The sequence below is a fragment of the Xyrauchen texanus genome, chromosome 19, assembly GCF_025860055.1.
Source record: "Xyrauchen texanus isolate HMW12.3.18 chromosome 19, RBS_HiC_50CHRs, whole genome shotgun sequence".
In the NCBI taxonomy this organism is placed as follows: domain Eukaryota; kingdom Metazoa; phylum Chordata; class Actinopteri; order Cypriniformes; family Catostomidae; genus Xyrauchen; species Xyrauchen texanus.
In genome coordinates, this window is record NC_068294.1 from 40480531 (window position 1) to 40598589 (window position 118059).

Below are 118059 nucleotides of genomic sequence, written 5' to 3' on the forward strand. Positions count from 1 at the left end.
AGCGGTTATCCGAGTTAATGTAGACTTTGTCAGTTCAAACCAGTCTGACCATTCTGTTGACTTGTATTTGTTGAATTGTGGTGAGAAGAATATCATAATGTCAGAATGTTATTCTAAGGTGCAGGTTGGCGCTGATTTGGCGGCACGAGGGGGACCTACACAATATTAGGCAGGTGGTTTTAATGTTGTGGCTGATGGTGTAGTAAGGGCCTTGAGAAATTTAAGTGCAACTTATTGAGTCTTGACTGTGACAATGTGCATGTAGTACACAAGTTGTATGTTTGTTATAAGACTTGTAATTATTGTAAAACCATAAACTAATGAGTTACTATAACAACCTTTGTAATGGGCTTGGAAAACAGCTTCAGGGGTCTGAACTTGGGTATAACTTGTGTTTTACAGACACAAGAATAGAACAAATACAGCCACTGAGTGGGGTAAGATGAGACAGTTTTTGCTTCTGTTTGCCATTATACATGCAGAAAATTTAGCATACACGGGAATGTTACAGGAAATCACAGAAATGTTAACAAAATGGGGGGTGATGCATCTTACCCACTCCAACTAGTATATCAGACTTTGTACAACATGTAGACAATGACTTCAGGAGGAATATTTCGGTAGCAATTTCAAACTCCTGAATTGGTTCAAAGTATGTAGAGATTGTGGTTTTGCAAATGCCAAGAGAATGACATAAAAAACAACAAGACAAGGTATACACTAAGAAAACTATTTTATTTAGAAAAAGCATACACTTTGTCGACTTTGCCAGATAAAAACTCCATTAAGTTGTTTGGAAAGTCATGAATCGTTTCATTTTTAGTCCATTTATTTATGGGAAAAATCCAGCTTGCCATTCTTTATACAAATCTTTTAAAAACGTGATTGAACACACAAAGAAAATTAGGTGTACATTTGAAATTAACGTAACGGAAAATGTCTTATTACATGGAACTATTTTATTTCTGTATACATAATATACAAATAGAAGAGCAATTGTACTGCTTCAAACACCTAGCCTAAATATCACATGTGAATTAAAAGGAAGAAAAAGAATTCAAGAAACCTAATCAAGGCAAAGATCCAGTTCTTTTTACTTAAAAAAAAAAAAAAAAAAAAAGGAATCGGAAGGTCAAAGGTCATAAAAACGCAAGCATTGAGATCAACACCAACTCAACCTGAATCGGTTTGTGAAGCAAGCAGCACATTGTGCTAAATATTTAAAGGAAACAAACTTTCAGTGAAGTACTGAAAATATCACAATAAAAATGGCAGATTAAAATACGAGCTACAATGTTTCTAGGCAAAACAACAGAAGTTTGGATGCAGGCAAAATTCCTTAAGTGTGCGAAAGAATCCTCTTTCCAGACGGTGACGGGAGAAAGGAATTAAGACGCTGACATTTGAGAAATTTGGGGAGGATGAATTCTGCAGCCAGCATCGCGTCACAGCAAGGAAACTGGTGAAGAGAAACAACCTTCAGTTAACGCAACTCACAAACGTGCAACTTCTGCATAATTAAATAGCTGATTGTAAATCAATTACCCTCAGTTTTAATTAATTAAATGCTCTTTTTATTATTCATTGAGCCATCTCTTAATTCTTAAATAAAAGTTTCCCCAATAGTGAAACGTATGTCATTTCCTCACCCTTATGGTGTTCTGGGTGAACTCTCCCTTTAACCCTTTAAGCTCTGAAGGTTTTTTTTTTTATATATATATTTCCTGTTTCAGTGGCATTCCCAAAATTAAAGGCTTATAACCCAACAAAATATATAAGGAGGGTCAAGTGTTTGGTATCACTGTAAAGAAAACGTTTAGAATGTTTTCATGATCTAGATTATGATACATTCTGAGACTCTCAACTTAAGAAACTGCTGGAAAAAAAAATACAAAAACTTCAGCCAAAAATGTACTTTTTTTCTTCTTCATATATTTCTGATTTGACAATGTATATCTCTTGGTGTAAATAAGGTTGCTTCATAAAACTTTGTTTTATTCCCATTCATGTCAACTACATCTGAGAAAAAAGTTTTGTTGATACGACAAAGCAATCAAAAGTTATAACATTTAAAAAAAACTAATTATCAAAGTGTCCAAAAATGTCTCCATGTGTCCAAAAACCTCTCTAAACAAATAAAACATAATAATTGTACATAAGAATTATTTACACATGCAAACACAACAATGACAATAGGTTTGCATTGCATTGAGACATGATTTTAGTTTGAGTTTCATTCTGTGCCATTTGAGTCATCATTGAGTCTGTGTCATTTACTTCATGCCATCTCCTGGTGGCCACGTGTAACATTGTGCTTCGTGTGGATTATCTAATGATCTATGCATCTGATTACCTTGTATGTGGGCTCGTTTGAAAGATAATCACCTCCTCTAAGTAATTATATGTGATATTTGATATATTGTTTATTATCGCGAAGTTACAAGTGTAAACGCGGCATATAAACAACACCAACAAAATTGTCAAATATACATATACTTCGCTATTACTCGCTATATTTTTGCCTGCGAGTAAAACTGGTTGTATTCTACTCTTTGAGAGCTTTCCAACAACATATGACACATGGCTATTTGAGGAGTCTGATGTATTACTGATTACAATATGTTCAGCGCAATTTTTAAAAAATAAATTATCAAAACAGAACACTTCTGATTTGTCTGCATATTTCAAAGCACTTGTTCAGTTTTGGTCATAATTCCTACATGCATTGTAAAGTAGTGTCTTAAGTTTTCGAATGATACCTATTTTGTGTTGGTCAAGCCTGTAGTTATTAATATTTTGACGATTTTATTTTCTTGTGGGCCCATCTGAGCTTAAAAGGTTAATAAAAAGGAATGTCTCCAAAAGGCAATATTCATAATACTTAAACCACTTTCACTGCATTAATAATAAAAGGCTTACCTTATGTGTCAGCATACATTATCTGTGCTTTTCTGATGATTTATGGGTGATGCATATTAAGGAAAAACACGCGGTATTCATTAAAAAAATCAGTGTAAACTGCTTGGTGAGTTTGGACTGATACACAGTACACAGAAAGAGTCAGTCAACGATGAACAACAAAGTTACTTGTGTACACATGGTCATGGAAGGATATTGTTTCTTGTCTTCTTTAGCACCGGTGCTATCTCTCTTCTTTTCTGATTTCTCTTTGTCATGCCTGGATTCCTGCACCACAACAAAGAGCACACAAATACAGTAAACATAAGAGCATTTCTGTCAGTTTGAAGAGAATAAAGGGAATGTTTTGTTTTATGTAAATCCAGATTACTGGTTGCCAGGTGGCTGCATAGCTGTTCTGAGAGGTTTTTAAGTGTGTTGCTATGCTAGGAGGGTGCTAGGGTCTTGTAGGTGGTTGCTAGGGCATTACTAGATGTTGTTAGGGTGTTCAGAATGTTTTAGTGCATTGCTCTATGGTCGAAAAGATGATCTAGGTGGCTGTTAGGGCATTGCGTGGTGGCTGCTAAATCAAAAGATTCCACATCCAAGTCTATATGATGACCACATTATTTTAAGTAGCATTCATGTCTGGGGCACAAATGGTGTGGAACGAGTTACACATTATAATTTTTAATTAAGGATTAGTGATTTGAATAAACCCCTAACCCTATGCATGAGCAACAGTCATAATGATTCATGCATTAGCCAACAGCTCTAATGAAAGACACATTCAGTTGTTCTGGTATAGCAGGACAGTCAGTCACAGACCTTTTTGCCTCCAGAGGTCTTCTCTGGTTTTGCCAGATCACTCTTGTCCTTGCTGGTAGACTTGGAGCGTTTGCTGTTGTCCTTGTCGTTGGATTGTGGTGATTCAGAGGGGCTGGTGCTCTTGCTGTGTTTGGAGGAGTCTGTGTAGAGAGCACAAGAGAGAGTGAGAGAGAAGCCAGATGAGGCAGATAACAACAGCCAAGACCCCACGGGGAGAGATTTCTGATTGCCTCTAACACAGAGAAAGAGAAATTTCTGGTTTACTAGCACGCCTCTTCTGCTCTCGGCAGCAGGTAAAACAAATTTAAAAGATAGGCATTATCAACTCACTCATTCCATTTTCATCTTTGCGCCGCTTGGCTTCCTGGCTCATCTCGCGTTCGCTGTTTAAGTAATCCTAGTCAAATCAAAAATCATGGTAGTCAGTTTGAGCTCCTTTTCACCAAGCTTTCAATAACTGCAGTCAAAAAAACAGTCAGTGCTGTTTGAAGCTTTTCTCAAGACACCTGAGAATTGACCCTTTTCACAGAGTTCCATGAAGGATTTCGACTTTAATTTTGCAGGGTAAATATAGCAAACCAGTCATCACTGCTGCAAGGGAGATACTACACAACCTTCTCAGAGTCGATTTAGCGATATGATTAAAGAAAACGTTTAAATTGTGTAAAAATCTTATGTTAAATCTATATTGTGATTTTATGAGGGATTTCTTTTCAATTATAAGGGTGAGGCTTTCTGCATGAATAAGGGGGCTGAAACTAGAGATCAACCAATATGGATCTTTTTTTACAACTGATACAGATTCATTTTATATAACTGATATAGGTTACAAAATAGAGCATAAAAACTAAAGATATAATAAAAAAAAAACAATATACATTGCATTCAGACCACTTCATTATTGCTTTGTCATTATGGGGTATGGTGTCTAGATTGATGTGGAAAAAATAAGAGGTCTTTTTTACAACCTACCGATTATTTTTGTTTACATGTCCGATAACCAATATGCAGAACCAATATTTAAGGTGCACAATAAGGCCTGCAACTAGAAAGACCAATATAGATCTTTTTTTTTTTTTTTACCACCGATACCAATGGTTTTTGTTTAAATGTCTGATAACCAATATTAAATCAGCACTTTATGCCTTTTTGCACAATGGTAACTCAAAATCATAAGAATACAACAATAAAAACATAATAGCATAGAAGTAACAGCATAATAGCAATGCTGTTTAAGGCATTTAAGCCATTTTCAACTAATATAAAAAACAAATGGTTCAATATTTATTAAAAAAATTAATAAAAGTGTTAAAAAAAAAAAAAAAAGGTGTGAACAGATTGGTTAAAACATCTGTAAAACCAATAATCAGTCAATCTCTACCTGAAAACTTTATTTTCCTTAATCAACAAAAGGAAATTTAAAAAAGGGGAGCTAAAAAAAATAATAATAAAAAAATGGATCATATAATTTATTTATATTTATTTTATAGGACGTGTGCAATTTTTGCAATGCTGTTTCCACACGTTTAATGCAGTTTTATTTTCTAGCAATAAATGTTAAATAAACTAAATTAAATCGGCAACAAGAAAAAAAAAATACAAAATTCAGCAATTTTACCTCTACATGCCAGCTATTTACTCGGTTTACTTTCTATAGTTTATTTTTGTATTCCAAACCTGGAAATGTGAAAAGGGCCCATAGTGATCCATAAACGGAGCACATGGAATTTCCCTGGTTCCCTCTCTATGCCCTCAACCATTCCCAAATCCTTTTGTAAACAGAACATCACAGACAGAGCAACTCACTCGTTTTCGGTCCTTCTTATCCTCCTTTTTCTCCCTCTCTTTGGAGCGGTCCCTGGATTTGTCAGAGTCTTTCTTCTCCTCGTCCTTCTCTTTGCTCTTAGACAGGGCTGTGCTGTGGTTAGGGTGGTGCTGGGGGTGGGATGGAGAGATAAAACAGGGTCAATGCTTCACAGGAGGACAGATAAAGCTCTCACAGCGGCCTGTTGTCACTTCATTAGCACGCTACATTAGTTACACTCGCCTTCCCATGAGCCATCACACCTCACAGTTCAATCAGACACACCCACAGGAAGTCCAAGTACTCCATTTAAAAATTAAATGTCCCAGTTACATGACTCACAACAGGGTGAGTAAACATGTAACATGGTAAACAAACATATCTAAAGAGTACTTTTATTTATAGCTACATGCATGATCACATCAGAAAAATATTTAATTTAGCAAGTCATGTCAAAGGGCTTAAAGGGTAACCATTCCCAAATGGACTATCAAATATTTAATCTCCTTAATCTTCAAACATGAAGCACCAAGTAATATTGTAATGAGCCATGTGAAATATCTCAAGGCTTCTAAAAAATAGAAAACTATTCAGAAACATAAAACAAAAGAAGATCTTTTGAGATAGGAAAGCATTCGTGAGGAATTAACCAACTGAATTGTTTTGCAGAGCAAATAAATGAAAGTTTATGAAAAGTGATGATTAAATAAAAAAAACACAGGAAAGCAGAATAAACGAATTGTGCTGTGGACATGTTGACATTTATTCGACCTTGACATCAATATCAAACAAAGAAATTGACAAAATTGAGTTTTTGAGGTCTGGACAAGCACATTTTCTGCCAACTAGACAAATTGGTTTGACGTGCTTCAGCACTGTACCACGACAAGACAAGCCAGCTCTCTACAAATGACATTATTCAATACTCGACTGTGCATTTCATATTGGCAGATGAAGATGAAAATATCTTGAGCAGGGTGGCCAAAATAATATAAAAATATTTACTATATAATACATTTACAGTAATCAAAATATACCTCAAGTCAGAGGAATATTCCTTGTTTAAGACAAGTTAAGCTCATTCAAGAGCATTTGTGGCATAATGTCGATTACCACAAAAAATTCACACCGAATTCCCACTTTAAATTTGCAGGTACAGTAGGCCACATTTACGCTTGTAACTTCACGATAATAATCAGAATATAAAATGTCACATAAAATTACTTAGCGGACGTGATTATCTTTCAAACGAGCCCACATACAAGGTAATTGGATGCATGGATCGTTACATATTCCACACGAAGCACAAGGTTACATATGGCCACCAGGAGATGGTGCCAAGTAAATGAAACGGACTCAACGATGACTCAAATGGCACAGAATGAAACTCATTCTGTGAAATCTCATAACTAAAATCATGTCTCCAAGTAAAAGGGGCCAGTCCATAAACAGTCAAATACAATATTATTTCACAAGTATAGCCAAAAGACACACATTATACATGTTAACATGATTTTGTGACAAAAATCGCATACTAACCTTTTCTGTGTTAAGTTATATCCAATATCACAATGTCATTGACACAGTTACACATCACACTAAACATTTTTAACATGTATAACATCTTTTGGATATACTTTTGAAACAGTGTATGTTTTAACATTTATGGACTGACACCATGCACTTGCATTGAAAGTGCTGGACAACATACCCCCGATTTTAGCTTTTTAACAAATAAACAAGGGACTAGCCTGACTTTTTTTGTTGTTGTAATCAACAATCATTATGCCACAATTGCTGTTAATTGAGCTTAACATGTTTTGAACCTGGAGTATTCCTTTAATGATGGCAAAAGATATGTAAACAAAATTGTTGAAACTGAATTACCATTTTTCGTCATATTTAATACATTTATTTATTTGTTTAATTCAGTATATTCAAGCTAAAACATGATTCTGAAAGATTACGAAGAATTTATTTGGAATAAGACCAGGAAAACATAAACCAGGTTTATTTTGATTTCCTGTATCAAATATCTGAAAATAAAATAACGTGCATTATCCATTGCCAAACTGAAACTGGCCAATACAATAATCTTAAACCAGGCAAATATTGGCAGATTAACTGGCCTACCTAATTTATTGGTCTACCAACATTCAATATTATGTACTTTATTATGTGTCAAGCTCTTAGCGTGTGTACACTAAGCCCTGAAATGCATAAAGTATCAGAACACAGAAGTTGCTAATTCAAAGCATGCATTCAAGAGCTACACTCATCAGTTGTGGACTGACTGCAGTGTAATTCTCAGCAATTGACAGGCGAAGCCTAAAAATAAACCTGCTGCAAAGATCATAAACGTCCATTAATGAAGACTGTTCATGAATATGTAGGTGGCACAAGGTATATAAGTCTAATTTTACACTTAAGTCCACACAGGCTGACAAATGCATGAGACATAGTAATTAAACTGCCCACATCATCGTGTCCAGCTTCGCTTAGTTCTTCACAAAAGGGACTTTTAAAAAAAAAATAGGTGCAACACACTGTCGATGCCGTTTGTTCATAACAAGCATTAAAAAGTTCCAGATGGAACTGATCCAGACAATATAACTAAACCACTTATACGGATGCTCTGAGCAGAAACTTAAAAGGTGAAGGTTTAAAAAGATGTAATTAGCACAAATCTTTGAGAAAACTGTTGTAACGGAATGTAAAAAATAAAGGAGTATAGAATAAATATGATTCTTGAACTGGCACGTAAAATACTATGTAGCAAGCGGCTGGTATTGCTTGGAAAATTGCCATTGCAGACTCTCCTACAAATATAAAGACGCTCTGCTTATAAATGTGGGAGAAAAGCCAAACGAGACGGATATGAAAGCCAACAGAGCAAGAGATGGACTGCTTGTTACTGCTGCAGAAAGAACGAGTCTTTGTCCTGAAGGCGGTGAAGCAAAATGGAACAGTTAACGACTGTTCTTCAAATGGCCCGAGCATTGGCTTTAAATCTGGTCAGTGGGTCTTTACAAAAGTAAAAATTTTCACATGACTTCATACTTTTGTCCTCCTTGTATGTACAAATGACACTGAACATAATTGTATTTTTTCCCCAATTTCTCTTTAGTTACCTAATGATGAGTAATTATTAAATGTAAAGAATAAAATGGACAGTTCAGGATTGAAAATCTGATTGATACAATGTACAATAGTCAATATACACACCAGTTGAATTCAATATTAATACGGCAACTGTAAACAGTATACTGTAAGACTAATAAACTTCAGAAGGTTTTTTTTATAGTGATTGTTATCATAAATGTATTTATTGAGGTGTCTTTCTGCAGTATAGTTAAAGCACTGTATACTTAACATTTTTGCTCTATTGTTTATATTTTATTTTCTGTTGCTAGTAATTTATTTATTCTTTATTACTGACTTAATTGTCTTAATTGAAAATTCAAGCAATATATATATTAAAATGTAAATTATTAAATTAAGCAATTGTCTATTGTTTATATTTGCTCTCTGTTGATTGTTAATTCTTTATTAAAGCATAAGTATGTAACTTTTTCTGGTAAAATACTCTATGCCAGATTATATGATGAGAACTATTAGTAAGCCATTCATGTGTTTGTTATGCTATGAAAATTGCACTTTATTTTGAGCGACCCGCTTAAACCCGCCTCAACGTTAAGCAACCAATGGCATGAGTGTGGAGTGGCACCATCTCTTTAATTGATCAATGACAGATGGTGGCTGAAAAAATTAAAACATATTTTTGCAATTTCGTTTGGTGGCGCAAGTGGTGCAGAAATTACATACTTCAGCTTTAAATGACCAACTTGTATAGAATAATTAAAATGGTAAATGGTCTGCACTTATATTGCACGTTTTATATCGCAACTTGGGGTTCAGTGTCTTGCCCAAGGAGTCGTGTGGGCCGGGAATCGAACCGCCAACCCTGCGATTGACAGCCGACCCGCTCTACGACCTGAGCCACAGCCGCCCCTTGAACATCATGAAGCGATGTTAACTAAATGGTAAACCATTGTTTTAATTCTTTAAAATGTGTTAATATTTACACTAACATTTAACATTTATAATAAATGGGATAAATCTGTTGCTTTCATTTGATTGCCATTTATTTATAACAGACAATTTATTTCTGTTGAAAAATTACTTGGACTGAACAACGTTTTCTTAATATTTTTGCTCTGTTTTGTATTTGCTTTGTTTCGTGAAATAATTTTTCTCTTTATTACTGCTTTGAAAATGTAAGCAATGTTTTTTCTAGGTGAAAAACTTGCATCAACATGCATTGTTTAATTTAGAAATCCTATAATATTTATACTAACGTTTAATTTAAAGGGTTTGTGTTCAATAGCATATTCGTTTTTACTTTGGTATCAAACATGGTTTGTTCAATTGTACGGGTATTTGTTTTGACTAATGAAATTTTGGGATGATGAAAAAGCCACATGGTCCTGTCATGTAATTTAAAAGATACCCAAAGACACCTGCTCTTCCAACATCCCATTATAACTAAGTTACATCTGCACGTAGATAAAAGGGCACACCACAGAATCTGACAGCATGTGTGATGAACCAGATCTTCATTGCACAAACTCCCAGAGACTGAATGACAGCTGAATTAATCACATGTATAAAACTACTTCACCTACAGAATATGAACTGACAACTAAATTACAAGAACATACACATCTGTCTCAATATCCTACGGAAAACAACTGACTCTTGCCAGATAAACACTGCCGTTTCAGTACGGCAAAAGATTTTGCAATCATAAGGGGTTAAAAATCAGTGACTAATGCTATATATATCCATGCGGAGACCATTAAACTGTAAGGCATCTTATTCTCCATAATATCTAGATGACACCGCAAGTTAATGTAGGGGAATACTTTGAGGACAGGCCTTCAGAGGGAGAAAGGATCAAATAAAATAACAGGCTGCTCAAAATTCAGCTGGATTGCTTTTTCAGGTGGCGCCATCAGCATATTTTCAAACATCCTTCAGTGACCAAACTGCAAAACACTTATCTCCCCTGCAGTTGACAGGAGCTGTTCAAAAGAGACTTGAGCAGCGGAATATAAGACCAGAGTCCAATCAGACACTAAAGACTGTAAGAGATGTCCAGAAGAGCGTAGCCACAGGAAAAATGGAGGATATTGTTGGGCTGAAATTGCATTAGCAGAATATAAAACACCCTGGCAGAGGTGTGAAGGGAGGTGCGAGCAGAAGAGAGCTATGCTGCATGTCTCAGGGATATTTGGCTGTCTTTTAAAAGAAAAAAGTGACTTCTTAAAGACCAAGTTCACATTTTGGGACCATACCAATAAAAATAATAAAAAAAAAATCCATTACCTGGCATTTAGTATAAAGGAAAAAAGTGCAGTAATCAATAGATGCAATCATTCATGCCATACACGGTGAAGACATTTTCTGGTCGACGATGTGATAACAGATTGGCTGCGTCTCAAAACAAAGTGAGTAGCCTACATAAACAATTTTTGGGCATCAAAGGCACATATGGAACACTCTTATGAATGAATGCAACCTACCTAGATGCAATTATTACGCATGGTTTGGGACGTCTGACTGCATGCTAACTAGATACCATTTTTAGATTTCAGGAGGCATTCAAACAAATCCTGCCATCTTAAACCGCATTTTGGCCATTATGTGGAATGTCTGAATGGATTTTACATACCTAGATAGCATTTTTAGGCATCATAGGTATTTTTGGGTTGCTTGAATGAATGCTACCTACCTAGACACCATGTTTGGTCATCATTTGGGACATTCAAACAAGCGTTCTCAAACTAGATGGCATTTTTGGCCATCATTTGTGATATATGAATGAATTTTTCTACCTAGCCCTTAAACAGGCAAAAGTGGAAAATGATTCGCAAAAAATCATTTCATGTCACTTTTTATATCATTTGGAGTAAAACAAATACAATTTTTGAAATATTTGGGATTTTATGAGTTGAATCTCCCAGGATACGTTGCCCTATTAAGGTATAAAAAGTAATCAATATTTCTGTGTTTTATTTGATGCAAAAAAAAAATTACTTATTTTAAAACATATATATGTGTGTGTGTGAGAGAGAGAGAGTGAGTGTAAGAGGGAGTGTCTTGCGATGTGGAAGACTCACACACACAATGTTCACAATTAATATTAGCAGCTTTGTTTTTTACGAAAGAAAAGGTTCATATTTTATTAATTATCAAAAAGTCAGCATGTCCTGCACTATGGGCGGGCGGCCATGTTGATTTAGGTCAGGCTGAATTAATGATCACAGAACATTTTAACCAAGTCATGTGACTTACATGCGCAAATGGAAATATATAACTAATATATATATATATATATATAATTATAACAAGATTGGGTGAAAAACTCTTTCATACCCCCCTATAAGAAACTAAAGAGTACATATCTTGTGGTGCATGGTGCCTGTTTTAGGGCTAGACACATTTTTGGGCAACAAACTAACGGTATCAAACAAGTCACCATATTATCTAACTAGATGCCATTTTTGGACGTTAAGGACATTCAAAAAAAATGTATCTACCTAGACATCATTTTTGGGCATCATTTGCGATATTTGAATGATTATTTTCTACCTAGATACCATTTTTGGGCTTCATACGTGTATTTCAGACATACAAACAAACATTTTCTGCCTAGACTTTTTGGCCATAATTTAGGACATTTAAATGAATGTTATCTACCTAGATGCAATTTTTGGGTATCATAGGCATGTTTCAGACATGCAAACATACTACACACCATGTTATCTAACAACACTATTTTTGGGCATCATAAGCTAATTTTTAATAAGTGCTTTAATGCTGCAGTTCTGCTGAATGTTCATTTGAATGTTTCAAACATACCTATGGTGCCCACGGTGTCTTAATATGTAGCTCACTAAGTTTGGAGACACAGCCTTGTATGGACAGTTTATAGTTGAAAAAGGTTCAAACCTTTGAGGCAGAGTCCTTGAAGTCGTTAAGATTGTCCTGTAGGAATGAATGGAGATGACACATGAGCTGGAGAGGATGGCACACAGCAGGAGAAAGGGTGGGGGGAGGCTGGCCGTCACTCAACACATCCCCCTATAGACCTTCAAAGACTAGAACTTTCACATGGTTAGAGATGAAGAGACTATTGGAGCCTAACGTTAGTCTGAACTGGACTATCTTGACCTACATGTGCTTGGAGAACGTCACTGCTACTCTGCATTAAATGTAAACGTCTTAACGTCTATCTTTGGTCTAAAATAGACCATACATTCTGTAAATTAACTAAGGGGGGTTATAAAGAGGAATAAACAATCTAATCTCAGCTAAGATTCATAAATAAAGGGCATTGGAATATAAGGATCTCATGTACACTTTGGTATGAGGTCTCGCTCAGACAATTGCAACAAGATTCCTGGTCACGGATAGGCAGATCCCTCTAGGAAGGCTTTGCCCACACTTATCCTGGATGCCCTTCTCTGTATGAAGTAGTTGCTGGTGAAACATCACGGGTTTCTCTGGATGCTGAAGGGGTTGTCTGCTGGTCGTACGGACGTCTGAGGAACTCTCGCTGATACCCCTTCCACAGCAGGAAACCGACAAACACCCAAACACGAGAGCAAATGGGGCACACAAAAAAATCAGGTTGGACCAAAAAGCAAGCAGTGGTGGTGAAGAGCAGCACATTCTTGTCAGGGGATCCCAGATCGGTGACAGCGCAAGACATGCAAAACATTCCATCTCTTCTTTCAGGAGTGGCAGATGTCAAAAAAAGTGACTTGATTTCTTCTGGCTAAATCATTCTGTCGTCTCGGTGTTTAGTTAAAAATATATATTTTTTAATGATTTTTTTTTTACTTTCTGCTTTATTCAGCAAGTAATATGCTATGACTCCAAACTTTCAAAAATGGGAGGACGATTTACAAAAATAAATATATTTACAATCTTACAAAAAAAAGGAACAAAACTTGAGGCACTTTGGTAGATCCTGTTAGCATGTAAAAAAAAAAAAAAAAAAAAAGTGAGCAAAAATGACACGTGCTAAAATGTAAGATATTGGCAAGTCCTTGGAATTTTATCATAAAAATCTGACATCTATTGAAAAATACGTTTCAAAAAAATTGTCCATAAGATGCAATATTCCCCCCATTGCTCTCCTACAATGGCTGGACTCCAGAAGCATTCACTCAAACTCTTCTGGGCTGACGCGGTGTGACGAGGAAGGTTTGGAAAAACACGTGATCTCCGACAGGTAGGGACAAGAGGAAAGAAGTGCACAGCCCTCCTCAGGCCATACTAACCTTAACTGCAGAGGAGTGCGATGGTGACGAGTGAGTGTCAAGTTTTCGCCTTTTTTGCTCTGGGGGAGGGAGGCAAATGAAAAAAAGAAAAACATGTTTTAGTTTTAAGACAATGCTTTTCACACTTAAAACGTTTAAAGGGATAGTACAATAGTTCAACCAAAAAGGAAACTGACATTGACTCGTGTCGTTACAATGCCATATGACTAAAAAAATTAAAATAAATGAATAAAATCAGAGTTAAAAAGGGATAGTTCATCATTTACTCACCCTCATGCCATCCCAGATGTATACGACTTACTTTCTTCTGCTGAACACAGAGTTTTAGAAGAATATTTCAGCTCTGTAGGTCCATACAATGCAAGTGAATGGTGACCAGACATTTCAAAGCTCCAAAAATCACATAAAGGCAGCATAAAAGTAATCCATACAATTCCAGAGGTTAAAGACCAATATTTCAGTCCTTTTTACAATAAATCTCCACTTGCAAAAATCTACAACTTTTTGGCACTTCTTATTCTATGTGCATATTGCCATACTGGGCAGGGAGGAGACTTTATAGTAAAAAGGACTAAAATATTTATATTTCTTATCCACACCTATCATATAATTTCTGAAGATATGGATTTAACCCCTGGAGTCTTATGGATTACTTTTATGCTGCCTTTGTGCTTTTGGAGCTTAAAAGTTTTGGTACCCATTCACTTGCATTGTTTGAACCTACAGAGCTGAAATATTCTTCTAAAAATCTTAGTTTTTGTTCACCAGAAGAAATTTATAAACATCTGGGACACATCACAAAAGGAATATTTATTAGAGAATAGCTTAATTTGGGTCTGTTCCTCACACAAAGCTATCGTTTGACTTAAGACTTGGAAATTAGCACATTTGGATGACTATAATGGTGCTTTTATCTTGCCCTGTCATTTTTTTTAAGCTTGACAGCATAAATCACTATTCACTTTACAAGAAGGTAAAGAGCCGCTCGGACATTCAGCCTAACTTTTGTGTTTTACAAATGAAAGAATATAATATGTAATGACATTGGGGTGAGTAAAAAAAAAAAAAACACACTTTTTTGTGAACTATTCCTGTACCATTTAATTGAAATAGTCAATCTGGTTTGTTTGCTCCGACCTTTAGTTTTAAATGTAGGCACTCTTGCTTATGGCGAGTTCTTTGGAAAAATAAATCAATGAAGTCAGGTTTTTTTTTTTCAAACAACACTGTCCCAGAAGTCTAATGAACCAGAGAATCGAACCCAGTCAATTTGTTTTGAGGTTGTTATAGCAAACAAGGTTAGAGTGGTCTTACCCCGTTCTGACTCAACTCCTTCAGGTCTTGGCACAATGGACTTCAGGATCCCGGCCCCAGCGTTCTTCTCCACCTTACTGCTTTCCTTGATCTTGCTGTCGTTAGACACGTCACGTTCCTTAGACCACTCTTTTTCGGCAGACTTCCCATCGTTTTTGGTCTTTTCCTCCTTCTTATCTTCCTTCCTCTTGTCCTTGTCAGCTTTGGGCACCTTCTCCTTGACATCGACGGGCTTATCCTCCTTGCTGGATCTTTCCTCTTTCTGCTTCTCCTTTCCTCCTGCCTTGGCCTCTGGAGTGCTCCCCGGGTTCTTCTCTTTCTTCTCCTTTTTCTCCTTTATGGTCTTCTCCTTCTCGTCCTTCTCTTTGCTTCCTTTAGTGCTGTGGAGAGACCACGGAAGAATTGAAGTGTACTCAATTTTGCCATTTTCTTTCTTAGGTTTGAAACCATTACAAAGAGACCAAAATATATTTTCCTGGCTTTCATTCAGCACTGGCAAAGAATCTTTTATAGTGCAAGTAATGAATCCCTTGGAAAACACTGTCAGACAGCCTTGAAACAACAAAAGGCCATATTTACTTTGATATGTTTTTTTGATTTACCTCAGTCACAACGAATTGGAGCTGCTTGTAAAATGTTACAGAAGTCCCTTTTTTTCATGAATATGGTTCAAATCTGAGTCCAATTACTTTTTAAAGAAACAAAAAGCAAGAAATCATGTGTGTTTTTGGAGTGAGAACTAATGTATATGTTAGATAAACTCTTATCCAACACAAAATAAACGGCATGAAAAGTAGCCAACACAAACATGAGTATTCTCTTCCTTTAAATGGGATTTTGGCCACATTATTTGTTGATCATCTGTTGAATTGATATTAAATAAAAATGTATTACTAAATAAGAAACATTTCTACTTCATACATTTTTTTTATTAAAATAAATAAATATATATACATACACACACATACATATACATACACACACACATACACACAAATGTTATAAAATAAATCTCATTCAATTCTTTTTATTTTTACACAAAGTTATGTTGCCAGCATTCATCAAACGTAACCATTCAACCACATGACCAAAGTTATTGTAATAAAAGACCAATTAAAAATGTATTTAATTAATGGAAAATATAAAAGAACATTTATCAATAACTATAAACCAACATTATGTCTCAAACTAGCAAGACGATACGGAGTTATAAACTTAATTTAGGCTAAATCTGCAACAGTGTTACTAGCAACCCTAATGCCCATTCCACTGTACGTTTTAATTATTATTTGTTCATTTGATCAATTTATTTATACATGTTTTAATACATTTAATTGCATTATAAAATACAGAAATCAAAGGACTACTTTAATATTACATTAAGCTAGATTATGACCATTTCAATAAAAATGCTGATATTAAACCACGGGTTTCCCCATGATTTACAGGAGTGAATGTGATAACATTAACAGTTTCCTTCATTATTCAAGCAGAGCACATCGTGACCTCCCCGCCCTCTCATCTCAGGTGAATTACAAATTCCTGACTATGCCACTTTCCCTGACCACACCAAGCAAAGTTACAACACTGAGAAATCCATTACAAACTCACCCCATTCACACTATGCATGTAATGATTCACACATTTCAATATGCGATGAGATACGGAGCAGAGCTTCTCTATACGTTACGGTTTAAAAACAAACAGCGCAAATCCTGCAAATCCACTTTCACTCAAACTTATTCAAGGACGCGACGTAAATGTTTTTTAAATCATAAATGACACAGTGTCTGATATTGGCAACAAAAAGTAAAACTCTATAATAAATTAACTTAAAACAACAGCACTGCATTTATTTTGATTGATTATAAAGAGAAAAACTCGTGAACTCACAAATATCATGTTTGTCTACACTCGTCATTTTATATGTGTATAGCACTTTTCACAATACACATCGTTCCAAATCAGCTTTATAGAAAATCATGTCTTGTTGTCTGAAAGCCCCCAGAGTGACTGTAGCAAGGAAAAAAAACGTTCAGTTATTTAGTGGTGAAAACAAAACTCGAGAGAAACCTGACCTCTGGTTTTGCAATTTATGTATATAATCCAATATTATTTAGCGGCTTAAGCAAAAACCAATCAGCGCACATACGTTTTTAACCTCTTCTGCCAGTTTCACTTTGCATGTAAACTTTACTGCCGTTATTACTGGCTTATAACATGCGTAAGTGTTGTATTCATACCAGTTTACATTTTAATGTCAAAACCAGTGAATAATAAGTCTCATGTAATCGCAGGATTCTTACGATGACAGATTTTTGAATAAGCTTGTTTTTGTTACTTATGAGCATCTTGCTGCGTGTCATGATCCATATCAGCTTGGAAAGGCGGCTGTTAAACTTGCTGCTGCTGTTTCTGCATAGCAAATTCACCGACTTGCAAGGTGATGTCGGCATAAATGTTTGATGTACTGTAGCGCCGGGACATGACACCGTTATTTGGCGAATTCGACAAGCTGTAACGCTACAATCTACTTTGCGTTTGCCATCGATCTTCTCGCCTCTGAACTGTAGATATGTTGCTCTGTTTTCCTGTGAGCGCTCAAGGAGAAGACCGTTTCACAGCTCGCAATGTTGCTCTGCTTAGTTTTAATTACACTATAGCTGTTTGTTATGGTACTGTATAGTGAGCGTCGTATCATACGATGTTTTTTACACCCCTAATTCACAAACTTCCTGAATGGAAATTAACAGGAACTTTTTACCTCTGGCCTCCACAAGACTCCATTGAAATATTTCTTTCAAAATGATGTTTTACACAGCCAATTTGGTGGGCCATCGTGCAATTTTGTGTCATAACAGCCATGCCTTTTAGGGGATAGCTCTTTTCAAGGCATTTCTCACCACAATTGCTCAATTTAATAGAATTGTAACAGGATTTTTGCCTGGAACACTGTTCAATTTGATTACACAGTTCATAAAGAAGGTAGACTTTGATAAAGGACTGATTTATTTGGTGAGTAGTTTGAAATAATAAGCCCCTGATAAACTTTCGCACCCCAGGGCTTCAACTTTTAATAACGTTATATAAGAGATGAGAGCAGTACATCATTTTCTGCTACAGCTGCACACTAGCGTTAGGGAGCTTGAGCGGTGTGCAGAGATGGGTCTTGGGTGAAGTACCTGTTAGGAGTGCTGTTTCCATTGCTGCTGCTCACTTTATTTGCTGCCGTGCTGTTTTTGCTGGTAGTTTTCTGAGCCGCCTGAGATTTGTCCTTGGATTTATCTGTAAATACAATACGGACATCACAAAAAGGATAGACAAAGAGTGATGGCAATTTATTGCATTTACTGTATCATCATTTAAAGGAATTATTCACCCAAATATGGACATTTTGTTATTTTCACAACTTCATGTTGTTCCATACCCACATGACTTTCTTCCGTGGAACACAAATGGAGATATTAGGCAAAGTGGTCAATCTCAGTTACTATTCACTTTCATTATATGGAAAAAAAAGTTGGAATAAAAGTAGAAATATGAGACAAACATTCTGCATAACATCTTTTTTGTTCCACGGAAAATGTCATATGGATTTAAAACTATGAGGGTGCGTTAATGTTGACACAATTTTAATTTAAGGGTGAACTAGGCCTTAAAAGGCACTGCAAAAATGTAATTGTTATGGAAATATAGCATATAACGGGGTTTAAGCAGCACAGGAACTTTGAGTGCATGTGTTACAAGATATAAACCATTATTCAGCCAGCCAATAAGCACCTCAAATGTAGTGAAAGGAATGAAATATTCATCAACATCAGGAAAATTTATCATAGAGATATAGTGCTTTTCAGGGGCGGACTAGGACTAAAACGTGGCCCTGGACTTTCTGGCCCAGTGTAGCCCACCAAACCCGGCAAGCAACACACCACACCGGCTCGTTGATTTCATTTTCAGGCTCAATTTCACATTTTGTGTTGAAAGAAAACATTTACATTTACATTTACATTTATGCATTTGGCAGACGCTTTTATCCAAAGCGACTTACAGTGTGCACTTATTACAGGGACAATCCCCCTGGGGCCACATATAAATTATAGAACATTATATTTTTTTTTATTAATTTTACCTGTAATTTTAGTATAATTGGATTGTCAACCTTTGAAATACGATGTACACAAATTTGAAATATTAATACATTTAATCAATTATACACAGCACACTAAGCTGCAACATTACCAAACAAAGACATCCGTTGATATACTGTAGTGTACAGTACTGTTAGTCTTAGGCTTTATCAGCGTATGGCTATTTCAAATGGATACGTTTTTAGATAGATGTAGTCTCTTAACAGAGAAAGTTAATACTGAAGAGTCTAGCATGAAAAAAATTTAATTGCGAAACTTTGACAACTCGTACATGGAATATAGTGACGGCAAACCACAGTGCACGTTGTGCTTTAAGATTGTGCTTGAAGTACTGAAACCATATAAACTCAACCGACATCTCGCAACAATTTATCCGGAGCATGCAAATAAAAGTGAGGATTTTTTCCAGAGAAAGAATGAATAATATGTAAAGCAAAAGGTACTACTAACATCACGACAATTCCCAAGAAAGCGCACCAAGCATCTTATCTTGCATCCCAGCGAAAAGCCAAATGTATAAAAAGACTCACACGATTGGGGAGGAATTAATACTTCCAGCAGCAGTGGATATGTGCAGAGTGAGGCCGGCCAACAAGATTAAATCCATACCACTATCCAACAATACAGTAGGCAGACGGATCAAGGACCTCTCTTTTGATGTGAAATCTCAACTGACTGAAAAATTGCGATCGCGTGAGCAGTTCACACTTCAGCTTGATGAATGCACTGACGTTAGCAGAGTATTGTTACTGTACGTTCAATATTCATGTGATGGTAAAGTTTTGGAAGATATTTTATTTTCCAAAGAACTCAAAGGGAGAGCTATGGGTGAGAAACTTTTCAAAATGTTGGAGGCTTTCATGGTAGAAGAACATCTGAGCTGGGTAAAGAGTGTGTCTCTCTGCACTGATGGAGCGGCAGCAATGACTGGGCAAAAGAGTGAAGCTGTCACCCGAACTCAAGCCATAAATCCAAAGATCGTAGCCACTCACTGTATGCTACATTGTCTAGCACATGCATAACAATTTGGCACCTGACCTGCACAATGTTTTGGAAGCAGTAGTAGCAGCAGCGGCTGTGAACTTCATTAAGACCACTGAAGTCATGTCTCTTCGAAAAACTATGCATGGAGATGGGGGCAGCTCACGATCGGCTACTGTTCTATTCGGAGGTGCAATGGCTCTAACGCACGACAGTTTGAACGAGTGTTAAAATTGCGGTATTAGCACCATGACTTTTTAAAAGCACATAAACCTGACCTGGCATTGTTCTTTTCCGACCCAACAGTGGATGGCAAAACTGGCCTAACCTGAAGAACTTTAGTAGTCTCAACCAAGGGCATAAATTTGGATTGAACATTGGTTTGGAATCTTCGTCCTTGGTCTCAACGGACTTCATCTATTCAAGGGTCTTATTCCACAATATTGGAGGCAAGTGACAAAAGTGCATTCAGGAGAAAAACCTGATCTGTGGATACGTAAACTACAAACAGGCATCACTGACATGTTTCCAAATCTATCTGAATTTTTGGACACAAACATTATGGAAGTGGACTTCATGCTTGACACAGTTACCACTCATCTCTCCTCAATTAACATTTCATTCACTATTTCATAGACATTGACATGGAAAAATATGACTGGGTTCGAGATTACTTTTCTTGTGATGTGATGGCCAGTGGCCTCAGCGGAAAGGCTGAGGATTAACGTTTTGAATTGTCCAGTGATCACACTCTCAGGATGAGATTTAATCAGCAGACCCCAGCAGAAATTTGGCCCACGGTTGAAAAGGAGTACAGGGAGGTTGCTCTTCAGGCCATGAGAATATTGTTGCCTTTCCAAACCACATATCTTTGTGAGACATCTTTCTCAGCCATGATGGCAATAAAGACAAAATATAGGGCATGGCTTAAATTATATTTTAAAGCCATTTATTTTGAGTAGAAATGTTTTGTTTCATGGCCAAAAAAAAAAAAAAAAGATAGGCAATTAAGTTGCAAACAAATCCACTGAGCCACTAACATTGGTAACACTTTATTTTGATGGTCCCAAGTAGATATTTAACTGACTATAAGGACTCATCAACTGGCTTGCTATAGCTAGTAAACAGTGTTTCAACAAACATTCAGTAGACTATCAATAGCCTGTATAACAGCACCAAAATAACAGCTTATCGACTGACTTGCTATATATGGAGTGGTGGTGGTGTAGTGGTCTACGCACATAACTGGTAATCTGGTAATCAGTATGATGCTGGTTCAAGCCCCACAGCTTAATGTGGTCCACGCGAGGTACAGCGTTAAAGCGTTCATTTGGATATGAATATATATGAGATGTCCAAGTAATTTCAAAATAAAATCCATAAAAATGTTTCAAAATAAAAGCCATTGTATTGGCTTACCTTGCAAAGTTTATTTAATTTTCATTTTGTTAAGGGGTCTGTGCAGGCATGTTGGGGCCCAGGGCAGCTGCCTACATTGCCTGTAGGACGGGCTGGTACTTGTGCAGCAAAGGAAAATGCCCGATGCTCCCGTTTGACAGTCTGCCCCTGGTACTTTTAATATTTTTGACTGTTATAGCATCACCTATTGCCTGATGTTCAAGAAACGTTCAAGCATATTCCGCATATGAATATTTAATGAGTAATTAAAATGGGTTTCTTTGAGGATGCCACACCCATTTGTTTAAATAATGTGAAATATGTAACAAATAATTTTTTTGACATCAATAATTCTTGAGGGTAAGTTGTTTGAAATGAAGAGGTCTGGCATATGATATGTAAAAGCTTGTGAAACACTATAGAATATACAACCATTCATGTGACATGTGATAGCATCTTCTGGTGGACAATTTTGTATTTATGTATTTATTTTTTAATACAGAGAATTAGTTGACTATCCTGCATTTTCAAATAAAGAGATTGTCAGCACACAATTGGTTGGTGCTGTTCTTTGTAAAATGTAATGTCATTACTTTCAATGTTGTGTGGAGGAACGCACATGTTCAAAACACAGTGTTTCCCAACCGAAGTATGCCTACAGGCAGTCCCCAGGGGGTATGTGGGAAGATTTAGCAAAATAAATACAAATAAAAAAATATTGGGGAAAATATTTCCAAACAATATATATGTTCAAGTTATATCTCAATAGAAAGGAAAACATTTACCGAGATCACTGGTGTGAAATCTCCAGTCCATTTTGAATTTATAGGACAATTATTTACTTTAATTTTGGTGTGTATTTTTTTATTCACCCTGGCCACTTCCCACCAGTTGACCATCGCTCGCTCCTCCGCGGCTGAGTGCCAGAGTCACTCACGATTTCAGGTAACAGGCAGCTAGCTTTGAGTAGAAGACAATAGCTATGGATCAATGGCTGAAAACGTGCACTGTTTCAAGAAACAGCAATGCTAGCGGCAGGTCAAGTGAACACATGGAGAAAATAAAGAAAGTTGACAAGTCAAAGTATCGTCAATTTCATGAACAGTATGTACTCTTTGGTTTCAAATCCACACCTACGGAGCCACCTCAGCCACTGTTTCCTCTGCGGCAATGTGCTCTCAAATAATAGCATGAAACCAGCCCATTTACAACAGCACCTCACTACCAAGCATTTTTCCTGTGTGGGTAAGACCATAGAAAGCTGTCGGAATTTAAGGGAAGTCAAGAGAAATTAAAGAAAGCAACTGCAGTATCAACCAAACATTGGAAGCCTCATATGCTGTGTCGGTATTTGTGGCCAAGATCGAAAAGCTGTATACTATAGCTTTAGGAGCTAATTTTTCCTGCTGCTGTTTTTCCTTGCAGAAACAATGATTGATAAGAAAGCATTTGATGCTCTGAAGACTGTACCATTGTCATGTAACACTGTGCACCGCAGGATCGATGACATGGCCGTTGATATTGTTGATCAAGTGGTGGAAAAGTTGAAACATTCTGGTTCATTTGCTCTGCAGTTGGATGAATCGGCCGATGTCAGCGGGGAAGCCCAGTTGATTGCGTTTGTGCAATACAGAGACATTTCAGAATTTAATGAGCACATTCTGTTCTGCAATAAGCTAACGGGGAGCACGTTTCACGTTATTGACAGCTTTCTCTCACAGCACAATCTGTATTGGAAATCTTGTACTAGTCTAGTAGTCTGATGGTGCGGCATCAATGACTTGAGAAGGTGAAAGGATTACTTGCCCAAATAAAGGAGGTCAACCCCAACGATGAGTGGAATCACTTTCACTTTCATCATTCACAGGGATGCACTGGCCAGCAAGAGAATGAGTCCTGATTTACATGATGTTTTGAATGATGAAGTGAAAGTGATTAACTTTATCTAGTCCAGGCCTCTGAATCACAGACTGTTTGACAGGCTCCGTCATGACAGTGAGACTGAGCACCAGCAGCTACTGCTTCTCACTGATGTACATTGGCTATCGAGGGGGGAAAACTACATGGGCTTTTTGAGATGAGCGACGAAGTGAGTGCTTTTCTATCAGAGCACTCACACCCCCTTGTGGCTGTGTTTGAGGACACCGATTGGGTAGGCCATCATGTCTATCTTGCTGATGGGTTCAACAAACTGAACAACCTGAATCTAACTCTGCAAGGTAAATACACACACATTCTAAACATTTATGACAAAGTGTGTGGATTCATGAAGATCAAACTCTGGAAGATGAAATGTGAAGATAGGGACTTAAGTTGTTTCCAGCAGCTTGACACCTACCTTTCTACAGGTGATGTTGACAGAGCTCCTATGGTGCAACTAGAAACCACACATTTATCCAAACTCAACAGTGCGTTCAACTCCTACTTCCCTGACATTGAAAACAAGTCTGCCAAACTTGACTGGGTGTGTAATCCTTTCATGACTCAAGGTACAAACAACAACATTCCTACCAGACTGCAGGAAAATCTGCTGGATGTGTCCTCAGACTACAACTTGAAGATGAGTTACACAAAGACAACACTGTCACATTTCTGGTGTGATGTGGACAAGGAATATCCTTATTTGGGTAAACATGCACTGAATGAACTGCTGCCATTTGATCTACATATTTATGTGAAGTGACATTTTCATCTATGACGATAATCAAGACTAAGCACAGGAACAGACTCAACTATAGTTTCAAAGTTCCAGTTTCAAGCCTCTAGGCCTTACGGCTTGGTCTCCATGGTCAGTTTTAGCGGAGAAAATAATAATAAATATAACTGCAAGCAGCGGTTTAAGCCTTTAAGGTCCTTTAGGTACACATGTAATAGATAAAGTATTAATTAGACAGTGTGTAAGCACCTAAAACAATGATAAAGTGCCTTCATTTTCTGAAACATAAGGTTAATAAGGTGATCTCATACCGTTCAAGAGTTTTGACCTTATAAAATAAAAAGGACACGCCCACTCATTACATTTTGGCGTATTGTTGCAACGGTGCATGGAAAATGTTTTGATAATTACTGATGTTGGGACACCAGAGGATCTTTCTGAACTGGTTTGGTACCGATAGGATGAACAACATAGGACTACTTTGAAAAAAGTATTTTAATAATCTCAAATAACGAACAATGTTTTCACACTAATGGTTCTTGAGGCAAAGTTGTTCAGAATAAGGAGATCTATAATATGGTATAAATAACATGTTTCTGTGTGAAACACAGCGGTATATACAATGATTTACATGTAAAACAAGATAGTGCCTCCTGATGGCCAATTTTGTATAGACCTCTTGGGCCAAGAGACAAATAGGCCTACCAGGTTTAGTTCCGATAGGCCTCGTTTAACCCTAAATAACAGCTGCTGAAAACTGATTGGTCGATGGCGGCCATGTTTTTCAAGATACGTGACTGTCCTCATACACCTTGGACAAAGACACCGCAAGCAAAATTTCAAGTTGATTGAACCAACGAAAATAGTTAAAGGCATTTTTATATTTTTGATTATTATAGCGCCACCAAGAAGCAGAGGTGTGCAAATGACCCCGTACATAAGACTTCTATATTTGGAGGCAATATCTCATTCCGTTCAGAAGTATTAACCATTTAAGTAAAAGAGGCCATGCCCACTTAGTACGTTTTAGTGTATGTTTTCATGTTCCGTTGCAACAATAATTCACAAGCTCAAACCGTTTTTGATAATTAGGATTATGATATTGACCAAAGAATCTCTCTAAACTGGTTTGGTTCTTGACATTATTCTAAAAATATTTGAATCAATACAGATAAATATAAGAGGGATACACTTCCATCAATGCAATCAGGGTACGCAAGGCCAAATAATTGGCTCAATTTTGATGTAAATCGCACGATCCACGAAGATGATATGAGACACTACCTTTTCCCATTTCTTTACGTTAATTTATCAAGTCACCATGGCAACAATGTTCGATAAATAAAGAATCCATTTGCAATTTAGCATCATCAATGTCTTGGCATGTTGCTGCCCACATTTGGTATCTACAACATGAAATTCCTTGGAGGAGTATTTCAAATTCCAGAAAATGAATTTTTCAAACAATCCAAAATGGCCAACTTCCTGTTGGGTGGATCTTAAGACTATCAGAATGAAAGTTATCCGGCTTGATGAGATCTACACGTGTACAAAGGTTGGTGAAGGTAGCTCAAAAAGGGATGCACTACTGAGACCCTCGAACATGCCCATCTTCTAGGTGGTGCTACAGATATTTCAGTACAGAACTTTCAGTGCTTGGGCCCTAATGATAATCCATAGAAGAATAGGGAATCACACTTTCAGTGCTAAGGCCCTTATAATAATTATTCTTAGAAGAATAATAGGGCCTCTGCCCATTTACTGCTTGGCCCCAATAATCCTTAGAACAATAGGGGCTCTGCACATTCAGTGCTTGGGCATAATAATAATCCTTAGAAAAACAAAAGGGCCTCTGCACTTTGAACACCTAATAACAATGAGACTAAAAAATTTTAAGTAAAATAAAGGTAAAATGCATTTTTTGTAAACAAGTGTGAGTTATTGAATTTGCTCTTGATTTAAATACATGCTCCATAACGCTAGCCACTGATGTGGGCATTAAGCATGCTGGGAAATTGCATGCATCCTTCATAAGCCATTGAAAGCTCATTAAAAGTGCATGAAACAGAGATTGTGCTTCATATAAATTTAATTATTTATCCACCCAACATGTCCTTTGAGATTTATGTAAAAGGGCAAAAAATAAATAAATGGGGGAAGCACAACGCGCATTTTATAACAGTAAATAGTCAAAGGTAATGCACTCTAATATAGTTTATCATAACCTTAAAGGAATAGTTTATGCAAAAATAAAAATTCTCTCATCAATTATTTGCCCTTAAACCATCTCAAATTAATACATGTTTATTTTCTCAGTGGAACACAATGATTTTTTGAAGAATATTTTACGTATTTTTGTCCATTTAAATGTAAGTCAATGGGGTCCAAAACTTTCAAGCTCCAAAAAGGACAAACTCGAGTGGGTGCATGACTTCTGAGGCGATAAAATCGCTTTGGGTGATAAAGCAAAAATTGAGTACTTATTTACAAAAAAGATTTACTTAAACCCAGCTCTCCTATGCACGTTCATGAGAGAAGCTTGAGCTTGAAAGAGTTGGACCCCATTGACTTACATTGTGTGAACTACAACACCATATTCATCCTTCAAAATAACTAAGTCAGCAGAGTAATTTTCAATAGTTTATTTTTGGGTGACCTATTCATTTAAAACTGGAAAGTTACTTCTGCCTTGGGATGGATCGAATAGGTTTTTGAAGACTATATAACAGTATAATCTTTAAGTCTTTATGGTTTACTAGTGCCTGTGTTAAGGTATGCGTGTTAGGGCTGTCAATTGAGCAGAGAAACTCAATTTGAATTTTTACATTAAATATAAAAAAATATTCTAATTTTAGCTGATTCTTAAACTGACATTGTTTACTTAGTCCACAAGAGGGTGCAATAAATACATAAACCATACTTATTGCAAAGAACATTCATGGCTGTTAAAAAAAGATAATTATATTTGAACTATTGTGCATATAATAAACAAAAAGTTTTAGTTGGTCCATATCCTCAAATGTTAAGTCAAAAGTAAAACATACAACATTGTTTTTTATTCATTACAGCCATATGTACGGTAGCAATATTCCCAGAGAGCAGTGGTATTTGGATAAACTTAGTGGTGAACAGCTCATACTATGAACCCAGGCCAGGGGCTGTTCAAACAGATGGAAACAACTGAATGGAACTGAACGCAAGGATCTCAAGACACACACATTTCCAGGTTGAACTCCTTTCCTGACAAAGCAAAACTCATCGCTTAATCTGAGAAACTCTTATAATAGAGCAAGATGCAACGGCCAAGTACCTCCACCTACAGTAACGGCTGTTCAAACCGAACATGTCCTTTTGCAACCATCCATTTGTTTTTCTATGAAAACGTGTGCTAGACAAATATTTTTGTTTCGCTTTGTTTTTGTTTTATTGAGCGTCTCGTGCATGAGCGCCATTTTAGATGGTATGTCTCATTAAAAATAACTTAAGCAGAAGAAAGCGATCAATCTTGGCACACATCCAAAAATCAAATGCACAGTTTTAGCATTCGAATGTGCTTTTTTTATTTTGTTCTTATTCGACGAATATTCAAATTATGAATTTTTATTTGACAGCCCTAATGTGTGTGTATGTGTGTGTGTGTGTGTGTGTGAGGCTAGGCCAGTATCTTCAAGCAGTTTTACCCCAATACACAGTAATTGTAATTAACTGCCACAGGGAGGCAATTCCCACAGCGAGTGTGATATGCCATGGCAACGTTCTTGTAGATGTTAAATGAGCATTAAGTCATCCTTAATAAATGGATAAATGAGTCCAGATGCTCCCGAATCAATTCTAAATGCTTCATAGCAATAATTAGTTTCTTGTACATTCAAATGATTCAAATAAACTCACCCGAATCCTCGATGGCTCCCTCCTCACCTTTGCCAGCAATGGCAGAGGCGGTGGCGGCCGGCTTCCCCACGTTGCCAGGTCCGTTTTGCAGCGTGCCAGGCGTGGCACTGCGCACTGGCAACTCCTTATGGTGGAACTCATTTTCAGGCACCATGTGCACTTTCCTGCCTTTCAATTGGCCAGAGTAGCTGCAAGTCACATACAAGGTTAAAATCATGGCAGACAGTAATAAAAAGTCTAATGCTTCAACACAAGCACTCAAGAATGGATGGATTCAAAAAGAAATACTCAAGAGGGTCAGTGTTTGCTGAGGCCAGGTGTATGACAATTATTGTTTAGTTTTATCAATAACTGAAACACAAATTAAACAAAACACAATTGCTAACTAAAATTAAAACTATCAGGTGACAAAAATAAAAAACATAATAGGAAATATTGAAACTAAACTAAAATAAATTTCTATATTTCCAAAACTAGCTAAAATAAACACATAAATGTTAGCTTTGATAAACAGTATAGTATAAAACGTTAAACCTTTACAACATTCCTTAAACACAAAAATTCAACTAGACAGTGACAACATTAGACAGCCTTGATAATTTAATTAAATCTTAATATAAATATTTAAAAATGTAAAAAAAATTAATAAATACAAAATAAATTAAAAAAACATAACGCTGTTTTCCACCGAAAATGGAGCATTTCAAAAACACTCTCCATTACCGCATACTTTAAAAGCATGGTTATGTTTTTGTTTTTAAACTTTAGTTTAATTAGTTGGATTAGTGTGAATGTGGCCTAAAACTAACAGAGTAAATAACTGAACTAAATCAAATAAATTCTATTAAAACTGAAGTGTCATTTTTGCCACACAATTGCCAACGGGAGGAATTGCAAAAATAGACAATGTTTTCAAAATAACTTTCTGAATACAGATTGGCTTAACACAAGGTCCGATTCCCTCTTTCGTTTCTTGTTGATTCCATGTTTTTACAAAGAAAAGGTCCAAAATCTGCCCAACAAGACTAGGTGTACTGAGAAATCCCACTGGTGGCATAAACACACAACAAAGTACAAGTACATGTCAACACTTATTACGAATTCTGCACTGAAGGATAGGACAATAAAAAATAAAAATAAAATAAAGATCACTTGGGTAAACCTGCTCGAATAACATGCTATTCAATGATGACACCAAAACCTCTGTATGCCTCTAAAAAAAGATGTAAGCAGCTCAGACTAAACAGCTATGTTCCAAAATATATAGAGCTGTCTAGCAAGACAGCATAACAAATGTATAAAAATACTGATGAAAAATGTGCATATTTTTATGTGCATTCTATGTGTTTTTAGTGACATTTAATCAAGTGATTAGCTTAGCAATATGCTAAAATCAAATTCTACTGGAATCAGTTGGGTCAAGTCTCATGTACATTTCATACAAGAGAGCTTCTGTGTCATTCAGGAGAACAGTTCAGTCAGTTGCCCTCTGGAAGCATTTGGATATACGCGAGTCCTCGTCACTTATTCAAGCTCCATTGAAGCACAACGGCTCATTAAATTTGATTACCAATAAGATCTCCTTAAGTCAGGACAAAGGCCTTCCGGTTTGCAGAGTGCAATAGCTGAATGAACTGTGTTCATCAAGAACCAATGAAGAGGCTCTTCTAGTGCCATTCTGCCTTGACAGACCATGTTGAATTATGAGCTTTCAAGTCTCCTCCGCAACCAGCCTTGTTCCCTTTGATGTGCCTGAGATTACCAGACACTCTGGGCTGTCTTCACCAGCCTGACAGATTTAATCAATCGCACTGCAGAGCACAGGCTAAAGGCAGCAAAAAAAAAGAAGCTTAATATGGCTGACCCCTGCCAAGAGACACCTTGCAAATCCCTGTAGATCATTAAACGGAAAAGAAAATTGTCGTCTTTTAGGTCCCATCGTATCAATCCAAATTTCTTCTCTTCACTTTCATTGTATGTGAAAGCATGCAATAAATGTGGATAGTGATCGAGACTAACACACTGCCTATCATGTTTTGTGTTCCACGGAAGAAAAAAAGTCAGGTTTGGAACAACGTGTGTGTAGATGACAGAATTTTCATTTTTGAGTGAACCTTCTATTGGGTGAATAGATTTGTTTCATAGCTTCTTATTAAACAATTCTAGGGGGCTGCCATAGACCTACCAGCCTAAAACTTCATAATAATGAGATCACCAACAGATACAATAGGAGCCTAGTGAACACCTACAATAGAACCTGTTTCCACCTGGTATTAAGATGTGCTTCGGGAGATCAGATCACATGTGTTCAGCCCTAAAAACAGGTCTAAATGGGGTCTGAAAGATTCTGTGATCGGATCACAAAAAAACACACAGAAATGCATGTGGCCACATCACATTTGAGGTGTAAACGCTAATCCATCCTCTATACATCCTGGCAGCAGCGAAGCACCGCCCCTCACCTTTCAATTAACCGCTGCACTAACACAAGCGTTTAAACTTTGCCGTTAACGAGCGGATTTTAAAAGGAAATAACCATCCGATTGGAAAATGGTAAAAGTGGATGCATACACAATTACGAGAGATTGAAGGATCTTCTTTAGTGTGTCTGATATCAAAATGAGATAAGCAGCATGAACACCTAAAGCTCCTTTAATACAGGTAAAACGTGAATATAATGGATAATTCTGCCTAACATGTTGCGTTTGTGCTTAGATAAAATTTCAACCGCATCTGGGAGAAACCTTTCTTTGTCTTTTCTGACATTGTTGCGCTTTAATATCATGCATTAACACACTGGCATAGAGATTAATGTATGCGGTCATGAGACCCTCCTCTTTGAATTCGAGCAAAAGCGATCACAGGAGAGGCATTTAAACGACCAGGTGTAAACAGCGATGTGTCTCACCTGACCACATGTGATCGGATCACCCAAAACACATTGTAATACCAGGTGGATACAGGGTAATAGGTTCAGTCAGCCAAGGAACATTTTCAAGAACTTAAAACAAAAGCAGATATCCCTTCAAACACAGAAAACTCTTAAGATTTCCCAGAACCACCAGCTAGACTCCTTAAAGTGATAGATGGCACTGCACCCCCTAAACCAGTGTGGTGAAAGCCATTCAGAATACTGAGGCAGGCCAGCTCTCGGTTCAGTTACCCCATGGCTAACGCATAGAGATCAGGCCTCTTCTCCTTCTCTTCCTGGCAGATCTTGTGGACACGGCACTCCAGAGCCTGACCCAGGTTCAGCACCTTGGGGTACCAGGGCAGGATCTTGGTGAGCAAGATCAGGATGTTGCGGATGTGGGTGTACTCGCCCGTCTCTAGACAGTGAACTGATGCCTGAGGAAAGAAGTCACATTTAGAGAAAAATACAATAAATATTAAATGATAATTGATTATGGGGACTTAGAGGGAGAAATGTCTGAAGAACTTGTGACACCCACATGATCACATCAGCTCAATGCGTTGAAGCACAATGCAATATATAGACATATTTGCAATTATTTTGTTGGCGATATGAAAATGCAATTTTTATTTGGCTAGACAAATTTGTATAGCAAGTATGATAATTCTTCTAACGTCTCTAGTATAAACTCCCACTTTCAATTAAACTGGTGTTTCAAATAAACCCTTCAAAATGGTTTGTTTGCATCACAATAAACATTGCTGTTTTTACTATGAATTAAAAATGTTAAAATAAACATTGAGAAATATATTGAATATAGTCCTAAAGAAGGCCTAAAGATTAATTTCAAGATTTTACTTTTTGACTTCATTGCCCAGCACTAATATGTCATATGATTAACTGTCATGGTTTGTGTGTGAGACGAGTAAATCACTAACTTTAGTCAATTTATAATGCCATTTGTGGACAACATGCCGGAAGTTCTCATAGTCAAGCTGGTCCGCTTTGTTCCCTCCATCAAAACCACTGGCTCGGAAAATAGTCAGGAACCCTGGATAATTGCCACACTCCTAGAGAAGGAAACAGAACAACACAAGCCAATCCAACAAATAATAATCTAAAGTTTGTAAAAGGCAGATTTAGAAAAAAAACTATTGGTCATTCGGTAAAAAACAAAATGGCTTAAACAATTTGTAAAATCAGAAGATAATTGAAAGATCCATTTCTTCGTAATGAACGTTTAAAGTCTCTGATCTGTCAGGAAAGAGGATGTGCTCTGGATTATGTCAGCTTGTTTTCACAGATACCAATTTAGTCATGACTATGATGCACTGGAGACACAGTACTGACAGAATAATTTACCAGGAGACTAAACTGACAGTCTGCTTTGAAAGCTCATGGTACCTTTTCATAGATGGCTCTGTCACTGTGCCATCGAGTGACAGTCTCCAGCATGCAGCACAGGAAACGGCCATAACGACGGGACTCATTCTCAGTACAGCTCGCGACGGTGTAGATGATGTCAGAGAACACCTGGGTGTGGAATGAGAGAGTGATTGAGTAGGCTTTGAAAGAACTGCTGCTGTTATTAAACAGACCCATGACTCTCTGATGAACAAATACTTCAAACATTCGGATAAGAGGGCAAGCGAGCAGCCCATTAACAGACTGAATCCTAAAAGCTTACAAGTCGAACTCTTTAACAGTAGCCAATGACATTCTTAGCAAACAGGTCAGCAGTGGCACTTTATATGAATTGGGTATATATATATATATATATATATAAAAAGGTTGGCAACTCTTTAAAAACAAAGTAGAAACTGTTCTTGTGTCTTTTTCCCCCATTTTATTTGAGGTTTGAAATTTTTATAATCCCGTTACCAAAATTTGAGACGTTTTAGCAATACATATAAAATAATTGTACAAATTAACCACACAATCATGCAAGTCTAAATTAAATGGTCATCAGGGTTGCATTTAAATTTTGTTTAAATTAAGCTAGCTATTTTGGGAACAAATGCTGATTAACTTAAGATAGTGAATGTTTATTTTCAAAACATTTAAGGAATAAAACTTGAATTATGATTTCACACACAATTATTTCATTAACAGGTTGAGCTTTACAAATGCTGTCCACACTAAAATTTGTGGACAATTTAAGAAAAAGGAAGATTTACTTGTTTTGCCAGCATGCTTAAGAAATTGTCCAATTCCTGGGTGTCACAATTTTAAGGAATGGGAAAATCATGCGCACAAAATCAATTAAATATTACATTTTTGGCGATTAAAATTAAAAATATTTTACAATTAATTTAATATGAATTAAACAGACTTTCAAATATATGACTGCTATATGGTTTAAAACTTGCAACTGGCCATGTTAAGGTTAGAGAATATTTGTAACATTTCTTTAGTGATATCTAATAGTGAGAACTATTATATTTGACACACACAAAAAAAAAAAAAACACCAGATTCTTTCCTTTTTTGCTTAAAAAATAAAATAAAAAATAGGACACGAATTTGTACCCTATTGGTGTAAAGTGCCTGTAATGGTTGTTCTACTCCAGTGAACTCACTCTGTCGTAGCACAGAAGGGTGCAGAAGTTGGGCGTCTTCTGCTGGTGCACCAGCTCAACAAAGCGAGCACAGTAAACGGCGTCAATGGCCGAGAAGACGCAGCGGGGGAAGATGCAGAGTTGCAGGAACTTGGTGATGGTTTCATTCTTAGTGGATTCTGAGAAGGGAACACAGTGGAATCAGGAGTAAGTGGTGACAGAAAGTGCCTTTGAGTACTGCTGTGATTGTTAGAATTATCGGTGGACTCACTGGCCAGTAACCAGTTGTCTTTCTCCAGTTTGAGGCGTTGAAGCACTCTCTGCACATGCTCCAGCTGCTTCTTCTCCTCCTCCTGCAGTTTGTCCTGAAGTGCAGTACAGCGCTCCTTCTCTTTCTTTTTCTTGTTCATGGGCTGCAAAAGAAAAGAGCTCCTCATGAACAACAGAAGAGTCTGGGCTTTCCTTGTCAAGCGGCAAAACAATTGTATATTTTAGCATAGCCGTGAGAGCCACAGAGGGCTGTGTGGCGTGAAATATTCAATATAAACTACATTTTGCATTTTCTGAAGTGGTGGATGCCCATGGAAAAATTCACTTTGATAGCGTGTTGTTGGTTCTTTTAAAATATAGTAATCTTAATCTCAAAATTAAGCAGGTCTTTAGTTAGTATTGTGGGTAAAAAAAAATTTGTTTTTTTGCAAATTTGTTTTTTTGCAATGCACAGTTAGTATTGCATAGAAAGCCCAGATAACCTTCTACATTTGGCAAAATGTGCTAAGTAAAGGGCAGAGCACACTGTGTTTGAGACTCCCACAATGCAATCCACAAAGACTGCCAAGAGTTAATTGAATTTTGTAAAAAAAAGTAAAGGCAGAATCTGTAATTTTTTGATAATCCAGTGAATTAAATGCTTTATAAATGAAAACTACTTCCTCTTATATAATTTTCTCTTTATTTGGAACTTGACAAAGTCAAAGATTAAGACAAAGACACACACTCAATATGTTTCAATCAACCTTAAATTTCACATTATACCACATTTCAATCTGATATGAAGTTGACCGATTTTATTAATATTATTATTATTATTATTATTATTATTATAAACCTTCCTCAAACTCATGTTCTATGCTGCATTGCTATAAAAAGATGGTAATACAGAAGTAAAAACATTAAAATAAACACTTTGTTAGGCTCTTCATGGTTTAAGTAGTCTCTATAGAGACTATGTGAATATCTGAAGGCAAACATGTCCCGTTTGTTTTTTAATATCGAATATAATTCAAACAGAATTTTACAAGGATGATGATGTTTATTTTAAAACCCATTTATTTTTGTACATATCAGTGTTATACCCATTTTCCTCATCAGTGGTGGTTAGATTGTTGGGATATATAGCTCTTTGAATTCATTTATAGTGCTTTAAAGGTAAAAAAAAAAAAAAAAATTATAGTATAATTCAACTGGATCACGCAAGTTTTGTGGTCTGCAACGCGTAATCGAGAGAAGCCAGATTGAATAGCGAAAGTGATATCGCTCTGTGCTCACCTGTCTCTAGAGCACAAATATTGGGAAGTTTGCTGAACTCAAGTGAAACACAGATGTGCGTGAGAAGCACATTTAATGCTTATGAAGCACCGAAAGAAAGAAGAATGCTGAATTTGCCAAAATTTGCAATGAAGGGAAAACCCTGTCCATGTTTCTTCAATTCTCTCAGTCTCACGTGAAGTCCTGCCCACTGATAATTATACACATGCGAATAATTATGATTTGCGATACACACCAAATAGTAAAATCTCTATCGATTGACACTTTATATCGTTGCCACTATATATTGTCATATCGTTCAGCCCTACCTATCTGTCAAACTCTGTCAGAGCTTTATCTAGCAATTAGACGCGTCAAGCAGTACGGTAGTATTCCATTACAAACCAAACCAAGTGTTTCTTACCATCTCTGTGTTTTCATCAATGGCCTTGATCTGCATCTTGAGCTTGTTGGCTTCGCGTTCGTAGGCGTTGTGAGGGACAGCTAGGTCATACATGGTGAGGGACCAGAAGGTGGCGTAGAACTGGGGTCGAAGGTCATCCCACACTTTGGGCAAGTGAAGGGAGACGACAGCCTCGTGTACAGGGGCCATAACCTGCTCGCAGGCCGCAATGTACTTATGCACCTTCTGTTGTTGCCTGTTGCCCTTCTCTGCCTTTTTCAATTCGTCATACTTGGACTGAGGGAGAACAAAGACAGCAGGCTAGCATTATAATTCACTCAAGCACAACAAAGCAGCCAGAAGATGGCTAGAAAGTGGAATTAGGGGGCGGTAAATCTTGTTAGATGTGAAGAGAGATGGGTGCCCATTAAGCTTCCCAGGAGAGCTGTAGCTGGATTCGGAGGTGTGAGAACACACCAAATGAGCTCCGTATGAATATTCATTATGTAGGCGGTGTCATGCACAAGTCTTTATGCGACAATATACATAAACATTTTTTAAAAAAAATTGCGTTATTGCATTCTATTGCAATTCAACCCAATTACAACACACAACGTTTATTATTGTCTTCGTGTCTACACCGATCAGCCACAACTTTAAAACCACCTGCATAATATTGTGTAGGTCCCCCTACTGCCACCAAAACAGTGCCAACCTGCATCTCAGAATAACATTCTGACATGATGATATTCTTCTCACCACAATTGTAGAGAACGGTTATCTGAGTTACTTGTAGACTTTGTCAGTTCAAACCAGTCTGGCCATTCTCTTTTGACCACTCCCATCAACATGGCATTTCCATCCATAGAACTGCCCCTCACTGGATGTTTTTTGTTTTTGGCACCATTCGGAGTAAATTCTAGTGATTGTTTTGTGTGAAAATCCCAGGAGATAAGCAGTTACAGAAATACTCAAACCAGCCTGTCTGGCACAAACAATCATCCATGCGATTATCTAGTCAGCCAATCATGTGGCAGCAGTGCTTTTCATAAAATCATGCAGATACGGGTCAGGATCTTCAGTTAAGGTTCACATAAACCATCAGAATGGGGGAAAAATGTTATCTCAGTGATTTGGAGCATGGCATGATTGTTGGTGCCAGAGGAGCCGATTTGAGTATTTCTATAACTGCTGGGATTTTCACACAAAACAATCTCTAGAATTTACTCCGAATGGTGCCAAAAACAAAAAACATCCATTGTGGGGAAGTTCTGTTGACAGAAAAGCCTTGTTGATGAGAGAGGTCAATAGAGAACATCAGTTCAAACCAACTGATGGCCAAGTCTACAGTAACTCAGATAACCACTCTGTACAATTGTGGTGAGAAGAATATCATCATATCAGAATGCTATTCTGAGATGCAGGTTGGCGCTGTTTTGGCGGCATGAGAGGGACCTACACAATATTAGGCAGGTAGTTTTAAAGTTGTGGCTGATCGGTGTAAATACAGTCACACGCTTCAGTTGATAAAGAAATGCCAAACAATTAGAGATAAATGGTTAGCCTAAGTGATCGGACCAATTCATTGAACAATACAAAGCCAATGTGTTGAAGTAATAATATTACTATTATACAATAGTAATTATTACTAGTGCATTATAATATAATACATACTATAACATTCTGATTGGAAAGGTCCAAAGAAAGAAAGCAACTGTGTAAAAGTAAAATCAACAAAGTCTAAAGATGGCCAAAAAGAGGAATATTTTTAGTATTTGGATATATTTTAAAATGTAAATTAAGTAATTCTAAGTATTTTCTCTGGTTTGGAAAAAAAGGCATCTGCTTAATGAATAAATGTAAATTTAAATGTAGATCATTTCAAATTAAGACACTTGTCTTGGATCCATTTAGGTCTGGAAGCTGCCTTAGAAGGTTGCTGTTTATGTAGGCAGTAAGGCAGCTCACAAGAGTTTGGAACACCACTATACTGTTAAGACTGATCACTCACCAAAATCTGATGTGCGTACATGGGGCGAGATAGGAAGAAGGCGGCGTCGTGTGGCGTGTGCAACTGGTTGCAGAGGACATCGACTGACGGTACCCTCTTGATGTAGTCTTCTGTGCTGAGGTTAGATGCCAAGAAGCCACCAAACTGCACCAGGGTGTCGTGACACTTTGGGGAGGAAGCAGAAAGAGAAGCATTCATCATTAAACGTGCCTCTCCCTCTGGTCCGTGTTCATTTCCCAGCCAAATACAGATGCGCTTAATAAATCCTCAGGTCCCTCATTTATTTGGGGAACTGCACCTCGCTTTATTAAAGCCATTCATCATGGCCTCTCCATTGAAATCGATGGGATGCACAGTAAAGCAATTTAGCTGGAGCGAGACACTGGGGAGAGATTTGAGAGTAGGGTGGTGGAGGAGAGGGAGATATGGCTGGACCACTGGGTCAACCGTCAAAATGTTCCCTTACAGCTGTTCTACTGTGGGACAAAGTTAAAGAGAACTAAAAGGAAGAAAATGGTTGCCTTTGTTTTAGATAAAAGAATGCATCATATATCATTGTCTTCAAACAGTTTAGGGCAGATGAAAGCAAAAGGAGCTTTAACAATCAAGTATAACTCAACATTAGCCTTTAGAAAGCTGCGCCTACATCAGACATGGGCATTTTACGGCCCGCGGGCCACATCCGGCCCGTTGGCTGTCCCTGTCTGGCCCGCGTGAGGTCAAGTAAATTAAAACATAAATCAAAAAATAGGTCTATTTATGCTGTGCATGAAATACGGCAGTGTTGCTTATATTTTGAAAAGACTGCCATTGTTTTTTATATATATATATATATTTTATATATATTATCTATTTTATATATTTACGTAGTGGCGCACATGCGTAGGCGCAGGTACATGTGATGCTGGTAAGCTAGCCCTCAACATGTCAGTCCACGGCAAAAAGAGAAAAATCGATACAGAATGTCACGTTTTCAACAAGACATGGACTGCTAAATATTTATTTACAGAAGCCAAAGGTAAAGCCGTGTGCTTAGTTTGTGGTGTACAGGTCGCTGTGTTCAAGGATTACAATTTGAATCGCCACTACGTGACCAAACATGAGGAGAAATACAAGAACTTGTCTGATCAAGAGTGTGCAAGGGAGTCGGATGCTTTGCTAGCTAAGCTGCAAAACCAACAAGGACTTTTTACTAAACTTTGCACATCCAGAGATGCAGCTGTCAAGACAAGTTATGTCATATCCCACAAAATAGCAAGAAAAAGCAAACCGTTTTCTGACGGGGAGTTTATTAAGGAGTGTTTGTTGGACTCTGCTGCCCTAATATGCCCGGAGAAAAAGGGAGCTTTTGAGAACGTGCCTCTCTCACGATGGACTGTAACGAGGAGGGTTGAGGACATCGCGGGGAATCTGCAACTTCAGCTTAAGAACAGAGCAGTCAGCTTCGACTATTTTTCCCTTGCTTTGGATGAGAGCTGCGATGTAAGTGACACTGCCCAGCTACTCATTTTCAAGTATTTATTGCTTTTTGCATGAAGTTGACAGTTGCTTATCTTTAACATACTGTAAAACACCTTTTCAGTATTTGGGAAGATTAACATGTTAATAATAAAATGAAACACTGATGCAATTATTGTTTTTACTGTTTATTACTTCTATAGGAGTATTTTTCTACACCACAATTTCATATATTTTTACAAATATTTACAGAATATTCTTATTCTTATGAATACCATTAGTAACTAATCAAAAATATATTATTCAATGCTTTTTACAATGGGGAAAATTAACTTCAAGTTATTGTTGGTTCGGCCCTCCAACATAAGTCAGTTTTCTTATGTGGCCCCTTTTAAAAATTAATTGCCCACCCCTGGCCTACATAATCAAATGAAATACAATGAAAAAATAAGTTGTTGATTGCAAGTATAAAAGCAATGTATTTTACGTTGATTGAATACAAGTTCAAAAGTAGTTTAATACTGTAGGGAGACGGACTCCTTTATGTCATTTAAAGTGCGTGATGTAAAGTGAGTTGAAATAACATGGACTGATTGCGTCTACAGAGGCATTCATTAACAACGTCGAGTTCACAGCAGGCCCTTTAAGGTTCATAAGTTATCGTTAATCAGAAGCGTCATGCCCATATAGACTGAGGCACATGTGCCCCCTTAGATTTTGAGCCAAGAGGATTTTGAACGGATTATCTGAACTTCCAAAAAACATATTTGTACCTTGGATAATAAAATGTAATGATTATGGCATGAAAAAAGAATGTCTACGCATTGGCTGACACCGGTTCCTCTCACATACAAAAAAAAAAAAAAAAAAAGTTCATGACGGCCCAGTCGTTAATTATCAATTCCCCTATGGAGAAAATTAACAGAATTTTGACTTCCGGAACAGACTGTTGAGCTCTAGCCAGAGACAGATGTAAAAGGCTGCCCAAGTGACATCTCTCTAAAGCTGTGCTCAGAATACCTTCCACCCAGAGTGCGCTAACAACAAAATGGACATCGAAAGAAAAAGAGATTGACTTTTTTCAACGCTCTAATTAGTTTAGAGTGATACAAATCCCCTGAGAAACTGCCACGATTCACCATAAAAAATATGGTCTCTTTGTAGGAGAAAGGGAGAAAGAGAAAGGGGAGGAAAAAGAGAGGCAGAGAATATAATGAAATGCATCAGTTGCTTTCAGTTGTACAGAGTAGAAAGGCAAATTAGTTTCCCCAGGACTTAGAGGTTTTTACCATGGGATGGAAATTGTAACAACTCAATTACATTTATACATCAGAAAGAAACTAACCAAAATAACAGAGTGGTGCAATAATATTAGCATTCTCTGAATACAGAACAGACTACAAGAAACACATTATCTACGGTTTATATCAGGATCAACTCGAATGGGGAACAGATCAGTGTTGAAGCTCCAATTTATCTGGGTTGTGGTGAAATAAGATAGTTTGAGCTGACTCAAGAGTATATATATATATATATATATATATATATATATATATATATATATATATATATATATATTATTTGATTTATGTGACTAGGGCAGAAATGATTAGTCAACGTTATCGACAATATCAAAAATTTAAAAAATCGTCAACAAAAATGTTCATTGTCGAATAGTAGTTTGATCTCATTTAATGTAACACGGGATCATATGAAACTAATGATGACACGCTAGAGGAGCACTGCAGCTCGCGCCTGACTGAGGAAAGGAAGAAAAAAACAGTTCAAGTCATTTTAAATAAAATAAATAAATAAAAATTAAACTGTAATATCAATAAAGTCTTACATTGATCATTGTAGTTTGATTAAATATGACTGTAAAATGTGTATTGAAAACAAATAATTAAATAATAATCGTATTTAGACCCCTAGTGAGCAAGCTGAAGGCAACTGTGTCGAGGAACACAAAAAATAAGATGTTGGTTAATAGATAAAAATAACCTTGGGAGAAACCACTCACTGTGGGGGCCCGTTCCCCTCTGGCTAAATAACATGAATATAATGCCAATGTTAGTTATTTGTGTGCAGTGCAAGTCATAGTTTAAAATCTGTAAATTAAGCATTAAGGTCCAATGTTAAAAAAATAAACTCTTAATTTACACAGTTCAGACTCACTCCAAACAGCTTCAGGTGATGTACTGTAGGCCGCAAAGTATGCGAGAATTATACAAGTTACAAATTATGTAAATACAGAAGCACTCTTGTTGTGAAATAAAGCAGAGCAGAGCTGCCACTCCACTTAAAAGACGCAAGCATGCAAGTGTTGCTTAAGGAAATACTCCACTGTTATATCTTTAAACCATCCTTTATTAAAGTTCAAATAATAAGAAAGCAGGTCATGTAAATATGTACATGCTCTGAAACTGGCATTTCTGTGTGCTTTCAGCGCCGCTTCTGAGTCGCGAGAAGTGACCCGATCTACGGGGGAGAGGTTGAAACTTGCTGCAGCTAGATTATAACATGATGGCTGACGTAATGAATCATAAAGCATGTTTGTTGCAGTGTGTATGCGATGAAGTTTCATACTTGGAGTTGGAGGTTTGTTCAAATCCTTGATCTCAAGGATGGGCAATAATAGCAGTGATGCTTGACTTAGTAAATGCCAAAAAAAAAAAAAAAAAAAAGAAATTAACAAGTTCAGTTAAGTGTCAACTTTTAACAAGCACAATTTGTCATTTTGCATGTTTAAAACATCTATTAAGGCAAATTTATACAACTTATTAGGTTTTAATATTTTTCAGGGTGCTTATGCATAAATCATGTAATCACGCTGAAAGCATATTTAGTTTGAGAGAGGAGTCAATCAATCTCAGTGGTGATAGCCGGGCACAGGAGCCCCACATATTTCAGCTGATTGTAATTAGCACTGTGGAACTTCTTGCAAAGTGTGTAAAAAAAATAAAAACAAAAATCAAGCTAAAATTTATAATTAAAAGTTTCCCCACTGATGTCAGAAAAAAAACATGTTCCTCATTTACACCATGAGCAATTGTTTAGTCAATTTGGCATTCCGAGAAGGAATTATTTGCTAAAGGCTCTAATTTGAGACATTGAGGGAAAAGAAAGGATCGACCGACAGCATCATTTCGTAGTCCCACACAGAATGAAGCTGATGATGTTAGTTTTTAGCACCATCTGCTGTGAATTGTGACATGTCTAGAGAACACAGGGGGAGAGGAAACAGTCAATTGGATTACCCAGTGAGTAATTGAGCTATGCAGCTGCAGAACATGAAAAGCAAACTGCAAGAGTGTGGGTGGATGAAAATCACAGAAGTTTTGTACAACTCCCAACGAGAGTCTTTCCTACGGCTGATGCAGGGTACTTCCACTTCAAAACAGCTACGCTGACAATCAGAAAAAGTTTTAATGACAAAAGTTTTGTTTTATTTGGAAGACTGTTTTTTAAAGATTTCCTGTTTCAGTGGCGTACCCAAAATTTTATAACTCGACAAAAATAAAAATAAAAAAAAAACAAGGGTCAACTTTACAGTTGGTATCACTGTAAAGGAAACTGTTCAGATTTTGTAATGAAATGGATTATGAAAAAAAAAAAAGCCACAAATTTACATCTTATATGACATTAGATATCTCTGGGTGTAAATAAGGTGCCTCTGAAAAAAAGGCATTTGTTTTGTAACATTAATATAATATAACATTAAAAAATAATTTATTATAATGTCAAAATGTCTCTCAAACAAATAAAACATAATTGTAAATAAGAACTAATTACACATTCAAACACAACAATGACTAAAGATTTGCATAGCATGCAGGCATGATTTTAGTATATAGAAATGATTTTAGAAATGAGACCGCATTGTGTCTGTCGTGTACTTGGCGCCATCTCCTGGTGGTCATATGTAACATTGTGCTTCGTGTGGATTATCTAATGATCAGTGCATCCGATTTCCTGGTGTGTGGGCTTGTTTGAAAGATTATCAAAGTTATAACCAAAAACGAAGCATATAAGCAACACCAACATAACTGTCAAATACATATACTTAGCAATTACACGCTATATAATAGGCTGGATGTATTCTACTCTTTGAGAGCTTTCCAACAACATATAGCACATGGCTATTTGATAAGCTTGATGTTTTTAATGATTGCAATAATATGTACGGTGCAATTTTTTTATTTTCATAAATTATCAAAACAGACCATTTCTGATTTTTCTGTCAATTTCAAAGCGCTTGTTCAAGTTTGGTCAAAATGACTACATCCATTGTAATGTATAGCGATCAGAGCTTAAAGGGTTAAAAGATAAATTATTGAATGACCAATGGATTTGAACAGAAAGGTTATGCGTGGATCTCGCCTTTTGGCTTTTTGAAAGCTTTGTCATGACTAAAAAAAAAGTCGGGGCTAGGGCTGGGACAACGCGTCGCCGTCATCGACGCAAAAAATACGTTGACGCAAAACATGCGCGTCGATTCGTCAGACCCAAAACAAAGATGGCGGCGCCGAGCGTAGTAGCAACACGAGTGGCTCCTCAGACTATCAGAAGTGCAAGGCGGCACGCACTCGTTGCTCTAAAATATGGGAATTCTTTAATTTAATAGGAAACAATTCCGTAATATGTCGTCTTTGCAAAATGGAGATGGCCTTCCATTCTAGCACCACGGCACTGCACTGTATTTTGTCTTGAATGACACCCACAATATTCTTAAGGTGAAAGGAAAGTGTCAGAGTGTAAGTTGTTATTTGCATGTGAATGAAGATGCTTTTTTTCAGTATGTTCAACATAAATGTTGAATTCTGAATGTTTATTTTCATTATTTTTTGCTGAAAAAGCACTTTCTGTATTAGCTTAAAGCCCCCAAGTTTACAATAGTTACTGTATTCTTTCAATAGCTCTAAGAAAGGGTGGCTGGGTGACCTTTTTATTGAATGCTAGACATCAGAATGCATTATTTTGCTCTTGTACACTTTTACTTGAATTTTATTTTTTAATTTTGAGTTTAAGAAAAAGGTGAGTGGCAGAGTGTATTACTATATGTTGTTGTTATTTTTATGTGAATGAAGAATTAAAAGATGCACTTTTTTCAGTAAGCTAGGACTATGTGTTTTCAACATAAATGTTCAATTCTGTTGGTTCAGGAAGGATGCCATGACAGGCTGCTGGCTCCCACTGTCGCTGTTAATTTTTATTTATTTTTTGTTGGAAAAGCACTTCTGTATTAGCTTAAAGCCCTCAAGTTTACATTGGTTACTGTATTCTTTCAATTGCTCTAAACAAGTATTTTGGGTGACCTTTATTTTTTTTATTGAATGCTAGACATCAAGTTGTTATTTTTTGAATCTGAAAGAAGAATTACAGGAAGAAGATAATAGATTGTAAATGGCCCATTCTGTACAGCGCTGCTAAAAGTAACAGGTGCCACATGACAGCGCAGTCTATCAATGCTTCAGCAGTGGTCTGGACCTCTGCCCATATGGTTAAAAAGACTTGAGTCATTTGCTCGTCAGTTTGACTCCACTGGTCACGTGTCTTGCTGCACATGCAAATGTATAGCCAGTCTCGAAAATCATCCGGTAATTAATTTTTTATTTTTTTTTAAGCGGTTCTGAATAAGCAGCAAATAGCACACAGAGAGGTATACAAAAAAATATTCAAAAGAAATCCTGCATTCTCCATGATTCATGACAAAAGCCATGTGTGAGAGCAAGAAGCATAAGTGGGGAATGTGCAAGCTAGTTCAATTACTTCAAGCACCTTGTACGAACCCTGCTTAGACAAAGCCATTGTATGCTTCAGAAGACTTGGAATATAGTGCACAAGTCACATGGATGACTGATATAGCACTTTCATGGTTTTATGGTCAACTGTATGCTTTTCTTGTATGGAAAAGAGCAGAACAAACATGTCGTGAAACATCTCCTTGTGTGTTCATGCAAGTAAGTCATAAGCAGTTGGAACAACTTGAGTGCATAAATGACCATTTTAATTTTTAGATGACATTCATTAATAGTTTTAACTACTAATGAGCTGGAACGTCATTAATTCTAAATATTAGCACACTTAAAACATCCATTTAAATTGATCTAATAGTGGTATACAATGTTTTACAATGTGTTCTTTACTTGCATGCATCTAAAAAGAGGACCCTATTGTCAGCCTTTACTTAATTGAAATGCTCAATTTCATAAGCTGTTTCTTCTTGAATTTTCCCTAAAGGAGCTCTAACGTCTGAATGTTTGTCTATCTATATCATGGGAGGCATTTGAACTTGTCTGAGAAGTAAACAAGCATCAAACTTTTAAATAAACATCCAAGTTTTTATGAAACCCATTATTTGAGCTTTTCTGCATGTCAGTTATACAGTTAGCAGCTAATACTCTGAGGGACATTACAGCAATATTGAGCACAAGTACTTAAAGGCAACATGAAATGACATTGATGACACACTTTCATATTTTTAAAAGAAACTGGATAATCAATGAGAAAAAAGGCACAGGTGGGGCTTGATCCACTGGCATAGTTTAGGAAAGAAGATCTCTACATAACAGGTGGTTGGAAGGGAAGGGGTTAAAAAGTAAGAGGGCTTGGTGAAATCAGCAGAAAAAGAAAGTTGCTTCAGAGGCGTTTTGATAAAAGATTTTGAAGAAAGCTTTTTTTTTGTAAAAATGTTCACAGATGAAACGTTTATAGTAAGACCAAGAATGTATTAAGTAAACTGTCAAATCTGATTCCAAGATGAACATCATGTTCGAAGACGCAAAGAGAAAATTACATAGTGATCCTACCTGATCGTAAAGCTTTCCCACGAGTTTGAGATGTTTCTCTCCACCCTCAGAGAAGACAACACCATTCCTCTGCTGGGCCATCAACAAACAGAGCGGCAGCGCTAATTCATGATCCAGAAGTGCATCCTTCAGACGCTGAGATGACTTCTTAGTGTTCCTGATCTGCCCAAAGTAGCCACCCTAGAAAAACACACATTATACACCCACTATTCAGAAGGCCCTTCAAATAGGCTCAAACATCTCAATTCAACAATGTAGCAGACACAGTCAGCATGTAATTGACTAGTTACTTTGAATGTAATTTACAAAATGTATCTGTAGGAAATACAGTAAATGTAGTAAACCGTAAAGGCAAGGGAAGACTAATTCATATTAATGAGGTTAGGTTGTGGGGATGGCTTAGGGTTGGGTTAAAGTTTCTCGTACCAATCAGGCAGTGATTTCCTGATGAATATTACATCATCCAAACTGTAACCTGCTTTACTCATGAATATACAACGATCAGCCACAACATTAAAACCACCTGCCTAATATTGTGTAGGTTCCCCTCGTGCCGCCAAAACAGAACAGTTCCAACCCGCATCTCAGAATAGCATTCTGAGATTATATTTTTCTCACCACAATTGTACAGAGTGGTTATCTGAGTTACTGTAGACTGTCAGTTTAACCGGTCTGGCCATTCTCTGTTGACCTCCCTCGTCAATAAGGCTGCTCATGCCATGCTCCAAATCACTGAGTCACATTTTTTCCCCCATTCTGATGGTTGATGTGAACATTAACTGAGGCTCCTGACCCATATCTGCGTGATTTTATGCAATGCACTGATGCCACATGGTTGGCTGATTAGATAATCGCATGGATGATTGTTGGTGCCAGATGGCCTGGTTTTGAGCATTTCTGTAACTGCTGATCTCCTGGATTTTCACACACAACAGTCTCTAGAATTTACTCCAAATGGTGCCAAAAACTAAAAATATACAGTGAGCAGCAGTACTGTGGACAGAAATGTCTTGTTGATGAGAGAGGTCAACATAGAATGGCCAGACTGTTTGAACAAAGTCTACAGTAACTCAGATATCCACTCTGTACAATTGTGGTAAGAAGAACATGTCAGAATGTTATTCTGAGATGCGGGTCGGCACAGTTCGGGCAGCACAAGGGGGACCTACACAATATTAGGCAGGTGGTTTTAATGTTGTTGCTGATCAGTGTAAATGACTTTCCCCTGTCTTATTCGACTTGACTGGTCGAATGTTCAGTATTCGTGCAAACCCTACTGGAAAAACTTTATATGATCTGAACAATTTGAAATTTTTTGAAAATTAGCATTACAGGGTGCAAAGTCAAGGACTAACGTTAAATGTATACACCTATAGGTAAATGTCCCTTGTGGTAACGCATTCATTTCCTAAGCATTTTCAAGAAGTCATTGCTAGACCTCTAACTGCAATGCAAACCAGCCTAAACTAGGTAGATCTTTGACTTACACAGCAATATTGCTTTACAGACCAATAAGGTAAAATGTAACTTTAACTGTATCTCATAGAAGGAGCTTCGTACAACTGGAGTTTTCTGCATCATAAGGAGGATAAAACATTGTTTATTTGTCATATCACTCCTAAGAAAACTGCATGGATGGCACATATTCAACATTATCTGACAAGATAAATTGGAAGTTTAAACTAAAAATCAAAAGCACCAATGATAAGCACAATGCACATTATAACTAAAAGAATTGAAATGAAAGTTAAGGAATTTACTTTAAAATAAAATAAGAGAGCACTAATTAACATGTATGTCTATACATAAATAAACATCGTCACAAATGTGTAATTTCCTTGCATGTTCAAAACCTTTATAACTTTCTACAGAAATGTTCACTTTCATTGCATTTTTTTTCCAAACAATGAAAGTGAATAGTGACCGAGGCTGAAAGTCCCTTACATCTCCTTTTGTGTTCCACAGAAGTCAGTCATACAGGTTTAGAATGACATGACGGTAGTTAAGTAACAGAATTTTCATTTTAAGTGTCCAAATACTTTTCAGGGCAACTGTAAGCAAAAACAAAATATCTTTAACATGTGTGGTGTACCTCTGCTTTGAGCTGCTCTCCACCGGTCATGGCCTCAAGCTGCTCCAACGTCATCTCATCAGTGATCTCAATGCCTGCCATCTTCTGCACCACCTCCTTCAGGATCAGCAGGTCAAAACTGACAACACAAAACACGTTTAATTGAACCAATTAATAATTTAAGCCCTTGATAAACAGGAAGCTGCTCTTCAGGAGTTTTATGTACCTAATGACCCAGGCCATTCAAGAAATTACATAATAAATTACAAATAAACTCCATTTTGTCACACTTTATTTTGCCATTTAAACAGAAACAATTGTAATCAACTTCTATTCTACTGAATAATAATACCAACATGTTCGCATATATGCAGACCTGTCCAGATCTATACATTATCCAGATAATCTCAGCATTAACAGTCAGTCAACACTCATGTGTCAAACTGTGGGCGGGTTAAAGACGTTGAGGCAATGTTGAACACAGTGCTGAGTAAGGGACAGCTTCACATAACTGCCTGCCTACACACATCTCTCAGGAGTCTTCAAGAATAACATACACATCATTAAAACATCTGTTTCTAATCATGGAGAACTGTCCACAGAACAGCTCTGCGTACAACAGAGTATAGAGAAATATGCTGTTATTTTAGCCTCGCTAAATGCTGTGAAATGAAGCTTCAGAACCCCCTAAAAGTCTCCTAAATGTATTTTTATATTAGTTTAGAAAGTGATTTGAGTAACAGCATTACAAATGTATATTTTATAGTTGCAAATACCACAATATATCCCAACCATTTATAAACTTCAGACTTTGGTTTCCTTTAAGGTTTTGGATACAACGTCACCATTAATTGGTTCTAACTATATTGTCAAGTAAGGTTGTCCGCTATAGATGCACTGATAGCAACTTCTTGGCTGATTAAATTTTTTTGTAAGTGTGACCTGCAAATACTGATTTTTGCCGATTCCGATTTTCTTTCTATGAACTATAATTGACAGCATGTACAAACAAATATCTACTTTTCTTCAATGCAAAATTTTTTTTTCATAATAAAATAAATTATTGAACATCACAATTTCCCCCAGATTGCATTAAGTTACAGGATCTTCTCACACTTAAAGTGCTCTGTGACTGGAAAGAGGTAGAATAACAATTAACTGAAAATGAGTTGCTTTATATAACAAAACAGATGTCATTTTCCACCATGTTTATAAAATGGACCCTTTTCTCTTTTTTACTTGTCTCACAAAAATCCAAAGATTACAAGCCTATGAACAAAAAAAAATAAATAATAAAGAAAGAAAAAAAAAAAAAGTGTACAATACGCTCAACATAGGCATTAAGCTTACATTAGATGTCCAAATATCAGTTGAAAAAATTATTGCTGCTTACGGATCGGCTTGTAACAGGCTGCGTGTGTGACAGGACACGAGATTAAACAACTCTAGCAACACGACGTCAGAAAAGTACCGCCTACTCGGTATTGTGGATTTTGGGCTGAGGAATTTTAGCAGATTTCTGAAGCCTCTGTCCTCAACTATGGAGAACGACTGGTCATCCAGGGCCATGAATTCCATAATTTTCCTCGTAATTGCTTTGGACTTTTCGCTGCACATACAAAGGAAATATTGGAGCGGCTGCTAAGCTCTGGCTAGCTTTAGCCGCTTTCCAATTTTTAGCTTCTTCAAACTGTGCATTTTCAGCTGGGTGATGTTGTAATTTTCGAATTAAGTTTGTTGTTCCGAACATTTTCATGGTGGTTCCTCAACGGTTTATTTTAGCCTTACAATTATTAAAAATTGCGAACTTTGTGTCTTCTTCACTCACAGTGAAGAACTTCCACGGCAACGACATGTTTACATGCGGCTGCGAGCGTGAACGTGGCTGTGACTTTATTGCCTGCACCGCTGGCAACAAAACGGAATTGCAACGACGCGAGACTGACGGCCGGTCACCGATCAGGGCAGAGCATGTGGAAAATGAGTCACAGAGCAACCACAGAGCATGTGGTTGATTGGTGCATCTCTATTGTCCAAGGTGGTAAAATTTAAATTAAAAATACAATTGTAACATCTAGATGAGCTTGCATGTATCAAATTCGCAGAAACGTGATCTTTGGGTCCATGTCGATTTCATACATATTTGAAAAATATTTATAGCATTTTCTACTGGTTTAATAACTTTGAAATGTCAAGTGGTGTAACTACCAAGTAAAATATACTAAAATACTTTTCTTGTACACGTGGCGATATAAAAGAAATGTTAAATTTTTTTTTTTAGAAAAAACAAAATACCACTATATTACTTACACCGTCAAAATTGCCCGCCATGCGCATGATATAGTCTACCCACATTTGGCAGGTGCTAATTTTATACCCTGTACTGCTATTTCATATATTTGGTGACCTTCCATTTTTTGGTAATTTCCCTATGTTGTCGATCACCTTCTGTCAATGAGTGTTGCAATCGGCATTAGGATATTTCTCAGATATTGCCGATATCCGATTACATTGTCCTATCGACCAGCCCTAGAGTAAATCATTATTTAAAAAAAAGGTTTAAGTATATTTTCAAGGTAAAAAATATTTTAACAAATATCATGAATTTTTAAGTCATGAATTTCAAGACAATTTCTTATAGTGCGTTCAGAACAATGGCGTCGAGAGTGTCAAATCGACCCAAGTTATTCATTTTCTATGGCAGCTAGCACCTCTCGACAGCGAGAAGCAGCGCATCTGTAGCAGGCGCGTCAGAGGAAAGTTCAAGTGTGGGCAACATTATGGTAATGAGCTTTGACATGGTTCGGCAGCAACCTATTGGAACATAGAAGTACTCCACTCTAGTGAAGTCGAGAAAACACAACAGTGTAAACTTTGGTTTCCACCAAACATTCGTTCCGAAGACAAAATGGAGAAACAGATTATTGCCGTGACGGGTTTTCCAGTAATATACGATCTGTCCCTGATTGCTTACAGGGATATATGTATTTTATTTTGTTTATTTTGGTAAAACAACAAACCATAATTTGAATTACTTTCTGACATCGATCGACTGCTTACTTACACATTTAAAAGATTTAATGAAGATACACGCTACCTGTGATAGGTCGGCTAAATATAGTTCCTCAAATTTTCCTCATTCAATTTAGACTGCAAGCTCACAACACAGTATATCGCTACACCTTTGTACAATTTTTTAAAAAGGAAACTTGTCAGGAATTTTTAATGGCTGGTTTGACTAAATTCAATCCGGTGTAAAATAGAGTAATGCTGAAAAAATACCTTTCTTGTCAATACTACACCTACAGTCTGTGTTACAAACTGTAACATGAAATCAACTTTAATAGTGTTGTTTAAACAAAGTTAAACACACATACCTCTTGCCTGCTTTCAGCTGGTTGGTTACATACTGTAGAAGACCAGCCAACTCAATGGGATATTTCCGGAAAACAGCTCCACAAAGACTTGCGAGACCTGAGGAAAGACGCCAAGACAAAAGCATAATATTAACATAAGCATTTGCATTAGAATCTGTAAGAGGGCAAGACAAGAATGTCATACGGCCGCATTTGTGCTTCAGATTGGTTTGTGGAAACACTCAAGCAGCAAGGCCAAGCTGTTTAAAGAAATGACATTTCACGTCCATTAAGGATGTCAGACGAAAGGATCAATTTATTCAGCATCTCGACATATCAAAGAGGCTTTTCAGAGGAAGGGAGGAAATGCGGCACTCACTCTGTAACCATGATGAAATGGTTGTGTCATCGTGTTTCATCTTCTCTTTCTCTGGGTTGGCTAAAGCTTCAATAATGCAATCTGCCCACACGGTCAAGGGTTTTAGACACACCACGGCTCGCTCTTTTCAAGATAACAAATACGCTATAAATGGCAGACACTGTTCAATCTACTAATCACATACAGTGCTAAAGTTTGAGTCCACGAGTGAAAATGCTTTAGTACAAATATTTTAATAACAACTTGTATATTACCAGCAAACCAGTTTGAGAAAAAGGTTGAAAATGTACACGATTTCCTGAATAAGTATTTGTTCTGCCATACCAAGAATTCAAAAAATGTATGTACATTTCTTAATGTTTTCTCAAACTATTATGCAGGTCATATTATTTGTATTTAAAATATTTGTATAAATATTAGAGTACAATAAAGAAGCATTTTCACTAGTGGACTATTTTTGCACCTCACTGTATTCAGTCTTTGTTTCACATTCAATAGAAAATGTAATCTATATTTCTCTGCATATATACAAAAAATGCAAAAACACCTAATTTCAAAAGACACAATGTCAATGTCAATGTTGGTAACGATGAAGTCAAGGTGAGCGATTACACACTATTTTAATTACATACAAATAACTGGAGTTTTGAAGAGATCAGCAAGTTCCTGGGAGAGTTGTAATTAGTGGAGGGGGAAGATTATTATAGAATAAGACTGTAATTATAACAAAAGGATACAGGCCAGCACATCATAGTTGAGAGACGTGAGGTATTTAAGAGAGTCCACCACAGGAGTTATGAGGTTGTCGTACCACTGGATCTGAGAGAGAATCTGAAAAGAGAGACAAAGATAACATTTCATGAGGATTTCATTTGTTTCCATTTGGTAGTAATGCACTACTCGGTTTAAACCCACTGAAATAAGTACTATTCCTTCAAAAACATATGTCATCATTTACTCATCATCGTGTTGTTCCAAACCAATATTACAAATAGGCAGCAAGTTAGGGTATAAGAACTTAAGTCACCTTTCACTTTCATTGTATGAAAAAAGCAGTAATGAAAGTGAATGATGACTGAGGTTGTCAGTCCCTAACATTCTGCATAATACGTCCTTTTATGTTCCATGGAAGAGTCATACAGGTTTGGAAAAACACTATGGGTTCCAATGCATGTTAAGTGCAATCGACAGCATGTGTAGCATAATGTTGATTATTTGATTTGCCCCTCATTTATTTAAAAGTAGCAAAAATTACAGTAATTTACAGTCTTGCAGTTACAGTAAGACACTTTCAATGGAAGTGAATGTGGCTAGTCCATAAAAGTTCAAATAAAAAAATAAAAATACACTTGTATACAAATTACACTTATATTCTCTGAAAGCAAGTTTAAATATCTTATATGATGCTTCTCAAGTAAATGTATTTTAAGGGATTTTAGAGACGTTTAAATGGAAAATAAGACAAAAACACTTCATAACAATAAAAAGATTTAAGTGATTTTTTACCGCATTAAACAATAAGTTTGACCTTCATGATCGAGCTGTTCTTGTGATCTGTTCTGTGAAGATTTGCACTATATAAAATTTGGAAGATCAGACAGACCCTTCTTATCCGAGCATGCTACACAACTCCTTGTCCAAGCTCTTGTTATATCTAGACTGGACTACTGCAATGCTCTTCTGGCAGGACTTCCGGAATGTACAGTCAGAGCTCTGCAATTGATCTAAAACGCGGAGGCACAATTGGTTGTCAACGAGCCTAAGAGAGCGCACGTCACAATTCTCTTCATCAAACTGCAATGGTTGCTTGCTACTTCAAGTTATGTGCCAACCAAAAGTTTCTGATCAGTGGGTGAGCAGCGCCTTGGGGTGCCATCTGACAAAGGCAAACAATCACTACCGCAGAAATTAACTTCAACTGTTCCTCACTGGTGGAATAATCTGCCAAACACAACCCGAGCAGCCACCTTCAAGAAACATCTAAAGTCGCATCTTTTTATTAAGAGCTAGACCCAATTCTACTAATGCAATAAATGCAGTTTCTTCTTCTTGAAAAAATTATAATAATAAAATAACAAACATTCTTTCACTACAGTCTCTTCCCTTCCACTCTACTTTTCCTTCTCAGAACAATTTAACAACATTGTATTACAGCACTTATTACTGCCACCTTAGGATGAATCATTTCTGTTGAATTCCTCATTTGTAAGTCACTTTGTATAAAAGCATCTGCTAAATTAATACATGTAAAACAGGTGATTCTTGGTGCGGTCACAGCTTAAAAGACTACTCAGACAAACTGGATGATTTATTGGCTGATGCGATAATTTAAAATACCAAACATAAGCTGATTTATTGGTCGAACCCTACATATAACAGATGACATATGAGGTTAGTATGTGATTTACATCATATGGCTGTACTTTTGAAACAAAATAAATTTGAATGCTTATGGACTGACCTGTTTCACTTCCATTGTATGTGCCCTTCTGTAACAGCGATTTTTTTTCTTTCTTATAAACGTGGGACGAGTCAATAATTTTTTTGGTAATCAAAATTATGCTACAAATGCTGTCGATTGAGCTTAACTTGTATTGAACATTTGTTCTACTGGTGGGTCCATGGGAGGAGCTATATGGTAAGCCATTTTATCACTTAAAACACTGAAGTCCCTGGACGCATAAGTTTAAAAAGCTTAGAATCTGAACCTCACACACTTTTGCATTTAGTTACATAAAATAAAGGCTACATTGCAGAAATATTAAAATGAATATAAAAGTCCTTCACATTGCACTTATATAAACAAGTCACATCAAATGGAAACTCATTCTCAGGGAGGTGACAGTTATTTTGTTGCCATAATACCACAGTTTTAATTATTTTCAAAAATATCAGCGAAATTTTATTTTGGTAAGGGTTAAAATGTAAACGTATCTTTTCTGTGCTGACCACTGATATGTCACAAATAGCCTCTAACTTGACATAAAAGCTTACCTTGGCTAGTTATCTTTAAAAATGACTTAAAGAAATTACTTGTTTGTTATCTTGCTTGAAGGAATAATCCAATTTTGTGTAAAAAAAAATTGAATTAAATATTAAGTCTGGTAGATAAAGTATGAGAAACAAATCATCAGCAAAATAGGTTTCCATCTATAGAAGATGAAATGTTACACATTATTGTAAAGCTGTGATTCTCTGCTTTCCAGTGATACATTGATGGGCTTATAGACAACTCAGAAGCCAAGATAAATAAAACATTGTGGAAGCTCTCTGCACTTAAAAAAAAGAAAAGAAAAAGACTTGGGTAACACCAATGTGAGGGCTAAAATGCATTAGAACACCACCTACATTTCAGATCAGTATAATGTGATAGAGGAAAAAATATTTTTTCTATTACTTGCTACCATCCAGTGGAATCAAATAAGATGATTTGCTTGAAAATAGAAGACACAAAACTGAAATGGCATGCTTTTACACTTAAGACAATATATACACATATATATATATATATATACACACACACACATTCATACATACATACATACACACATACAAATATATATGTTTACATTAAAACTTATTTATTATTGCAATCATTTCATAAAATACAGGGTGGTTATCTGTAAAAATGAGATTTATTTTTTATTAAAATAACATGGAGCTTTTAAATGCGAGTGTGAATCCCTGCAGAGTAAAGAGGTTAAGAAAGTAAACAGGGTTAATTCTGATTTCATGTTTAACTGTAGAAAGAGTTTGCAAATTAAGTAGCACTAAAGGTGGTAGATTAACTGAGACGGGCATGGAAAGATTCAGTCCTCTGCCAGATATGGAATAATACAGCCTTTGCCCGAGCCAATCTCACCACAGAATCAGATTTATTTATTTTTAAGAAATGCTAATCAAGTCATAGTCTTGCCAACATCAGCCACTTCCAAACCTTTTCTTATCAATACACGAGAAGAAAACTCTCAGCACTGAAGACATGCACAGCATGAACAGTGACAGCAGCATGAGTTTCTTTATAATTAACCCCACAGAAAGGAGCTTTTGAAGGAAACTCTCAGTCACACATAAAGATCTGTCAAGTGTGGTCAGAGCAACCATGAATGGAGATGCATGTAATAACCTCTAGCCTGGTGACTAATTCAGCCTAAATTGAGGCTCACGCTCATGCTTTCATTCTCATGTTGGGCATTAGGCCACATTTATGAGTTTAAATGTGTGCTTTTTAATCTCAGGAGCAATGAAAATTTATGGCACACTTTGGATTTTAAAGAAGCCTTGTAAATGCCCGGCATTAGTCGAACGGACAATTATGTCTGTCGTGAGCAATAAAATACTCACATAATCAAAGAGAATGGTGGGGTTACTGTGGCTTAACTTCCCAATCTGCCGTCCGGAGGGCTTCACATTCTCTTTAGTCAGTCGCCTGGGAAAAAAACGAGAAACAAAGGATGAAACGTTAAAATGAGTGAATCAGAAAGTGTGACACAGGTGGACAGAGTGAGCGCATAAGTGGACCATACATGCTCTCTTCTCTCGCTATCAAGAGTAGAAATGAGCAGATATAATCAACCAGATCAATTAATTGGCACATATTGGATAATTCTGATTACTACATTACCTTGGCCAATTATCCGCTATGTGTCGAAAATATAACCACATCCTTATAAACGTATAATAGACATTTCATACACACACACACACACGAGAGAGAGAGTTTTCAATACATTGTGCATTTAATTCCAACTTCTCAAATGAATTTTTACATTGACATTAAATAGTTTTTACAGCTGTCAGAATTATCACGTTAATGAATGCAATTTATTTTAAACATTTAACGCATTTATCGTTACAGCATAAACAGTGGTGTAAAGGGTGGAACCTTTGTAATGTCTCCACCTGGAGTAATTGCACTGATGCACAGCACCACAGACCTTCTACCAAGGACAGCCTACAAGCTTAGCATATGCAGCAGCCCCATAGACATTCTATGGGCGGAACAGTCTTAACATGCAAAGTTGACCATTACACGCTCTCCAATGACAGAGCTGCGGAGGTTGTGATCTCCTTAAATAAAACATCTCTGGAAGCACTTCCCTGTCAGTGATAAAAATGGAGAAAGGACCTCTTAGCACTATTTGTTGTACAAAACAGCCCAGATGGGACTTGTGACAGAAATCAAATGTTGTTCTCAGTTATGTCATACAATGGCAGTTCGTGAGACACTCATCCATACGATTACGAGTTCTGCAGATGAAAATGCCTTGTTGATGAGAGAGGTCAACAGAGAATGGTCAGACTAGTTCAAACTGACAAAGTCAGTAACTCAGATAATGGCTCTCTACAATTTTGGTGAGAAGAATATCATCTCAGAATGCTATTCTGGCATGCGGGTTGGCGCTGTATTGTGATGAATATATTTGTACAAAATATATTTTTAGCAATGCTGCAGCTCTGGATATCAAATATATAAACAAACCAATATAAAAGCATATATGCATAAATACAACTGCATTATATGTTAAAATCTATAATGTATAAATATATATTAATGTATTATTACACACATGCATATATAGGCATCAGTAGAGGTTAACATGCACATATGTATATTTGTAGAGGTTTATTATAAATGAAAAAAAAACAATTCACATGGGTTTGGAGCAACATGTGGGTGAGTAAATGACAACAGAATGTGCATTTTTGGGTGAATTATTGCTTTAGGTGTTGTGATTCTAGCATTAATTTCCATGTTAATGTTATGACAGATGACAGAAGCCCTAATGGTGAGAGTACTGAGAGAGTGGACGCATTCTCTGTTCCATCTCTCTCATGTTTTATGCGTCTTCATGCCTCAGCACCGATTTCTCATTACACATGCCAACGGGAGTGTGATGGACTGTCTCACGTGAAGTGCGCATCTCTCGGGTCGTTCTATTTTAACGCTTTTAATTGCAAGTGCATGGGGGTTGTGCTTTCTGCAGACCTGCTATGTCTGAAATGTGGCACAAAAGGGCCAATTAAAAAGTAAATTAATAAAGTAGCTGGGGGAAAAAACACTTGTGGAGGGCAAAGTGCCAATGCTGGCATTGTGGAGTTAAGCTGGTGTGTAGCGCCGACAGGGGCTGCAGACCACTCAGCCATGACGGTGTCACTGGTCTTAATAAGGGAGCCCTTGTGTGTGTGTGTGTGTGTGTGTGTGTGTGTGTGTGTGTGTGTGTGTGTGTGAGAGATCCTGTGCAGTCGCCACATCACATCAGGTGGCCTAATTGGTTTGCTTATCTTCAGGGCACAATGAAGAAGGGGGGAAAAAAAAAAAAACCTTTAGCCTTCACAAAATTAGCAAAAATCACAAACAAATTTCACTGAAAAAGTTTCTTTTTAAAATAATCACTATAACCGTGCGTTCACACCAGAGGCGGCGAGAGCATCAAATCGACCGGAAGTCGTTCATTTTCAATGACAGCCAGCGTCTCTCGGCAGCGAGAAACAGCGCAGCGAGTCTTGGGCGGCGTGGGCATCAGATGGAAGTTCAAGTGCAGTCAACATTATGGTAATGAGCTGTGACGTGGTTCGGCGGCAACCTATTGGAATATAGAAGTGCTCCGCTCTAGCGAAGTCTAGAGAACATAACTGTGTAAACTTTGGTTCCCACCAAACATTCGTTCCGAAGACAAAATGGAGGAGAAACTAATTATTGCCGTGGCGGGTTTCCCAGTAATATATTATCTGTCCCTGTTTGCTTACAGGGATATAAAACAACCAAGACCACAGTTATTATTACAAATGTATTTTATTTTGATAAACAACTATAATTTTAATTACTTTCTGCCATCGATCGATTTCTTATTTTCACATTTTAAAGAGTCCATGAGGATATACGCTACTTGTGATAGGTCGGCAAAATGTAAATGGTCGACATGTCTGGATGTTTAAATTGCGGCCCCTTTAAATATAGTTCACAAAACAAAGCATTCTGAACAAACGTTGCCACCTATTTCAACTATGTCAGAGCGTCCACGAGCGTCCTCGAGCGTTGAAGGGAGGGCAGCCCGAACGAATTTTGACGCTCTCGCCGCTTCTGGTGTGAACGCACGGTAACTAAAACCAAGAGAGCTGACCTGCTGAATTCATTGGTTTCAGCAACTTAAAAGACATGATTCTGGCCTAAGGATACAAGTGCACTGCTTGCATAAGGTGCTTTGCTGTCACATGACCTCACTACATTGCACTTTTAATTCAGTCATCCAGCATTCCGGTCAAATAAATACATTTGAATTTTTTTATTATTTTAGTGTAAAAAGATCTCACATTTTTATATATAACAAATGAGTCACGATTTTAATGAGTGGTTCGCATTTCCACTCTGGTCCACTTTGGCAGATGTGCAGTATTACAGTCATCCGGGTATTCCACGCATACCACAATTCTGCTTACTGCACACATACTGCATTATTCCAAGAACCGGTATTTCATTCTGAGCATACCGCATGCGTCTATGAATTCGGCATAAAGGAAGCAGACTGCATTGAGCTCGGAGATGAAAATCTAATAGAGATTTCTGAGGCACACTGCTGATTGAATAACAAGATGCTCTTCTTCAGTCTTTCAGCTTTAGTGCTCACAGATCCTCTGTAGCAGCACTGCAGTCAGTCTCACACAGTACATCACCTGCACCTCACTACAACTCACACACTGCACTAATGTCTGTCTGCTCATCTCACAGCACAACACAAAACTGAGTCACAATTTAGCCATAAAGAACTACTATTTAACCAAATTTGACCTAAATAAGGATTCAAGAAAAAAAAATCACTACTTCAAAATGTATGGTTTAAACGTATGTGTATATATATATATATATATGTATGTATATATATATATATATATATATATATATATATATATACACACACACACACATACACACAAATTGGTGGCCAAAAGTTTGGAATAATGTACAGATTTTGCTCTTATGGAAAGAAATTGTTACTTTTATTCACCAAAGTGGCATTCAACTGATTGCTGTGTATAATCAGGACATTACTGACGTGAAAAATTACTATTACAATCTGGAGAGAAACATTTTTTTTAGAACTTCTTAAACTACTTCAAAGAGTTCTCATCAAAAAATCCTCCACGTGCAGCAATGACAGCTTTGCTGATCCTTGCCATTCTAGCTGTCAGTTTGTCCAGATACTCAGGTGACATTTCAGCCCACACTTCCTGTAGCACTTGCCATAGATGTGTCTGTCTTGTAGGGCACTTCTCACGCACCTTACAGTCTAGCTGATCCCACAAAAGCTCAATGGGGTTAAGATCCATAACACTCTTTTCCAATTATCTGTTGTCCAATGTCTGTGTTTCTTTGCCCACTCTAAACTTTTCTTTTTCTGTTTCAAAAGTGTCTTTATCTATGCAATTATTCCTTTGTGATTCCAACATTTGGCCACTAGTGTGTGTGTGAGATATATATATATATATATATATATATATATAAAAATACATTTTACAATTACACATTTTTTTTATATCATCATGTATATCCAAACTTCATGTTAAAATGAAATATAAAATAATATAATACATCCTAAATGTAATGTTAAATAAGAAAATATTCTAAATTTAAATCTAAATGTTAACCAAATCTAAAAAGTAAAATAATTCTCAGGAACTAAAAAGGTGCACTCAGTAATTTGTTTCCTAATTTTAAAAGTTTGTCTTCTAAAACAATGAATAGTAATTTTTAAAACGTATGAAATCATGACCACTCATATGAGATGAAGAGTTCAGTCATATCAGTAACATTATAAATGCTCTATTTTTGTACATGGAGCAGGGGCATCTCATTGGGTAGCAGCCATGTTAGCATCTCATGACCAGTTGAATACTACTAACTGCTCTGTTATTGGACACTTTCATTCATGGAGTAAAATAATACTGGCTCACTGTGTGTGCATAGTGACTTTAAACAATGGCAACTGAAAACCACTTTGTTTGACTGATGCAGCATCCAGGCCACTAGGTGTCAGTGTAAGCCCATGTAAGCCACTTCAACATACTTGAAACAAATTACTGAGTGCACTTTTAAATGTTAAGAAAACAAAATCTAAATTAAAAAAATTCTAAAACTTAGAATTTATCCAAAACTTAATAAAGAGCAAATTATAAATCTTAACATAAAATATAAAAGGTTAACAAATCTAAATGTAGATTTAAAATTGTATAAAATGTGACTTTTGAAAGCTACACCGTTTAGAAAATAAAATAGTAAATGTAGCAAAATTTGAATATTGCCAATATAAAACACACACACCCTTGAAACAGACCACATGGACCCCATTAAAGAGTTTAAAATTTTCCAACTTACAAAAGGTGATAAAATCAGCAAAGTAAAATGCTGACAACAGGTGAATAAGATCAATACACCAAACTCCACATTAATGTGTGACTCCACATTAAATTAAGCGCAGTTGTCAAGGCATAACCTTTGTCTGAAGTCAGGTTTAATATGTCAATTCAACAGTTGAAAAACAAAAACTGCTTGCGCATGGTATAAATAAGCACCCAATGAGAGAGACTAAATGGTTGAGATCGGTCAGACACACAAGAACTCAACTCGGCCCGTTTGACAGGTGACCTTGAGCTTACCTCTCTTTATCCCTGAACACTTTTGACGTCTTCAACCTCAGCTCGTTCTCTGCTCGCTCCCTCTCCATCCAATTATCTTCCAAAATATCATAATTTATTCAACACTTGAAAAGGAAGTAAAGAGTCTGATGCAGCAATTCTGCAAGCACTTTCAAATAGCTCATGTATATGCACAGGGGACTGAAAACATATACACACACACATACAGGACAAAATAGGCAGGGCTCAAGGAGATTTTACCTTGAAGTCATGCTGTTCACTAGTCATGCAATGCAACAACCTAATGATACATGACTAAGCAATGGCATATTGCCTAAAGAATATGCTTGCAGTCATTAAAGTGATTAAAAGTATATAGAAGTAATCGGCATTCCAAATCACTATAGCGAAAGTCATTTTTAGCAAAAGCGTATAAACCTTTCAAAGCAGACCTACCATGGGCACCAAGGTTAAACAATATGCTTATATAGAAGCCACAAGACCATCTGATTTCAACTTTTTTTTTGTTGGTAGGTTTAATTGCAGAATTGTTCAGTGAAGTACTACCCACAATCCAGAGGCAAAATCCACCAATCAGAGAAGTGAACAGGAATTGCAGCATCTGAGGAGGCTAGCTACGTAACAAAATAACACTAGGTGCCTCAGATGCGGCAAGGTTTGATGTCAATGGCGACTGGTTATATCGTATTGACATCAAACCTGATGCAACACGTCTAAAGGCGCTGTCACAAATACCTTTGCGCTGCAAAATTCCACAGGTGAAATACAGCCATCTCAATGGGAATCTGCACGATCATGAATTTTACACGATGCCCCTCGCAAATTTTTCGTGGAGTTTAAGTTTGGTGAACTTTCCATCTTTTATCTTTTTAACTTTGAGCTTTGACCAATAGGAAGTTTCTTGGTTTGGCAGTGACCTCTGACTGGGCAGTGTTTCGTAAACAGCTACACTGAACATTCGCAATGGACAAGGAAATAATTTTAGCGTGCCAGTGGAGAGATTCTTTTCAACTTCACTCTGCCAGAGTATGAAGTGCAGCACTAAAAAGAGGTATGTGTGAACGCGCCTTAATTTCAATGAATGCCGACAGCGTAACACGATTTTCAGTGAACGCCACAGCTGCAGAGGACTTGGAAAATAGCACACGTGTGATATGGACAGATTTATGGTGCTTTTCCATTTGCATTTTGGAGCTTGATGGCTCCAGACCTAATTAAATTTCATTAAAGCGTCCCGCCCCAACTCATGCCATTGGTCGAGTCAATGTTGTTGTGTCTCATGCGATGGGTCCCTCAAAACAGAGGAATTGTCCTAGTGCACCAGAAAATTAAACTTTTGTGCTTCATAAAGGAAAAAAGTCAGATCTGAAAAAACATAATAGCGAGCAAATTACTGCATTTAATTTTTAAGTCAACCATTCCTTTAAGTAATATACTTACTTCATGATGTATTTGGCTCTATCTACTGTCTGAGCCTTGATCTTCACCAGGAGTGGATGATTGCCGTATGTCTCATTCTTCCACTGCCCATACAGCCGATACCTAATTAAACAACACAAATACATAAAATAAATTCATGAAAGTGCTCTTTAATGTGCATATGGTGGAATTAACCTCAAAGAATATAGGAACGTCATGAGGGAATAGCGATTGTAGAATGTATTACAGTAGTAAACACGGCTTCATGTTCAGCTGATATACAAGCACACACAACAATCATTTGATGCAATGGCTCCAATGATGCAACAGCTCATATTACACATCCCCTACTATGTTTAACAGCTTACTGCAGATATTGAGGGATAAAGTTGTTGTTTGGATTTCTTCAAACATAAATCTGCCCTAATGTGGAAACTGGAAGATAAATTACATTTTATATGTGTTACTATCAAGTTGAGGGTTGCAGCTCCCAACAAACCATTTGTTTTTGTTCTTGTGCATGTGTTCATATGAGTCTCTGATGAGCTGACAGTACCTGTACTGATACGGGAAGAGTTTGAAGAAGCCCCAGATCTCCTCTGACATACAGGCATTGCACTCCATGAGCGAGAGAGACGGCAACAGCACCTGATCAGCGATACTTAGAAAACAGCTCAACAGTGTGTCCTGACAAAAAGACAAACAGATATCCATGACTTCATACACTATACAATCGGCTCTTAAGACTCAAACACAGCTGCACTGCAGGAGAGATGCTTATAATCTATAATCTTCAGATTTAAGTCCTTCATTACAGCATCATTTCAATTATGAGAGCTAAAAATGTATTGGTGTGATCTCTTGCTGACAATGAGTTGTAGAACTTTAATGCGAGAGATATATATATATATATATATAAGCTAATTATCGAGATATCTATGGAATATTTATGGAACAGGCTGAAAAATATTAAGATACAATTTTTGTAGCCACATATCCCAGGCCTATTTCCAAACCACTCAAGATAGGTAAAACTTTATATTGCCAATCTGGACTTCCAAACTTTCCTTGGCTTTTCTGTGACTCACCATTTTGTCCTTTGAGTCTTGCCTGCTTTCACTTTGGTACTGTGACACAGAGAGAGAGAGAGAAGCAGAGACAATACAGGTCAACAGCCACACAATAAAGTGAGACTGCAGAGCTTACACGTTACATCAAAGACCTGAAATCAATGACCTTAAACTCTGCAATACACCATTATATTCTGTCTAATAAAATATACCAAACAAGAACAATTATCTACATAACTGATGTACAGATGACAATTAAAGGATTCATTATATTCCACAAGTGTGTGTGGCAGCACTACAAAAAAACTGGAGGAAGAACATCGATCCATCTGGCTGTCAAAACAACATTTTCTACACAGAATGTAGACATACTGAATTATTTTCACATTATTCACAGCACAGATATCCAATGGAAGTAGGGTTGTGCCGATGGACAACAAATATTGATCTTGACATTGTTAGCTTCTTGTCTTTTTTTTACATGTCTTACACTGTACATTTAGATTCAAATATTTTATGGTGTAGGCTACAAGAAAATAGCCTTTATTAATTAATTATTAGTAGTTGTAGTGTCTCAGAAAATCTTGCTCATTGTCACATAGCTCTTGTATACACTGAAGCGGCAGTTTAAGATAAACCCAGACCAGCAAACGTCAAATAACTTTTGTCTGGTTAATACTTTTAAAGAAAAATTTCCTTGGCCATAAATCCATAATGTCAAATCAAATGAAAGAAACAAGGTGAATATGAATAGCACACATTTATTAAAACATAGAAGAACAACAAATAAAACAAGAAAACGGGAACAACACTCAGACCGAAACTCGGCATTAATATTTCACTTATAATTAGCAGCGCAATTAACTTCAGCACAGGCTACAAAATAAATTATGTTATTGAAATATTGTAAAGTGGTCATATGAACTACACAAATGAACGTTTAAAAAATAATATGCAAAATCGAATAGCTCCGCAACGGATGGCGAAAAATGCGTAAAGAAGTCTAATATCTTTCACCATAGACCATGTTTAAATTTCGATGTTTCTGGCCAGAAATACCACATATTCACTTTATCTGGTTTTAATAAGCTGCGGATTGGAGTAACTACACTACCCGCTGTGCTGAAGACCCGCTCTGATGGAGTACTGGTAGCACATATGCACAGATATTTCCGTGCTAATCTTGCCATGAACGGAAACCTTTTGTCGTTCGTTTTCCACCAAGTCAGCGGGTCCTCTTCCCCATCAATGGCCATTTGCTGCAAGTACATGGTTATTTCTGCCTCGACCTTTTGCTCATCAGTGAGTAAAATAACGAAATTATAGTTTTTAAGTGGAAAATAGTATTTATGTAAAGAGATATATTAAAATAAAAAGTGCACATCTCTTCTTAAGTGAAAGCTAAAAAAAAAAATGCTTCACGTGTCGTACAACCTACTGATAAAGCGCCGACGAGTCATTAGTTGGGTTAGTAAAATAACGAAATTATAATTTTTCATATAATTTTTGAAAATTATATGAAATTCTATAACCCCCCTCCCCACCCCACCGACGATATCATCGTCCATCGCGATGTTTTACTGTCAACATCGTCAACTGCCAATTTAGGGGACATCGCCCAACCCTAAATGGAAGGGAAAAGTTATGGACATTTAGTGCCCAGTACATCGATATCTAGTTAGGTCCAGGTATATTGAATATTTACAATACACTGTTTTTGTGCTTGTGTTGCTCAAACATTCCAAATACTGTGGTGATCCTTTTTTATTATTGAGCTATTCTTTCAAAATAACAGACCCTTGTAAAATATATAAATGTATACAAGATATTAATAAATTTCTAAATCAAAATGGCATTCTTCTCTGTGCTTAATTAGTATAATGATTAAGGCATGTTTTACACTGACCTTAAACTAAATTTTTACTCCAAGAGTTCTTACATAAATGTTTACTATATTTTCTTATCTTTGATGGGATAAAAATATTGAAATTATTTTTAGTTGCATCATGCACTCCAAGTGCCAATCATTACCTCTTTCATGAAACTCTTCCCCAATCGCACAATCTTAGCAAACAAGATTGGGTCATGTGACAGGTGAGGCCCCAGGTAGCACAGCATGGTGAAGACGTCTCTGGAGAGGTCATCAAAGCGCTCTGCTGGCTGCGGTGCCTGTTTGCTCCGCAGAGGTGTCTTCAAACCACCTTTGGCACCTTTGGGAACTCCAGCCCTTTCAACACAGGAAGTTCAAAGAACTCAACACACAGCTCAGTCATACAGAACTGTTGTCTGATCTCAAGATCCTTCATTTCACATGTACACTGAACTGCATTATCAGGTTCAGAATGGATCCAGACCATGTACCTTGTGGACTCCGCTTATGGAAGCGTGTAAATGCAATGCTTGATTATCTCTACTACATCCTAAGATTAAAAACGATGGCCAAGCTACCTTGAAAAAGTAGCAATAGCTTGCTTGGAAAAGTAACAGCACACCTCATAACAAACTGCAGTATTTGAAGTATCATTCATGTCTGTAGCTCAAACGGTCCGGGACATATTATGTGCTGAAGTTTAATACTTATGCTTATTTGAGCAAACCCCTAACCATGGCCAATACCACTGAAAACTATGTTTACAGATGATGTAATTTTCTCAGTGTTAAAATACTATATCCTATTTGCCAGATTGAAGCTGAAATATGGACTTTGCGTAACACTACCAACACCTAATGGATTAACAAAAATAAACAGTTTTCAAAAAAGCTTTCCGAATACGCTTCTCGTCTGCAGTTGTTCAAATTTGAGGCCTTTATATCTTTAGGCCAAAAAAGTTCTGTGCATCCTACCAAGAGCAACGTTTTTGACTGTATGCTTTACCTGCGGTAAAGTGGCTCCACAGTGAGGTGGAGCAGTTGGCACAGTACGATTGCGATGGCCTTATGGGAGGTGGCGTAGAAAGCTGGCATCTGATCCATGATGCTCTGAGCGTGCTGCCAGTCACCGATTCTCAGCAGAGCCTCCAGCAGCCCCAGCTTCTGGTTATCAGGAGGCTGACATAAGAGGGAACACAGATTAGAGGAGTGGAGGAAACACACCTCCACATACGGCATCATTACAGGCTCTTCCGTTCATTATCTCTTCTGGCAAGGAATTACAGAGAGTGAGAGTCTGAGGGGATTCTTATCTTCACAGACAGATGACAACAAACACACTAATAAGCATATGTGTTTCTTACTTCTTACAAACAAGAGTTACACTAATTAACCACAACACTACAAACCAGCATTATATAACGGATAGTTTAGAATCTAAATTCTGATTGGATGAGCCACGTTTGATTGCGGTTATAAAATAGACTTTATAAATACCTCTATGACAACGCATCAGTTAAACTGGCCATTAAATGCACCAAATTTAAAGAGTGATCTTTGATTGTTATATTCGTTGGCAACTGTAATGGTCAGACTAAAGAATAATGATATTTAGTGGATATAAATGTAATTATTACTCATAACAAACGTTATTATTTAACAATGGCATCTTATATTGCTGTTGTCATTCTCTCAAATTTGGCTGCCGTTAATTTAAATCACCAAATCCAGTGAGGTAAAAATCCCAATCTGTTCAAACCCTGCCATACACAGACCTGAGACACAGAGACAGGGAATACACGTGGATCTGGTTCGGTTATGGGAGCAAGTCGAAATGATTTCATGGGCCATTACTGTCCCAGATACGTAATGTATTACTCATAGGCCATGCAGGGATGGGCCTCAGAGAGAGACTGTGTTTATGAGGCATTTAAAAAGCATGCTGATGTGTGATGAAGATTTGAAAAAACCTGTGAGCACACTCAAACATAAGTTCACCTCGTTAAGCATCACTTACTCAAACAACCTCATGACAGATGACAGCCAGAGAGATGAACCACAAGATATAGCAATGTTTTAGATCTTTCACTGATGGTACATATATTTAATGTCCATAGGATACCTAGTTTGAATATGGTAATTTTCCCAATTCCATTTGGTTACATTAGTGATGCGAAAATGCCACTTGTTTTTTTAAGTTGAAATTAACAGAATATTCCCTAACCTTGTGTTAGGGAATATTGAATATTGGATTTGCTATTCGCAATGCATAATTTAATTTAAACTGACTGATCTCAGCTCCTAAGAATCTGCGCAGTCATTAAAGGACTAAACTATCGATGTAGGAAATCAGATGACAAAACAACATGGTGCCCATCACAGCAGAGTTTGCCTTTGGGAGAAACGCCAACAAAAAACTACATTGGTAAGAAAGCTAATTACATTTTTACATTAAAACCTGTGAGTCAAAAGATTAGTCTCTAGTTTCATCCGACATGCTATTTTTTTTATTTGAGAGATTTATCGCAAAACACCGCACTAAACAATGCACACTAATGTATACTCCAGTGCATTTTCAGAAATCCTATATTTTCTGTGCAGGATCACTTTGAGAATCAATGAAAAATGTTGCTTTCAGAGGATTTGTATGGAGCATAAAGTGCATTTAGAAATGTTCTGAGACCAGTGCAGACAGACAGCACACTGGAGGTTAAGTCAATCAATAAATAGGACACAAAGAAGCAAGGCCACATACTACAGCTTTCTATGCAACTAAGTGCATTCACTCCTAACATAAAGTACAAATTTGAATTTCAGATTAAAATTATGAAGGAACTGCCTTAGCTTAGTTGTATGTGTGTATGTGTACATGTATTTACATACACTGGTGGCCAAATGTTCGGAATAATGTACAGATTTTGCACTTATGGAAAGAAATTGGTACTTTTATTCACCAAACTGGCATTTAACTGATCACAATGTATAGTCAGGACATTAATAATGTGATTATTAATGTATTACAATTTGAAAAGAAAGTTCAGAACTTCTTAAACTACTTCAAAGAGTTCTCATCAAAAAATCCTCCACGTGCAGCAATGACAGCTTTGCAGATCCTTGCCATTCTAGCTGTCAGTTTGTCCAGATACTCAGGTGACCTTTCACCCCACACTTCCTGTAGCACTTGCCACAGATGTGGCTGTCTTGTCGGGCAATTCTCATGCACCTTACAGTCTAGCTGATCCCACAAAAGCTCAATGGGGTTAAGATCCATAACACTCTTTTCCAATGATCTGTTGTCCAATGTCTGTGTTTCTTTGCCCACTCGAACCTTTTCTTTTTGTTTTTCTGTTTCAAAAGGGGCTTTTTCTTTGCAATTCTTCCCATAAGGCTGCACCCCTGAGTCTTCTCTTCACTTCAGTTTCTAGGGAAAGCTTTAGTTTCTTTTTTGCCATTTTTGACCTAATATTGACCTTAAGACATGCCAGTCAATTGCACACTGTGGCAACTCAAAAACAAACACAATGACAATGTTAAGCTTCATTTAATGAACCAAATATCTTTCAGCTGTGTTTGATATAATGGCAAGTGATTTTCAAGAACCAAATGATCAATTTAACATGAGTACTCAAGGATAAGGTGTTTTGATCAAAAATGACTTTTTTCATATAGCAATGGTTCTGTTTTTTACACAAGTAATGTCCTGACTATAATTTGTGATCAGCTGAATGCCACTTTAGTGAATTTAAGTACCAATTTCCTTCCAAAACAGCAAAATCTGTACATTATTCCAAACTTTTGGCCGCCAGTGCATGTACACGTGTACGAGTTTGAGTGCTGGCCATTACTTTGAATCAAAATGATATATGCTAATTCAGATGTAAATGTCATTAACGTCTCAAAAACATGAATAACGAACAGTCCTGGAAACATAATAAACAATTCATATGTGGACATCAATTTCATGGAAAACTATATGGTGTGGAATTTTTCTTTTTTACAGATTTATTAAGGGCTACTAGTTGTGGGTGACAGCAGTCACGCTCGGGTCTCAATAACAGCATAAAAAGTCAAGTCACCTTCTCGTTCTTTTCCTCTTCCTTCTCTTTCTCCTTGTCTTCTGCCTTTTCGGAGGGGACAACAACCATGGTGAGTTTTCGGGCGATCTGTTTGGCCTCCAAGATCTCTCTCTTGTTCTCTTCCACAATGTTGGAATCCAAAGGAAGAAGCTATAACACAGAGCATGAGTTAACCCATTTTGTCCATTTAATCTCCTTTCCACATCCCAAAACATGACGGCTTGAGAACAACCTTTCAAAAGGTTTTCAGTCTAATTTTGTCCAGAAATTTTTTTTAAATAAAATGAATGGGGGTTTTTACACATGCGATCTGCAGTAAGGGTTGGGGTGTAACGGAATACATGTAACAGGATTACGTATTTAAAATACAAAATATTAGTAACTAACTACAGTTATAATTTAAACCATTGGTATTTAGAATACAGTTACATTCAAAATGTATTTTGATAACTGAAGAGATTACTTTGCATTTTATTGTCATTTGTTTCATTTAATATTTAGTTCTTTCAGATGGAAAACATTAATAAATATAAATGATGTGATCCAAAGTGCATTTGAACAGTGGTGACTTTCTTATGATGCGTTACATTCATAGGAGCAGACAGAGAAGTTTGAAGCACAAGAAATAGAAATAAATCCTGTGTAAATTCTAGCCATTTTACATGCACACGTTACCAGACACGATAATATTTATTGACGAAAATTCACGTTGGATAATAATTTATTTTTTCTAGTACGACCTTGATATTAGGGCAAAAATCTTATTCTTGATGCTAATTTTTGTATTGTATTCCTGTAAAAATATCAAAAAATCCTTAAAAAAAAGATCATTTTGATTTGGTTGTTTTAGAAACAACACTGCATAAAATATTTCGGTTTTTCAGAGAATGCATTTATCATTTGTTTTACTGTAGTTTTTATAACAAAACAATTGAATAAATCTACCAGTGATGAAGTAATCCAAAGTATCCAGAATATGTTACTAACCTTGAGTAATCTAATAGAATATGTTACAAATTACATTTTACATCATGTATTCTGTAATATGTAGTGGAATACATTTACAAAAGTAACCCTCCCAACCCTGTCGGTAGTTTACTGGAGAGTTTCCTGATTATGTCACACATTTAAACCTGTTAGTCAACAATGTGCTTTCTGTGTTTTGTATATAACCGAAACCAGTTACTCTGAAACATGGAAGACATACAGTATAATATATAGAGACAAGTTATTTTAATTTCTTTCAAAGTTGTGTAATTAGAAAAGAGGTAGCATCAAACAGTACAACCAAACTATCAGTATCGTCTCAACACACATTTTGTATCATTGGATCCCTAGAAACTTTAGTCTGGTTGTCACTTTTTTGTACCATTATGCTATTAACATTAGTTTAACACTTCTCTACATTAAGATTTACATCTTGGACATGTGACCTAGTGGTTTGTACACATGCTCCAAACACATGTGGGAGAGGCAGGTTTGAATCTAGCCTGTATTGTGTACAAAACATATTTCCCCCTTTTTCTCCTCAATGTTTTGCATCATCACTTTACTTTTACTATCAAAAAGGACAAAGCCCTTTAGCAAATTTTGAACTTGCAATTCTGTTTTAATCAAGCAGGTGGTGTTATATTTGTTGCTTAAATGGTAAAAGTGCCAAAATGACCTTCGCTATTTACATTTGCACATCAGTATCCACTCCAACATAATGGAGTGCCAACATAAAAAGCACAGATACATCTTAATACCACATCTAAATGGGATCAAAGCGCATTTGCATAAATAAATGGGGATTTTCTATGGCATTCAGCAAAGCCACTTAAAGGGGCCATCAAAAGCCAACTGCTATCGTATTTTGTGATAAAAGGTCCAATCTCAATACATATAGATGCTTATCTTACATATCTTATATATTATTACATCTTCCATTTAGTTGGCACAGATGGCCTGTTCAATCTTTTAGGAGAATGAAGAATAATGTTCAGTGGCAAGGTTAAGATACTCAAGAGCATCATTAAGTGCCCTCCAAATATCAGTTCATTCCATATATGACAGTAATATACATCAGATATATCTGGTTTTAATTGGAGAAATCATCCTCACTAAGGTCCTTAGTCATGTTTGGCTCATGTTCTGCATAAGTCAATTCAAAAGATGTTCCGCTCCCTGCTGGGACATTAAATCATTCATCTTGAGCCAGTGAAGGAGGACGCTGCTATTCTACAGTGAGAAAAGGCTCATTAAAGCATGAGCATCTCCCACAAGAGCACAGATAGAGGTGTAAACATGTATACAGACCAAAAGTGTAGATTTCACTGCCTTTTATGGAAGAGTGACATTCCACTCACATGAACATAGAGGTCTTCAAGAGCTATGAGGTTGTGCTGAAGAAGAGCAGCGGCGATGTGGTACAGAGAGGATGGCGTTTCTCCATTAGGCTCCTGAAAAGAAAACCGAACATCTTTTAAATTCAACAGGAAACATCCTTCACTGTCGCTTTGCTTTCACAGCTTAACATATTTCTGAGTGAATCAGGATATGCAAGGAAAAAATTAAGCAGAGTGGGACTTGATTTTAGCCATCAGGAACTTATTTGATTGTGAAAAGTGGTCTGAATGTGAAAAGTGGTCTGAATAAAACAAATGGTTAGAAGGATTGGGGCTGACATTTTTTTTTTTTTTTTTAAATGAAAGTATTTCTGAGGCATAGCAGGTTACATACATTTTTCTCTTTAGGATATTAACACTTATGCATCATACACAACAGGAAAATAAGGTACATTTTTCATGTGCACTTCAAATCTGAACTACTGGACTAAAAGTAAAAAAACTAAAAAAAAAATATTCACCTTGTGCAAACAATTACTTGGTTAATGATTAAATGGACAGATTTCGCTGTTTTGGAAGGAAATTGGTACTTTAATTCTAATTCTTTTAAAAAAAAAAAAGTGGCATTCAGCTGATTTTATTTCTACTTCGGTTCACTCGAAAATTTTATAACAGAAATTTAAACTCGAAACTTTACTTCAATGCAAGTTTAAAAGGATTTTATCACCCATTTTGAATCTTAATGCTTAGGAAAATTAACAGCAAACATCTAAACAAGCTGCACAATTTGAGGTTTCGTTCACATCTGTAGCTAGGGCTTGACATTAAAACAAGCCCACCCGACAAATGCGGGAAGACATCGGCAGCAGCGGATAACTCCATCACCCCTACTAGACACTTTGGCGGGTGGCTGTACCCAAAGCACATTTAATTGTATTCATTTCATGTTCAGTGTCTTATCAGCACTAAATACATTATCATAACTTACACGAAAATCTGTGCGGGTGAAATAAGTGTGCTTTCGCGTGAACCACCACAGCACATATCGGTGTGATCCAGAGATAGAGCCAGAGCTCTGTGGCAACGCAGAGCAAAACTTGCACGATTCAGTCGGGCTTAACGCAATATTGGCGTGACCAGTGGAGACCACAAACTTATGTGACACATTTGAATTCTACTAAGAATCTTCTACTTTGACACGCTACACTAAGAATGTTGAACCTTTTTTTGCAACCGAGCTTTAACTTGCTTGATAATGTCTTGAGATGTTACTTCAATATATCCATATCATTTTCCTTCCTCATGATGCAATCTATTTTATGAAGTGTACCTGTTCCTCCTACAGTAAAACGTCCCCACAACATGATGCTGCCACCCCCATGCTTCACGGTTGGGATGGTGTTCTTCATCTTGCAAGCTTCACCCATTTTCCTCCAAACATAACGATGGTCATTATGGCAAAACAGTTACATTTTTGTTTCATCAGACCTGAGGACATGATCTTTGTCCCCATGTACACAAGCAAACTGTAGTTTGGCATTTATATGACCGTTTTGGAGCAGTGGCTTGTCCCTTGCTGAGCAGCCTTTCAGGTTATGTCGATATAAGGCTTGTTTTACTGTGGATATAGATACTTGTCCACCTGTTTACTCCAGCATCTTCACAAGGTCCTTTGCAATTGTTTTGGGATTGATTTGTACTTTTCGCACTATGTTCATCTCTAGGAGACAGAATGTGTCTCCTTCCTGAGTGGTATGATGGTTCCGTGGTCCCATGGTGTTTATACTTGCATACTATTATTTGTACAGTTGAACGTGGTACCTTCAGGCATTTGGAAATTGCTCCCAAGGATTAACCAGAGTTGTGGAGGTCCACGATTTTGTTTCTGAGGTGTTGGCTGATTTCTTTTGATTTTACAATTATGTCAAGCAAAGAGGCACTGAATTTGAAGGTAGGCCTTAAAATACACAGGAACATCTCCAATTGATTCCAATTAGCCCATTAGAAGCTAATTGGCTAATTGCCTAAAGGCTTGACATTTTCCAAAAAGCTTAAAGGCAGTTTCAGAGTTAACTTGGTGTATGTAAACGTCTGACCCACTGGCATTGTGATATAGTCAGTTAAAAGTGAAACAATCTGTCTGTAAACAATCGCTTGAAAAATTACTTGTGTCATGCACAAAGTAGATGTCCTAAACGACTTGCCAAAACTATGGTTTGCTAATATGAAATCTGTGGAGTGGAAAAATGTGTTTTAATGACTTCAACCTAAGTGTATGCAAGCTTCTGACAAACTGTACCTAGCATCTCGTTTTGTATTCCATGGAACTGTGAAAGTTGTATTTAAAAGTTTTCTTAACATGTTTAGGCTATTTGTTTTTAACCTAACAACAGTAATGTGGAGCTATCCATGGTCTGACCTGTGCTTATGGCCTTATTAGTACAAACTGTATATATAAAAAAAAAAAAAGGAACTATGGTAAACTTTCATATTACGCAAGTACAATTCACAATGGTTTAAGTGGTTAAAATCTGGATTTCCATGGACAAAAGCATGCGGTTAAGGTTTCCAGTTAATTTGATCACTTTTGTGGGGTGGGGGACTTTGGCAAATAAAAATGCTGAGGGGCTAGTAACTTTAGAATACCACTAACCACAGCAGCCGGTGAGCCAAAAAGTTAATGTCAAGGCCTGTCTGTAGCACAAACGTGCAGGATGAGTTATGCACCTAAGGTGTATGGGGTATGTTCAAACCACAGCAATATAATATTTATTGATAAATATTCAGACAGAACTGGTGGAATCGGGCTTGAAACAAATGCATTCTGTCACACTTGTATGTGTTTAACTAGCATGGAACAAAAACATTTGATCTGTGAGCCCTCAATGTTTGTTTAGAAGAACAAAGGGTTAGGCATCTAGAAGTCCGAAGTTGTTGTAGTGATCTCGTACCTGGTGGAACTTGAACTTGAAGCCGATCATGTGGCAGAGGGTCTGGTGCTCACACATGTAGGACTTGATGAGGGGGATGAAGAACTCATCTTGGTCAGAGCGACACTCGTACACCTCCAAGATGATGTCCAGCACACGGTTCGGGTCCAGATTGAAACATCCTGAGAACAGAAACCTGAACACTCACCTCATGATCTCAACAACACATCATAGCTCTATTATAACAAAGGGTTTGTGTTCACTCAAATGATCTAAAGACTTATGGGTCATTGTCCCAGTCATCATACTTTAGATTTAGAGTCCATGCTAGTATTAACTGAAATCAAAACATCTAACATGCTATATATTTACTTTGAACAAAACATTTCAAAAGTGCCTTATGAATCTCATTGTTCTCGTATTTATTGTGCAAAAATTATTAACATAAATTTTGTAAATAAATCGTGGCATTAATTTTTTCAGTGTTCAGTGACAGTATTCTCAGTAACTAAGACAACAGTCAAGGAAAATTACACAAATGCACACATTTTTATTGTCAACTTTTCTAATTAAGCTATTCATTTTGTGTTAAAAGATGTAAATGTGATGACACATATCAACTGTTGGACACTGCTAGTAGACAAATCAAATAAACAAGCCAGTGTGAAAGTGTGCTTTAAGGAATTTCATAAGGCCAATAGAGTACAAAGTTGAAGAAACACCCACCTATTAAAGATTTGATGTTCTCAAGGACAAGATGGCTGGTGAGATTCCCAGACAGATCCTGACCGAGCTCTGTGATCAGCTTAGCGTAACCTTCATTCTCCTCTCGCAAAAGATTGAACTTCTGCTGTTTGTAACTACAGAGAGAAAGGAAATTTACTGAATGCAGTCATCTGAAATTAATGAAGTGCATCAGAACTGAGGGTCTGGTGGTCATGGGCAGGAGTGTAGAAGCTAACATTGCCCTTAGACATCCATCAGGCATTTCGTAAGAGGACACGAAACCAATTAATTCACCCTAACATGCTTATGTTAATGACACGACTGAGAGATAGAACAGAAAGAAGTGTGGTGTGTGTACAGAGAGGGCTGCCAGGCCAGAGTGCTCTCGAATCTTGATAAAAACTCATTAAAGACCGACCCACAAAAAGGCATGAAATTAATCATCATCAGGGGAGCTCAATGCTACGCCTTCCATTTACAGCAAAATGAGGCAGAAAGCATTTAGATTTACAACAACATGCTGAATGCACATAAAGCAGTGACCTGTGCCTGAAAATTGAACAATACACTTTTACCCAGTGACCGAGTCTGAAAACTATTACTTGTACTTCTAACACAACATGTTTTCACCACGGTCAGAATTGTAAATGATAACTTGCTAAAAAGAGTTAAAATTAGCCTAATATTTTATAATACATATAACCAACCAAAAATGTTGTCTAGGTAGGCAACTCACTGGGTTTTGTGACAATGACGCCCAAAAGTGCTGTCTAGGTAGGCAGCTCACTAGACTGAGACAGTAATGCCAAAAAAAGCTGTCTAGATAAACATTACAATAGGTTTTGAGACACTGACCAAAATGCTATCTACAGTAGGTATGTAGTTCACTAGGTTTGGAGCGGTCTAGGTAGTGTTACGTCCAGAGATGTATTCTTTATGGTTGCTCAATCATAAGAACGGTTTTCTTTGTGTTTTTGTGTGCTTTTTTTTCCTGTGTTTCTTCCTCCGTTTTTCCCTTTGGCTCCTCCTACTCAATCTCTCTGTCAGGTAGCTGATTATCTTTAGCTGTGCCTGCTCACCATTAAGAGGAAGGAAAAAAGCGAGAAGAAACTGCCATAGGATGAGAAACGTTCCCACAAGTGCTTTCTTCAGAGCATTGTCTTTGTCCTGTCCAGCTTGTTGCAGCAGTTTATAATCTTGTTGTGAACATAACGGTTTAACTTTCTAATCACTGGTATTGTATCACTATCCTTATTTTGATTGTTGTGAGTATCTCTACATTTATCCTTGCAGTTTAAGTGTAGAGATTACTATCAATATATATCCTTATTAAGTTTGTCTTTCCTTTTGTTACTGCAGGTATTGTTAAAATTAAGTTTACCACCTACGTTATTGGATGTTTATTTGAAGCTGTAGGGAGGTGGGCGCCATTTTTGTTGAACTCTGTTTTCTCATGTTTTGGGGCCAGGATGAGAGCTAGGGTATAATTGTTTTATTTATTTATTTATTTATTTATTTATTTATTTATTTATTTTGGGCAGTGGTGGCTCAGCATACTCTGGGATACCCAGAGTTCAAGCCCCAGCACCGCCAAGATGCCACTGGTGGGCCCTTGACCCTATCTGCTCCAGGGGCACTGTATCATGGCTGATCCTGCACTCTGACCCCAGCTTAGCTGAGATATGTGAAAACGAATACATTTCACTGTATACATGCAAAAATGTATGAATAATGTTTGACCAAAATAAAGGCTTCTATTCCATTTCTTCAGTTAGGCTTGTTTGTTTGTAATTTTGGCCTTGCCCTCTCCTGAAGCCATTGCTTCCCTTTTATTATTTATTTAAAATAAATTATTCCATTAACTGTAAATAAAGACCTTGACCATAATTTATTTGTTTGTGGTGCTGTAGCAGGGCTCAGACTAATGCTCTTGAAACTTTATCTTTGTTGCGTTCGCTTATACCCCGAGACTCATTTTGGGACGTAACAGTAGGTAGCACACAAGATTTTTAGAGTATAAAACCCAATATACTTTCTAGATAGGTAGCTCACTAGGATGTTTTTTCCTTTTACTATAATGTCCAAAAAAATTATGCCTATTTAGGCTGGATATTTGGGCATCTTAGTCTTAAAATCTAGTGAGCTAATCTAAACAGCATTTTTGGGCAACATAACGTCTAAACCAGGGGTATCAAACTCAGGTCCTGGGGGGCCACAGTCCAGCAGAGTTTAGCTTCAACCCTAATTAAACACACCTGAAGCAGCTAATCAAGGTCTTCAGGAGTGCTTGAAGATTACAAGGAGGCATTTTGGAGCAGGGCTGCAACTAAACTCTGCAGGGCTGTGGCCCTCCAGGAACGGAGTTTGATACCCCTGGTCTAAACCTGGCAAGCCACCTACCTTTTCAGCATTTTTAGCCGTATAGTCTCAAAATCTAATGAGAAGGCTACCTAGACAGCATTGTTGGGCATCATAGCATCAAAATGTTAGTTGCCTATATAGTGAGCCAATCTATTCCAAACCTAGTATGCGGTTTACCTAGACAGCATTGATTGCCATCATCACCTCAAATCTAGTGAGATGCCTACTACCAGAAAAACTTTTTCGGGCATCACACTCTCAAAACCTAGCGTGCTACTCAAACAGGCAGCATTTTTTGGGGCATAATAGTAAAATAAACTTCCTAGTGAGTAAAGGTAGATCGATATACCAGTTTTACAGATTAATCAGTGCCGATAGTTGCTTTTTGGAACTATTGTTATTGGCAAAAATCTATGTCAATGTTTGCTGATAGTTCTTTCATAATTTCGTCATTTCAAAATAAAAGTCCCTGTTTTGGGCTTGTAGTCCCAAGCACGTTATACACCAAAGCTTAATTTTTTTCTGGATATTGGGATTTTAGTTGAACTAAAAACTGCATTTGGGATTTTATTCATTTTGGACTCTTTGTCTTTGCCCCCCATAGTAAAGAAAGAAAAATGTGTATATTTTTTATTTTATTTTATAACGATGTTAAAAACTATCCGCTGATTAATCCGTTATCAGCCTTTCCCACCATCTTAGTTATCTGTATCTACAAAATCAACTACAGGTCGATTTCATTACAGTCTCAAAACCTAGTGTGCTGCCTACATAGACAGCACTGTAGTCTTTATAGACTTAAAACCTAGAATGTAGTTCACCAAGTTTAGGTAGTCAGCACATTATGTTTTGCAACTGTAATCCCCAAAATTCTGTCTAGGTAGGTAGCACACTAAAAATTGAGACTAGGATACCAAAAAAAATAAATAAAGTGTATTCAGGTAGGCAGCTCACTAGCTTTTGAGGTGATGATAGCCACAAATGATGTCTAGGTAAATAGCACAAAAGTTTTTGAAAGTATAACGCCCATAATCTTGTCTAGGTATGTAGTTCACTAGGTTTGTAATTAATTAATTCTATCTAGGTAGGCAGCACATTAGGTTTACACTATGATGTCCAAAACTGCTGACTAAATTGGATGACTAAATGCTGACTAAATGCTCAACAATGGTTTCTAGGTAGCCTGCTCACTAGATTTTGAGATTATAATAGCTAAAAATGCTGTATATGTAGGTGGCTGGCTAGGTTTTTACATTATTTTGCCCAAAAATGCTGTCTAGGTAGGCAGCTCACTAGATTTGAAGACTGTCAATGCTGTCAAAGTAGGCAGCAAACCTACACACCTCGAGTCCCAAGGTGAGATTAATTTCACATAAAGTGACAGAACTGCTGAAATGTGACTTACAATAGTTTGGTCTTGATTTTAACAATCTTCTGGTTGAATTGTTGTGCTTGTTTAATCAAACCCAGAGACTCCAACGTTTCTGGATCCAACCTCTCCTTCAGCACACCATCAGGAACACAGAACTACAGACAAGACATAATCACTTTAATTAGACACTCTTCAGGAACACATAACGACAGCTGCGGGAGCTTTATCATGTAGATAAGATATTAAATTCAACAACATACTAGAATAAATGCCTTACTGCAGCCATCAGTACAACACTGCCCACACCGCACCCCTGCCCACACCGCAACCCAATGCCCTTTAGCTACACTTACATAAGACACTAATAACACTGCATAACAAGCCTGTATTTGCATACTAATCAGGCTTACAGTGTTTTAAATGAGAATAAGAGAGCAGACGCACTGCAGGTCTTTATGAGTCACCCTGACTGCCATTACAAATGGTTCTCTTCACAAAATCATTGTGTTCTGCCACAATGAATATGTGAAACGTGCTCTGGTTTGAGGCCGTGCACAGAAATCTCCCAGTGTTGCTGTTAAAGTGTGCAAGCCCCTCATGTAGTGCCCTCTAGTGCAGTGATGGAGGTTTATTCAGGGAGAGTGGCCCTTTGTGAATGCAGTTTAATTTTTCACCAGAGGACGGAATTTGGGTCACTCAATACTCTAATGCAGCTAATCTTCAGAGTCAGGGGATCGGGCCACCCGCTTATATATTCAAAGAAAGGCACTTCCCCAACAGCAGTGTGTGCTGTAGTGCCGGAGAGATAAGGGCTGTGTCTCACAGTGCTTTACTGCCACACAGTGGCTGTGAAGAGAAATACAAACTCAGATGGATATCGACATTTGTGAGACTTACCAAACAGGCTCCAACCAACTGGGTAAAATGATCACGCTTGTGTTTTTCCTCCAGACAACCAGTCTCAATATCTGCAAAAGCAAGAGTTATTAAGTCAATAGTTGAATGTATAACACTGAAGCACACTGATTACTGGGCACAAAAAACAGTTGAAAAAAAATAAATATTGGGCTGGAACTAATTTATGCATAATTTTATATTTTGTATAAAGCCTAAAATAAAATGGGTATCATTGGTCCTTCTAATTAATGACTACAATGGATTTACATTTTTAGAAATATTGCATGCAACAGAAGACAAATTATTCACAGTAATTAAACTGTGGAATTGGATTTGAAGCAGTAAAAATCAATATTTTAATCAATTTGTTTAACCGAGGATCTCAAATTTAGGCATAGGCAGCATATTTACAGAAAACTTTTAAAAAACACTGAATCAGTATAAATAAAAGACAATGCAAGTTTACATCATTCTCTGCTTCAATATGACATGGTCACCTTTCTGTGCTACTGACATGTAGTATATTATCTTTGAAATTTTACAATATAGATTTGTATAATTGTAGATTTAAAGAAATGTTTATACAGTGAGGGGAAAAAAGTATTTGATCCCCTGCTGATTTTGTACATTTGCCCTCTGACAAAGAAATGATCAGTCTATAATTTTAATGGTTAATTTGAACAGTGAGACAGAATAACAAAATAATCCAGAAAAATACATGTCAAAAATGTTATAAATTGAATTGTATTTTAAATGAGGGAATTAAGTATTCAACCACCTCGCAATCAGAGATTTCTGGCTCCCAGGTGTCTTTTATACAGGTAACGAGCTGAGATTAGGAGCACACTCTTAAAGGGAGTGCTCCCAATCTCAGTTTGTTACTTGTATAAAAGACACCTGTTCACAGAAGCAATCAATCAATCAGATTCCAAACTCTCCACCATGGCCAAGACCAAAAAGCTGTCCAAGGACATCAGGGACAAGATTGTAGATCAACACAAGGCTGGAAAAGGCTACAAGACCATCGCCAAGCAGCTTGGTGAGAAGGTGACAACAGTTGGTGCGATTATTCGCAAATGAAAGAACCACAAAAGAACTGTCAATCTCCCTCGGTCTGGGGCTCCATGCAAGATCTCACCACGTGGAGTTGCAATGATCATGAGAATGGTGAGGAATCAGCCCAGAACTACACGGGAGGATCTTGTCAATGATCAAGGCAGCTGGCACCATAGTCACCAAGAAAACAATTGGTAACACACTACGCCGTGAAGGACTGAAATCCTGCAGCGCCCACAAGGTCCCCCAGCTCAAGAAAGCACATGCACAGGCCCATCTGAAGTTTGCCAATGAACATCTGAATGATTCAGAGGAGAACTGGGTGAAAGTGTTGTGGTCAGCTGAGACCAAAATAGAGCTCTTTGGCATCAACTCAACTCGCCGTGTTTGGAGGAGGAGGAATGCTGCCTATGACCCAAAGAACACCATCCCCACCATCAAACATGGTGGTGGAAACATTATGCTTTGGGGGTGTTTTTCTGCTAAGAGGACAGGACAACTTCACATCAAAGGGACAATGGACAGGGCCATGTACCATCAAATCTTGGGTGAGAACCTCCTTCCCTCAGCCAGGGCATTGAAAATGGGTCTTGGATGGGTATTCCAGCATGACAATGACCCAAAACACACGGCCAAGGCAAAAAAAAGGAGTGGCTCAAGAAACACATTAAGGTCCTGCAGTGGCCTAGCCAGTCTCCAGACCTTAAACCCATAGAAAATCTGTGGAGGGAGCTGAAGGTTCGAGTTGCCAAACATCAGCCTTGAAACCTTAATGACTTGGAGAAGATCTGCAAATAGGAATGGGACAAAATCCCTCCTGAGATGTGTGCAAACCTGATGGCCAACTACAAGAAAAGTCTGACCTCTGTGATTGCCAACAATTGACCTTGATGGTTTTGCCACCAAGTACTAAATCATGTTTTGCAGAGGTGTCGAATACTTATTTCCCTCATTAAAATGCAATTAAACATTTTTGACATGTTTTTCTGGATTATTTTTTTTTTGTTATTCTGTCTCATTGTTCAAATTAACCATTAAAATTATAGACTGATCATTTGTTTGTCAGTGGGAAAACGTCCAATATCAGCAGGGGATCAAATACTTTTTTCCCTCACTGTACATGTAGCATAGACAAACATCAAAATTAACATCTAAATCCATCACAGCAGGCTTGAAAATGAGCAATTAATAAGTTCAGTAAAACTGATTTTTTTTAATTTAGCAGATCTATGCAAACATCTGTTAGAGGACCAATTTATGTGGACACATGAATGTGGTTTAATAAGCATGTTCACTCAGGCAAGTAAGAAAATTGTCTCTCAATATACAGTAAACATAGCACTCTCTTTCCTTAACCGAAACGAATAAGACACTTAAACTGCTTGAAGCATATTAGTAAAATCACATGGCAAGACTTACCTAATATACAGAAAACATCAGCTAAAATAGATGGCATGTCATCCCGCAGGTCCTGAATAAAAAACAAACAAAATCTATAAATAAAACACCAAAACATTTATTTAATAACAATAGGTTATCAATTAACCCATTGAAATCTTTTGAGAAGCCTAACAGGTTTGTCTTTAGAGTTTAAGCATTTGGTTTATCAGCACCCAATATTTCACAGCACAGATAATCCTCTGCAAAAACCATTATTCTTATTTAATACAAATTTTATATTTTTTCGATGATGCCGACCTGTCCCATATTGCATTTGCCAAATCTGGCTAGCTTCAACCAAGTGACATGAATTTGTGTCAAAATACTGTAAAATTCTTAAAGTGGTCCAAGGAGAGACAAACCACAATCCGGTAACAGGGAGTTGGTCGCCCAAGGCTCATCAATGTGCAAGGGCAATGAAGGCTATCCCATCTGGTCAGAACTGACAGAAGGTCTACTGTGGCACAAGTCACATACAATTTTAATTATGGTAACGGGAGGAATGTGTCAACACACAATGCATCGCACCCTGCTGCATATGGGGCTGCGGAGTCGCAGACCAGCAAGAGTGCCCATGATGACCCCTGTCCACCGTCGAAAGCTCTTACAATGGGCACGCGAGTGTCTGAACTGGACCTTGGAGCAGTGGGAGGTTAGCTGGTGCGATGAGTCCAGTTTTCTTTTAAATCAAGTGGACAGCCGTGTACATGTGTGCCGTTTACCTGGGGAAGCGATGGCACCAGAATGCACTGTGGGACGACATCAAGCCGGTGGAGAGAAAGTGATGCTATGGGCAATGTTCTGCTGGGAAACCCTGGGTCTGGCCATTCATGTGGACATCAATTAGACACGTGCCACCTACCTAAACATCATTGCAGACCAGGTACACCCCTTCATGGCAATGTTATTCCCTGATGACAGTGGCCTCTTTCAGCAGGATAATATGCCCTGCCACACTTCACAGATTGTTCAGGAATGGTTTAAGGAACATGTTGAAGTGTTCAAGTTGTTGCTCTGGCCTCCAAATTCCCCAGATCTCAATCCGATTAAGCATCTGTGGGATGTGCTGTACCAATGAATTCGATCCATGGCGGCTCCATCTGCACAATTTACAGGACTTAAAGGAACTGCTGTTAATGTCTTGTTGCCAGATACAACAGGACACCTTCAGGGGTCTTGTAGAGTCCATGCCTTGGCGGGCCGCCACTGTTTTGGCAGCAAATGAAGGACCAACAGAATATTAGGCAGGTGGTCAAAATGTTTTGGCTCATCAGTGAATTTCTCAGACATTTCCTGTCTTTCTGGAAAATTATTGTTAACAAAGTGCAAATTAAGTCCTTTGACCCCTCTTTTGCTACCATGAAACATGGCTAATTGAAAGTAGAATTTAGAAATGTGCACCCCTCATAAGAGGTGGATAAAATATTAAATTTGCCAAGAGGCGTTTCGGTTTAACGCAATTTATGGCTTCTTTACTGCATCTGTGCCATGTAAGGTTGGAATTAAATGTTTGTTTTTTTTCTTTTCTGACCAACAATTGACTATAAGAACAAATAGGATATTAAGAGAGAAATGAAAAACTGATTATGTGGATTTTGTGTGATTGTGTGTCGTCTTGGACGCACATTACACAAAATCAAACTTTTGCTCTTTTACTCTCAACATGCAGTGAAAGGATCTCATTGCTGAACTTTTTCTCCAATATTCTACTCAAACACTGGCAAGTGAAATCTGAAAATTTACCAGCCAGTGGCAAAATCACAGACATTGAGTCATATTGCACAAAATTTGGACGCATGTGCCAGTAATTTACTTGCATTGTAGATGGTTGTGCATGGAGTAAAATATTGATCTTGGGATTTAAGGATTGAGATTGTTCAAATGAAGACTGTGATGCATTGGGAAAATCAATATTTTTACTCAGCCCAAGTGAGCACATGGAATCAGATTCACTGTCTCTTTATTTTCTGGGTGGAAACTGCAGTATATTGGAGGGTGGTGGACAACACACTAGAGAAGCCGCTGAAGTCAGTGATCAATCACGGTTACACTTCAGCAGTGTTTAGAAGAGTAGTTTCATCATCCTATATAAGATGTCACAACAGCAGAGAGCAATCTGTGTAGTGACACTGTTTCCACCCTCCACAGATCAAACGCTTCAGCTGCGAGAGAGCAAACGTACTGGCTGATTTGAGAGTTTAAGAAAACCTCATTGAGACACTACAAGATGGCAAACTTAACATCTCACATCTTAGTAAGGCTGAGGATGATGGGATAGAATAGACCTGGCAGAATTTTACAAGGTGTATGCTCAAAGATGAAAGCTTTCATTGTATTTCATATGTTGACACACTAACATTCTGCCTCTTTTTGTATTTCTAACAAAGTTATATGGTTTTGAAACATGAGGTCAAACAAATGACAGAGTTTTCATTATCTGGGTAAACTGACTTCAAAATCATATGTGACCAGCCTTAAGACTTGTTTTTTTTAATCCCCTTTTCTCTGCATTTTGGAATGCCCAATTGCAACTACTAAATCCTTGTGGTGGCACGGTTACTCACCTCAATCCAGGTGGCTGAGGACAAGCCTCAGTTGCCTCCGCTTCTAAGACAGTCAATTTGCGCATTTTATCACATGGCTCATTGCACAAAAAAACCACAGAGACTCTCAGCATGTGGAGGCTCATGCTACTCGCCGCGATCCATGCACAATTTAACACGTGCCCCATTGAGAGCAACAACAAGGAGGTTACCCCATTTGACTCTACCCTCCCTAGCAACAGGACCAATTTGGTTGCTTAGGAGACCTGGCTGGAGTCACTCAGCACACCCTGGACTCGAACACGCAACTCCAGGGGTGGTAGTCAGCGTCAATACTCGCTGCACTACCCAGGCCCCCTGCCTTAAGACTAGTAAGCCAAGTGTTTTATATGGCAGTGAAAAAACTACTAATCAGTAAACAGTGCATTGCTTGCTTATTTTTCCTCATCATTTTCCTCAAATAATCTTTACACATTGCATTAGACACACAGTCAGCTCTACCTGTCACAGTTCAGGTGAGGTATATGGCGTTTTAATGACAGCAGGGGCTGAAAGTAATAAGACAGGAACAGCACTCACCATAACATCACCCAGCAGACTGGCAGCCACGTCCACCTTCAGATTGCCCTGGATAACATGCCAGCAGAGCTCATACAAGGCTGTCTGTAGATCTACAAGACAAAACAGTGACAGCAGGCTCAATAAAAGCTCTCGTTTCCTACTGCCATATTGATAACTCCTAAACAATACTAAGAGTTTCGCATCACAAACCTCATTACTTTCTTTATACTTCTGCCAGTGGCAATGTTTGGAATAGCATACTATCATTTTACTCTTTCTACTACTTCTGTCTTGACCATCCATTTCAAGTAAACTGGAATACCTCTGGAATTTTTAACATCAATCCGGCATAAAACATTGAGAATCTTTGAATCTGGGTATGTTTCCTACTGATTTATGACCAGGACAAAACCAAACAATTGCAATTGAATGCACCTGCCATCAAAACATTTAGTTTCAGCTTTAAAATATGCAAACATACAGGTATGTTAATGTAAATTAAGAACACTTTCTGAAGCATCTTTGACACTCATTTAAGCGATGTCGGGAATATCTGGCATTTAAAGCTCTTTACCCATCACCTCATAACACTTTCACTATGGGCACTACCTGTTACAAGCAGATGTTCCAAAAAACTGTGTTGACATGAGATTTCAAAGTGTGAACAGTCATAGCCAGAAGATCAGTGCATTTACAAATCATGCACGTCAACACAATGATTAAATGTGTTTACATGCTAAACAAGTAAAACTATGTAAACATCTCAGTGTTTGTTTTTTTTATTCATGGAAAGGTCAAACTTTTTAAGCATAACTGATAGGCACACAAAGATTTTTGCCCATTACCCTGATTTAGCTCTGCATTAGGGCTGTCATGATTATGAAATTTGACTGACGATTGTCAAACAAATAATTGCTATTATGACGATTAATTGTCTGTTTGAGGGCCATGACGATTAATTGTCTCTTTTAGGGATTTCATGATTAATTGTTATAAATGTCACATTTCTTAAGGTGCATGTGTGCTTCATAGACCTCATTTTAACATATGTAACTTCAAACATATAAGTCAAATAATAAAATAGGGATATATGATTTCCTTTTAAGGCTTGTACGAATGACATGAACAATAATATTTATATATCAAAATTATTTTGAAATACTTAAAATAAGTCTCTTTTTGGTCAACTTTAGTTTTGGCCAATTTTACATTTACCCTGTTGTTTTTGGAAAAAAATAAACATTTTATTTTAGTTGTTAAAAAATATTTACAAATATTTTTTCATTATATTTATATTACGTAATAGTAAAATATTACTGTCCTAATTTCTTCACTTTGACATTATTTTAATGCTCTTTGATTAAACCCACAAGCACTTTTATCTCATTAAGCAAAACCTTTTGAGATTTCATTTTACCACTTCACAGAAACAAAATTAGCGAGTATCTTCTCCTCTGTGTCAATGCGTTAGCCATTACACGATCGTATAAATTGAAGCCGGAGTGCTTTGCATCACTATCAAAGTTTATATATATTCGTTACTATTTTCTAGCACTTCATGCACTCTTACTGACAGGAGATCATCTGGTTGACATCCGCAGTGCGACTCAATAACGCTTGGGAGATCAACCAAATGGCACACAAAAATGCCATTGATGACAATTTATTATATATATTAGCTTAAAACTCCCTTATTTGAGCATTAAAATGTGACTGGAATTTGAAGTGGACAATAATCACGGTTATCTTTAAAAAACACACACAGTTAGAAAAAATAACCATGATCAGACGATTATTTAATAATCATTCATAATCAATAACCAAGAACTGATGACAATTAAAATTATTGGGCTAACAGATGCAGCTGTGGGTGTTTTAAGAGGAGTTTTAAAGGTTGAATTTACTTTTAAATTGACACAGTGTCTAAAAAATGCATCGTTACTGTACAAGAAGCTAAAAAAAAAACAGCGAGACAATGCAACAGTCAAAGACGTTCGTCTAAACAGGGGTCGGCAACCTATGGCGCGTGTGCCAGCATTGGCACACGGAGGGGTAATCACTGGCATATCAGCAATGGCAAGAAGGGAGTAGACCATTTTATTTATATGAAATTCCACACCTGCATTCCAATCTACATCTTGACTCAAGATCACATGTTTTCATGAGCTGAATTGGAGGCTAAACAAAAAGTTAAAATGTGAGGAGACTGCAGTATACCCAACAGACTCGTGCAGCGCGTGCCAGCCATTCGTGCATCACGAGTCAGCAGTGCTTCACTTACGGTTAATCACACGAGTAAACATGCCCGCATTGTTTCGGTCAGGCTGCGTATATGACAGTCTACATTCAGTGTTTCATTTGTTTAATTTTTGCTTCCTCTATTAATCTTTGAGATTTCCAACCCAGCATACAGGTACACCATCCTTAAACCATAGTCTCGCTGCATATGTATTAGGTACATACAGTTGAAGTCATAAATTTACACACACCTTAGCCAAATACATTTAAACTCAGTTTTCACAATTCCTGACTTTTAATCGTAGAAACAATTCCCTGTCTTAGGTCAGTTAGGATCACTACTTTAAGAATGTGAAATGTCAGAATAATAGTAGAGAGAATTATTTATTTCAGCTTTTATTTCTTTCATCACATTCTCACTGGATCAGAAGTTTACATGCACTTTGTTAGTATTTGGTAGCATTGCCTTTAAATTGTTTAACTTGGGTCAAATGTTTCAGGGAGCCTTACACAAGTTTCTCACTATAAGTTTAGGCCCATTCCTCCAGACAGAACTGATGTAACTGAGTCAGGTTTGAAGGTCTCCTTGCTTGCATACGCTTTTTCAGTTCTGCCCACAAATTCTCTAGTGGATTGAGGTCAGGGCTTTGTGATGGCCACTCAAATACCAAAAAGCCATTTTGCCACAACTTTGGAGGTATGCTTGGGGTCATTCTCCAGTTGGAAGACTAATTTGCGACCGAGCTTTAATATCCTGGCTAAAATCTTGAGATGTTGCTTCAATACATCCACATAATTTTCCTTCCTCATGATGCAACCTATTTTGTGAAGTGTACCAGTCCCTCCTGCAGCAAAGTACCCCCACAACATGATGCTGCCACCCCCATGCTTCACGGTTGGGATGTGTTCTTCAGCTTGCAAGCCTCAAACGTTTTCCTTCAAACATAACAATTGTCATCATGGTCAAACTTAAAATTTTGTTTCATCATACTGGAGGACATTTCTCCAAAAAGCAAGATCTTTGTCCCCATGTGCACTCGCAAACTGTAGTCTGTCTTTTTTAATGGTGGTTTTGGAAAAGTGGCATCTTTCTTGTTGAGCAGCCTTTCAAGTTATGACGATATAGGACTCGTTTTGTTGTGGATATAGATACTTGTCTACATGTTTCCTCCAGCATCTTCACAAGGTCCTTTGCTGTTGTTCTGGATTGATTTGCACTTTTCGCACCAAAATATTTTAATTTCTAGGAGACAGAATGTGTCACCATCCTGAGCGGTATTATAGCTGCGTGGTCCCATGGTGTTTATACTAGTGTACTATTGTTTGTACAGATTAAAGTAGTACCTTCAGCCGTTTGGAAATTGCTCCCAAGTTTAATCCAGACTTGTGGATTACTCATGTCATGCACAAATTTGATGTCCTAAACGAAACTATAGTTTGCTAATATTAAATCTGTGGAGTGGTTAAAAATGTTTAATAACTCCAGCCTAAGTGCATTTAAACTTCTGACTTCAACTGTACATACACGATACATGTACAATAGAGATTATAATATTGTATGCCTATTTTAAACAATTACATTTATTATCTCACAAATGCAAACAAAACATAATTTGAATATTGCATTGACCTCTTTGACTTCAGTTCTTGAAAGTACTTCCTGTACTTCAGTTATTGAAAAAATAATATAAAAAATAAAGTCACATACATGTGATCATATATTGTTTGATGACAGCTCATTGACTTGTGGAATTAGGTCAATGCTACAGTGACAATTTTTCATCTCTACAACAGTCAAGCAAGTCTTTAAATCCAAAACACTTACATACCCACGACTTGTTTCTGACAGTTTGTTGATGGTCTCAACAGTATCTTTTCAGGGTGGTTTCGAAAATGGTGTGTCTAATTTAACAGCTCATTATCGTCGAAGTTCAAGAATGGCTACAATTGCTTACAGTACCTTTAAGGTCATGAATAAAATGCAGTACACAATTCCTCAGAATAATGCAAAGTGAATAGGTGTGTTTTACTCACTTTTAACAAACTCATGAACACTGGGTTTCCCTGCAAGGTCCTGGCAAAACTGTAAACTATAAAGAGAAGAAAAAAAATATGAGTTTCTGAGTGTGTTTTCAATAACACATGGGCAATATTCATCAGTGTTTTCAATTAATTACCTAGACTGTGGCAGCAAGGATTCACATTTTTGTAGATGAACGAGGTCATTCGAAAACGTACAGTATTACAAATGACAATATCTTATGGTATATCTTGTTTATCCTGTGAAATGTTATACTATACTACCATCAAATGCTTGCATTCAGGCTGACAGACATGTAACCAGCAAATCAATAAGATCAGCATAACAAAAAAGCTGCATGTTTTTTTTTTTTTTTGGAAGTTAAAGGAATAATCAGGGACCAATATAAGTTAAGTTCAATTGACAGCATTTGTGGCATAATGTTGATTACCACAAAAAAAAATATTTTGACCTGTCCCTCGCTTAAAAGAAAATTTAGATTACAGTGAACGGGGCCAATTTTCAGAGGGTTTAAAAGCAAAAATTGTCAGCTTATAAAATCACACATTTATTCTTCTGTTAAAACTTGCATATTATTTGAGCTTTAAAGTTGTTTAAATCGTTATTGCGGATTTACAACATTACGTCATGGCAACTAAATTGTAAAATTGGATACAATTACGAAGAAATGGCTAGCAAGCGATTTTATCACACTGAAATCATGTTAACACGCCCCTACCTGATCACAGACTTATTTGTTTATTTTAAGAAAAGGGACCAGTCAGAATTCATTTTTGATTTAGAAATGGAGGGGCAAATCAAAATAATTTGTGGCAATAAACATAATGCCACAAATGCTGTCGATTGAGCTTTACTTGTACTTAACCTGGGATACTCCTTTAAAATTCACCTTAACAATTGCCAATTTCAAGATCTGCACATCTATATCTGTTCAAAACATCCACTTGCATGCAGATCTTCTCATAGAAGGCAAGCACACACAAGGTTTTGTGACAATGATGCCTGAAAATGCCATCTATGTAGGCAGCTCACTAGGTTTTGAGTCAAGCAACATCTGGTGAATATAACGTTTTTTATAAAAGTGACCATGAGGTACCATTTAACCATATAGCACAGTTCACACCAATGTTATACAAGCATTTAACACCAAAACACATTAATTGAATCACTGAACATGGTGTATGATCTCATGTTTACCTGTACGTAACATGATGTAACACACATCACATACTGTAACACACACTGATATGGAGCCACAAGCTAATGCTAACTATTAGCTCACTGACGTTACATTCATCAACAAAAAATCAAACGTACTTCTTTAAAACATTTATAGACACGTACTACAACACTATATGAGTTATCTTATTTGTTTGGATCTCAGTATCTACAGTCTTATTCGATATTTTAACGAACTTTCACTAAATTCGTATTTTACACGCACTAGCGGTACACATTCACAATGAAGAGAATATGATTTATTACTTCGACAATAACGCGCGTTGATATCGCACTAACGTAATGCATATCGTTTAATTTCCATCCCCGCTGTCCGTCTGGGCATTAAAACCTTACTCACAACTCATTTTTGCCGGATTTGTCCCAGTTTTTGATCCAGTCAGACGAAAGGATCAGCGCCGCCATCTTCCTCCACACACACTTGCTGCCGGATGTTTAACCAAGCGCGCGACGCAAACGCCACACGCAGACGCGCGCGTCCATGCATTTCTTTCTATTTATTATTATTTTTTAATTATTTATTATAACAAAGAAATTACTCTGTTATTTCCACCTTTTTATTTGTAACAAGCGCTCCTCTATTAAATAAAATAAATCACAAACAGGCTTTCTATGAACAGCCCCTAAATTCAAAAGCAAACAAACAAAATACAATAAAAATGTAATTCCGGGTTCACTACAGGTTACGCTTAATCGACAGCATTTGTGGCATAAATAACACAATAATGTTTTTTCTTTAAAATCGATGTTACAGTGCATCACTTACAATAGAATTGAATGGGGCCAAAATGTGGAGGTTTTAAAGTTAAAATAAAATGTGAAACTTATAATTTTATAAAAACACACATAAATTCTTTTGTTAAAACTTTGTGTATTATTTGCTCTGTGAAGTTGTTTAAATCATCGTTTTTACAGTCGTTTTATGGTATATGTGATTATGTTGCCATGGCAACCAAGATGTAAACGTGGATATAACTTTACACAAAAAAGATTAGCAAGCGATTTTATCACACTGAAATCATGTTAACATGCATATTGTTTACGTCTTGTGGACGTACTTTTGAAACAGTGATTATTTTAACGTTTACAGATTGGCCCCATTTATTCCATTGTAAGAGCCTCATTGAACAACTCTATCACAGATTTATTTATTTTAGAAAAGAAGGGAAAAGTCAGAATTCCTTTTGGTTGTAATCAACTTTATGCAGCAAATGCTGTCATTTGAGGTTAATTTGTATTTAACCGGTAATATTTATTTAAAAAATATTAGCCAAAATATTAGTATCTTGGCTGTACTGAAATGACTTTCACAGAGATAATGCAAACCCCAGGAATTTGGTTTTGAAAAAGTACCATGTATGCTCATAAATATATATATAAAAAAAAAAAAACAATATGAAAATAGGACGAATAATGATAAAATGATTCGACATAGAACATTAGAAACCATTGCTGCCCTTGGGGAGGAATTAAGGAAACAAAACTGGAGTGAGGATTATGTAAATAAAGAACCTAATAGAGCCTATGATGCTTTTTTGACCATACTAATTGAGCAATATGGAAAACATTGCTTGTCTAAGAAAGTTAAAGAAGCACAAAAATGATGATAAGCCACGGATTACTAAGGCATGTAAAAAGAAAAATGCATTATATAGGACATTTATAATAACAGAACAAAAAAAGCTGAAAACAAATATAATATATATACAAATAAATTAATAAGTATTACAAGATTTAGTAAAAAGGACTATTATCACAAACTATTGGAGAGGTATAAGAGTAATACTCAAGCAACATGGAAAGTATAACATTATAATCAAAAAGAGTACTGGAAAAGTAGACTATCCAAATCATTTCGTAAATGACGATACAAGAATTGTAAATAAAGTGAATTACATTGTCAATAAATTGAATTAGTATTTTGTAAATATTGGATATAAGTTAGCAAAAGAGATTGTGGAGCAGTGAACTGGTAATAGGGTAGATGAAGTGAATTTTCCCAGTAACATTCATTCAATATATGTTAGGGGAGCTGATGAAAAAGAAATACATGACATTGTTAAAAACTGTAAGAATAAAAATTCTACTGATTGTAATGAAATTGCCATTTACATATATCTGTAATCAGTCCTTTTGAACAGGTATATTTCCAAGTAATATAAAAACAGCAAAAGTTATTCCTATTTTTAAAACTGGAGATCAGAACTGGAACTAATGAAAGTCACTTGGGGTGTCCCGCAAGGTTCAGTGCTAGGCCCCAAATTGTTTGTACCGTATATAAATGATATTTGTAACATGTCTAAAGTATTAAATTGTCCTGTTTGCAGATGACACAAATTTATGTTGTTCGAGGAAAAATTTGGAACAGCTTCTGAATACAGTGGAAATTGAATTGATAGTCTTAAGATAGTCAAAGTGGTTTGATGATAATAGAATTTCATTGAATTTAAGTAAAACAAAGTTCATAATATAGTTCAAAGTAATCGGCAATGTATTAATAAAACTAAAATTAGGATTAAGAGTGTATGAAAATACATTTTTAGATCATAATAGATCATAAATTCTGTTGGAAACCATATATAAATAATGTAAAAACAAAAATGTCTAAATCCATTGCAATATTAAATAGAACAAAACATATTTTGAATGAAAACTCATTATATATACAGTATTGTTCGCTCATAGTTCCATTACTTACTGTGTGGAGGTATGGGGTCATACATATAAAGCCAACATAAATCCAATATATATGTTACAGAAGAGAGCAATAAGGATTGTAAAAAGGGTTGACTATTACGAACCAACAAATACGTTATTTATTGAATTACACAGTTTAAAATGTGTTGATTTAGCTTATTTTTAAACTGCACAGATAATGTATAAAGTATGTAATAATTTACTTCCAAATTGTATTCAGAGGCTGTTCGAAATAAGAGAAAGCCATATAAACTAATGGGAATGTACATGTTAATGGGGTAAACCTATGCAATAATTGTGATAAGGAATTAAAAATGTGTAGTTCACTTTATAAATTCAAGTGTGTTAGGGTGTTAAATAACTATATAACTCAATATGAATAATTTGTGTATGTAATACTTAAACTATTGTATTAATGTCTGAAATGTGTACCTTTGTAGTTATGTATGCACATTTTGGGGAATGTATTATGTAACTGTTTTGTTTATCTTGTATGAATCAAATTCACTGAGAAAGTGATGCTCATTAGATAAATATGTAAAAAGGGTCGGCACAATAAGCAAAGGCTTAAGCCTACATCTTTTTCGGTTATTATATTTATTTAATTTATTGTGAAACATTTGACTTGAGGATAGAAATACATTTTTGAAATGGAACTATTCAATTCAATTTAAAAATGTAAAGTATTTTATTATCATGATTGTGTTTGTATACAATATTGCCAAAGCATTAATACACAAAACAGATAATGACAAGACAAAAAACAAATAAAAAAAAATAAAAACATTAAAAAAAAACATTAGATATATATATATATATATATATATATATATATATATATATATATATATATATATATATATATATACGATTAAAATAAGGTAATGAATGAAATAAAATATAAATAAAAACCATAATAACAATATACACTATACAATATCAAATAAAATAAGCATTTATCAACTATAGTACTTGTACAATTTATATTCTTATTATTTGTGTTCATGCTATTTTTTTAAAGACGCTATTCTTGTTATTCTGTCTAGCTTGTTTTATTTCTGTGAGTAATGTAAGCAACTCAAAATGGCCCACAAAACACGTTCTCATTTCTGATTTTATTTTGAAATAGTCACTAAATTACCTTGAGACTTTTATTTTGAAACATTGCCCGCCGCGGCTCTGTCTTCCGCATTGTTGTGCTCCAGTTCCTGTAGGACATCCGTGGCCGCACTTGGAGCTTCAGAAATGTTGTCAAAACTTTTGATAGTCCTTTTTCTCGCTGTTATTTTACACGGCACGCCAACAGATGCACAGAAAAAGAAGGAGGTCAGTGGATTTTAATTTAGCCACTGTTACATTCCTTTACTTTTTATCCCCATTTAATGACTCAATTAAATCATTCAAATTATTTCAACCCAAACTGCTTTGCTGTGCCTCAATAGCACATAGTTTTTAATAACACAGTAGTGTTTACATTTATGGTAATGCACTTTTATCCATCAATAAATCAACTCAAATTTCAGCTCTGTATAATATAATATAATATGAACTGACACACTTGGTCCAGTATGCAAACTAAGCTTTGCTTCCTGCTTTACAGCAGACTATAGCATGATCTGACTGTTTGTGCATTTAATAGTGGCTTTATAAAACTGCAGTTATATCTGCATGTTTATTATGATCTCAGAACTAGTCTTATGCGATAAATTAATATGATTGTGTCCTTGTTTAAAAACATTAGATTGGACTTTACTGATACACAAACGTATGGGAAACACTGCTGTGTGTCACTTTGAATAAAAGCATAGCTATATGATTAATGGATTATGTATTTTCAGGCTGTGTTGTCAGAGAAGGTCACTCAGATGATGGAATGGGCCAGTAAGCGTGCAGTGATCCGGCTGAATGGAGAGAAGTTCAGGAGGCTGATCAGAGCTCCTCCACGCAACTACTCGGTCATCATCATGTTCACAGCACTACAGCCACAGAGACAGTGTGCTGTCTGCAAGTATGAGTATTCCTCAAACATAATATTTAATACCTCCTAAATTGAAGTATCAGGTTTCCAAATATTATTAGAGCTGATTATAAACCAACAGTTTATGCTTTAAATGTCCACCATTAAAGATGTTAGAGTTATAAATAATATAAAACATGAAATGCATACCAATGATTTTTACATGCCAAGATGTTTTAAATGATGTGCACACCATAGAAATATGCTTCTGACAGTTTATTAATTGTGTTCTAGCAACGATTGTTATTTGCCAAGGTCAAAATGAACCTAAACAGAAAGAACATTATCCTGGATAAGAGTAACCTTTTTGAATGCTCCATGCAAACTGAAGTAAAACAGAGGGTTAAAATGTCAGTAATATATGTTTACTGAGTTTTGATTAAGTCAGAGGAATGTAAATTACTTTATACTTAATTTGATGGGAAAATAACAGGTTAATTGCAAAATTATGTTTTAAAATTTTTAGAGGTCTACCTATAGTGGATATATCGGCCTATAGTTTTTTTTAATTTTCTTAGTCTTTCCTTACTATTACGGGCGCAGACAGAGTCTTCTACAGTCTAAAATGATTAAAATCCTAGATTCAGTATATTGAGTAAACAATATCCCAATAATAACCCCCAAAAAATTTAAGATTTGGTGCATAACACGGGACTTTTAACTAAACATGCCCAAAATTTACTGGGGACTTTTATTTTGAAATTACAGAGACATGGCTCCGTTGCAATGCCGTATTTTAAAGTATTTACTAAATTAAGATTATATAGTCTATATATTTACCAGATATAGGAGTTTGTAAATCTATTTCACCATATAAAGTTTTTATTGTTATTCAAAAATATCGGGGCAGGTTTGATTTAATCCCATTTTACTTTCCATGCCCTCAATTCAATTTAGAGCACTTGATTATCTGGAGAAAAAAAACTAAATATGCAGTGAAGTGAGGATGAAAATATGGATGAATATTGTCAATGATGAAAAATGTAGATATAGCAAATACCATGTGGTGTCAGTGATTGCTTTTATTTCACCTGTAGATGCAGGTGTTTACTGTTGAATCCTCCAGGATCTGCCAGAGAGGAACAATGAGAAATTGATTAAAATAAATCTATTGACATAGATTTTTGCAGATAGCCGATAGTTCTATAAGGCAACTATCGGCACCGATATATCGGTTTTACCGATTAATCGGTCTACCTCTTTTTTTTTTTCTTTTTTTTTTAGTGTTTGTGAAACAATAAGAACATGTAGTCATTCTCAACAGAACATTAGTGTTCAATTGCATTAAATTTAACTTTTTGTTTGTACGAAGTAATTTTATGTGTTTTGGTTTTGTTTTCAGACAGGCGGATGAGGAATACCAGATTCTTGCAAACTCTTGGCGATATTCAAGTGCATTTACTAATAGAATTTTCTTTGCGATGGTGGATTTTGATGAAGGCTCAGATGTCTTTCAGATGGTAAACATTGTGCATTTACTTTACATTTTATCTTTGTATAATCACCTTTATACATCAACACTGGTATTGCAGTGTTTTTTTAAATGAATATTTTTTCTGTAATGACCACAAAAAGAGCTCTGTTTTAAAAAGTATGCAAATTGTTTATTTAATTTTATATTTCCTAATATTAATATCTTCTCCGCAGCTCAACATGAACTCTGCTCCAACATTCATCAACTTTCCGGCCAAAGGCAAACCCAAACGAGCGGATACGTATGAGCTGCAGGTTCGAGGCTTTGCAGCTGAGCAGCTCGCTCGATGGGTGGCTGACCGAACAGATGTCCATGTAAGCCTGTTTCCATTAAATAACATTTCCAGCTTTATTCTTCAAAATATGATTGTGCATGCTATTGTGTCATCAAGATCCGGGTGATCAGACCTCCTAACTATGCTGGGCCATTGATGTTGGGTTTGCTGCTGTCAGTCATTGGTAGTCTGGCTTACCTGCGCCGCAATAACCTGGAGTTCCTCTTCAATAAGAATGTCTGGGCTTTCACTGCACTGGTGGGTACTTACGTTTTCTATTTTATTGTGCAAACATACTTAGAATTGAATCTTGTCTCATTTTTGCTACAAACATGAATGATCACATCAAATCATGCTGCTTCTTGAGAGGAGATGTGCTAGTACTTTTCTAAGCAATTCTCACCTGGTGGAAATTGGAAATAGAGTTATATTGAAGGAAGAACCAAAACCATATCTAGACTCCAGTAGGGTTTTGAAGCGAGAAATGGTTCATATTCGGAAACAGTTCCAATTTATAATTTTATTTAAATAACAATATTATTTTCATTACATGTTTGTTATGAGCCGGTTCTTTTGAATCTACAGCGTGAAACACACAGCGCAACAGGCGTAGTCCGATTTCTGAATGAATGACTCTTATGAGCCGGTTCTTTTGAATCTACAGCGCGAAACACACAGCGCGACAGGCGTAGTCCGATTTCCAAACGAATGACTCTTATGAGCCGGTTCTTTTGAATCTACAGCGTGAAACACACAGCGCAACCAAAATAGTCAGTTTTCCAAACAAATGACTCTTACGAGCCGGTTCTTTTGAATCAACAGCGTAACCAGAGTAGTCCGATTGACAAATAAATTACTCTCACAAGCCGGATCATTTTCAATCTACACTGTGAAAACAGTGCGACCAGGGTTTGTGGTTCCCAAAAAATGCTTCTTATGAGCCGCCGCTTTTGAATCTAAAGCGCGAAACACACACTGCTAACAGAACAGCCCGATTTCTAAACGAATGACTTAAGAACCGGTTCTTTTGAATCTACAACACAAAGCACACACCGTGACCAGTCTTTGTGTTTCCTAAACGAATGATTCTTATGAGCAGGTTCTTTTTGGTGAATTAAAAACACTTCAGTCCAAACGGTTACTGAAAATGACACTGACCTGCACCCTCTTCAATTCACTTCTTCAGGTCTATGCTCCAACTCGCTCTCTGCGGTCTATGAACGAATAACACCTGGTGCTCCAATCATAAAGAGGCTCAAAGTCTATTTTATGATTGTTCACTTTCTCTGCTTACTATTTCAGCCACCTTGAAAACTTGGCAGTACATCACTGCAGTTGTTGTTGAACTTTGTATGACAAATTGCTTGCTATGTTCCTCATTCATAAGTCGCTTTGGATAAAAGCGTCTGCTAAATGACAATGTAAATGTATTATCTCTGATTGAAATTTGAAATCTAAAATGATCTCATCATTGACAACAGGCTATAGAGGGCAATGAAAATGCATTTCTTCTTTCCAGATATTTCTTCCTCGAAAGTAAGAATTGTTAATTAAACCATTGAGGAATTTGTGAATCATTAAAATCAATACTATTCCCATCCCTAGACACCAGAATATCAAAGAGTCTTGGGGGGTGGGTTATTTTGATTGGGTCTGGAGGCAACACCCTAGCAACCATTCATAACACCTTAGCAACACCCTGGCAATAAACCACAATTGTGGTGTCTAGTTTAGAAAATGTAAAAATCTAGTAAACATAAACAATTGTGGATCTGTCATTACAGTGGTCTTTCTCTCCATCTATCTATCTATCTATCTATCTATCTATCTATCTATCTATCTATCTATCTATCTATCTATCTATCTATCTATCTATCTATCTATCTATCTATCTATCTATCTATCTATCTATCTATCTATCTAGTGTTTTGTGTTGATCATGACATCGGGTCAAATGTGGAATCACATTCGTGGACCTCCATACGCTCAAAAGAACCCAAACACCGGCCAAGTGGTGAGTCTTAATCTTAACCTCATGTGCTTTATCTATTTCATTTGCTTCTTTAATAACCCATGGCTTGTAGAGCACGGTTTTGATGATCTCCTATCAAGATTATTGGGACATATAGAATGGTTTGTCCCTTATCTTTGAAAAGACAATAGGCTTTAGTTTACATCACATTCATGAACCATTTGCTGCTTTCTATTAGTAGTCAGTAGCAGGTGGTATTACAGGGAGGGACACTCTCATTGCATTTGATTGGACAAAATTGTGGATACGTCCCTGAGTGCAAGAAGATGTCATCAATATTTTGGGTCTTATGCGTATATCTGCTAAAAGTTATTTTGGTCACTTTGACTACACTACCATATAGATGACCTCACAGCTAATAGAAATTAACTAAAAGTCACAAACATTTTATTTCTGGTGCCTGGGTAGCTCAGCGAGTAAAGACGCTGACTACCACCCCTGGAGTCACAAGTTCGAATCCAGGGCGTGCTGAGTGTCTCCGGCCAGGTCTCTTAGGTAACCAAATTGGCCCGGTTGCTAGGGAGGGTAGAGTCACATGGGGTAACTTCCTCGTGGTCGCTATAATGTGGTTCGCTCTCGGTTGTGCATGGATGCTGTGGAGAATAGCGTGAAGCCTTCACACACGCTATGTCTCCGCGGTAATGCGCTCAACAAGCCACGTGATAAAATGCGTGGATTGATGTCTCAGACATGGAGGCAACTGAGATTCGTCCTCCACCACCCGGATTGAGGTGAGTCACTATGCCACGACGAGGACCTAGAGTGCATTGGGAATTGGGCATTTCAAATTGGGGAGATATCTATCATCTATCTAGTGTTTTGTGTTGATCATTACATCGGGTCAAATGTGGAATCACATTCGAGGACCTCCATATGCTCACAAGAACCCAAACACCGGCCAAGTGGTGAGTCTTAATCTTAGCCTCATGTGCAACTTATACTCGTCCTCCGCCACCCGGATTGAGGTGAGTCACTACGCCAACACGAGGACTTTGAGCGCATTGGGAATTGGAGAGAATAACAAAAAAACTTTTCCCATTTTCCATGTCAAATGAAAATCTGTGGAAACATGTTTTTTGATTTTTTTATATATATATATGTTTTGTTTCAGAGTTACATCCATGGCAGCAATCAGGCTCAATTTGTGGCAGAGACGCACATAGTTCTGCTGTTTAGTATCCTTTACATCCAATCAAACATGAGCTGTTCCGTTTTAATCCTTACCATTTCTACCATGTTAAATGCAAACTTAACGATGAACCATGATTTCTGCTTGAAAGTGTTTGCGCACAGGTCTAACACATGGTTCTTGAATGAGACCCAATGCTACAGTTTTTCATGTCAATCATTGAACGCGTCACACTCGTGTTCCTGAGCGCTAATTCAGATGCTGCGGTGACCTTAGGAATGGTGCTGCTCCATGAGGCCGCGACCTCTGACCTGGACATCGGAAAGAGAAAAAGTATGCTGTCAAATGATGCGTAGCCTACTTTGTAGTTTATAAATACCTGGTGGCATCAGAACAGGTTTCATTTCTCATGTTTTTCCTCTAGTCATGTGTGTGGCAGGAATTGGACTGGTGGCGCTGTTCTTCAGTTGGCTTTTGTCCATCTTTAGGGCCAAATATCATGGATATCCTTACAGGTAACATAATAAGACATAATTAAACTGCTTGATATACATAAAAATACATAGAGTGTTGCCCAAAAGTCTGATACATCTAGTGAACATGCTTCTATTTTGCATTTCTCAATGTAAAGCAAAATATTTCACTATTCACACAATTATATTGTCATTATAACAATTTTAGTGCAAATTTGACAATTGACCTTTTGTACAAAGGGGTTAACATGGCCAATGTCACAAATGTGCATACATTTGCTTAGTGAGCTATTGTTAATAGTACAGAAACCTTCTAAACTTAAAATCCTAAAATGTTCAATCCAAGTTTATTTAAGGAAAAAAACATATCCCTGATTTTCAATGTGATCTCAGACTTTTGGGCCCTACTGCGCATATACATAACATACATTATATGACATAATATAAACATAACTACATCTTTATCTTTGCACTATTTCTTTGATCCCTTGATGATTTTTTTAAACCCTGTAACTTTATTTGTTAACTTGGCTATTTCTAATTAATTTTGTTAATGCATTTCTCTTCTTGTACAGTTTCCTGATTAGTTAAACGAAGACCTTTGGGGGATCCTTGGCAAATATTGATACTCAAAGTGCCTCGATGCTTACAATGAGTGATTGATTTGGTAAACATGTGCTTCAACCTGTATGTGCCTTTTGTGTTTTGTTTCCTTTTTTAAATGGTCAATTACAGAAGCCCTGATTACATTTGACTTTTTTTAATGAAAGTTTAATTTGAGATTTCTTTACCCCGAGTGGTGTAGATCATATGTTTGAAAACACAGAGGTTATACTGACGCAGATGCACTGTATTGCATTGCTTACTAATGAGGTTTTAATGTGTAATCAAATGTATAATATAACATTTTATAAGGAAATTGGTTCAGTTAAAATGCTTAGATTTGGTGATGCACAAAGGCAAGCAAGGCATTTCAATTCTACCTCATAAATGTGCATATCAAGTGTTCCGAAGTCACAGTAAAGCAGTCTCGTGTGAGAGGTGGTTTAGCGTAAGATGGAGGGAAAGCTCAGGGGGTGTGTCTTAAATGAGCAGAGCAGTTCTGTGTTTGCTCTTGTTATGCCTCAGGTGATGATGTCTGCCATTAAAAGTGCCTTGATTGCTTGTTGGATTTCATTTCTTTTGACTGCTGATTTAATTGTATGTCGACGTAGTAATCTTTCTCAAGTCATTCAGTTTGGCTCATTTGAACTGGTGATTTCAGTCAGATCTTTCGATTTTTGTTTGGATGATCCACAGTTAGAAACGGTTTATGTATAAGACTAGGTTTAGGTGAATCTCACGAAAACGTCATAATTCTCCTATAATCTAATATATTTAATTGCCTAGAAATTGCTCTTGATGTATGATGTTAGCATTAGTTAATGCATTATGAACTTAATATGAACAATTCTGTTTTTATAAATTAACATTAACCAAGTGCATCAACCATAAATGCCATAAAAATGTTAATATTTCTCATGATAACTAATGCATTTATTAATGGTAACAAATAGAACCTTATTGTAAAGTGCTTCCAAAATCATTATCCAGAAATCCTCACAATTTTAAAAGTCACATATTTTTTTTTTGATGTTGCTGTTTTTGTTTGGTGTTCTTTGAAAATAGTTAAAAGAATGTCACAAAGCAACCATACAATCTTAATGCCCTATAAAAGTTTTAAATATAATCTGTAGATATAAACTGCCTGGCCAAAAAAAAAAAGTAGTTGGACTGCCTTTAGCTTTGATTTCAGCACACATTCATCATGTTATTGTTTCGGCAACCTGATGCAACATCACAACGTTTATTTTCCTCCAGAGTTGCATTAACTTTTAGCCGAGATCTTGTATTGATGATGGGAGAGTCGAACCACTCTGTAAAGTCTTCTCCAGCACATCCCAAAGACTTTCAATGGGGTTAAGGTCAGGACTCTGTGGTGGCTCATGTGTGAAAATGATTCCTCATGAACCACTCTTTCAAAATTTGAGCCAGATGAATCTTGGCATTGTTGTCCTGGAATATGCCCGTCCTGTCAGGGAAGAAAAAATAAATTGATGGGATAACCTGCTCATTACATTCAGGTAGTCAGCTGACTTCATTTTATCACCGCATAACGTTGCTGAGCCTCAACTTGGCCACTTGAAGCAACCCCAGATCATAACAATGCCTCCAGAGACTTGTACATTGTGCACTGTGCATGATGGGTGGATCGCTTCAAGAGCTTCCCTTTTTACCCTGATGCACCCATTGCTTTGGAATAGGGTAAATCTGACTTTCACTATTAAACATAGGCGTGAGTTCTACTGTCGATTTTTTTAAGATGTGACTAAAAGAGTTTTAGTGATCTCCAGTAATGATTTTTTTTCCGACCACATTTCTTCCACAAAAGCTGACGATTCACCTCTATCCTTCCATGTTTTAATAATGTGTTGGACAGTTCTTAACCCTGCAATAGTGATCCAATCATAGGCTCTGAAGTATCAGCTAATTTAAATACAAACGGCAACTATTTTTGTTGGCCAGGCAGTGTAGATGTAGTATATACACACATACGTGTGTGTGTGTGTGTGTGTGTGTGTGTATGTATGTATATATGTATATGTTTCAGAAGGAAATTGGTACTTTAATTCACCAAAGAGGCATTCAGCTGATCACAAATATAGTCAGTACAGTACTGTTGTAATAAAACAGCACCATCACTATTTGAAAAAAGTCATTTTTGATCACTCCAACACCTTATCCTTGAGTAATCATGCTAAATTGATAATTTGGTTCTAGAAAATCACTTCCAATTATATCAAACACAGTTGAAAGATATTTGGTTCGTTAAATGAAGCTTTACATTGTCTTTGTGTTTGTTTTTGAGTTGCCACAGTGTGCAATAGACTGGCATGTCTTAAGGTCAATATTAGGTCAAAAATGGCAACAACAAAAAAAGAAACTGCTTTCTCTAGAAAATCATCAGTCAATCATTGTTTTGAGGAATGAAGGCAATATACAATGCTTGAAATTGCCCAGAAATTTTGAAGATTTCATCCAAAGGTGTAACTACTGTCTTCAAAGACAAAGAACAACTGGCTCTAACAAGGGCAGAAAGAGATGTGGAAGACCAGATGTGCAACTAAACAAGAGGATAAGTACATCATAGTCTCTAGTTTGAGAAATAGACGCCTCACATGTCCTCCGCTGACAGCTTCATTGAATTCTACCCGCTGAACACCAGTTTCATGTACAACAGTAAAGAGAAGACTCAGGGGTTCAGGTCTTATGGGAAGCTTCTTGGTTCAGGTCTTATGGGAAGAACTGCAAAGAAAAAGCCACTTTTGAAACAGAAAATCAAAATGAAAAGGTTCGAGTGGGCAAAGAAACAGACATTGGACAACAGATAATTGGAAAAGAGTGTTATGGATCTTAAACCCATTGAGCTTTTGTGGGATCAGCTAGACTGTAAGGTGCGTGAGAATTGCCCGACAAGACAGACACATCTATGGCAAGTGCTACAGGAAGTGTGGGGTGAAAGGTCACCTGAGTATCAGGACAAACTGACAGCTAGAATGCCAAGAATCTGCAAAGCTGTCACTGCTGCACGTGGAGGATTTTTTGATGAGAACTCTTTGAAGTAGTTCACATGTGTATGTATAAATATAGTTGCACCCCTTCCCCCATCCCGTTTAACCCTCAAAAATCTGCTTAACTGTAACGCGATGGGTGAATGACATGAGAGGTTTGTCAGATGTGTCTTACAGAGATAATTTTAATGACTTTGTGTTGTCTCTTTGAGTTTCATTAGCACATAAGAATATAAGTACGTCCATTGTGTGAAGATCTCGTGTATTTGTGAATGAAGTACTCTTGTTTTAATATCTCCCCTCTCTGCTTCCAGTTGTTATGACATCCCCTGAACACTTTAAAATACTCATAACTTTTAAAGTTAAGGTGAATGATAAAAAGGTACATTGGCCAGCCTGTATACAGTGTGTGTGTGTGTGTATATATATATATATATAATGTCAACTTCACCCTTATGTAAATATAAAGTATGTTATTAGCACAAGAAACAAATGTTTAGTGGCTCTTCTGCAGTAATCATGGCTCATGTCTGTATCAAGCCAGTAGGGGGCAGTGCTGACTCTGTGGACATCCTTTCCTCATGGGATATGAAAATACCTTTCTGATTCCCTTTCAAAGATAACTTTAATCCTTATTCTTTCACCATAACAAAGAGAAAACTGATATAAATTGAAGGTGCATAATTATAGGCCATCAAATTGAAACTATAAACAGCAGCACCCATGTCATTAGCAGTATGAGAGGGAAAACTGATGCTAAAACGATTATGAAATATGAAATAATATTTTAAGTTTGTAATTGAATTTGCATTCAAAACATTCCCAGTGCATAATCTGAGGATCTATTTGCTCCTTTGCAACTAATGTAATTTCATATATTTTATCTGATTTGTGAAAGTTATTCTTTGGGATTACACAACTGCAAGAATCCTTTCCCATCGTGTTGTCATCGTTGATTTACATGTCAGAGAGGGTGTTTCGGGGTAATTTGCTGCTGCAAAGCCAAATGCTCCCGGGCACTCGGTGTGAAGGAGCCAATCACGGCAGACCTTGCATTTTATACTCCATATAAGGGAAAAGCTTGAGTGCTCTCGGTAGTGTGCAGCATGTTTCCAGTGCTGAAGGCATGCATTGTTCGCCCTGGCTGGGATAAATGTGTACAGCCAGGGGCATAGATTCCAGTGGGGATGGGGATGGGGGGGAGCAACCCCCCCAATATTTATACCATGATCAATGGAATCATCCCCCCTAATGTTCAAGCCAAATCTACGCCCTTGTCTACATACAGTCTTCCGCCTGCCAGCTAAATAAGCACTTTCTTGTTATGTTGGTTTATATGAAAGTCTACAGGAAGTGGCATGACTTTACTGAAAAAAGTGGTAGATCAATATGGGTTTTTCAACGACAGATTCGTATACTTTAACATTTCAGTTGAATATTTTGTGACATCCTTGGTGGATAAAAAATAAATAAATGAAAAAGCAAGAAGGGATTGGACGTTTTTTTAAGGATGAAATATAAATAACGAGTATTTCTGTTTTGTTTTCCAGTAAAAATATGTTTTAATAAATAAAATCCTTAAAAAAAAAACGTTTATCTAAAAAGCAAAACTGAAAGACTTGAATTAAGTTTATTTTTCTTACCTTAAGGATAAACCACCCTTGAATTTATGCTTAAACCAAGACAAATATACAACTTGGGAAAGAAAAGCAACTCGCTAATCCAGTTTTGCTTCTTAAGTAAATTGATCCTTTTTTTAAGGATGTTTAGGTGATTTTAAGGGAATATGAGACTGATTAAATACTGATTTTACAATATATAGAAAGTCTTTCTAGTGAACAGGTACCAATGACCAAAGGTCAATGTTGCAAAGCACTCAAGCTTTCTCCTTTTTTCATAAATAAAACAAGTCCTTGGGGATTGTATGGTGGTGTTTGAATTCTTTCCCTTTTTCTTTCACTGTTGAGATGTGCAGAAAAGCTCTTTTTAAGGTAGCAAATTCTGAGCCGTCTTCCTGTATGACATAATCTCTTCCAGGCTTTCCTTTAGTCTTGGGTGAAATGTTCTGATTGGTGCTTGTTCTGAAGGCAGTGAAAAGTGCCAGCACATTTCATGAGGAAGGGAAAATTGGTGCAAAAGCTTTTAGCAGGATTGTGTACAAAAACGGGGTCTTAAAGCTACTGGGAAAATACAGCAAACCACATACTCACTTAAATACTAAAGCATGTACCAAAGTAATTTAAAGGGATAGTTTACCCAAAAATGACATTTCGGTCATCATTTACTCACACTCATGTTGTTCCAAACCTATATGACTTACTTTCTTTCTTTTGTGAAACACAAATGGAGAAGCCTCTGCCATCGTTCACTTTCATTGGATGGAAGAAAAATGAAACGATGCAATGAAAGTGCCAGACATCTCTTATTGTGTTCCAGAAAATAAAGTAAGTCATGGAATGACATGAGGTTGATTAAAGAATGGCAGAAATGTCATTTTTGTGTAAACAATCCCTCAAAATTCCTGTACCAATTATTACATGTAAATTACAGCATTCTCTACAAGAAAATCTTCTTCATAACTGCATCTCAGCCCTCGCCAGAGGCTTCCGAGCGGACTTTACCTACCTTTCTCCTGCCCTGAGTTTAGCCAGACTTGATTGACAGCTTATTACAAACCTGATATGCCTGATTAGGGTGTAGTTCCTCATCCACTTCCAAGTCTCATTGACTCTGACACACTCGGACTGAACAAAGACTGGATCAGAAGAGGTCGGTTTGGTGTTGTGGTTTTTGCAAAGACTTATAAACTGTGGTGTTTAAATCTTAAGATCCACCCAGTTAAGCTTAAGTCTCAGTATCGACCACAAAAAGTTTATCCAGACACACACAGTTTTACAACAATAAGGGACCAACTGTAGAACACACAAAAGAGACAAGGAGAGAAGGGTGTGATGCGACATTGCATTAAAACTAAACTGGGCCTGTTTTATCTTTTATACCCGGAGTCTCATGTGCCTCCGCCCTCATTTGACAGGTGTCCTGAGGGTGTGCACGGGGCCTGATTTTCAGGATATATATGCAAAATGATTATACTGAATATACCAAAAAGATCTGAATGTCATGTGTAATGTCACATGACTACAGTTAGTAATATACAGTGATCTCAGAAAGTAAATGCACACCTAGTGACAATTAAAAACGTATAAATGTCACTGCAATAGATAACAACGGAAGTGGCATTTGACAGATCTGACATGAGCTTAATGAATGACTGTGCTCAAATCTACTCAACATATTTGTGTACACAAGGGAAAAAACCTTGAACTAGTTAAGACTGAGGACAAGGAAGTTATTTATCTTCTCATTGTAAAACGATTACAGCTACTACTGCTGTAGTATTACCTATTAGTGTTAACCCCTTCTTAATTACATGGGCAAACAGTGGCAAGAAAAAGTTTGCAAACCTTTTGGAATTACCTGCATTTATGTGTAAATTTGTCTTAAAATCTGATTTGATCTTCATCTGTTTACAATTACGAACAAACACAATCTGTTTCAACTAATATGACACAAATTATTGTATTGTTCTTGTACATAATGAATACATCATTCATAAATTCACAGTGTAGGTTGGAAAAAGTATGTGAAGCCCTATGTCAATGTCATCAACTAAAGCTAATTAGAGACAGGAGTTTGCAAACCTGGCATCTAGTTAATGAAAGGTGTGGGTTAGAGCTACTCTGACATATGAAAAGCACTCAAACATTTTGAGTTTGCGATTCACGAGAAGCATCTGCTGACGTGGACCATGCCTCGCAAAAAAAAGATCTCAAAAGGACTACTATCAAGAATGTATAAAGCTGGAAATGGTTACAAAGTTATCTTGAAGAGCTTAGATAGTCATCTGTCCACAGTTAGACAAATTGTCTATAAATGGAGACGATTAATCCTATGGCTACTCTCTCTAGAAGTGGCTGTCTAGCCAAAATGACTCAAAGGGCACACCGCAGAGTGATCAATGAAGTAAAAAGTACCCTAGAGTGACAGCTAAAGACTGACAGAATCATTGGTTAACATCTCTGTTCATGAGTCTACTATACTGAAAACAATAAACAGGTATGGTGTCTATGGCAGGACACTTTCTAAAAACATTGCTGCATGCCTGAAGTTTGCCAAAGACCACCTTGTCAAACCAATCCAAACGCTACTGGGAAAATGTTTTGTGGACTGATGAAACTAAGGCTGAAATATTTGGGAAGAACACGCAGCACTACATATGGCGTAATAAGAGCACCGCATTACAACATGAAGACATCATCCTAACAGTGGAGTGGTGGTGGCGTAGTGGCTAAAGCACCACCACCATTGTGCCCTTGAGCAAGGCACTTAACTCCAGGTTGTTCCGGGGGGATTGTCCCTGTAATAATTGCACTGTAAGTCGCTTTGGATAAAAGCGTCTGCCAAATGCATAAATTTAAATGTAAATGTAAACAGTGAAGTACAGTGGAGGGAGGATCATGATTTGGGGCTGCTTCAGGGCCTGAGGGAAAAGGATTTCCAAAGTTTTTAAGATATCCTACAGGATAATATGAGGGTGGCAATGCACCAGCTGAAGCTCATTAGAAGTTGGGTGATGCAGCAGGACAATGACCCTAAACATCAAAGTAAATCCTCTACAAAATGGCTTCAAAAAAGAAAATCCACCATTTGGAGTTCCCAGTTAGATCCCAGACCTAACCCAATAGAGATAATGTGGAATGACTTCAAGAGAGCTGTTCACACCAGACATCCTAAGAATATGGCTGAGCTGAAGCAGTTCTGTAAGGAAGAATGGCCCAAAATTCCTTCTGAATGTTATGCAGGTCTAATCCGCAGCTACCAAAAATGGTTGATTGAGGCTATTTCTGCCAAAGGAGGATTGACCAAGTTATTAAATCCAATGTTCACATACATGTTCCACAGCACTGTGAATGTTTAACAGGATGTGTTCAATAAATACATAAAAGATTATAATTGTTTGTGTTGTTAGCTTAAGCACATTGTGTTTGTCCATTCTATAGACTTTTATGAACATGAGATCTCATTTTATGACCAATTAAAGCAGAAAACCAGCTAATTCCAAAGGGTTCACATACTTTTTTTACCACTGTATATTTCCAACATTACATAACCCAACAATCTCAGTGATTTATCAGTGATTTAGCTATGCACATTATCAGACCATTTTATTTTAAGGAAGCAAAAGAAATACAGCATACTTCCTTGAGAATCTGCATTAAGATTTTGCTCATTATGGAGTTCATATTAAGACAGAAAGATAGATATGCAAAGCATCATCATTTATGGATCATGTGTATATATACCAGTGCCCTCAGTCTGTACTTTAACCTCATAGTTGTGGTTTCATATGAAGTTCAACGTGCTGGAGTACAGAACTAAAAATAAAAAAACAAATCGTTTTACTGTCCAGTTAAGGGCATATGTACACAAACTTTCCACTCCAACAGTGAAACTGTGTCATGCAAACAAATATATTTGTTGATCATTTACACTTTAAACCCATATTTTGAAATGGCAGAATTAACATGAAAATAGAAACAGGAATTTCTTGATAATCTACAGTTAACTTTTTTACAACTGTTTGAAAACCTTCATCTTTTGAGAAGTTTAGCTTAATGGCACTTTCCATAAACAGTGTACAAATATCCGGTGTTCCATAGAGAGAACTAGATATGTTAGATACATTTACATACATTACATTTATGCATTTGGCAGACGCTTTTATCCAAAGCGACTTACAGTGCACTTATTACAGGGACAATCCCCCCGGAGCAACCTGGAGTTAAGTGCCTTGCTCAAGGACACAATGGTGGTGACTGTGGGGATCGAACCAGCGACCTTCTGATTACCAGTTATGTGCTTTAGCCCACTACGCCACCACCACTCCACCATTATATAAACCATTAGTTCTTTTTGATTACTGAATGTCTCTTTCTACAGTTAAAGGAATGTTCAGTAGAAATTAAAGGTGCTTTAAGCGATTTTAGGCGTTCTAGAAATATAACAAACTGAGTCGTTGGATTAGCCACGCCCCCTCGTTCCAAAACCCGCACTCCAAAGATACCAAATGAGCTTTATTGAGCAGAAACGGTTGTCAAAAACAACTGCAGCAAAATAGCGCCCTCAACTGACAACTGTTATGAGCAACATGGCTTAAAAATGGCATTAAGCCTTAATAATTCGCTGCAACTACTTTGCACTACTACGTGAACGTGCAAAGTGATTGACAGGTGGAAATCGTGCACGTCTGTGGACACATTTTTGTTTGCTGTTTTGTTTAGAGCTGTCTCAGAGACTGGTGAGATATCGCACAACATTTATTTCAGGGAGTAGGAAATGTTTTTGCATAGTTTTCCATAAAAAAAAAACAGTACCTTTAAGTTTAATCGTCAGCATTTTTGGATTAATAGACCTTTTTCACACAGCCTAGTCCCAGTCCGCACCATAGAGCATTTGTAGTGTAAAGAAACTTTGGGTATAGCCTTTATCAACAGCAGCGATCACAGACTGGAATTATTGATGCTTTTAATGAATGATTCCTAAGAAATGCTTAGTCTAAACATTCCTACCGAGGAGCTGTACATTGTTCAAGTTTTTCTCTTAGGAATAATGGAAGCGAACTCGAGTCCGAAAATAAAGTTTTTAAAGCTCATTTTACTTTTAACATTATGTTTTAGTCGATAGTGCATTTGCAGCATGTTTATTTCCCGCTTGTGTTTGACATTTAGACTAATGCAACTGATGGTTTATGAGCATTCAAAATGCAATAAAGAGAGAAGCAACTTGAAGTTTTATGATTTATTACTAATGACAAAACATTACAAAGCGAAACATTTCCATCTTTACTTTTGTTGTTTTTTCAATTTGTTTATATTATTTTCATATAAGTTGAGGGCCCCCAAATTTAAATGCACATCTGTAATTTATTTTGTTGTATGAATTTGTCACCGTTACCACTTATCCAATCATTCCACTCAAATTGGAAGGTATTAATCGACATTTAAGATATCCAAATATTGGAAGGTTGGAAAGGTAATTTAATTTGTTCAATCTAAATTTAGTCTTAAAACAGACATAGAGATTAATTGAAATGTCACGAGAACAATGCGAATATTAGGCTATTATTGTTTATTCTGCTATACAAATTAATTTCTTTATATAATAAATGTACGTTTTGTGGTGTAAAATGTCCCTATCGTGTTTATTGCTTAATAATAACATTTTCAGACTCTTTGAACTGCTGCTAACACTGGTATGTACTCTCCCCACTGAAACGACAAATGCGTGCTGTCATACAGTCTTATAACATAACAAAATCTTAGTTTCATCATCCATGGGAAATCATTTGAATCCGAGGTAGGGTTGTTTAAATGAAGTATTTCTTACGAATCATTCATTAAAAGCAACAGCAATTCCATTCCTCATTTATTAAAAAAAATAATAAATAAATACAATTGTGGTAACAGGAAGGCACTTATAATGGAAGTAAATGGGGCCAATCCATAAACATAAAAAAACACTGTATAGCCTCAAGATGAAAACATTATACGTGTTAAAATGATTTTCATACAATAGAATCACTTACTAACCATATCAGTGTAAAGTTATATCAAGTGCAACAACTTCGTTGCCATGACGACGTAATGCTGATAAACCCTGTAATCTAGTAAATGTTGAAACGCTGGGAAATCCCTGATTTTATAACACTAAAATCTGGTGTGGTGGTGGTGTAGTGGCTAAACACAGGGCTATTAATCAGAAGGTCGCTGGTTCTAACCCCACGGTCACCACCATTGTGTCCTTGAGCAAGGCACTTAACTCCAGGTTGCTCTGGGGGGATTGTCCTTGTAATAAGTGCACTGTAAGTCGCTTTGCATAAAAGCGTCTGCCAAATGCATAAAACTAAAATCATGTTAACATGTATATTGATTACATCTTGTGCCTATACTTTTGAAACAATGTGTATTTTAACACTTATGAACTGGCCCCATTCACTTCCATTGTATGTGCCATTATTTGATTTTTTTTTGTATAAACAAGGGACGATTCGAAAGTATGTTTGTGGTAATAAACATTACGTCACAAATGCTGCCGATTAAACTCAGGAACGGAGCCAGGAGTGGGTGGCCAGGCAGGTGCAAGCGGTCAGTCTGGGGTGGCACAAAAATGTTCGGGCATCATTTTTATATCGTCGGACTGCGGGTGGGGGTGGAGGGGGGGGTTGTGCGACGACCTTGGTGTGCACACATGTTAACTTTGTACATTTGTACAGAGATGATTTAAACTCTAAAAGGACTAAATTGAGCCAAAAATGACCAAAACAATGACTAAAACAGCAATTGTGAGTGGGGTGGCCAGGCTTCGGTCCATGGTGGCCACAGCCACACCTGGCCACCCCCTAGCTCCGCCACTGATTAAACTTAACTCGAATTGAACCTGAAATGATCCTTTAATGATCTCAAGTGATTATTGATTATTTAATGATCGTTTGGCTATAAAATATTTTTTTGATAATTTTTCTTACCATTACTTTGGTAGCAGGGTTCAATGGTTGAATGTGATGAATGCATTGAACCCTGCTACCAAAGTAATGGTAAGAACAATTATCCAAAAAATATTTTTATTAAATTAATGGTAAATATGAGTTTATCTATAATTCAAACCAACATTTGTTTCCCTACTGAGTGATAGCTTAAAGGAATATTCCGGGTTCAACACAAATTAAGCTCAATCAACAGCATTTGTGGCATAAAATTAATTGAACACAAAAGTACATTTCATACACATCATCCTTCCTTTTCTTTTTTTTCTGTTTCAAACGTATAGACACAAGACGTAAACAACATGTGTGTTAACATTATTTTAGTGTGATAAAATCACTTACTAACCTTTTCTGTGTAAAGTTCTAGCCATTTTTACAACTTCATTGCATGACGATGTAATATCAACAAACCCTAAAACCATAAAATGACTAAAAATGATGATCTAAACAACTTTAAAGCTCAAATAATACATGAGTTTTAACAGGAGAATTAATATGTATGCTTTTATAAAATGATACGCTTCACATTTTGCCTCCAAAAATTGTCCCCAATTCACTTCCATTGTAAGTGCCTCAAAAAATAAGAGGGGTCGAGGGTTGAGTCGAAATTTTGTTTTTGTTTTTGTTTGTGGTAATCAACATTATGCCCCAAATGAGCTTAACTTATATTGAACCCGGAATATTCCTTAAATGTACTCTAAATCTTCACCCATGTTACATGCGTTGCTGGTATCAATTCTGGCCCTTTTATGAATTATTTTGATGTTATGGATTTTATTTATTTATTATGTTTATGTATTTATTTTTTGCTAGTAAATGACAAAATCATACATTTCAGAGTTTAAAACTGCATTCAGATATTCCTAAAGTTTAGTAAAAGGGTTGAAAAATGGGGCAAACCTCATTTAAAAACAAACTCAAATAAAACAGTCCATAAATTCCTAGTTATACTCTTGTCATGGAAAATGCCTCTTAATGTAGGACCGCTATATTTAGATACATTACCAGCATGGAAAGTGTCTTGAAAAGAAAGTTTATGTTGCAGTTTACTCACATGACTGCTGTATTATGTTAGCTTGTTGCACGAACTGACAAATGAACATCTGCTATTCTCTGCCCGTCATTACATGATAAAGAGCCACAGCTGACAAAACACTTCACTGTGGTAACAGTATGTTATGTATGGTGAGTGATTCGACCGGCACATTGTTTTGTTATTTTACATATGATGCAAAAGAGGTTCTATATTTTTAGTTTTGATGGTTACAGTTAGGAATATGATGTTTAGGAGGGCAGGCAGGGCTATTTGTGGATCCCACAAATGAGATCACTCTAATATCTCAGTTGTTTCTCCTACAGCAAATGGAGCGCAAATGGTAACATGTGTGTAAGACTCTTGCTTCTCAAATGTTTCCCCTGGGTAAAATACCCTCACATTTGACTCCTCAAACTGTGCATCGCTTGACCAAGATGTTGATACATAACTAAGAGCTCCATTAAGACTCCTGAGCAATGAAAAAGCAACCTCTGGAAAATACATTTTTTTCCTCTGGAAACAACAACAACAGTTAACAGGCAACTGATACTGAGAAATTAAGTTTAAACACTGGTTGAATTTTTCCATGGCGATCTAACAGTGAGGCAGTTCTTCTCTGGCCTTTTAACAGTTGCACAGTATTACATTACACTTGCACGACTCCACTGTCTAGGTATGCATGTCCAGTCAAAACAACAGCCATGCTATTCTAACCCTTAAACTTGCAATATAAAGTAATACTGATACTTTCGCAGACCATTTAGCTTATTCACACCCAGATTTAGCATTTTTTTCCTCCGTGCTTTCCAGAGTAACAGTTATATGATGTCATGCATGCATTTTTGTAGGAAAACACACCCTGTGCTAATTATGAAAAAAGCCAAACGATACAATGGGCATTACGTTTCTCTGATATAGACCATTCTAAACAATAGGGCTGGAATGTGCTCAACTTTGAACAGCACTTATAATTTTAGCCTAATATTGGACTTACGTAAGCCTGCTTTAAAAAAAATTATTACATCATGTCTTTATTTTTCTGTGTTTGGTGTATATTGAACTGTGTTATAGTTTAAAGATGTCCATTTTGAATAAATGCCAGTTTGGATTTTTATGAGAAATAAATATATAATAATAAACTACACCAGTACTCCTTTTTATATATACATTTAAAGGGATAGTTCATCCAGAAATGAAAATTATCTCATCATTTACTCACCCTCAAGCCATCCAAGATGTGTTTGACTTTTTTTTTTTCTATTCAACACAAAGAGTTTTATAAAAATATTTTAGGTCCATATAATGCAAGTGAATGGTGACTACATTTGACATTTTATGCATTTGGCAGACGCTTTTATCCAAAGCAACTCACAGTGCCCTAATTACAGGGACAATCCCCCCTGAGCAACCTGGAGTTAAGTGCCTTGCTCGAAGACACAATGGTGGTGGCTGTGGGGATCGAACCTACAACCTTTTGCTTACCAGTTCAGTGCTTTAGCTTCTACACCACCACCACTCCACTAGAACTTTGAAGGTCCAAAAATCATATCAAAGTAATCCATAGAACTCTAGTGGTTTAATCCATGTCTTCTGAAGTGGAAAAAGTCATTTATTTATTATAAATCTCCACTTTCACTTTCACATTCTTCTTCTTTTGTTTTTGGTGATTTGGTCATTCTTCATGCATATCGCCACCTACTGGGCTGGGAAGGAGTTTTTAGTGTAAAAATTGACTTCAATATTTATCTGCGTTTCACCCATACCAATCATATCATTTCAGAAGACATGGAATAAACCACAGGTTTCGTATTGATTACTTTTATGCTGCCTTTATATGCTTTTTGGACCTTCAAATTTCTGGCCACTATTTACTTTTATTGTATGGAGCTACAGAGCTGCAATACTCTTCTAAAAATCTTTGTTTGTGTTCAGGAGAGGAAAGAAAGTCATAACTCATGACAGTGCGTAAATGATGAGAGAATTAAAATGTTTGGGTGAACTATCCCTTTAAGTGGGTTGTTGGCTTTTACAAACAAAAAGTACAATGGTAGTACTCTCTCTCTCTCTCTCTCTCTCTCGCTATATATATATATATATGGTAATGCTATGATGTTTTGGACATATAGGCTACCATGCAGATACCATGGTATATGAATATAGTACGGTAATATTTCAGTACCATGTTATTGCCATTGGATACTATCACTCTCTTATTACCTCCACAATTTGTTTTATATTAAGTGATAATATATATGTTCACTCTATCTGTATTCTACATGCTTCAGCTTGTTTGATGTTGAAATGACATGTGTTGTCTGATATATTACTGCATGTTTTGAAAGTTTTCATGATTGTGCATCTACAAACATGTTAAGACAGACTTTAAGCTTTGAGTCAGAGTATGTAATTGCAATACAGAGATCTGAATTTAATCTACACCATTAGGAAATCCACAGAAGTCACTGAAGGCTTGGAGAACACTGACAGCAGCTTTTCTTGTTGCATGACAGTTATACTGTTAATGGTAACATTGCTCCTCACCTTGGTATTTCCTGCTATTCTGGAATATGGGTTCGTAATTATGATCCATAAAACCACTGTGACCTGAAAAACAGAATTTAAAAGGAATGACTCACTACATTATATATGTAAGGAAGAGGAACAGACTGTTGCAAGCGGCATACTGTAGATCATCTGAAGGGTAACAACTAACAACGGTTGATTTTCATTATTATTTGTCTGATTATGTAGACCCAATGACATCATAAATTACATTTAGTAGCTAGTCCCTGTCTATTTGCTTTAAGGCTATCTTTGAAGCACCATGTTAATTCCATACATGAATACAGTAATACACGTGTACACCTTTATGATATAAAACAGCTTTATATAATATAGTCCTTTGCTCCTCTGAAACATGCAGATGTTTTATAGGGAGGATCATCTGTACCATAATAGCTGAATGCGAGGATATCTAGGCTGTGTGGCATTTTTTGGGCATCATAATCTTAAAACCTAAGCTAAACAGCATGTTTATGTATCGCAAGTCCCAAAACCTAGTAAGCAGTCAACTTAAACAAGATTTTGTGTGGGAAACTGATATATAGTTTACATATTTGAGCTTATATGTACATATTCATA

At 36.8% G+C, this 118059-nt stretch overlaps 2 protein-coding genes across 3 annotated transcripts; one reads left to right on the forward strand and one right to left on the reverse strand.

Annotated features, from left to right (window-relative positions):
* Positions 1-704: 704 nt before the first annotated feature.
* Positions 705-91994, reverse strand: thoc2 (THO complex 2). The gene is made up of 39 exons (XM_052149649.1): positions 91914-91994; positions 90328-90383; positions 86074-86165; positions 82931-82982; positions 80456-80526; positions 79592-79713; positions 75826-75959; positions 75121-75281; positions 72191-72283; positions 69843-69992; positions 66773-66945; positions 65929-66124; positions 63916-63954; positions 63384-63514; positions 62849-62950; positions 56099-56183; positions 52492-52585; positions 51755-51835; positions 51397-51493; positions 48041-48158; positions 45949-46128; positions 37682-37846; positions 35692-35967; positions 34012-34153; positions 33762-33919; positions 32588-32716; positions 32122-32253; positions 31433-31617; positions 28270-28457; positions 18378-18480; positions 15196-15575; positions 13882-13940; positions 12545-12580; positions 5533-5661; positions 4057-4123; positions 3727-3866; positions 3116-3186; positions 2920-2965; positions 705-1459 (listed from the first exon to the last, which is right to left on the reverse strand). Exons 1-38 carry the CDS (start codon positions 91976-91978, stop codon positions 2938-2940), a joined length of 4680 nt encoding a protein of 1559 aa, XP_052005609.1. The 5' UTR covers positions 91979-91994; the 3' UTR covers positions 705-1459; positions 2920-2937.
* A 3469-nt stretch (positions 91995-95463) lies between these two features.
* Positions 95464-103072, forward strand: magt1 (magnesium transporter 1). Of its 2 annotated transcripts, none has more exons than XM_052149819.1 (10): positions 95464-95596; positions 96109-96278; positions 97630-97747; positions 97935-98075; positions 98153-98293; positions 100883-100972; positions 101179-101242; positions 101455-101529; positions 101621-101711; positions 102245-103072. In XM_052149819.1, exons 1-10 carry the CDS (start codon positions 95516-95518, stop codon positions 102258-102260), a joined length of 987 nt encoding a protein of 328 aa, XP_052005779.1. In that variant the 5' UTR covers positions 95464-95515; the 3' UTR covers positions 102261-103072. The 2 variants fall into 2 exon arrangements, with proteins under 2 accessions (XP_052005779.1, XP_052005778.1); XM_052149818.1 differs by lacking the exon at positions 100883-100972 and adding an exon at positions 99960-100049 and having other exon boundaries at positions 102245-103066.
* Positions 103073-118059: the final 14987 nt, after the last annotated feature.

Excerpts from the sequence above, each read along its gene's own strand:
- thoc2 (XM_052149649.1), bottom strand. The coding sequence starts at position 91,978 with ATGGCGGCGCTGATCCTTTCGTCTGACTGGATCAAAAACTGGGACAAA. Across the intron at positions 56,184-62,848 it reads AGAGCCAAATACATCATGAA|GCGACTGACTAAAGAGAATG; the intron begins GTAAGTATATTA and ends TTTTTTTCCCAG. Across the intron at positions 12,581-13,881 it reads CGCACTCCTCTGCAGTTAAG|GACAATCTTAACGACTTCAA; the intron begins GTTAGTATGGCC and ends TCATTCCTACAG.
- magt1 (XM_052149819.1), top strand. The coding sequence starts at position 95,516 with ATGTTGTCAAAACTTTTGATAGTCCTTTTTCTCGCTGTTATTTTACAC. Across the intron at positions 101,243-101,454 it reads GCACATAGTTCTGCTGTTTA|ATGCTGCGGTGACCTTAGGA; the intron begins GTATCCTTTACA and ends GCGCTAATTCAG. Across the intron at positions 101,530-101,620 it reads GGACATCGGAAAGAGAAAAA|TCATGTGTGTGGCAGGAATT; the intron begins GTATGCTGTCAA and ends TTTTTCCTCTAG.